Genomic DNA, 144,179 nt, shown 5'->3' on the forward strand with positions numbered 1-144,179 from the left:
GCAGGTCATCTGCATACAGCAGGAATTTCACCTGAGCGTCGTGGAGGGTGAGTCCTGGTGCTGAGGAGGATTCCAGGGCGGTAGCCAGCTCGTTGATGTAGATGTTGAAGAGCGTTGGACTTAGGCTGCAGCCTTGTCTGACTCCGCGGATCTGCTGGAAATAAGCCGTTCTTTTGCCGCTCACACTCACGCTGCAGCGGTTCTCGGTGTAGGAGCTTTTGATGACATCGTAGGTCTTTCCTCCTATTCCACTCTCCAGCAGTTTCAGGAATAAGCCCGGGTGCCACACTGAATCAAAGGCCTTTTTAAAGTCCACAAAGCAGGCGTATATCTTCCCATTCTGTCCTTATATATCCGGGGGGCACAGTGTATATGTCCTTATATATCCGGGGGGCACAGTGTATATGTCCTTATATATCCAGGGGAGCAAAGTGTATATGTCCTTATATATCCAGGGGAGCAAAGTGTATATGTCCTTATATATCCAGGGGAGCAAAGTGTATATGTCCTTATATATCCAGGGGAGCAAAGTGTATATGTCCTTATATATCCGGGGGAGCAAAGTGTATATGTCCTTATATATCCAGGGGAGCAAAGTGTATATGTCCTTATATATCCAGGGGAGCAAAGTGTATATGTCCTTATATATCCAGGGGAGCAAAGTGTATATGTCCTTATATATCCAGGGGAGCAAAGTGTATATGTCCTTATATATCCGGGGGCACAGTGTATATGTTCTTATATATCCGGGGGCACAGTGTATATGTCCTTATATATCCGGGGGCACAGTGTATATGTCCTTATATATCCGGGGGCACAGTGTATATGTCCTTATATATCCGGGGCACAGTGTATATGTCCTTATATATCCGGGGGCACAGTGTATATGTCCTTATATATCCGGGGCACAGTGTATATGTCCTTATATATCCGGGGGCACAGTGTATATGTCCTTATATATCCAGGGGAGCAAAGTGTATATGTCCTTATATATCCAGGGGAGCAAAGTGTATATGTCCTTATATATCCAGGGGAGCAAAGTGTATATGTCCTTATATATCCGGGGGCACAGTGTATATGTCCTTATATATCCGGGGGGGCACAGTGTATATGTCCTTATATATCCGGGGAGGGCACAGTCTGTGTTTGCTACTTTATAGGGGTGTCACTAAGCTAAAAAGGTTGTGAACTACTTTAGTAAATGCTCCTTTTTACCTGTAGGGTACATGGTGAATTATATCATTTCCATGGATCAGTGAAGCCCCCAAGAATCTTGTGAAGATTTTCAGCTTGATAAGGATCCAAGTTGGGCGACCCCCCCAGTCCCAGCAGTAGTAGCCTATGTCTTTGCCCCTGTAACCGCCATGTTCTGTGTCGGTTGGTTTGGTCCATGTACATGAGGCTGGGGAGACACAGTCCTTATGTAAATGAAGCCCAAATAACAAGGTCAATTATCCCCCCTCCCTGGGGTTATCTTTTACCCCTGTATACCAGACTCCTCTACAATTGTGACTTTTATCAATAAAATAACATTGTCTCTGAAGTGTGTGGACTCTCCTGTCTCCCCCTCATTATAAAGTCATTACCATCACTGGAGACTGGTGCCAGTGTTATATCAGGGGCACAACCTGAGCTCCGCAGGGGTCACTGTCCTCAGCAAATTCCCTTATCACCTGTAACCTGACTGTCTGATGTCTCCTACAATAGCCTTGAATTGTTGCCTTTTTTGCCATTTTAGGGCCTTACAACTTTCTAATCTCTTTTTATTCCATTCTTTTTTGGGGGGAGGTGAATTGACCAAAACAAGATAATTTGGCATTTACCGTGCGGGATAAATATTATAATTTATTAGTTTAGATGGTAACGCACTGGATGATACTAAATATGTTATTCTCTTACATTTTATTTATGTTTTGGGAACAGGGGGTGAGATTAAATATATATATATATTCTACTATATAATTGTCTAAGGGTCACTTCCGTCTGTCTGTCCTTCTGTCACGGTTATTCATTCGCTGATTGGTCTCGCCAGCTGCCTGTCATGGCTGCCGCGACCAATCAGCGACGGGCACAGTCCGGAAGAAAATGGCCGCTCCATACTCCCCGCAGTCAGTGCCTGTCGCCCGCATACTCCCCTCCGGTCACCGCTACCACAGGGTTAATGCCGGCGGTAACTGACCGCGTTATGCCGCGGGTAACGCATTCCGTTACCGCCGCTATTAACCCTGTATGTCCCCAACTTTTTACTATCGACGCTGCCTATGCGGCATCAATAGTAAAAAATGTAATGTTAAAAATAATAAAAAAAATATATGCTATACTCACCCCATCTTCCGTTGCAGGTTCCGGTGGCAGAAGGACCTGCCATGACGTCACGGTCATGTGACCGCTACGTCATCACAGGCCCTGCGCTAATACCAACCCTGGGACCGGAACCTGCCGTGGACTACAAGGGCTCCCTCGGAAAGGTGAGTATATGTTTATTTTTTATTTTTTCACCTGTGACAAACCTGGCGGGGCAATATACTACGTAACTGGGCAATATACTACGTAACTGGGCAATATACAACGTGGCTGGGCAATATACTACGTGGACATGCATATTCTAGAATACCCGATGTATTAGAATTGGGCCACCATCTAAAATATATATATATATATATATATATATATATATATATATATATATATATATATATATATACACAGTACAGACCAAAAGTTTGGACACACCTTCTCATTTAAAAAATTTTCTGTATTTTCATGACTATATGACTATGAAAATTGTACATTCACACTGAAGGCATCAAAACTATGAATTAACACATGTGGCATTGTATACTTAACAAAAAAGTGTGAAACAACTGAAATTATGTCTTATATTCTAGGTTCTTCAAAGTAGCCACCTTTTGCTTTGATGACTGCTTTGCACACTCTTGGCATTCTCTTGATGAGCTTCAAGAGGTAGTCACTGGGAATGGTTTTCACTTCACAGGTGGGCCCTGTCAGGTTTAATAAGTGGGATTTCTTGCCTTATAAATGGGGTTGGGACCATCAGTTGTGTTGAGCAGAAGTCTGGTGGAAGAAAGTCCAGAACTTTGTTTCGTCGCTGGATCTCCCGCTGACATCGCTGAATCGGCGTGTGTGACACCGATTCAGCAATGTCTTCGCTGGTAACCAGTGTAAACATCGGGTTACTAAGCGCAGGGCCGCGCTTAGTAACCCGATGTTTACCCTGGTTACCATCGTTAAAGTAAAAAAAACAACCACTACATACTTACCTACCGCTGTCTGTCCCCGGCGCTGTGCTTCTCTGCTCTGGCTGCGCCGGGCAGCCGGAAAGCAGAGCGGTGACGTCACCGCTCTGCTTTCCGGCTGCCCGGCGCTCACAGCCAGACCAGAGAAGCAGAGCGCCGGGGACAGACAGCGGTAGGTAAGTATGTAGTGGTTGTTTTTTTTACTTTAACGATGGTAACCAGGGTAAACATCGGGTTACTAAGCGCGGCCCTGCGCTTAGTAACCCGATGTTTACCCTGGTTACCGGGGACCTCGGGATCGTTGGTCGCTGGAGAGCTGTCTGTGTGACAGCTCTCCAGCGACCAAACAGCGACGCTGCAGCGATCCGGATCGTTGTCGGTATCGCTGCAGCGTCGCTTAGTGTGACGGTACCTAAAGAGGAGACTTTGTGCAGCAGGCCTTCATGGTAAAATAGCTGCTAGGAAACCACTGCTAAGGGCAGGCAACAAGCGGAAGAGACTTGTTTGGGCTAAAGAACACAAGGAATGGACATTAGACCAGTGGAAATCTGTGCTTTGGTCTGATGAGTCCAAATTTGCGATCTTTGGTTCCAACCACCGTGTCTTTGTGCGACGCAGAAAAGGTGAACGGATGGACTCTACATGCCTGGTTCCCACCGTGAAGCATGGAGGAGGAGGTGTGATGGTGTGGGGGTGCTTTGCTGGTGACAATGTTGGGGATTTATTCAAAATTGAAGGCATACTGAACCAGCATGGCTACCACAGCATCTTGCAGCGGCATGCTATTCCATCCGGTTTGCATTTAGCTGGACCATCATTTATTTTTCAACAGGACAATTACCCCAAACACCTCCAGGCTGTGTAAGGGCTATTTCACCAAGAAGGAGAGTGATGGGGGGCTACGCCAGATGACCTGGCCTCCACAGTCACCAGACCTGAACCCAATCGAGATGGTTTGGGGTGAGCTGGACCGCAGAGTGAAGGCAAAAGGGCCAACAAGTGCTAAGCATCTCTGGGAACTCCTTCAAGATTGTTGGAAGACCATTCCCGGTGACTACCTCTTGGAGCTCATCAAGAGAATGCCAAGAGTGTGCAAAGCAGTCATCAAAGCAAAAGGTGGCTACTTTGATGAAACTAGAATATAAGACATAACAAAAAAGTGTGAAACAACTGAAATTAAGTATATAATTCCACATGTGTTAATTCATAGTTTTGAAGCCTTCAGTGTGAATGTACAATTTTCATAGTCATGAAAATAAAGAAAAATCTTTAAATTAGAAGGTGTGCCCAAACTTTTGGTCTGTACTGTAAACGACTATCACATAGCACCAGCTCTAATCATGATCCCACACGCAGTTTAAATAAAAAAAAGTTTAATCGACTAAAGTCGGCGAGGACAGATTAATGCTTGATGACGGAACATCCGGTCGCTCCCATCTTATACTTCATGTAATGCAATCATATGCTCCAAGAATCAGTGGCCCTTTTTTATGGAGGACACCCGACTGATGAGCTGTACTTTTCTGCCAGCCTTTGACTAAATAGCCCAATTTATTATTACTATTTTCACCTGTTTTTTTTTTGTTTTTTTGCACCTTCTTTTAGTTTGCGACATTTTAAATGCATTCTCCGGTTTTATTGTTTGTTTTTTTTGTGTGTGTGTGCCACTGTGGATTGGCATTGGTGTGGAATTTCAATTTTTTTTTTCGGCTGATGTATCAATTGTGGCTTTTTAAAATTGGCAACATTTTGGGGAAAATGTATTATGTCCCCACTCCCCTGAGCAATTTTTTTTATTATTATGTAGTCCTGAAATGTTTGTACAAGTTTTGCATAATTTTAGCAGAACATGAGACTTTTTGAGCTAAAGTGGCAAAATTACTTAAAATACGGTACATTAATAAAGACCATTTAAAGTGTACCATTTTGAAGAATTTGGTGCAAAAAAAATGTAGATGAAAACCACAAGTCAAAAAAATGATGTAGGATTAAAGAAAATAAAAATGCTTGCGTCAGGTACAAAGTTTCTGGATTTTATGGAATTTCTCCTTTGTAGGATACTGTATGTAATTGCCACTCTGCTTTCCTTGAAACCGAAATACCTAAAAAATGTCACATGGATACCGCAACAGAGAGGGAAAAGAAAATTGCTGCGTCTGGTTTCACAAACTCCTGCACTGATTAGAACTGCTTCTCCATCTTAATAAACAGCGCATTGTTTTTCCTGTTGGCAGTGCAAGGGTTAATCGGTTCAGTCGCTCTCCTGGAGCTCTCCAACCTAGAGTGTCTCTGCTGTTTAGTGTTGGCCGCTCCCCTCTGCTATATATGTTCGCCACTTGAACATGGGAATTACCAGTGACAGTTTTTACAGCCTGGTTAGGAGTTGGAGTTGAGGTTCATGTTTGGAGAGTTGTTCAGGAGATTATTGCGTGAAGTTTGTTTGTGTGTTCATCCTGATCCTCTCCTATTTAGTTTCACCTTCCTATACTGTGTTCCACTCTGTTGTTTGGCGAGTGTATTTTGCATGATAGTAGTTTTCATTTATCCCTGTCCATCTTCCCTTGTTTGTCTGGTTAGGGTTATCCTATACACTTTGGTCTCACACTTCCCTGGGTGGGAGAGGGAACAGATAAGGGTTAATATAGGAGCATAGGGAGACACGTGACCCCAGCGTTTTCACCTTCAGGAGTAATCCAGGAGACAGGGATAGACTAGGGCCACCCTAGTTCGATGGATTGAGTAGGCGCCCTTAGTCCCTAGTCAGTCACTATGTGACAACATAATTGGAGAATATACTACTCATGGACTAATTGGGGAGGTTTCTATGTTAGGAAACGTGCAATATACGCCTCGTTTGTGATCGATTATTACGCCGGTTATGAATACGCTCCATTATTCTTACTTTATCATATTTCTTGTACCAGGAAATCTGCTACAAAGTGATAAGGCGGGTTGTATATTAACAAGATGCCACTTCCGTGTATGCCAACGGCCACGGTGCAGACGATGTGGCTTTCTACACAGGTTCAGTCATTTTATGAGGCCAGAATAGAGGACCCCAAGTATTGTCAGATACACTCTGGCAGATCTTCACCAAAGTGTCACTGCACCCTTTAATATCACAGCACACCCTAAAATAAATGCACCCGGGAATAAATGAGAGCTGTAATTTATTAACCCCCCCTCCCCCCCAGGCTCTCCTAAATGCCTGTGATTGGGATTTGAGGGGCTGAAAAGAAAGTAATTCTGCTCATGAAGAAATAGATTTTAGGAAATTGTTATTTAAGCACTTTTATATTGGGACATTTGGTTGCTCTTTTACAATCCATCATTTGTAGAATATGATAAGCAGCTAAATCCCTGTGACCCATCTGCTCTATGATGAACGAGGGCTGAGGCTCTCACCCTAATTAAAATAACAGACTGACTGACGTCAGCAGGTGGCCGGGAAGTTCATAGTAATTTCTTAAAAACTGTCCGATTACCAACATTATCCAGATTATCCACCACTCTATAGACATTAAAGAGGCAAAAAATGCAAAACTGACCCTCCCCCACCATCTTATACACAGGACGTGCTACAAGCCTATACGGGCCCTTAGGTGAACGAGTCCCACTGGACCCCTCCTCACTTTAAATCGTGTGCCCAAAAACTGCACATAGCAGCTCCATCTGCCTCTCTCACAGCAGGAAATCCCAGAACGTTCTCAAGCAGCTGCTTGTAATCGCTCCATCATCTTTCCATGTTCACCTTGCATCCAACATGTCCGTCCCCTCTAATAAGTTTGCAATTTTTCATTTATTGACTATAGGACTGACTTTTCTCCATTAGTCCCATAGACAATCAGTTGAGTCGTACATGTGCACAACCACCTCTCCAGATGGGGGAGTCAGGACCTTGGTTTTTGTGAACAGTTGGACCCCGAATGTTCCAGTGGATAGGTGATCAATTGGGATTCTGGGAATACACTTTTAATATGTGTTATTACAGCCTCCGTATCCCATATTACCACACTGCTCACATTATCCTGCTGTACCACCATGTATGCCAGGTACATAGAAAGAAGGAAGGGCACAACGACCGTAGCAACAAAATACCCCAGTATAAAAGCACATGCGGTATCGCTGCGTTTGTAGCAGTTTTCTCTCATCTAAAACTCCACATAAACTCGTATAAAACACCCAAACTACAGACCTCGCGCCTGTTATAAAAGCTACAGTACGTAATTAACTGCATCAATGTGGCCACGATACCAGCAGCAGGAAGATGTAACCCTGTAAAAAGGGTCAGTATAAAGCTTCCCTCTACAGTCGTAAATTAAAGGAGTTGTCCCGGATTAGAAAAGCATAGTGACTTTTTATTTCTTCCATAAAACGCACCATCCCTCGTCACAGGTTGTGTGTGTAGTACCAGACACAACCTTTAAACACAACTTGCAATGTTTATAGAAGAAAGCAACTGTGTTTTTCTAATCCTGGACATCCCCTTTAAATTTTAAAATTCTGACTGGCTGCAACCACCAGTAGGGGGAGTGTGATATAAACACATATGCAGTAGGGTCCCCCCTAGTGGTGGAGGCCAGCAGACATACTCAGGAATTGCCTGACAATATACTGTATAGAAGAGCATTCACCGTATTATATTTCAGCCTGATACAATCACGGGTGAAGAGTCAATTGGTTTGTTAGAATATTTCTGATGAAAGTGGTTCCATACGATGAGCTTATAGACTACAGAGGATGAAACTGTAAGTCTCTAATAAGCGAATAATATGAGAGAGGAAGCTTTAAATGCCCACTTGTAGGTAGAGCCTGTGAGTCACTCTGGCCCCACCCACTCAGACAGCCTGTGAGCCCTGTGTCCCCTACTCATTCATAGAGAAAGCCTGAGTCCTGCTTCTGTTGCACACACACAGAAAACGAGCCTGTGAGTCCTGCTCCCCCTACTCATCCATAGAGAGAGCCTGTGAGTCCTGCTCCCCCTACTCATCCATAAAGAGAGCCTGTGAGTCCTGCTCCCCCTACTCATCCATAGAGAGAGCCTGTGAGTCCTGCTCCCCCTACTCATCCATAAAGAGAGCCTGTGAGTCCTGCTCCCCCTACTCGTCCATAGAGAGAGCCTGTGAGTCCTGCTTCTCCTGCTTGCTCAGATAAAGAGCGTGTGAGTCCTGCTCCCCCTACTCATCCATAGAGAGAGCCGGAGAGTCCTGCTCACCCTACTCATCCATAGAGAGAGCCTGTGAGTCCTGCTCCCCCTACTCGTCCATAGAGAGAGCCTGTGAGTCCTGCTCCCCCTACTCATCCATAGAGAGAGCCTGTGAGTCCTGCTTCTCCTGCCCGCTCAGATAAAGAGCGTGTGAGTCCTGCTCCCCCTACTCATCCATAGAGAGAGCCTGAGAGTCCTGCTCCCCCTACTCATCCATAGAGAGAGCCTGTGAGTCCTGCTCCCCCTACTCATCCATAGAGAGAGCCTGTGAGTCCTGCTCCCCCTACTCATCCATAAAGAGAGCCTGTGAGTCCGCTCCCCCTACTCATCCATAGAGAGAGCCTGTGAGTCCTGCTTCTCCTGCCCGCTCAGATAAAGAGCGTGTGAGTCCTGTCCCTCTCGCACACTCATAGAGACAGCCTGTGAGTCCTACTTTCTCAGCCTTTCATCATGTAATCCAACATCTGCGAAAAACGACAAATCCGATAATCCAGCGCTTGTTTATGGCACAAAACTGCAATATCCAGAAGGAAATAGAAAATAACAATTATGGAACAATTTGAGTGCCAATATTACGTACTAAGTGTCATTTCTGTAAATTTTGTGCCTTTCAGAGTTTTGAAAATCAATCAATAATTAGAATGTTTGATAATCCAGCACTTTCTAGAACACATTGAACCTTGGAATTATTAGAAACTTTACAACCTAACTCAATGAGCAGATTCAATGATGCACCCAATAATCAGGATAATGGGGTGAGGGCTGTCAGCTGTAGCTTTGCTGGTTATGATCCAATTTCCCCTCCCCCATGATATAATATGAATTAATCCGCGCTATCTACAGTTGCTGTCGGGATACTGATAACGGGGGTTGAATTGAGACGCACGCAGATAGCAGAGGATTTCCGGTCTTGCTCCTCATTGGATTCATTTTCGGAGTCAGTAATTTCCTGAAGCTCAGTTGCCGAATGACGATGACTTTGGCCGATTTCTCCATTTAACTCTGCAGTCCCATTACCTTCCATCTTGCTTTCTTCTGTAGTGCCCTCGGAGGATCTTACACGTCCCAAATATGTTCCTCCAGGATTTATTTCATCAGAAGAAGATCCAGGTTTCCCATTTCTATCCTCTAATATCACAGACTTTGTGAAGAACATCATCCCGGACGTTGGCATCACCTCGTCCTTCACCATGTCAGGAGATTCATTACCACCAAACGTTTTCTTCTGTAGAGGTTCTGCTGGGATCTCAGGGGGTGATAATGGTTTGGAGATGGAGACATAGCTCCAGTTGTGTATTTCCCTTACACTGCTGGGTTTCGAGATCTGAGAACTGAAGGTTCTCGTGCTGCTCGGACAAAACAGCCTTGATTCATGCTGGGACCTTGCATGGAGAGATGGACCACAGTCCACTACTGTCATAGGGTTCATCCCATTTATGACTGGTCCGACACCAAGCTCCTCATCCTGCTTCTCAATAGTAGGAGATATGTGTATTGATTTTTGGTCTTGCGCACGGTTCTTCCTAGTTTCAGGACTGTTTACTTGTTTCTGCTTGGTGACGTTTCCGTCTTTGGCCATCTTCACCCTTTTCTGTGTTCCGTCTGCTGATAAGTAATAGAGGATGACCTTGGTGTTATCAGATGATGAGGCTTTATTGAGGTTACTCTTCTTCAGCATGGCGCCCTGTAATCCAAGTTGCCGGTTTCTTAGGAGGGGGCTGGCTCCAGCAGGAGAGAAGGTTTTGGATCTTAGAATCAGGTTCCTCCGGAAATCAGACAAGTTGTTAATGTGATTGTTGTAAATGATCGGGTGGGTTTCACTGACAATCTACAAAGGAAAATACTAATTATAACATTATTCTTTTTGTTAATTGAGATTTGCATTTGTATCTGTCAGACCTCCAATCTGTGGGCAGCATAGGAAAGGGCGAGATGCCGAGATATGGAATGTACACGTTTCTGTGCTTTTTCTATGGCGAGGGAAGCAGGACTCACAGGCTTATCTATGAGGAGGTGGGGGAAATGAGACTCACAGGCTTTATGAGTGATATGAGTGGGTGGGGTGAAACAGGACTCACAGGCTTTATCTATGAGGAGGCAGAGGAAGTGAGACTCACAGGCTTTATGAGTGATATGAGTGGGTGGGGTGAAACAGGACTCACAGGCTTATCTATGAGGAGGCGGGGGAAGTGAAACTCACAGGCTTTATGAGTGATATGAGTGGGCGGGGTGAAACGGGACTCACATGCTTTCTATATAAGGGGTATGTGAATAGGACTCAAGCTTTCTCTACTCAGGACTCATGCTTTTTTATGAGTGAGTGGAGGAAGAGGGCCTCTCATGCTTTCTTTATAAGTGGGCAGGGGAAGCAGGACTCACAGGCTTTCTTTATAAGTGGGCAGAGGAAGCAGGACTCACAGGCTTTCTTTATAATTGGGCAGGGGAAGCAGGACTCACAGGCTTTCTTTATAAGTGGGCACGGGAAGCAGGACTCGCAGGCTTTCTTTATAAGTGGGCAGGAGAAGTAGGACTCACAGGCTTTCTTTATAAGTGGGCACGGGAAGCAGGACTCGCAGGCTTTCTTTATAAGTGGGCAGGAGAAGTAGGACACAGTCTTTCTTTATAAGTGGGCAGGAGAAGTAGGACTCACAGGCTTTCTTTATAAGTGGGCAGGGGAAGCAGGACTCACAGTCTTTCTTTATAAGTGGGCAGGAAAAGTAGGACTCACAGGCTTTCTTTATAAGTGGGCACGGGAAGCAGGACTCGCAGGCTTTCTTTATAAGTGGGCAGGAGAAGTAGGACACAGTCTTTCTTTATAAGTGGGCAGGAGAAGTAAGACTCACAGGCTTTCTTTATAAGTGGGCAGGGGAAGCAGGACTCACAGTCTTTCTTTATAAGTGGGCAGGAAAAGTAGGACTCACAGGCTTTCTTTATAAGTGGGCAGGGGAAGCAGGACTCACAGGCTTTCTTTATAAGTGGGCAGGGGAAGCAGGACTCACAGGATTTCTCTGGCAGCATTTGCACAGATTTTACATACTGAAACAAGTCATAAAATGTTCAATGCCGAGCTCAGCATCTCCATCTAGCTCTATCCTCTGCTGCCCTCACACAGGAGACCCAACATTTACACGTATCTCTGGACTCTCCACACTGTCAGGGAATGTTGAGAGTAGTAGTTGTGGAGATCTCCAGGCTGCATGTTCGTGCTTAGGATATGCCATCCATTGAAGTATTGGTGAGAGATAATGACATGGTGTTGGGGTTCTTTCATATATCATTTATTGTTGTCACGTTCGTGGGTCCGAACTTTCCCAACCCCCACAAACGGGACGTATGCACCGATGAGGCCATATACTATAATGGTGCCAGCAGTGCGAACATGCTCTTTTCTGTGCATCATTTTCGGGGGTATGCGCCTCCTGGTGGGGGGGACACCCGGACATTGAGTATAGGCCTCCAGTAGGCGTACACACTCGAAAATCTTGCATGGAAGAGCGCACGTTCACTCTGCCGGCACCATTATAGTCTATGGCCCAGTCAGGTGCATATGCCCGAATCCCGATTTGAAAGGGGGTTCAGGCATAAACCCTGAGGGAGCCAACAAATGGGCGCCAGAAAGCAATGTGAAAGCACCCCGAGTGTCCACCTGCAGTAGGCGTGCACGCCCAAAAATGAAGCACATCAGAGTGCATGTTCACTCTGCCAGCACCATTATAGTCTATGACCCAATCGGCGCATATATCTGAATACCGTTTTTTTTTTTGGGGGGGGGGGACATAAGCTCTGATGGGACCAACGAGCGGGTGCCAGAGCGCAGTGTGGGAGCAGATTACCTGCACGCGTGCACTAATTGTCTTCTGTCTCACAGATAGAATTTTATTGTCAGGATTCTCCATTTCATCCTCCATGCACAGGGAGATGGCGGCTGCTTTCTGGGCATTTAAACTGTTAATGGGAAAAAAAATAAATAAATAAAGTGACGCTCAGCAGGGTCCTACTCTGGGCAAGCTAAGATGTAGGAATTGGTGTAGACTTAAAGGGATTGTCCAGGAGTAGATAAACGCGCCAGCTGTTTCTGCGGGTAATTTATGGTTTTCCATCTCAGTTCCATGGAAGTGAACGGTGCAGAGCCGCAATACCTAACAACCTGTAGATATGGGTGGTGCTGTTTTTCAAAGAAGACAGCCATAATATCTAAGCCTGGACAACCCCTTTAAGGATTTTTTTTCTGAGTTCATGATCAGATAAAACTTAATTAATCATAGTATAAGGAATTTTTAAGCAACTCTCTATACTTTACCATTTTCAAGATCTCTGGTTATTTTCAGTGAATCGAAACTTTATTTTTTAAATGCAGAGTCTCAGTCTCTGACATTGTTTAGCCCTGACACACTGTAACGAGCACTGCAGCTGTTTTAAATGGACATGATCAGGACAGTTTATCAGCCTTTGAAGCTAAGCAAGAATTTTCCCATCCATTGAAAGCAATCAGAGATCTTAAAACTGGCAAGGAATTAAAATATGAAACATATTAGATAAAAAAAATATTCTTGATCATATGTATTAAATCTGAGAATGATCACCTGCTGAGAATCTTTGCGAATGATCAAATTTTGATTAGAAATTGTAAGTTTTCGTAATAAAAGTGATTTTTCCAAAGTGAATGAAGGACGTCATATGGAAATATGCGATATTTATACCATAAGAAATTCTGAATAACTGAAACTTGTTACTTTCTGTACAGCAGCCTGCCCCCTTCTGGCGGCTCCAGGAATGTATTATTCTATAACACAGGTGCCATTCTTCATCTACTTCACCTGGAGGGAGGACAATGGTCGGTGACGTCTTGTGCTCTGCTGCTTCTAGCTGACTCTGATGTCTTTTCCGGTCTGAAATCATCCGCACATACAGGCAAGTCTGATTGTTCTATTGTAGTGCAAAAAATTGAAGAGTCTGAGATGCAAGATATGAAGCATTGATTGATTTATCCCGTTTGTGTGTAGTATAAAAGTGTGCAGTGTCAGATCAATGTTGGTGACGTTCCATGGAAAGTGCATGGGATTTACTTTCCCATATTTCGGAAAGAGTAAGAAAAGCTCAATTGTTCTGTTTTTAGATTGCACAATAAAGGCTACTTTCACACTAGCGTTGTGTGACGTACGTCGCAATGCGTTGTTTTTTGGGAAAAACCGCATCCTGCAAAGTTGCCCGCAGGATGCGTTTTTTTCTCCATAGACTTGCATTAGCGACGCATTGCCACACGTCGTATCCATCGTGCGACGGATGCGTCGTGTTTTGGCGGACCGTCGGCACAAAAAAACGTTACATGTAACTTTTTTTGTGCGTCGCGTCCGCCATTTTCAACCGTGCATGCGCAGCCGGAACTCCGCCCCCTCCTCCCCGGACATTACAATGGGGCAGCGGATGCTTTTGAAAAACTGCATCCGCTGCCCCCGTTGTTCATTAATTTCACAACTTGCGTCGGTACGTCGGCCCGACGCATAGCGACGGGCCCGTACCGACGCAAGTGTGAAAGTAGCCAAATAATAGCACCCTAGGGTTCATTCAGACGTCGGTGCAGAGCAGACTGAGATCGGACCACAAAGCATGAACTGACCATGGGTCACATAATAGTGCTATACAGTGCACATACAGTATATTACCATCATCCAGTGCCCATAATACCAGTGCTATACTGTGAACATATAATACCATCATCCAGTGCTCATAATAACAGTGCTTTACAGGGAACATATAATACCATCATCTAGTGCCCATAATACCAGTGCTTTACAGGGAACATATAATACCATCATCTAGTGCCCATAATACCAGTGCTATACTGTGAACATATAATACCATCATCCAGTGCCCATAATACCAGTGCTATACTGTGAATACATAACATCCAGTCCTATACAGTGACATTATAATAGCATCATCCAGTGCCCATAATACCAGTGCTATACAGGGAACATATAATACCATCATCCAGTGCTCATAATAACAGTGCTTTACAGTGCGTACGTAACATCCAGTGCTATCCAGTGACATTATAATAGCATCATCCAGTGCCCATAATACCAGTGCTATACTGTGAACATATAATACCATCATCCAGTGCCCATAATAATAGTGCTATACTGTGAACATATAATACCATCATCCAGTGCTTTACAGTGAATACGTAACATCCAGTGCTATACAGTGACATTATAATAGCATCATCCAGTGCCCATAATAATAGTGCTATGCAGTAGCATTAATCTTTACTAGCATGCATTTCTGTAGCGCCTGCAGATACTGTAGTCCTGCTGACATTTTCACCAACCTGTTGCGTTGGATTCTTGCACTACGTCCCTAGGTGATGCCACTAATGACGCTCCCCCCAGACTGGACAGCACCGGACCGGTGTGCACCATACGGCACAGAGTATCCAGGTCCAGGAGAGATTCCACCTGAAGGGAAAACAAAAAAGATCAAAAGGCAAAAACAAAAGAAACCCAGTGATTAGGAATCCATCAGCCTTCACCATGTGCTGATTATCCCTGAAGAACGCGGCTCGGGGCAGCACCTCACTTCTCCAGCATCTCCTCCGGGTTGCAGAGATGCATCTCGGCTTTGGACTCTTCTTCAGTTCCCTCCCTGTAATTGGGGCATCCATTACTATTATCACATAGAATGATCGACATACCCAACGCTTCCATATCTCCACACTAACAATCAGAACAGCCAGATACAATGTCCCTATACAGAGAGAACTATAGAACGGGCCAAGGGTTATCATCCTCCCTGATTTACCTGAATACAAAGTATCTCGGGCGCCGCTTATCTGACGCCAAACTTTAGGGTTGGAGAGGTGAAACGCAGCCTCAGGTGCAGGTATATCCCCCCACTTAATCTAATGCGGACCACTGACATTACATTGTCTGCATCCTGAGTTATTGGCCAGTGGTATATCTGCCAGAACTAGACCTCGCCGCTGCTATGAGACCCTTAAAGGGGTTGTCCGGTCCAAATCGATAAGCACCTGCAGTCACTCTGTGTGCCTTAAGACTTCTGAATCCCCCCAGCACATGCACTGTGGGGTTCCCTAGTTTATGACCCAGGACCAGAGGGTATTTATGAGTTATACATGCTCCCGGCCAGTGGGCGCAGCCTCACTTCCATACACTTACATGGAGCAAGGCCACAACCCGGGAGTATGTATAACGCATACATACTCGCCGGTCAGAAACTGGCGAATCCCCACAGTGCGTGTGCTGGGGGGATTCATAAGTCAGCAGGCTCACAGAGTGACTGCAGACTTATCGATTTGGACAGGGCAACCCCTTTAAGTGAATGGAGGACTGTATATAAATTGCCATCACTGCTTCTTTCTATATGACCCAGTGCCAGATACTTGATACATTTTTACCATATAAATGTAACAATGTTATTAAACCCTAATATAAATACATAAACATACAGTCAGGCACAATGCAAATGATAACCAACACACTTTCTGCTCTCCCCACAAGAGGGCGATCATTATCTCTCTATTAGCTCTCTATAGAGTGCCCCCTTGTGGTTGAAACAGACAAGGCAAGATAATGATGCCGCCAGTCGTGGCCAAAGCTTTTGAGACAGACACAAATTTTGCTGATTCAGCTTTTAGAATGGCAATTTGCATTAACTCCTGATTGTTATGACAAGTGATTCGATAAATTGCGGTCATTCCATGTCAAGAAAATAAGTTTAAAAAAAAAAACAATATAAAAACATTTCCACTGAATTTCAGCTCTGCCCAAAAATGACCTACTTAAATAATTCCAGTGATTTTCTCATTTGTTCAGGAGAAAGTATTGATGAGGACAAGGCAGCTGATCTCACTCATGATGCTTGAATTATATGAGCAGACTGAAACGTGCAGCCATCATTAGTTTGCATCTGAAGGGCTTTACAGGCAAGGACATTGCTGCCTTGTAAGATTGCCCCTAACTCATCCATTTATCGGATCATCAAGACCTTCAAAGACAGTGGGCCTCCAGGGCCAAGTCCAGTGATTGCCAAAACAGTCTCCTACATTCAGTTACTGTCTGTGATCAACCCCAGCGCAGAGCTTGCTCAGGAATGGCAGAGGGCAGGCGTCACTTCATCTGCACACACAGTGAAGGAAAGGCTTTTGTACGTTGGCCTTTTGTCAATGAAACCAGCAAATAAGCAGGAGATTTGCATAAAAAGAAGCTATGACTACTATAGAGATATATTACAGAAGTCAGCAAACAATCATCTATATTATAGCTCTGTCTATACATGTATGTTAATTGAAATATGGAGGCATTACTACTTCAATGGGCTGCCCCTCTCTGCAACATTTGTACTTTACCCGGGAGAAAGAGGATAGCTTGAGGGTTCATGTTGTCGGGACTATCAGTAATTAGTTATCATATACTCGGGTGTATAGAAAGCAAAACATAACTGTAAATATATATATTTTTGTCAGTGATAATCTACAAATTGCAGAATTAAGAACGGACCTTGGCTATGGTAATCAGGGAAGCGAGCAGGTGCAGTGAAGGGTCGGAGATATACTGCCTTTCCAAAATCATTGTCAATTGGATATCTGGGGGGGGAGAAAAACATGAATTAGCACTTTAGGTTTAGCTCTGAGAGAATGTTCTGAACCATTGAGGAGTCATTAAAATAAATTTATATACATGGGGTAGAGCACACGTAAAGTTAAATGCTTAGTTTATTTCAGTATGCAACTGCCACTAGGGGGAGCTCCATACACACGCATGTATGTATGAGCAGTGTATGCAGTCAGCTCCCCCTAGTGGAAACTGCAGACAGATGAACTTTTTTTAGTAGTGTCCTGGATTTTGTAAAAATAGCCCAATAGCAACACATTTGATAAAAAACTCGGCTTTTAAACCAGTTTCCACCATTGGTATCACTGTACTCGGCGGGTTTGTGCCATGCGCACTATCATCACTGCTATGGGCTGTGACTGGCGGTGTTGGTCATGTTCACGTCCGGACAAAAGTGGAAGCATTGAGCCCGGCGAGAGGCTGAGGGTTGCAGGGAAGGATCACTCAGGATGTCCTCGCTTTCTCCTTGATACATTTGTATTATTAAAATGAATTAAACTCTGAATGAAACGCATAATAAAGTCCAGGGCTGATGTATAAGCCTCACGTTCAGGTATTGGCTGATGTCCCACCTGGAAGCTCTCGGTGTTGGGGGCTTCTCTCTGTTAGTTTTCTCATCAGGCTTCTGATCAGTCTTTGGCTCAAAATCTAGCGGGATTCTTAAAGGTGGGATTCTCTGCAGATAGCCCAGGCTGCATTTCTAGAAGAAAACACGTGATATATGATTTACAACCACTTAAGTGACAATAAAATAAAGGAATTGCTTTATAGCAGTGATGCTCAACCTGTGGGTCCAAGGTGTTGCAAAACTCTCATGCTAGGCATGCTGGGAACTGTAGTTTTACAATAGCTGGAGAGTCACAGATTAGACCGTGTCCACTGAATCAGGCCCCGGAGAAGCAGATTCCAAGGTCCACAATGTGGGATTCTGCTGGTATTGATGGGTGCTGCATTAAATGCTACGAGGTAGGTGTTGCCGCATCTTCGTATGGGGCTTTATTCACATATTGAGTTTTATATTCTGATTTATTTGGCTGTATTTTTGCCAGATTGCATCAAGAAACTGTACATAACTGGAACATGTGACTATACCCTGTCTGTAGGACATTAGATTGCCGGTAATCCCTCTATTTTCTACTCTCGGTTGCTCTCTATATTTGCAGCATGCGCCGCCCTCCTGTTCATGGTATTTATTGCATAATCTAGTATTACAGCATCATAAAACCAAGTTCACAAATCACTCAGAATATCTGCGAATGTGACTTGTGGTTAACAGCTCTGCACACAGAAACGGGGTCACCGCTGGATTTCTGCAAATCTGTGTCCTACATTGTTCTTTCGACTCTTGCAGAAAAAGAAATGGGCTGAGAGAGCTACAAGGGTTAAACTTACCGTAATGGGGGCCTAACTAATATAGGCCCCTGATCCAGTAGTGTAGCTACCGGGGGGGCAGAGGGTGCTGGTCCCCCGGCCCAGTGCTCTGAGGGCGCCCACCCGGAGCTACGCTACTGTAAGGGTACCGTCACACAGTGCAATTTTGATCGCTACGACGGCACGATTCGTGACGTTCGAGCGATATAGTTACGATATCGCAGTGTCTGACACGCTCCTGCGATCAGGGACCCCGCTGAGAATCGTACGTCGTAGCAGATCGTTTGAAACTTTCTTTCGTCGTCTAGTGTCCCGCTGTGGCGGCATGATTGCATGGTGTAACATATATCGTATACGATGTGCGCATAGTAACCAACGGCTTCTACATCGCACATACGTCATGAAATTATCGCTCCAGCGTCGTAGATTGCAAAGTGTGACAGCAGTCTACGACGCTGGAGCGATATTGTTACGACGCTGGAGCGTCACGGATCGTACCGTCGTAGCGATGAAAATTGCACTGTGTGACGGTACCCTAACTGTATCGGCGTGCGCAGCGCTTCTGCGGCAGAGCAGGGAGAATCGATCTCCCTGTTCTGCCGCTACGAGGCTCCTGAGCAGGCGGGAGCCTGGAGCCAGCAGTGGGCCCCCCGCCGTCATCGGAAGATCAGCTGTACCGGTATTTAGCCAATACAGCTGATCGCATTGATGGGAGAAGGAGCGCTGCGCTGCCCTTCTTCTCCCATTATCCCCCTGTCAGTGTCAGCGTCTGACGTCGCCGACACTGACAGCGGGCGCGATGACGTCACTGCCCGACGCCCGCTGTCAGGAGATCAGTGGGAGCCGCGCAGAAGCCAGGAAGAAGACAGGAGAGTATTTATTTATTTTGAAAGGGTGCTGCTGCCTTATTACAGGGTCTGACTATAGGGGTGCTGCCTTATTACAGGGTATGACTTTAGGGGTGCTGCCTTATTACAGGGTCTGACTATGGGGGTGCTCCTTATTACAGGGTCTGACTATGGGGGTGCTGCCTTATTACAGGGTCTGGCTCTGGGGGTGCTGCCTTATTAAAGGGTCTGACTCTGGGGGCTGCCTTATTAAAGGGTCTGACTCTGGGGGCTGCCTTATTACAGGGTCTGCCTATAGGGGTGCTGCCTTATTACAGGGTCTGACTATGGGGGTGCTGCCTTATTACAGGGTATGACTATAGGGGTGCTGCCTTATTACAGGGTCTGACTATGGGGGTGCTGCCTTATTACAGGGTCTGACTATGGGGGTGCTGCCTTATTACAGGGTCTGGCTCTGGGGGTGCTGCCTTATTAAAGGGTCTGACTCTGGGGGCTGCCTTATTAAAGGGTCTGACTCTGGGGGCTGCCTTATTACAGGGTCTGCCTATAGGGGTGCTGCCTTATTACAGGGTCTGACTATGGGGGTGCTGCCTTATTACAGGGGCTGCCTATGGGGGCTGCCTTTTTACAGGGTCTGACTATGGGGGTGCTGCCTTATTACAGGGTCTGACTCTGGGGGCTGCCTTATTACAGGGTCTGACTCTGGGGGCTGCCTTATTAAAGGGTCTGACTCTGGGGGCTGCCTTATTACAGGGTCTGACTATGGGGGCTGCCTTATTACAGGGTCTGACTATGGGGGCTGCCTTATTACAGGGTCTGACTATGGGGGGGACTGCCTTATTACAGGGTCTGACTATGGGGGTATTGCATTATTACAGGGTCTGCCTATGGGGGTACTGCCTTATTACAGGGTCTGACTATGGGGGTGTTGCTTTATTACAGGGTCTGCCTATATGGGGGGGCTGCCATATGCTATAGAGTCTGCCTATGGGGAGTGCATTATACTATATTGTGGACTCTTTGGTGCATTATGCTACTGTATATGAAGGCTATCTAGGGGGCCATCATACAGTATGGAAATTACAGAGAGGGGGTCATTATACATTGTTGGAGGCATCAAACAGTTTGGGGGCTACTAAGGAGTCAGTATACTGTGTGGGTGCATTATACTGTGTATATTGGAGCTGTACAGGGGGGAGACTCAGGACTTTACATTTAATAAAGTGGACACTTATTGTTATAGGGGAACTCAGGTTACTGTGACTGTCCTAGGGGCACAGAGGGCATTATTACTTTCTAGGGTCAAAATATGGGCACTGTTTTCTAGGGCACTTGCACCCGGCAATACTATATTGTAGAGAGTTGCTTTAGAATTTAGAGGGCACAGAGAACCACACAGCAGGGGCAGTAATAGGAACACATACGGCAGCAGCGGCTCAGTATTGTGGTATCAGGGGCAGTAATAAGGACACATACCCCAATACTGAGCCGCTGCTGGCGTATATGTCCTTATTACTGCCCCTGATACCACAATACTGAGCCGCTGCTGGCGTATCAGGGGCAGTAATAGGGACACATACGGCAGCAGCGGCTCAGTATTGGGGTATCAGGTGCAGTAAGAGGGACACATATGGCAGCAGCGGCTCAGTATTGGGGTATCAGATGCAGTAATAGGGACACATACGGCAGCAGCGGCTCAGTATTGGGGTATCAGATGCAGTAATAGGGACACATATGGCAGCAACGGCTCAGTATTGGGGTATCAGATGCAGTAATAGGGACACATACGGCAGCAGCGGCTCAGTATTGGGGTATCAGGTGCAGAAATAGGGACACATACAGCAGCAGTGGCTCAGTATTGGGGTATCAGGTGCAGTAATAGGGACACATACGGCAGCAGCGGCTCAGTATTGGGGTATCAGGGGCAGTAATAGGGACACATATGGCAGCAGTGGCTCAGTATTGGGGTATCAGGGGCAGTAATAGGGACACATACGGCAGCAGCGGCTCAGTATTGGGGTATCAGGTGCAGTAATAGGGACACATACGGCAGCAGCGGCTCAGTATTGGGGTATCAGGGGCAGTAATAGGGACACATACGGCAGCAGCGTCTCAGTATTGGGGTATATCAGGTGCAGTAATAGGGACACATACGGCAGCAGCGGCTCAGTATTGGGGTATCAGGTGCAGTAATAGGGACACATACGGCAGCAGCGGCTCAGTATTGGGGTATCAGGTGCAGAAATAGGGACACATACGGCAGCAGCTGCTCAGTATTGGGGTATCAGGTGCAGTAATAGGGACACATATGGCAGCAGCGGCTCAGTATTGGGGTATCAGGTGCAGTAATAGGGACACATACGGCAGCAGCGGCTCAGTATTGGGGTATCAGGTGCAGAAATAGGGAGACATACGGCAGCAGCGGCTCAGTATTGGGGTATCAGGTGCAGTAATAGGGACACATACGGCAGCAGTGGCTCAGTATTGGGGTATCAGGTGCAGAAATAGGGACACATATGGCAGCAGTGGCTCAGTATTGGGGTATCAGGTGCAGTAATAGGGACCCATACGGCAGCAGCGGCTCAGTATTGGGGTATATCAGGTGCAGTAATAGGGACACATATGGCAGCAGCGGCTCAGTATTGGGGTATCAGCAGGATGAGGAGTTTGTGCAGGTTGGGAATAGATGGTGATGGGGCTGGAATATGAGAAGTGAAATGTGTCTTTGTTGTTTTCTCTGCAGGTGAGTCCTGGCTGGAAGATGTTGTCATGTTGGTCTGGGCCAGATGGAAAAGACGGGAAAAATGAACGATTCCATCAGAAAGGACGTCAGCGGTAAGACATTATCTGTAACTGTGCAGTGATCTGTTATATGTTCTGTAGGGCTGGTATCTACCACTGACCATATAGCGGTAATATCCATGTTGGTCGTTATATAGAGATTATCTTCAGTAACAGCGCAGTCATCTGCTGAGGTTCTCCTCCAGTATTAGGGCGCGTCACCCAGTTGTAATCAAGGTTACCTGGTTAGGGGCCACTCAGAAGTTTCGCCCCCCCCTGAACCAAAACCCTAGCTACGCCTCTGCCCTGATCATAATGAACTTGGTTGGGCAAAAAGTCGTCAGATGTTCTGGATTATTGAGAAAGTTTTAGGGTATGGCACACGTAGAATGGACCTCTGCTGATTTTTCTGCAGCTTGATTTTATAAATCCACAGGGCAAAAACACTGTGTTTTTCCTGTGGATTTATAGCGGATTTACCACGGTTTTTGTGCGGATTCCACTGCGGTTTTACACCTGCAGTTTTCTCTTATGGAGCAGGTGTAAAACTGCTGCGGATTCCGCACAAAGAATTGACATGCTGCGGAATGTAAACGGCTGCGTTTCCGCAAGTTTTTTTCCGCAGCATGGGCACAGCGTTTCCGGTTTCCCATAGGTTTAAATTGTACTTCAAACTCATGGGAAACTGCTGCGGACCTGCAGCAAAATCCGCATCGTGTGCACATAGCCTTATACATTTAATTCACAAGGGTTGAAGCCTTGAAGATCACTCAACAGTCTGAGGAGTCGCACGTTTTTTAGGCTTCTGGTCTCTCCAGATCCCAGATTATCCTGTGCCAGACTGAAACTTTCCAGACTATTGGAGGCAGGATAAAATGAGAGTTCTAAGGCCACAGTTAGTGTTTGTAGGACAAAACCAGGAGAAGAACAATCAGAGGAAAAGTCACCACTTCTGTATTTATCACCCACTCCTGGTTTTGACTTACAAATACTGATGTAAAATACTGACCAAATACTGATAGTGTGAACGTGGCCTACCAAAGACATTACTACTAGGGTTATTGTGGTGGGGCGGACCCTTCACAGAAACCCCTTTATAGCAGCAGGCGGCCGCCAGGTAATTGTACATTGCTCCCCATCTCTGTCATTGCCGACGACTCACCTTTGCGCGTTTGTCCAGAATCTCTTGTGAATATTTCTCCAGCGCATCAAGTCCGAGCAGAATCCTCTGAGCCATTTTTCCGTTAAATTAAACTGAAAGTGAGATAAAAACATCTAAAACAGATTTGACTATATAAATGATACAAACATCAATGCAAAATCTAATTATAACAGGAAGTGCTCCACATGCGGTGGCATCCGTCCAGGCCAGCGACGTCGCCTTGGGCCACTACACGGGTCACACGGTCAAAAATCGCTCCGTGCAGCTGCTTCTTTGCAGAAATATGCAGGTGAATGGGGTCAAATTGCGCCCCCCTGGGGGACAGAGACAAGCCACGAAACTTTATAATATTTTTAATTGGCTGCATTTTTGTTCCTCGCCCCTTTCAGTCGGGCTATCACCATATTCACCGACCTTTTGCTGCCCTGTAGCAGCCACATAGTGCGATCTACCGTATGTTGCAGCCAAATTCGCCGTCCAGCTCAAGGCTACAATTTAATGAAGAAATGTCAACCTCCTGTCTTCCATGGAGTCCTAATCTAAAAGCTGGAAGTTTCCAGCAAAGCAGCGTGACGAGTCCCTACAGCCTCCATATTGGTTGTCAGGTAGAACTGCCGAATAATAGACCTTTATACGATGTAACCAGCGGCTCCAGGAATCGGGGACATTTTCCAGCTTTATCCTATCGGAGATCTGATCCCTGAAATGATTACATGAAAGCGGCGTAACGGTGACGGACAATCCAGCAAGTGGCCCCACGATGAAGGATCGCTCCGGGGTCAGTAGGGAATATTGTGCAGGTTACGCCTCGGTCATTACCATAAATGCAGCTACTGCAAGCTGCGGCTCTCCAATTGTTGCAAAGTACAAATCCCAGCATGCCCTGGCAGTTTCACTGCAGTCGGAAAGCTAAAGGCTGCATGTTATTGTATGAAGGCATTTGAAGAACCTTTGCACACATTATACCATGAGTCATGTCATCATTACCCCGTGTGTCTGGATCCCTGTGTCTGGCATTCATGCCCAGTGCGGCCCTTGTTTCCAGCTCTTGTGCTTTGCAACAAAGTATCAGCAGATCTGTGCGTCCTTCTGGTTCCTATGGACACGACACGCACTTCACCTTCCGTCCATTAGAGGGACCTCTATATGAATAGAGTTGAGCACTGCAGATTATTATTATTATTATCATTTATTTATATAGCACCATTGATTCCATGCTGCTGTACATGATTATCTCCATTTATAGCCTGGTGTCTGGTGAACTACAAATACCAGAATGCCTCGTCAAAAGCCAGCATGGTGTGCTGGGCAGAATTATCAATACTTCATATGATCAGTATTCAAGACCTGATCAATAACACAATTATGCCAGTTTTCCAGTGTGCAGTAGCCATGACTGAGCTTTCCTGGAACTAGACCCTCTGCTTTGGAGCTCTGCAGTTTTCATTAATATTTTGATTTTTTTTTTTCTAAAGATTCTTAAATTTAATGAGGATGTGTCATCGGGTCTAAAGTGTTCAGTTTTTTGCTCCTTTTATTCCTGCTGTCCCCCCTGAGTATTCTTTTTCTTTATTTAAATTTGAGTGTAGACGTACAGGACTTTTTATTTAGTGCTGATTTTTATGGCCTGGGGTGTGGCTCATGGGATTCTCCGGGGGCGTGTCTGTAGTCTTTCTGCGTAATTACCATTTTAGCCACACCCACTTGGCCAAACCATAAAAATTAGAACCAAATGAAAACGCTCAGATGTCTGGATCCATATGGCGGATTTTAAGAAAGAAAAAAATGGAATATTCGGGAGTAGGGTGAATAAAATAAGAGCAAAAACTGGACACTTTTGACCTGATGGATGGTTCTTTTCAAAGGGCTATTCCCATCTGAACATGTGATCAGTCACTTATCCACAAGACGTACATGCCTTCACTAATAGGGGCCCACTTATCAGTTTACCCTACAAATCTGCTAAGAAATGTCAACTTACTCAAAAACGTTGCAAATCTTATTGTTTTTATGTCGGTTCCTCCAACTTAGAAAAGTATGGCCGAGCACGACCACATAAACTAATCATAACGTACTAAAAAAGTGAAAAATGGGTGTAAATTACAACAGAAATATTCTCCAGTCAAAAATTAAAGTGCATTTCTTACTTTGGTCTGAAGATGCGTCAAATTCATAAGGAGACGGACACCTTCTTGGGAATTTAAGGCATTTTACTCCAGTGCACCTTCATCAAGATTGGAGTTTAACACTAGTCTTAATAAACTGGCCCCATAGTCTGTGCGTCTGCTGGAGATGGCCATACGCTGAGCTCAGACATCGCTGGCGGTCACACCATAGAGCATTGGGGCGGATGTCCCACCCAACGGAGCATGGCAGAATCCTTTTCTTCAGAGCGGTGAGACTTCCAGATTAGAGTAACCCTTTAGTAGATTAACATGTGCCATTGAATTATAAAGGGGTTAATCATTGCATATGGGGAGAATTATTGGCAACTTGAAAAACACAGATTTAATTTTGACGTTTGAACACTCAATTAGCATCTAAATGTACAATATAATCGTTTTAAAGGGAACCTGTCACCCCCAAAATCGAAGGTGAGCTAAGCCCACCAGCATGAGGGGCTTATCTACAGCATTCTGTAATGCTGTAGATAAGCCCCCGATGTATCCTGAAAGATGAGAAAGAGAGGTTAGGTTATACTCACCGAGGGGCGGTGCGGTCCGGTCCAATGGGCGTCGTGGTCCGGGGCCTCCCATCTTCTTACGACGACGACGTCCTCTTCTTGTCTTCACGCTGCGGCTCCTGCGCAGGCGTACTTTATCTTTCCTGTTGAGGGCAGAGCAAAGTACTGCAGTGCGCAGGCTCCGGGAAAGGTCAGAGAGGCCCAGCGCCTGCGCACTGCAGTACTTTGCTCTGTCCTCAACAGGAAAGATAAAGTACGCCTGCGCCGAAGCTGCAGCGTGAATACAAGAAGAGGACGTGTGTTGTAAATTCCGCTCTTGGGCTCCCTCCGGTGGTTGTAAGTAGCATTTTTGAGAGTTCTGCTCTTTGGCTCCCTCTTGTGGTTTTGAGTGGTATGGCTGCTTCTTGGATTTAGCTTCAGCACCTGTTTTCACTGATCGTCTTTCTGGCTCGGCTATATTAGTCTGGCCTTATCCCTTATTCAATGCCAGTTGTCAATTGTTCCTGCCTGGAGTCATTGCTCTTTGGACTTTCCTGACACTCTGACCAGTTCATCAAAGCTAAGTCCTTGCTTGTCCTTTTGCGGTTCTCTTGTTATGGACTTGTTGTTCAGCACTTTCTTTGTTTTTGCTCTTTTGTCCAGCTTATCAGTATGGATCTTTTCAGTTAAGCTAGAAGCTCTGGGCAGCAGAGTTTGCCCTCCACACCTTTAGTCAGGTGTGGAGATTTTTGCATTTCTCTGCGGTGGACTTTTTCTAGTTTTTATTACTGACCGCACAGCGTTCTGTCCTGTACTATTTTCTAGCTAGCTAGAAGTGGCCTCCTGTGCTAAATCTTCTTTCATTCTACGTATGTCATTTCCTTCTCCTCTCACAGTCATTATTTGTGGGGGCTAATCTATCCTTTGGGGATTTTCTCTGAGGCAAGATAGTTTTCCTGCTTCTATCTTTAGGGGTAGTTAGCTCTTAGGCTGTGACGAGATGCCTAGGCAGATTTAGGAGCATTCCACAGCTACTTCTAGTGTTGTGTTGAGCTTAGGGACTGCGGTCAGTATAGTTGCCACCTGCTCAGAGCTAGACGCATGTCGCTCCTTAATCACCAGATCATAACAGACGTGATTCTATGAAGATGGGAGGCCCCGGACCGGACCGCAACACCCATCGGATCGGACCGCCCACCCAGGTGAGTATAATATAACCTGTTTTCTCATCTTTCAGGATACATCGGGGGCTTATCTACAGCATTACAGAATACATTACAGAATGCTGTAGATAAGCCCCTGATGCCGGTGGGCTTAGCTCATCTTCGATTTTGGGGGTGACAGGTTCCTTTAAGGTCTCTTTGTTTTATGCCAACAGAAGAAATGGTCTTGAGAAAAAATATTTTTGCTCAATTTGTATTATTTATCACAGAGGCTATTCTGATTTAGTTCTGCAGCTTTTCCCTCTCTCCAGCTCATCCTCCTCTCCAGATATTTATCCTTTCCAGCTCATCCTCTTCTCCAGCTCATCCTCTTCTCCAGCTCATCCTCTTCTCCAGCTCATCCTCCTCTCCAGCTCATCCTTCTCTCCAGCTCATCCTTCTCTCCAGCTCATCCTTCTCTCCAGCTCATCCTTCTCTCCAGCTTTCACTTCTCCAATTCATCCTTCTGTGCAGCTATTCCCTCTCTCCAGATCCTTTCTCTTCAGATCTTCCTCCTGCCCAACTCTTTCTCCTTTCCAGCTCATCCTTCTCTCCAGCTCTTCCTCCCCTCCAGCTCTTCCTCCTCTCCAGATCTTCCTCCTCTCCAGCTCTTTCTCCTCTCCAGCTCTTCCTCCTCTCCAGCTCTTCCTCCTCTCCAGCTCTTCCTTCTCTCCAGCTCTTCCTTCTCTCCAGCTCATTCTTCTCTCCAGCTCATCCTTCTCTCCAGCTCTTCCTCCTCTCCAGCTCTTCATCCTCTCTAGCTCTTTCAGCTCTTGATCCTTTCCACTTCATCCTTCTCTCCTGCTCTTTCTCCTCCAGCTCTTACTCTTCTCATCTCCAGCTTATCCTTCTCTCCAGCTTATCCTTCTCTCCAGCTTATCCTTCTCTCCAGCTTATCCTTCTCTCCAGCTCATCCTTCTCTCCAGCTCTTTCACTTCTCCAATTCATCCTTCTGTGCAGCTATTCCCTCTCTCCAGATCCTTTCTCTTCAGATCTTCCTCCTGCCCAACTCTTTCTCCTTTCCAGCTCATCCTTCTCTCCAGCTTATCCTTCTCTCCAGCTCTTCCTCCTCTCCAGCTCTTCCTCCTCTCCAGCTCTTCCTCCTCTCCAGCTCTTCCTCCTCTCCAGCTCTTCCTCCTCTCCAGCTCATCCTTCTCTCCAGCTCATCCTTCTCTCCAGCTTTCACTTCTCCAATTCATCCTTCTGTGCAGCTATTCCCTCTCTCCAGATCCTTTCTCTTCAGATCTTCCTCCTGCCCAACTCTTTCTCCTTTCCAGCTCATCCTTCTCTCCAGCTCTTCCTCCCCTCCAGCTCTTCCTCCTCTCCAGATCTTCCTCCTCTCCAGCTCTTCCTCCTCTCCAGCTCTTCCTCCTCTCCAGCTCTTCCTCCTCTCCAGCTCTTCCTTCTCTCCAGCTCATCCTTCTCTCCAGCTCATCCTTCTCTCCAGCTCTTCCTCCTCTCCAGCTCTTCCTCCTCTCTAGCTCTTCCAGCTCTTGATCCTTTCCACTTCATCCTTCTCTCCTGCTCTTTCTCCTCCAGCTCTTACTCTTCTCATCTCCAGCTCTTCCTTCTCTCCAGCTCATCCTTCTCTCCAGCTTATCCTTCTCTCCAGCTTATCCTTCTCTCCAGCTCATCCTTCTCTCCAGCTCTTTCACTTCTCCAATTCATCCTTCTGTGCAGCTATTCCCTCTCTCCAGATCCTTTCTCCTCAGATCTTCCTCCTGCCCAACTCTTTCTCCTTTCCAGCTCATCCTTCTCTCCAGCTTATCCTTCTCTCCAGCTCTTCCTCCTCTCCAGCTCTTCCTCCTCTCCAGCTCTTCCTCCTCTCCAGCTCATCCTTCTCTCCAGCTCATCCTTCTCTCCAGCTTTCACTTCTCCAATTCATCCTTCTGTGCAGCTATTCCCTCTCTCCAGATCCTTTCTCCTCAGATCTTCCTCCTGCCCAACTCTTTCTCCTTTCCAGCTCATCCTTCTCTCCAGCTCTTCCTCCCCTCCAGCTCTTCCTCCTCTCCAGCTCTTCCTCCTCTCCAGCTCTTCCTCCTCTCTAACTCTTTCACCTCTTGCTCCTTTCCACTTTATCCTGCTCTTCCTCTTCTCTCCAGCTCTTCCTCCTCTCCAGCTCTTCCTCCTCTCTCCAGCTCTTCTTCTTCTCTGCAGCTCTTCCTCTTCTCTCCAGCTCTTCCTCTTCTCTCCAGCTCTTTCTCCTCGCCATCTTTTCCTTGCCTCCATATGGCCCTGTGTTCCTTCACACTTGTGTGGTTTTTATCTAGTTTAGTATTTCACACTTGATACATTGAATCTTTCTGATAGAAGTGTCTGGTGTCAGAATCTTTACTTACAAGAAGCAGTTGAGCAATGAGTGTGTATGTGCACAGCACCAGAAGAGGGTTCAGTTCCCTTCCAGGACAGGGGACATAAGGTCAGGTAGTGTTATCTGGGGCACATCTGTACATTTTGAGTAATTAGGTTACCGCTGCATTTGCATCTATGTCCTAGATTCTTGATATAAGGTTAGTAGGCGGCTGACAGAGATGAGCAGATAAAGGGGCTTTGAAGACAGAGCTGGCACTTCTCCACTACATCTCACAGGATAAGGTAGGTCTGATGGATTCTGCTGCAGTTTAGGTTTTACATATGTTTGACACTGTATATAAAAGAGGAATACAATGCATAGACAGTATGAGAGAAGTCTCTGAACTTTGAGATGTCTAAAGACTCCTCAGAAACTTATAAGTCTGCGACCTCCTCTCCAAACTAAGATGCTGAAGCCCCCTTCTTCTAACCTCTATCTGGGAGTCCAGTTAACAGGCGACCTATTGAGATCAATGACTCTAATGACAAAATGAAGGGGCGCAGACGCATTCAGTCCGCAGAGGCTCGGATCATGATCCCAAACTCATCAGATGAATAATGTGGACAAGGTGTAAAATTCCCAATCCTGAAAAAAAAGGATGTCAAGGTGCAACTTCTACTTCTGCGCCCTTCCTACTTGTGGGATTATATGACTTAAGGTTTTTCACATTGATTTTCTCAAATTTTATTAAATTCTTTATCATATATAATGTATATGCCAAGCCTGGGGTGATTATTTTTGTGATCTTTCCACTTACAGAAAAACTGCTGCTCTTTTCTAAAACGGTTTAAAAATACAAAAATGTGCTGCAAAAATTACCAAAAAAAAGCAACTCCAAAAAGACATGTCATAGAGATATACACAAGCAGTTTTGAAAGCAAAGCCTAAAGTCAATCCTAAAATCAATTGTCCGTAAATTCAGCATTCTATGAAAACCCCTCTAATTTGTCTTGGCATCCTTTCTCAGGACTAGGATATATATATATTTTTTTCAAAGCCACAGCCCTATATATATAATAAGGAACCTCCATTGGAGCTTTCTTGAATTAAAAAATTGTGTGATCTGGTACTTCGCTAAGACGGCATCCCCAAAAGAGAAGACATTGAGCAACTCCTGGAACTGCCGGGCAAGCATCTGTCTATGTAGCCTCTCAGTGTAGCCATATTAGATCTCATACTTTGCACTGATGAGGGGCAATATTCTGAAACACTATGTCTGCTAATTGAGATTCTGATTTGGGTAAAGGGTCGATATTGACTTGTAGAATTGCTACTTCCAATAGGTGGCGCTAGAGTTCAACTCCTCTTGCACTCTGAAAAGTCACTTTAGAGTCTGAGCTTATATCTTGTGTAACAAGGATTGCAATATAATAGAATGGAAGATACAGAAGAGCATGAGCGTTTTATGGAATGACGTTCTAGCATTTGTCCTGATGAGCAATCTTTTTTAAATGCAATCGATGCACTTCCAGCCTGATTTACTTATGGCTTCTACATGCGATTTCTCATGAGTGGTACATCAGAACGGCACATCGGGTCTCTAAAGAAAAAGTATACATTTTGTCGTTATCATTTAGAAAACATTGGAGAAATAAACCAAGAAAACAGTTGCAATAGTTTACACCCCCTGTAAATGACATGAAACCTTGTTCCAGCCATGGTTTTTGTAGAAATTGTTGCTATATTGTGAAACATAAACATTTGATTTTACTGCAGGCTTTTTCCTGCTTTTTTTTTTTTTGGAAGGCTCCGCACTGTAGCCTTTTCGCCCAATAGATGGAAGTGCGATGTTTCAGGTTTATAATTTTTCATGGATATGACAAAATAAAAAAAATTTAAAAATCCAAACACGGCCTGTGGCTGAGAGTGCTCCTGGTTTGGAATAAGGTTTGATTGGCCATCACTAGTGAGAAACAGTCTTCATGGCCAGGTAAACTCATTATATGGCCACATTCACACTAGCAGTATTTGTATTTTACATCAGTATTTATAAGCCAAAATCAGGAGATGAACAATTAGAGGAAAAGAATATAGAAACCCGTCACCAGTTCTGCATTTATCACCTACTCCTGGTTTTGGCTACAAATACTGATGTAAAATACTGACCAAATACTGATAATAGTGTGACTATAGCCTTACGGAAATATTATCGGTATGGCAGGTCCCAAGCTGACACAAAGGATCGCCAGATAATCTCAGAATTGCTGATGGACCCACCATTGGCCGGTACACTTGGTTGATGGGGGCAAGTGGGTCTTGGCTCATGGAGTTTGGAGTTGCAATTGGTCAGGCTGCCTTCTCATTGTCTGTTCATATCTGGAATTTGCAAAGAAAATGTGTATTAGCGTCCCGTAGCCTGCTGAGCATTGGACTTGCCCCCAGAACGGGATGCTGCCTGGGGCGTCACTACAGTAGGTGCAGGGGTTGCCATCACACCTGGACCCTGAAGCCTAGGGGGGGCTCAAAAAGTCCCTTAGACCTGTATAAAAAGGATCAATACTATTAAAGACTTGCAATATCCATTGGAGATTTTGAATTAGGGCCCATGAGCTTGAAGCTACGCTCCTGGACTCTGCATCACCTTCATGCATAGAGCTGAAGTGCACATGCTTAATCTCTACTCCATCATTGTCTATGGGACTGGTTGAGTGCTTTCTCCAGCAGTCCCATAGACAGTGAATGGAGCAGAGATTGAGCATGTGCACCTATGCTTCATTCAAGAGGGGACTGCAGGGTCCAATTTTTTGGGATCCCTAGGGGTCAAATGGGATAGAGGATAACTTATTATTTAGGGAATATCCATTAAATTATAGAGGAAGGGGACATATAATGTGTAAACGTTTTGGTTTAGACATCACAGGAATAGTAGGGTTTCCTGTTTATAGGGATCTTATTTGTCAAAGGCACCAAAAACTTCCCATTCTTAATTCAGGGGGGATTCAGAGCTTTGCTGGGAGGGTCTAGCAGCCATCTGGGGTCAATGTGTCCTGCTACGTCTCCCTGACGGGTCGGTGCTAATATTAGCAAGAAAGTAGCAGGAAAGTCTGCGAACAGTTTGTGACGGATGGTAGATAAGATAGGGCAAAAAGCATAATTGTCAAAAAGCCCAGAGAACAATGTGGTAAGTAGCAACAGACACTACGGAGGTGGAAATATTTGCCCCTAGCCCTGAAGCCTCTGTAGTTACTGGAGGTAGATCTGGAGGGGTCTACACACATCTATTGTAATCTCAAGAACAGGGGTGGATGTAACAATATAAGACAAGTATTGAAAAGATAATGGTCAGATTTCCTCTTTCATGAAAAGTTTCAATGAGTAATACAATAATGCAACAACGTAACATTTTACACTGTTACTTTTTCATCATCAGGATTCTTAGAATCATCTTATCTGTTCATCATAAACCTTCTGTGCTTTTTTTTATCAAGCCTACAATCTCCTACTGAAATACCGTAGATCGCACAGGAAATGGAAATGTACAAGGGTATAAATGCGGGTTCATATTGCTGTTGGATCCATCATTCTGTGCTGATTTTTTTCTGAATATATTTATAGTGAGCTGTGCTCAGGGTTCCTTTATTTGATAATAAAATTCTCATTATCTGCAGTCACCACCAGGGGGAGCTTACTGCATGCTATAACATTGAGTGTAATGTGTATAGAGTAAATAGAGTAAATGCAGAGCAAATATTATGTCAGATCTCTGCATTATCCTGCGTTTTAGCTTGTATTACAGTACAGACCTGTATTACCAATTGTGCACATTTCAGAAATTTCTCAGTATTGCTAGCTGGCGCCATGTCTGCAAAGGCTGCACTGTTGTTGCTACAGCAGGTGTTGTATAGTTACCTGGAGGAGGTGAAACTTTGAACTTTGATTATTGCAGCTCATTTGTTAATAATGTGTTTGTTGACTGTTTTGAATGACAACCAGCAGAATAGTGATTGCAGCTCTGTAGAATAAGATGTAACAAAGGATAAGTACAAGATAAGTAATGTAATATACACAGCAAGTCCTCCAACATAACAGTGCGGCTCCGGAGTATAATATTTCCTGTATTAGGCCAGGGTCACACTTACGAGTGCAATGTGAGTAACTGGCGCAAGTCTCTAGCATCAATAACCGATACATACATTACATTACTGATCCTGAGTTACATCCTGTATTATACCCCAGAGCTGCACTCACTATTCTGCTGGTGCAGTCACTGTGTACATACATTACATTACTGATCCTGAGTTACATCCTGTATTATACCCCAGAGCTGCACTCACTATTCTGCTGGTGCAGTCACTGTGTACATACATTACATTACTGATCCTGAGTTACATCCTGTATTATATCCCAGAGCTGCACTCACTATTCTGCTGGTGCAGTCACTGTGTACATACATTACATTACTGATCCTGAGTTACATCCTGTATTATACTCCAGAGCTGCACTCACTATTCTGCTGGTGCAGTCACTGTGTACATATATTACATTACTGATCCTAAGTTACATCCTGTATTATACTCCAGAGCTGCACTCACTATTCTGCTGGTGCAGTCACTGTGTACATACATTACATTACTGATCCTGAGTTACATCCTGTATTATACCCCAGAGCTGCACTCACTATTCTGCTGGTGCAGTCACTGTGTACATACATTACATTACTGATCCTGAGTTACATCCTGTATTATACCCCAGAGCTGCACTCACTATTCTGCTGGTGCAGTCACTGTGTACATACATTACATTACTGATCCTGTGTTACATCCTGTATTATACTCCAGAGCTGCACTCACTATTCTGCTGGTGCAGTCACTGTGTACATACATTACATTACTGACCCTGAGTTACATCCTGTATTATACTCCAGAGCTGCACTCACTATTCTGCTGGTGCAGTCACTGTGTACATACATTACATTACTGATCCTGAGTTACATCCTGTATTATACTCCAGAGCTGCACTCACTATTCTGCTGGTGCAGTCACTGTGTACACACATTACATTACTGACCCTGAGTTACATCCTGTATTATACTCCAGAGCAGCACTCACTATTCTGCTGGTGCAGTCACTGTGTACATACATTACATTACTGACCCTGAGTTACATCCTGTATTATACTCCAGAGCAGCACTCACTATTCTGCTGGTGCAGTCACTGTGTACATACATTACATTACTGACCCTGAGTTACATCCTGTATTATACTCCAGAGCAGCACTCACTATTCTGCTGGTGCAGTCACTGTGTACATACATTACATTACTGACCCTGAGTTACATCCTGTATTATACTCCAGAGCTGCACTCACTATTCTGCTGTTGAAGTCACTGTGTGCATTCATTACATTACAAAAATATTGGTGACTGCAGCAGTAGAATGGGGAGTGCAGCTCTGGAGAACAATGCAGGATGTTACTCTAGATCAGCACAAGATTAAAAAAAAGGATTTATTTGTAAAGTCACAGAATTTATGTTTATTTTATCTACTGTATACAGGTGAACTTGTTTTGTATCAGAAGATTTAGTGTGAGGTTCTGTGCTGCAGTTGATGATACGTTTATAATACAATTAATCATTTCCTTGATAATATTGTTATGAAGAGATACACAAGGAAGGTAACAACCGGTGTTGGATTATTGTTACATCGCTCTTTTTGTTGTTGCAGATGTTTTCGCTGCTTTTCATCATGTGATATGTGACATCCAGATATGGAAATCAAGTTTACTAAATGGAATGTAATTTGGATTTTCCATGTATTCACCATAAAATTGTCAGAAGGTGATTATTCACTTATTGTGTGGAATCGTTCCAGGTTTATATCTTGCATTTACATTCAGGCAAACTGCATCTTTTTAAACAGCCGTAGGTCCTTTTATTCCAACTTTCTGTGTTGATTCAATTCTTAGAAGGTTGTTCACGACGCAGACAATCCCATAGGGATATCCCGCAAGTTTCATTAGACGCTTCCTATCAATTCCACAGCTTCTAGTGGAGCCGCGCAGCGCAGTCTCTGTTATCTGTCAGCAGAGCTCTGCTGTGACGTCTGCGCGGACATAGTGCGAATTGTCCATTTAGAATACACTATTCTCCTGTGCAAAGTATGGACCTAGATATAACACATCCTCTATATACTGCACCACACGGGACACATCCTCTATATACTGCACCACACGGGACACATCCTCTATATACTACACCACACGGGACACATCCTCTATATACTGCACCACACGGGACACATCCTCTATATACTGCACCACACAGGACACATCCTCTATATACTACACCACACGGGGCACATCCTCTATATACTACACCACACGGGACACATCCTCTATATACTACACCACACGGGACACATCCTCTATATACTACACCACACGGGACACATCCTCTATATACTACACCACACGGGACACATCCTCTATATACTGCACCACACGGGACACATCCTCTATATACTGCACCACACGGGACACATCCTCTATATACTACACCATACGGGACACATCCTCTATATACTACACCACACGGGACACATCCTCTATATACTACACCATACGGGACACATCCTCTATATACTACACCACACGGGACACATCCTCTATATACTACACCACACGGGGCACATCCTCTATATACCACACCACACGGGACACATCCTCTATATACTACACCACACGGGACACATCCTCTATATACTACACCACACGGGACACATCCTCTATATACTACACCACACGGGACACATCCTCTATATACTGCACCACACGGGACACATCCTCTATATACTGCACCACACGGGACACATCCTCTATATACTACACCACACGGGACACATCCTCTATATACTACACCACACGGGACACATCCTCTATATACTACACCACACGGGGCACATCCTCTATATACCACACCACACGGGACACATCCTCTATATACTACACCACACGGGACACATCCTCTATATACTACACCACACGGGACACATCCTCTATATACTGCACCACACGGGACACATCCTCTATATACTGCACCACACGGGACACATCCTCTATATACTACACCACACGGGACACATCCTCTATATACTACACCACACCGGACACATCCTCTATATACTACACCACACGGGACACATCCTCTATATACTACACCACACGGGACACATCCTCTATATACTACACCACACGGGGCACATCCTCTATATACCACACCACACGGGACACATCCTCTATATACTACACCACACGGGACACATCCTCTATATACTACACCACACGGGACACATCCTCTATATACTACACCACACGGGGCACATCCTCTATATACCACACCACACGGGACACATCCTCTATATACTGCACCACACGGGACACATCCTCTATATACTACACCACACAGAAGAGCTAACCGATCCTTTTCATTGATGGCGCATTGTGTAACATTTATAGTTTTCTCTTGATGTCACTTCTTTTTGCAGGTTTGGCATCAATTAAGGGAGACCTGATATTTAGACCGGCCTCATTAGTGTCAGTAGGAACTAACGTTACAATAATCTGCACCAATAAGCTGGTAACCTGCACTGGCTTTAGTACATTTAAATTTGAAGTAAATGAAGTTGTGAGGAGTCCAGATTGGCAGAACCACACGACGTCCATGATTCAGCTCACTCACATCAGAGAAGATCACCGTGTGATTTGTTACATTGAATGTCAGGGATATCGGCATGTCATCAATATGAAGGAGCTACAGGTGGGACGTAAGTGTTCTGTCTAATACTTGTCGTTATGAGGTCACACACTGTATGTTCTGTGCAGGACAATATCTTTTGCAGCATTTTCTGTGTCATAATGTGTAAACTTGCACCTGCTTTCTGTCTGTTTTCTGTACTGTTGATAAATGTTACTTTATGTCTTATTGTATCATCTTTTCCTTCTTGTAGCAAATAATCAGAACCATACAATTTACATTTTTTTTTAAATAAAGTTTATAAAAACCGTGAATTATACTGATCTTGTTATTCAGCCATTGCACTTTGACCTACAGTCTCTATATATAATATGATGCCCCACAGTCCCCACACACAATATGATGTCCCTACAGTCCCCCCACACAATATGTCCCTACAGTCCCCCCACACATGATGCTTCCACAGTCCCCACACACAATATGATGCCCCCACAGTCCCCACACATAGCATGATGCCCTCCCTCACAGTATGAGACCCCACACACAGTATGATGTCGCACTTTTTCCTGGTCTGTTAAAGAACAATGAGGGATGATCCTGCTGCAGCCACTTGTTTTACAGCCAGGTCTATGGGACAGAGGAAACAAATGGCTGATTACATGCGACACACTGAACAAAAGACAGGATAGAATCATAAGGAGGGAAAAAGAAAAATTACTTGGATTTTATGTTCACATATTTTTTACTTTTTCATTATTAATAGGATTCATATTTGTAACTGCTTTTACCATTCCTATAAACTGTGCACACATGTTTCTTTAATGTTTATTTTTTCTCTATTTTTTTTATTTTACATCCTCTAGTTTTATTTTATATCATATTAAAAGTACATAAAATGTACAGCAAAAAAAACAACAACAAAAATGCAAAAAGAGCATTGTTTTAACTGCCCAAGTGTCCCAACTGGGAACCTTTATGGGGGATAGAACTTTGCGTATGTGCGAAATCATTCCTTATACAGGTTCCTGAGTGGGTCATGGAAATTGTTGCCTAAAATCTGAGTTTTGTATATAGGGAAACTACAGAAATGACAAGGCAGAAGTGAGGACCTACAGCGTAGTGGACCCTCCTTTTGTCTGCATTATTCTTTAACCCCTTAAGCCCCGAGGGTGGTTTGCACGTTAATGACCGGGCCAATTTTTACAATTCTGACCACTGTCCCTTTATGAGGTTATAACTCTGGAACGCTTCAACGGATCTTGGCGATTCTGACATTGTTTTCTCGTGACATATTGTACTTCATTTTAGTAGTAACATTTATTCGATATAACTTGCGTTTATTTGTGAAAAAAACGGAAATTTGGCGAAAATTTAGAAAGTTTCGCAATTTTCCAACTTTAAATTTTTATGCCCTTAAATCACAGAGATATCTCACGCAAAATACTTAATAAGTAACATTTCCCACATGTCTACTTTACATCAGCACAATTTTGGAACCAAAATTTTTTTTTGTTAGGGAGTTATAAGGGTTAAAAGTTGACCAGCAATTTCTCATTTTTACAACACCATTTTTTTTTAGGGACCACATCTCATTTGATGTCATTTTGAGGGGTCTATATGATAGAAAATACCCAAGTGTGAGACCATTCTAAAAACTGCACCCCTCAAGGTGCTCAAAACCACATTCAAGAAGTTTATTAACCCTTCAGGGGTTTCACAGGAATTTTTGGAATGTTTAAATAAGAATGAATATTTAACTTTTTTTCACACAAAATTTATTTCAGCTCCAATTTGTTTTATTTTACCAAGGGTAACAGGATAAAATGGATGCCAAACATTGTTGTACAATCTGTACTGAGTACGCTGATAGCCCATATGTGGGAGTAAACCACTGTTTGGGCGCATGGCAGAGCTCGGAAGGGAAGGAGCGCCATTTGACTTTTAAATGCAAAATTGACAGGAATTGAGATGGGACACCATGTTGCGTTTGGAGAGCCACTGATGTGCCTAAACATTGAAACCCCCCCACAAGTGACACCATTTTGGAAAGTAGACACCCTAAGGAACTTATCTAGATGTGTGGTGACCACTTTGACCCACCAATTGCTTCACAGAAGTTTATAATGCAGAGCCGTAAAAATAAAAAATCATATTTTTTCACAAAAATGATCTTTTCGCCCCCAATTTTTTATTTTCCCAAGAGTAAGAGAAGAAATTGGACCTCAAAAATTGTTGGCCAATTTGTCCTGAGTACGCTGATACCCCATATATGGGTGTAAACCATTGTTTGGGCGTATGGCAGAGCTCGGAAGGGAAGGAGCGCCATTTGACTTTTCAATGCAAAATTGACTGGAATTGAGATGGGACGCCATGTTGCGTTTGGAGAGCCCCTGATGTGCCTAAACATTGGAACCCCTCACAAGTGACACCATTTTGGAAAGTAGACCCCTTAAGGAACTTATCTAGATGTGTGGTGAGCACTTTGACCCAACAAGTGCTTCACAGAAGTTTATAATGCAGAGCCGTAAAAATAAAAAATCTTATTTTTTCACAAAAATGATCTTTTCGCCCCCAATTTTTTATTTTCCCAAGGGTAAGAGAAGAAATTAGACCACAAAAGTTGTTGTGCAATTTGTCCTGAGTGCGACGATACCCCATATGTGGGGGTAAACCACTTTTTGGGTGCATAGCAGAGCTCGGAAGGGAAGGAGCGCCATTTGACTTTTCAATGCAAAATTGACTGGAATTAAGTTGGGACGCCATGTTGGTTTGGAGAGCCCCTGATGTGCCTAAACATTAAAACCCCCCACAAGTGACACCATTTTGGAAACTAGACCCCATAAGGAACTTATCTAGATGTGTTTTGAGAGCTTTGAACCCCCAAATGTTTCACTACAGTTTATAACGCAGAGCCGTTAAAATAATTTTTTTTTTTTTTCGCAAAAATTATTTTTTAGCCCCCAGTTTTGTATTTTCACAAGGGTAACATAATAAATTGGACCCCAAAAGTTGTTGTCCAATTTGTCCTGAGTACGCTGATACCCCATATGTGGGGGGGAACCACTGTTTGGGCGCATGGCAGAGCTCGGAAGGGAAGGAGCGCCATTTGGAATGCAGACTTAGATGGATTGGTCTGCAGGAGTCACGTTGCATTTGCAGAGCCCCTGATGTACCCAAACAGTACAAACCCCCCACAAGTGACCCCATATTAGAAACTAGACCTCCCAAGGAACTTATCTAGATGTGTTGTGAGAACTTTGAACCCCTAAGTGTTTCACTACAGTTTATAACGCAGAGCCGTGAAAATAAAAATTCTTTTTTTTTTTCACAAAAATGATTTTTTAGCCCCCAGCTTTGTATTTTTTCAAGGGTAACAGAATAAATTGGACCCCAAAAGTTGTTGTTCAATTTGTCCTGAGTACGCTGATACCCCGTATGTGGGGGGGAACCACTGTTTGGGCGCATGGCAGAGCTCGGAAGGGAAGGAGCGCCATTTGGAATGCAGACTTAGATGGATTGGTCTGCAGGCGTCACGTTGCATTTGCAGAGCCCCTGATGTACCCAAACAGTAGAAACCACCCACAAGTGACCCCATATTGAAACTAGACCTCCCATGGAACTTATCTAGATGTGTTGTGAAAACTTTGAACCCCCAAGTGTTTCACTACAGTTTACAACGCAGAGCCGTGAAAATAAAAAATCCTTTTTTTTCCCACAAAAATGATTTTTAGCCCCCCAAATTTTTATTTTCCCAAGGATAACAAGAGAACTTGGACCCAAAAAGTTGTTGTCCAATTTGTCTCGAGTACGATGATACCCCATATGTTGGGGTAAACCCCTGTTTGGGCGCACGGGAGAGCTCGGAAGTGAAGGAGCACTGTTTTACTTTTTCAATGCAGAATTGGCTGGAATTGAGATCGGACGCCATGTCGCGTTTGGAGAGCCCCTGATGTGTCTAAACAGTGGAAACCCCCAATTATAACTGAAACCCTAATCCAAACGCACCCCTAACCCTAATCCCAACTGTAACCCTAACCACACACCTAACCCTGACACACCCCTAATTCTAATCCCAACCCTAATCCCAACCGTAAATGTAATACAAACCCTAACCCTAACCCTAGCCCTAACCCTAGCCCTAACCCTAACCCTAATGGGAAAATGGAAATAAATACATTTTTTTTAATTTTATTATTTTTCCCTAAGGCTAGGTTCACATTGCATTAGGGAAATCCGTTTAGCACTAGCGGATTGCGCTAACGCAATGTCTTTTTAGGTGTCGTGTTTAGTGGTCGCGTTAACGTCCCCGCTCTGGAAGATCGGGGAGCGGACCTCGGGCGCGCCGCGGACGCTGCAAGCAGCGTCTGAGGCGCGCCACAAAAGAACGGCACCTTGCTAGCGCGAGCCGAAAATGGCACGCTCTAGCGATGCGCTACACCCGAAAATCACATTGCTGTCAATGGTTGTGCTAACGGACCCGTTGCACGGCGTTAATTGTGACATTTTCGCCGTGCAACGCTGTCCGTTAGCGTTAACCCATTAACGCAATGTGAACCTAGCCTAACTAAGGGGGTGATGAAGGGGGGTTTGATTTACTTTTATAGCGAGTTTTTTATATCGGATTTTTATGATTGGCAGCCGTCACACACTAAAAGACGCTTTTTATAGCAAAAAAGTTTTTGCGTCTCCACATTTTGAGACCTATAATTTTTCCATATTTTGGTCCACAGAGTCATGTGAGGTCTTGTTTTTTGCGGGACGAGTTGACGTTTTTATCGGTTACATTTTCGGACATGTGACAGTTTTTGATCGCTTTTTATTCCGATTTTTTGTGAGGCAGAATGACCAAAAACCAGCTATTCATGAATTTCTTTTGGGGGAGGCGTTTATACCGTTCCGCGTTTGGTAAAATTGATGAAGCAGTTTTATTCTTCGGGTCAGTACGATTACAGCGATACCTCATTTATATCATTTTTTTTATGTTTTGGCGCTTTTATACGATAAAAGCTATTTTATAGAAAAAATAATTATTTTGGCATCGCTTTATTCTCAGGACTATAACTTTTTTATTTTTTTGGTTATGATGCTATATGGCGGCTCGTTTTTTGCGGGACAAGATGACGTTTTCAGAGGTACCATGGTTATTTATATCCGTCTTTTTGATCGCGTGTTATTCCACTTTTTGTTCAGCGTTATGATAATAAAGCGTTGTTTTTTGGCTCGTTTTTTTTTTTTTTTTCTTACGGTGTTCACTGAAGGGGTTAACTAGTGGGCCAGTTTTATAGGTCGGGTCGTTACGGACGCGGCGATACTAAATATGTGTACTTTTATTGTTTTTTTTGTTTTTTTTTTATGTAAAGAAATGTATTTATGGGAATAATATTTTTTTTTTTCTGCTTTATTTAGGAATTTTTTTTTTATTTTTTTTTACAAGTGTGGAAATTTTTTTTTTTACTTTTTCACTTTGTCCCAGGGGGGGACATCACAGATCACCGATCTGACAGTGTGCACAGCACTCTGTTAGATCGGTGATCTGACATACAGCCGGGCAGGATTAGAGCTGCAGCTGCAGCCTGATCCTGACCCGGAAGTGCTCCCTGCAGGACCCGGATGCAGCCCGGCGGCCATTTTGGATCCGGGGACTGCAGGGAGAAGACGCTCGGTACACGGTGAGCACATCACCGTGTACCGATCGTCTCAGGGAAGCCCGCAGGGAGCCCTCTCCCTGCGCGATGCTTCCCTGCACCGCCGGCACACCGCGATCATCTTTGATCGCGGTGTGCCGGGGGTTAATGTGCCGGGAGCGGTCCGTGACCGCTCCTGGCACATAGTGCCGGATGTCAGCTGCGATAGGCAGCTGACACCCGGCCGCGATCGGCCGCGCTCCCCCCGTGAGCGCGGCCGATCGCATATGACGTACTATCCCGTCCATGGGAATTAAGTCCCAGGTCACCTGGACGGGATAGTACGTCATATGGGATTAAGGGGTTAAAGGGACTCTGTCACCTGAATTTGGAGGGAACAATCTTCAGCCATGGAGGCGGAGTTTTCGGGCGTTTGATTCACCCTTTCCTTACCCGCTGGCTGCATGCTGGCTGCAATATTGGATTGAAGTTCATTCTCTGTCCTCCGTAGTACACGCCTGCGCAAGGCAAGATTGCAGCCTGCGGGTAAGGAAAGGGTGAATCAAACACCCGAAAACCCCACCCCTATGGCTGAAAATTGTTCCCTCCAAATTCAGGTGACAGTCTCTTTAATACATAGTAACATACGGTACTTAGCAAGGCGGAAAAGCCATTTGTCCATCCAGTTCAGCCTATATTCCGTCAGAATAAATCCCCAGATCTACGTCCTTCTAAAGAACCTAATATAACCGTAAGATACAATATTGTTACGCTCCAGTAATATAGATATAATACATATATATTTGATTCAATTTTCTTTCACCAACACAGATCCCCCCGACCGACCTATAAATGTTCAATGTCGAGTGGAAGAGTTTTCTACAGAGATGAAATGTGAATGGGACAAAGGACGGATTACAGGATTACCCACTCGCTATGAAGTGCATTTAAAGAAGTAAGGTTTTTTTTTCAAATGGACTTTTGATAATGTCTCTTGTTGGATTTTCATGTAGGGGAGGTACAACCTCTGCATAACATGTGGTGGGTGTTTGGTGCCATTTTTCAGGTTTCCCACTTTTTAATAACTTTGTTTTTTTTTTTTGCTTTTTTGTTAATAAAATTTTGTACGTTTTATAATTATTGGTTCTTGTGCACACTTTTTTCTTTCTGATTTTATTTTGCAAACTGCCCCAGGTCTCTCACATTTGAAGGCGTCTTCTCCCAACAGCAATGTTAAGATCTCTCCACAGGTGATCAATGGGCTTTAGATCCGGACTCATTGCAGTCACTTCAGAACTCTCCAGCGCTTTGTTTCAATCCATTTCTGTGAGCTTCCTGAAGTATGTTTGGGGTTATTGTCCTGCTTGAAGACCCATGCCCTAGGACACAAACCCAGCTTTCAGACTCCGGGCACTACATTGTGACCCAAAATCCTTTGGTAATCTTCAGATTTCATGATGTCTTGCACACAGTCAAGGCACCAGTGCCAGAGGCAGGAAAACAACCCCAAAACATCTGTGACCCTCCACCATGTTTGACTGTAGGTACTGTGTCCTTTTCTTTGTAGACCTCATTTCATTTTCGGTAAACGGTAAAATGATGTGCTTTACCAAAAAGCTCTATCTTGGTCTCATCTGTTCACAAGACAGATTCTCAGAAGGATTTTGGCTTACTCACGTACATTTTGTCAAAACTGCAATCTAGATTTTTTTAGGTCTCTGTGTCAGCAGATCGGTTCTCCTGCCATAGCATTTCTTTCACATGTGGACGGATATTTTGCGCTGACACTGATGCACCCTGAGCCTGCAGGACAGCTTGAATTTCTTTGGACCTTGATTGGAGCTGCTTATCCACCATCCGGACAATCCTGTGTTGCAACCTTTCATCAATTTCTCTCCGCCGTCCACTTCTAGGGAGATTAGCTACAGTACCATGGGTTGCAAATTTCTTGATTATGTTGTGCACCGTGGACAAAGGAGCATCAAACTCTCTGCAGATGGACTTGTAACCTTGAAATTGTTGATATAGTTCAACAATTTTGGTTCTCAAGTCCTCAGACCGTTCTCTTCTCTTCTTTCTGTTCTTCACGCTTAGTGTGGCACACAGACACACAATGCAAAGATTGAGTCAACTTCTCTCTTTTTATCTGGTTTCAGGTGTGATTTTCATATTACCCACACCTGTTGCTTGCTACAGGTGAGTTAGAACGAGCATCACATGCTTGAAACAAATTTCTTTACCCAGAATTTGGAAAGGTGGCAACAATTTTGTGCAGACCATTTTTAAAGTTTTGTGTGAAATTATGTGCAATTTGCCTTTTTCTCATGTTTTGTTGTTGTTCCAATCAGGTACGGACTGGGGCTGAAATTCAGCCCTGGCATTTGAAATCACACAGGCCCATCCCCAAAACACCAGATGGGATATATTACTAAGATTATCCAGCGTGGAAGAAAGCAAGATTTACTACAAGACCAATATTTCTAATGATACCTCTGTTACAACTCTTAACAGTATGGGTGTCTTGAGAACACGGATTCTGTTAATAACGTAGCAGGCAAGGAGGCCCACAACCAGACAGTCATTTGCCAGAATTGCCAGATGGCCAGTCCAGCCCTGGTTCCAATACACATAAAGGAAATAAACTTGTGTAATTGCAATAATTTTCTGTTGAAATATTTCATATTCTGGAACAATTTCAAGGGTGCCAATGACTATATATTGAGACAAGGAAGAAGTACTATCACTGTCATTTCCATTTACAAGGAAAGATTGAGAGGCAATATTATGTGTGTCTATATCATTTACATGGGGAGGCAGTACTGTCTATGTCTGTATAGTTTACGTGTAAAATCAAGGAGGCAGTACTGTCTGTGTCTATATAATTTATATAGAGAGACAAGGAAGCGGTAGTATCTGTGCCTATCTTCTTTACGTGCACAGACTGGATTGTACTACTATATTCACCTGTATCATTCATATTGAAGTACAGGACAGCAGTGATGTGTCTGTGTCATAAACCTGTAGAGACCGGGAGGTAGTACTATCTGTTCCTATGTCATTTACATAGACAAAGAGGGAGGCAGCACTATCTATGCCAATATTATTTACATGGAGGAACAGGACAGTTGTACTATCTGTACCTGTAAAATAAATAGATATAGATAGATATATATATATATATATATATATATATATACACACTTTTTCAATATTCAATCATTAATACTTATTTTAATAATACTTGATATCCCCTTTAACTTTCTGCCAGATCCCTCAACAGATTGCAGCTGATCACAGAGGGTCCAAGTTGCAGGGGACATGGCCATCAGGGTGAAAGGAAGTCTCCAAAAAAACCAGAACGTGTATGTGAAACAGTTTAGTAGATCGTTCTGTTCTTCATTTGCCGCCGTCACCTCGTTTGCAGACAGGCAACAAAGCAGCAAATTCCCGAACATGTTACCTTCTGGTTTACGCTTTGGTCCGGTGCACAATGTGATCCGGCTCAGCGTGTGTTACATTTACCGCCATGTCGTACATTATTACATTAGCTGATGCATTGATCTCCGTCCTCTGAGTTTTATTTTTCATCTTCATAAAAGTGATTAAATCTCTATAGAACTTAAAAGGAAACATTCAGCAATTAGAGCGAAAAGTTATCGTCTTCCATCAGAACAAAGAACGACATTTACTGAAAATCAAGTCATATATTTTTAGACCACGATAATAAGTTAATAAGGAATCCAGGCAAGCATAGAATGTTCTAGAAATAAACTTACAAGTAAAGATCGCACTTTCATTATTAGCCGCCTGTTATGGCCTCATGCACACGGCAGAGCCACGAGCCCGGATGTCCCACGCCGTGCAGAACCTTATGACTTCTAGGTCACCCATGTGCTACATACACATACGTGAGAGCTTGTGACACTTCTCCTCCATTGGCTGAACTGAGATCAGGTCATTCTGGCAAATCAGAAGATAGATCTTAGAACAATATCAGGTAGACGATTGGCTGACTTTAGATTGATCACTACTACAAAGATATGTAATAGGTATTAAATACATACATAGTTGTCAGATGCAGCGATGTCCAGATGTTATGAGACTGACATAAATTTGGATTATCACAAAGGCTACGCTCACATTTGCGGTGCGTCGGGCGCAACCGCAGCGACGCATGCGTCATGCGCCCTATATTTAACATGGGGGCGCATGGACATGCGTTGTCTTGCGCTTTGTGACGCATGCGTCTTTTTTGGCGGAAGCGTCAGGGCGCAGAGGATGCAGCAAGTTGCATTTTTTTTTGCGTCCAAAGTCGGCCAAAAATGGACACATGCGTCACAAAACAATGCGTTTTTGCATGCGTTTTGCATGCGTTGTGTCACCGACGCAACACACAACAACGCAAATGTGAACGTAGCCAAAGTTCGCTGCTCCAAAGTTGGATTAGATGAATTGCAAAAAATAGCAAAGTCATTCCTTGCCATGAAAATGTATTTAATCACAATAACCCAATTAAAAGACAGTGATTCAATTGCCGTGAAGAGGATACTGCGCGCCCAAGAAAGTCCAGCAAGTGCCGGCACCATCTTGTAAAGAGGATTCACCTACGGGGTTGGTTCAGCACCAGCGCAGAGCTTGCTCAGGAATGGCAGCAGGCAGGCGTCAGCACATATGCACGCACCGTGGAGCCGAGGAGTTGGAGGCTGCCAGGAGTCAAGATGGGCAGCAAGGAAGCCACTTCTGTCCAAGAATAAAACCTCAAGGACAGCCTGACATTCTGCAGGACGTACAGGGATTGCACTGCAGAGGACTGGAGTAGAGTCAGACATCATGAAGAATGATCGTCCGCAGAAGATAAAACGTACACTGCCATGAGTCCTGTGACTGCTGACATTAAAGCATCCTGAAACCACTCGTGTGTGGGGGCTTCTCACTTATGGAGGGGGCTTTTCAGAAATTTGCCTCAGAACACAGCCATGAATAAAGAATGGAAACTAAACCTCCTCTAAACAGCCCAGGAGCAATGTGATGGTGCCAATGTATGACGGAGACCACGTCACAAGGCAAAAATGAAAACTAAGTGGCTCTGGGAACAAAACTTTGAAAGTTTGGGTTTATGGCCAAGAGACTCAGCAGATCTCAACCAATCTGGATCTGGATCCAGTTAGCAAATAACCGATCTGTTACAAATGAAAGAAAAATGGATGACTGATTAACGGATCCGTTTTCCATAGACTTCAATGTTAAAAAAACAATATTTAAAAATAAACTAAAAAGTTGTGGATGCGTAACTTTTTCGTCAATGGATTGCTGCTGGATCCCTTGTAACTGATGATTACTGGACATGTGAACACAGCCTTAGACTGACCTCCAATAGTATACTACGAAAAACTAACAGAATAAAGCAAGTGTGAATATGCGCAAACTGCCATGACTGCATTACCTACCAACAAAAGAATACAGGAAGTGCCAAGATGTCAGCAAACATCAGATTCCCAGATCTCCATGTTATAGGTGTATTCTATATAGCAGTAATGCAGTCCAAACGTTATATATTCAATGGTCACCTGCTTTGGAGGTGGTAGTGGCCCCCTTACCTCTTGGGCCCCTGTGCGGTTGCACCAATGCTATGTCCGCCCCTGGGTGAATGTGTCTCCTGTCTGTGCCTATGTCTGAATGCGGCTGGAGCTTCAGGATGGATTGAACCAATCATAGTGACTATTGTACAGAAGTGAATGGAAGGTCCTGGAGGTCCTAGGAGAAGAAGCTGCTATATTATGTAAAAGGACAAATTGATTAAATATTCCTTTTTCAGACACAATAAATTCACAAGAGAAACTTGACCTTCTCATAGTGCAATACAAATATTAATGATATCTTTCTTGTATATTCATCCTTTAGTCTGCAGACAGGAGAAGACGTCGCTGCCAGCACGAATGAGTCCGTTGTGACTTTCCCTATGAATTTGACTCAGAATGAGACGCATCAGATTCAGATTTTTGCTGTGAATCAACTGAATCAAAGCGAATCAGAGACTGAAAAATTCCATCTGGCAGAAATAGGTAACAGCGATTCTCCATCCCCAGCAGTTATCGGATCTGTCACCTACACGATGAAAGCAGAAACAATGTCATCTCTGAAGTTACTGACGTCTGCAGGAAGCAATAGTCCCCTGGTGTGTATGGGCGCAAAGGGGAAACCTCAGACTCATGTAGCATGGGGAGCCATGGGGGGAGGCGGCACACATCAGGGGGGCTGCATCACCAATTTAGGAAATTGGGAAGTTTTGTGATTTTGTTTTTCAGATTTGGGAGAGAACATTTGTGGTAGTCAGCCGGGCACCAATAATCAGCCCAAACCCTCCTAGAGAAGACAAAAGTTGATAATTATTAATAATAAGTTACATGTACCTGAAATAATATAATTACACCTCCCCCCCGAGCCCTCGTACAGCTGCAGCAATGGAGGGGCCGAGTGTCTGCAGCCCCTATAAATCAGAGGCACAAAAGGAAATAAACATCTCAACAGTGGGAAGAACATGCAAAAATAATGGCCTCCCAAATACATGCTCACATTCACTCCAAAAACATCGGCAACGCCTTCCCATGCCCATATTATTGGTGTGAAACATCTACATGAGCCAAGTACTGAAGGAGTTAAAGGAACACTGCACTTACAAACTGATACATTGTATCCTGGAGGGGCGGAGCCTCACACAATTATTGCTTCTGTCATGTTTTTTTTTTATTCTGATCTATTAATGTTCCTTTCTACCGTAGTGGTTCCCCCGACCCCGGTGATCAGGAAGATTAAAATCTCCAACACAAGCCTCGTAATTTACATAAAATGGAGAAACCAAACGTCAGAAAACCAACGGTATTGTGAGGTGGAATATAAGACCCCGAAACAGCCGCACTGGGCGCCGGTAGGTGGGTCTCTATTATCAATTGTGCACCTGACCATATGGATATGTGAGTGTATATATATATATATATATATACTGTACATACACACACATACAAATACATACGTACATACGTGTGTGTGTGTGTGTATATATATATATATATATATATATATATATATATACACACAAACATATTCATATACACACACATATACATACACATACACACATTGTGCATTTAAAGGAGAAGTTTCATATCAAATTGAAACTCTATTGGTCTTTTAGAAAAATTAACCCCTTAAACAATCTACTTTGGTTGTTATGACACTGGAATGTTCTTCTAGCTTTTTCATCCTGCCTTCTGAGAGCTATAATTTTTTGATTTGCTGTTTGGGGGCTTCTTTTATTTCAGGACAAGTTGTATTTTTTAAAGGCACAATATTATGCATTGAAAATTTTAGTTTTATTTTTATTTCTTGGTTGTTTTTTTTTTACATTTATGGCACTTAGTATGCGGTTTATATGACACGTTAACACTAATGAATACAAGGCAGAATTTTTCTATTTTTTGTGTTTTACGACTTTTACACAATAAAAAGAGCTAAAACAAATTCACTGTGACTTTGGATTCACTGCGACTTTTTCTTATTCCATTGTTGTCAGAGATGCACATGGCCTTTATTTATAATGAATACAAACTTTAGAAGAGACCCCCTAAGAATTGCACGCACTCACACAAGACCACATAAAAAAGTGCAGACCCCAAACCACATCCCCTGACAAGCACAGTCTGCCGACCAGTCCCTGCTCGCCTCCCGATCCGGGGGCTTTGGGGGGCCGCATTGTCAGCGCAGGCGTCAGTCACAATCTGTTCACTTCAAAGAATCTGGATGTGGTTTGTGAATTCCCACTTACGGTTGAGGTTCCCAGAAAACCCCCAGAAGGCCACAAACCGCCCCCCGTAACCGTTTTTTCACTTCACCTGTTATAAGCTGATGTTTTCCTACAGAAAATCCTCCTCAGCTGTAATAACAGGAAATGTCTCCATTATATAATGTAAGCCATGTTCACACCGTGCAGCTTGTTCAGCTAAATCTAGAATTAAATAAAAAAAAAAATGGAAATGTATAAATGGAAATGTATAATAGAAAAAGTTCTACCCGTTATAATTGTCTATGTACTTCTGCACTGCCTTATATTACACCGCTGACCTATTAAGGATCTTGCAAGCAACAGTTTCTGGGAGCAACTTCAATCTTTGCACCTCTAAAGCAACACAGTTGGTCAAATGACAAAACACCATGTGTTCTTAAAGGGAGTGTGTCGTCAGAAAACGACCTATTGTTTAAATCAGGCTTTTGGGTTAATTATATATATTTTTTTATATTTGACATTTTTTTATAATATCCCAATCTTTAGTTGAAATCAAACTTTTTTTGCAAAAACATGGACTTCTATCAATCATACTATGTAGATGGCGCTTTGGCACTAACCATGTGCTCTAAGTTCTCACCACAAGAGGGCAGAGTTGTGTAATCTCCCGTTTACATCGATGAGAGCCATAGACATACAGTATGTCGCCACCTAGTGGTAAAATATGTAATTTGTCTTTTTTACATTCATTCATCAAAAATATTAAGAAAAGTGCTGCTGAACATGAATCATAATAATAATCTTTATTTATATAGCGCCAACATATTCCGCAGCGCTTTACAGTTTAACAGTTTCAAACACAAAAGTCATAAGTAACAACGTTAACAATACAATAATTAAAGCAAAATAAGACGACCCTGCTCGTGAGAGCTTACAATCTACAATGAGGTGGGGGAGATACAAAGTACAGGTGTGTATTTACAATGATGTATTTACAATCATGGTCCAGCCATCTTCAGGGGTTGGGGAATAGATGGGGATAGTGAATGGGCTACACACAAACATAACATAACTTTGATTAGTGAACGTGATAGGCCGCTCTGAACAAATGTGTTTTGAGCGAGCGCCTAAAACTATGCAAATTATGGATGGTCCTAATATCTTGGGGTAGAGCATTCCAGAGGATTGGCGCAGCACGGGAGAAGTCTTGGAGTCGGGAGTGGGAGGTACGGATTAGTGCAGAGGTTAGCCGAAAGTCATTTGCAGAGCGCAGTGGTCTGTTAGGCTGATAGACAGAAATGAGGGAGGAGATGTAAGGGGGTGCCGCACTGTGGAGAGCTTTGTGGGTGAGAACAAGTACTTTGAATTGTATCCTGTAATGAATGGGCAGCCAGTGTAACGACTGGCGAAGAGCGGACGCGTCCGAGTAACGATTAGCCAGATGGACGACCCTGGCTGCTGCATTAAGGATGGACTGGAGAGGGGAAAGTCGAGTGAGGGGGAGGCCAATTAATAGAGCGTTACAGTAGTCCAGGCGGGAGTGGATCAGGGCGACCGTGAGGGTTTTAGCTGTCTCCATGGTGAGAAAAGGGCGGATTCTAGAGATGTTCTTTAGGTGTAAGCGGCACGAGCGGGCAAGAGATTGTATATGGGAGGTGAAGGAGAGATCGGAGTCAAACATAACACCCAGACAGCGCGCCTGCTGCCGGGGTGTTATTATGGTGCCACCCACGGAGAGGGAAATGTCAGATTTAGGGAGGTTAGTAAATGGTGGGAGCAGAAGAAGTTCAGTTTTGGAGAGGTTGAGTTTCAGATAGAGAGCGGACATGATGTTGGAGACTGCGGACAGACAGTCAGTGGCATTCTGTAGTACAGCGGGGGTAAGGTCAGGGGATGACGTATATAGTTGTGTGTCGTCGGCATAAAGATGGTACTGAAAGCCAAATCTGCTGATGGTCTGTCCAATTGGGGCCGTGTAGAGAGAGAACAGAAGGGGGCCAAGGACTGAGCCCTGAGGTACCCCAACAGTGAGAGGAAGAGGAGATGAAGTGGAGCCAGAGAACAGAACACTGAAGGAGCGGTCGGAAAGATAGGAGGAGAACCAGGAGAGAGCAGTGTCCTTAATGCCTAGTGACTGGAGCCTAGAGAGCAGGAGAGGGTGGTCAACAGTGTCAAAAGCTGCAGAAAGGTCGAGAAGAATGAGCAGAGAGTGGTCACCATTACGTTTTGCTGTCAGAAGGTCATTGGTCACTTTGATGAGTGCAGTTTCTGTCGAATGTAGGGGGCGGAAACCGGACTGTGAAGGGTCTAGGAGGGAGTGAGTGGAGAGGTAACGGGTAAGGCGGGAGTATATCAGGCGCTCCAAGAGTTTAGAGATGAAGGGGAGATTGGAGACCGGTCTGTAGTTGTTTGTGCAGGATGGGTCGAGGGTGGGTTTCTTTAGTAATGGAGTAATGATAGAGTGTTTGAAGGAGGAGGGGAAAATGCCAGAGGAGAGGGAGAGATTAAAGATTGTAGTTAGGTGACTTGTGACAACTGGAGAGAGAGACTGGAGGAGATGTGAGGGAATGGGGTCGGTAGTGCATGTAGTCGGACGAGAAGAGGAGAGGAGCTTGGAGACTTCTTCTTCTGTGATGGGATCGAATGTGGAGAGTGAGCCAGGGGCAATGAGGGGAGGGATGGGAGTCACTGAACTTAGTTGTTGGGAGCGGATTTCCTGACGGATATTGTCTATTTTCTCTATAAAGTGGGAGGCCAGGTCACCAGCACAAATATCTGTGATAGGGGCTTGTGCTTTTGGCCTGAGGAGGGAGTGAAAGGTGTCAAAAAGTTTCTTGGGGTTGTTGGATAGTGAGGAGATCAGACTGGTAAAGTAGGTCTGTTTAGCGAAGTGAAGGGCAAAGTTATAGGTCCTTAACATAAATTTGAAGTGTATGAAGTCTTCTGGTGTGCGTGTTTTCCTCCATAAGCGTTCAGCACACCTAGAGGATCGCTGGAGAAATCGGGTTTGCGATGTGAGCCAGGGCTGTTTTATTCTGTGTTTGGAGGTCCTGAGGGTGAGGGGAGCTATTTGGTCAAGGGTGCTTCTAAGAGTGTCATTGAAGTGATGTACCGCCAGATCAGGACAGGAAAAGGAAGAGATTGGGGACAATGATAAGCGTAGGGAGTCTGAAAGTGTAAGAGGGTTAATGGCTTGTAGATTTCTGACTGAATGGTGTGTAGGAGGGTGCTGGGGTGAGCGAGGATATGTGAGTGTGAAGGAGAGAATGTTGTGGTCAGAGAGGGGAAGCGGTGAGTTATCTATGTAGGAGATTGAGCAGAGCCGGGCAAAAACCAGGTCCAGGGTGTTACCGTCCTTGTGTGTCTCAGAGGTTGAGAGCTGTGAGAGGCCGAGAGAAGTGGTTAGTGACAGAAGCTGGGATGCAGATGTGGAAGTGGGGCTGTTAATGGGGATGTTGAAGTCTCCCAGGATAAGGGTTGGTAGTTCTGAGGACATGAAGTGCGGCAGCCAGGCAGAGAAATGGTCCAGGAAGCGGGTGGGTGAGCCTGGGGGCCGGTATATGACCGCTACTCTGAGGGAGAGGGGGCGAAAGAGCCTGATGGTGTGGACCTCAAAAGAAGGGAATGAGAGTGATGGAACTGAGGGGATGACCTGGAAAGTGCATTGTGGGGACAGGAGTATGCCAACTCCACCACCAGGTCTGTTTGTTGGTCTCGGGGAATGGGAGAATTGTAAGCCACCATGGGTAATGGCAGCAGGAGAGACAGTGTCAGAATCCTGAATCCAGGTTTCCGTGAGGGCCAGCAGATTCAGAGAGTTTTTCAGAAAGTAATTGTGTAGGAAAGGAAGCTTGTTACATACAGACCGTGGATTCCAAAGGGCACAATTAAAAGAAGGAGGGGATGAAGGAGTGCAATTAATATTAGTAAGATTAGTAAGGTTTCGATGTGAGGTAGGGTAGGGGTTGAGGTTGGTGGATGGTGGACCGGGGTTTGGGGAGATGTCTCCTGATATCAGCAGGAGTAGGAAGATAAAAAGCAAGTAGCTTTTGGGATTGTATGAAGTTTTTTTATGCAGTCTGTTTGGGTAAGATGGACTGAGGTTTTTCAGGAAGGTGAGAAGTGCATGGGAGCTGTACATGGGAGAGGGAAGGAGAGAGGAGCTGATGTATATGAGTCGTGATTGAGGGGGGATTGGGCGGTGAATGTGGATTGCAAGGGAGCATAGGATGATAGGAATAATGCACATGGATAGAAGGGAGAGCAGAGTGTGGGTTACCTGACTCCTGCCCTGACTACCTGCCATGGAATAACTGCGGTGTCACGACGCTTATCTTCTGTGACGCTTTGCTTATGGGACGCTAGCGTGCACCCCCACTTGCGTGCACCCCTAAGGAAGGTTCTAAATTTATAGCCCAGAAGAGATGGATTGTGGGAACTGGTTGAGGATAATTTGGCAGCTGGCTAGCACACCAGGGGTTTTTTTTTTTTTTCTTTGAAAAGATGATCAAAGACACTCAGCCTGGTAAAATCTACTTTCACACCTTCCACCAGATAAGATCTACACTGATCCCAGTCATGGATAGTAAGTGGACAGTAAGTTTTAAGTGCAATGCAACAGATAAATTATACCAATGAATTAGCATACACATTAAATTATGTTTCTAGATGGTAAAGCAGCAGATGACAGACAGCAAGCAGAGGAGGGAGTTAATACCATTAGAGTCTATTGCAGCAGATGGGACAGCTATCAGAGGTAGGAAGTTGCACCATTTGATTGCAAAACAGGAGACAGCAAGCAGAGGGAGTTAATACCATTAGAGTCTATTGCAGCAGATGGGACAGCTATCAGAGGTAGGAAGTTGCACCATTTGATTGCAAAACAGGAGACAGCAAGCAGAGGGAGTTAATACCATTAGAGTCTATTGCAGCAGATGGGACAGCTATCAGAGGTAGGAAGTTGCACCATTTGATTGCAAAACAGGAGACAGCAAGCAGAGGGAGTTAATACCTGTGTGAAGAGAGAAGATGGATGTTAGTTCTGTGCCATCATCATGATCATCATCCATGACCATCATCATGCATCATGATCATGAATCATGATGCAGGTACAGTGTGCGGTGAGGGTATTTTAATCTAGAATGGAATCTGTTTTGGTTGATAATTATCAGCTTGCAATTATTATGATCTATGATACTAACTTTTGATTAACTGAGCAAGACAACTCAGACTCACATAGGGCATCTTTACTCAGGACTTTCTTCTCTGAAAACTTTACTTAAATGGGTGCCATGTAATACTAATATAATCTGTAGAATATTAGGCTTTAATGTAAATTCTTGCATCCATTTCACAGGCCGGGGAAGAAATTAATATAAATAATGTTATTTTATTAAAGAAGATCCGTAATGCAGATTCTTTACGTCTTCGATGCAGAGAGAAGTTTGGAAAGAGTTACTGGAGTAAATGGAGCGGCCCCCATATGATACCACCTTCAGGTATGTACTGCACTGCCACTAGTGGGCTCCCTAAATTGGTTTATCGCAGCCACCACTAGGGGGAGCAGCGGATTGTATGGAGCAGTAAGCTCCCTCTAGTGGTGGTTTCAGTGAGATGCAATTTCGATAAGAATTTGGAGTTCTACAAAGGAAAAACTACTTATACAATAAATAAAATAATGAAAAAAATAAACAAAGAGTTATAGACCTTAATATGAGATTTGATCAAATCACCGTCCTAGTTATGACACAAATCTAGACTGAGCAGGTGGTGAGCGGCCGCTGCACAGCTCTCCAGCTGCTTATGTGTGAAAGAAGCAGAAGGAATGAGCAGGAGAATATATACTTGTTTATAATGCACGAGCATTACACATTTTATATAATCAGACAAATATTTTCCTGCTTTCCCATTTTCTGACTTTCCACCAGAAGGGTATATTCAGATGCCATGACTATAGGAGAATTGTGGAGGAAAGCTGCAGGTTTATCATACTTTTTTTTTTTTTAAAGTGTCATGTTGCTGTAGTCGCTCCAAAAATAAATGTGTTGTAAGTGTTACATCTGAACTTATATTTTTAGCATTTATCACACAGCTGTGAACACTGCTGCCATCTGCTGTTCACATTTGAATATTGCAAGAGAGCTATAAAGCAAGATCTACAGGAGACCCAATTTCAAAATATCAGAACAAATTCTTTCACAGGGACAACTTTAGGTGCTCTGTGAGGACTGCAATAAATTTGATGAGAGCTATTTTTTTGCAAATTATGAAGTTCTAGTTAAAAATGGTCTGCAGTCTCCACTAGAGAAAGCTCCCTGAATACAGAGACACATGATAAGATCCTGTCTGCAGCCACCACTAGAGGGAGCTCCCTGTATACAGAGACACATAAGATCCTGTCTGCAGTCACCACTAGAGGGAGCTCCCTGTATACAGAGACACATAAGATCCTGTCTGCAGTCACCACTAGAGGGAGCTCCCTGTATACAGAGATACATGATAAGATTCTGTCTGCAGCCACCACTAGGGGGAGCTCCCTGTATACGGAGATACATGATAAGATCCTGTCTGCAGCCACCACTGGGGGGAGCTCCCTGTATACAGAGACACATAAGATCCTGTCTGCAGCCACCACTAGGGGGAGCTCCCTGTATACAGAGATGCATGATAAGATTCTGTCTGCAGTCACCACTAGGGGGAGCTCCCTGTATACAGAGATACATGATAAGATTCTGTCTGCAGCCACCACTAGGGGGAGCTCCCTGTATACAGAGATACATGATAAGATCCTGTCTGCAGCCACCACTAGGAGAAGCTCCCTGTATACAGAGATACATGATAAGATTCTGTCTGCAGCCACCACTAGGAGGAGCTCCCTGTATACAGATATACATAAGATCCTGTCTGCAGCCACCACTAGGGGGAGCTCCCTGTATACAGAGATACATGATAAGATTCTGTCTGCAGCCACCACTAGGGGGAGCTCCCTGTATACAGAGATACATGATAAGATCCTGTCTGCAGCCACCACTAGGGGGAGCTCCCTGTATACAGAGACACATGATAAGATCCTGTCTGCAGTCACCACTAGGGGGAGCTCCCTGTATACAGAGATACATGATGGGATTCTGTACATTTTTAAAATGTTTTGAAGATTTTACGTTTTCCTATAGCTCCTGAGGAAATTCCTAATGTGTGGAGGCTTCTTGGTCAGCAGCACCCTGATGGAACCCAGGAAGTCATCATCCTTATTGCGGTATTATATAAAGTTATGACTCCCAGGGGTGGCTTGGATATGACTAAATGTTCATAGATTCCTCTTATTGAAGTGAATGTGATCTGAGATGTAGTACACATGAATGGCCACTACACGGTGTATGGAGCAGTGCTGTTCTGGCTCTGTACACTGTGTACTTCCGCCGGCTGCAGGAGCTGCTGTCAGCTGATCGGTTTACTGAAGGCCTATTTTATGGATAGGTCCTCGATATGTAAGTCCTGTAAAACCCCTTTAAAAAAAAAAACTAACTGATTGACATCACACACCAATTATTAATGTGATGCCTTGTATCTCAGGCAGATCCCGATGATCCACCACGGACAAATGTCTCCAGTTATGAAGTATATTATTATAATGGAGCACGGACGACAAGCCTGAAGCGATGCTCCTCATTCATGGTTCAGTGTGACGCTCTGATACCAAAAGGAGTTCAGATGGTGTTTACTGCGGAGCATAATCCATATGGGGTTTCTCCAGCAGCTGATCTGCCGCTGCAAGAAGAAGACAGAAATGGTGAGAATCTCATGGTCAGAAAAAGCTACACAGTTATCATAAAAAAAACGTTCAGTAATCCTAGGAAGTTCACTACTGAGTGCAGCACCGTGAGCCCAGAATATAATGCAGTTTTGTCTTTTTATCTTAGTGGGTCCAAAATCCTGCAATAATTGATATTTTTATATTTATTTATTGGGGGTGCTTTTGAGCCAATAGGGGGAGCTCCCTGTATACAGAGATACATGATAAGATCCTGTCTGCAGCCACCACTAGAGGGAGCTCCATGTATACAGAGATACATGATAAGATCCTGTCTGCAGTCACCACTAGGGGGAGCTCCCTGTATACAGAGATACATGATAAGATCCTGTCTGCAGCCACCACTAGGGGGAGCTCCCTGTATACAGAGATACATGATAAGATTCTGTCTGCAGCCACCACTAGGGGGAGCTCCCTGTATACAGAGATACATGATAAGATTCTGTCTGCAGCCACCACTAGGGGGAGCTCCCTATATACAGAGATACATGATAAGATCCTGTCTGCAGACACCACTAGGGGGAGCTCCCTGTATACGGAGATACATGATAAGATCCTGTCTGCAGCCACCACTAGGGGGAGCTCCCTGTATACAGAGATACATGATAAGATCCTGGCTGCAGTCACCACTAGGGGGAGCTCCATGTATACAGAGATATATGATAATATTCTGTCTGCAGCCACCACTAGGGGGAGCTCCCTGTATACAGAGATACATGATAACATACTGTCTGCAGTCACCACTAGGGGGAGCTCCATGTATACAGATACATGATAAGATCCTGTCTGCAGCCACCACTAGGGGGAGCTCCCTGTATACAGAGATACATGATAATATTCTGTCTGCAGCCACCACTAGGGGGAGCTCCCTGTATACAGAGATACATAAGATCCTGTCTGCAGCCACCACTAGGGGGAGCTCCATGTATACAGAGATACATGATAAGATCCTGTCTGCAGCCACCACTAGGGGGAGCTCCCTGTATACAGAGATACATGATAAGATCCTGGCTGCAGTCACCTCTAGGGGGAGCTCCATGTACACAGAGATATATGATAATATTCTGTCTGCAGCCACCACTAGGGGGAGCTCCCTGTATACAGAGATACATAAGATTCTGTCTGCAGCCACCACTAGGGGGAGCTCCCTGTATACAGAGATACATGATAAGATCCTGTCTGCAGTCACCACTAGGGGGAGCTCCCTGTATACAGAGATACATGATAAGATTCTGTCTGCAGCCACCACTAGGGGGAGCTCCCTGTATACAGAGATACATGATAAGCTCCTGTCTGCAGACACCACTAGGGGGAGCTCCCTGTATACAGAGATACATGATAAGATCCTGTCTGCAGACACCACTAGGGGGAGCTCCCTGTATACAGAGATACATGATAAGCTCCTGTCTGCAGACACCACTAGGGGGAGCTCCCTGTATACAGAGATACATGATAGGATTCTGCCTCCAGTATTTCTCAGCCTGTGCTCATGTTTTCTAGGACCACAAAATGTCACAGTGGGATCTTTAAATTCATCTTCTGTGTTGGTACAATGGCAGCCCCCCGCCAGCTCCGCTGAGCCAATTAGATGGTACGTTCTTCAGTGGATGTCTGATTCTTGTGACGGAGAACACAGAAATGTATCATGGAAGAAAATTGAAAAGGAACAAAGAAACTTTACAATACAAGGTAAACTCTAGCGAACAACACAGGAGATTACTGCAGCGTCCTCAGGTGTCTACAGGGCCAGAATATAATATGGACTGAAGGAGCAAATGCCGGCAGATCTTCTCAGACCTGTCCCATTATGGTGAGTCGCCCGCCAGGGCCGTAGGGTACCCGGTACTGGGTCTGGGGTTCACAGGGGGATGTCACGGTGGCGACCCGGTCCGTGGCCCTGGGCGCCCATGTAAAAGGGGAAAGTCTTTAAAGGGATTTAGTGAATAGAGTTTATGTTCGTGACGCCAACGGTGGTATTCGGTCAGTGGGGACCGACGCTGCTGTAAGGGGTCCTCTGGGTTGATGTTATGGCCGCCTGATGGTATACCTTCCCACAGGAGAAGAGTATTCCCAAGGCTCCCGGTGTGTAGCTGGAACATGGTGAATGGTGCAGTGAAGAACGAGGACTCAGGGTTGCAGTCTCTTTACCTGGTTTACTGTAGACTTCAGGCAGCCACAGTCCAGGGCACCAGATCACCGGTACAGGCAGGGTCCGGCCGGCTTGGAAGCGAATCCAGAGTCCCCTTTACCAGGTGGAGTTAGAAGCCTTCCTCTAGCGCGGTGGTGCTGTAGTACCTTACTGCCTATGGTTTCAGATAAGATTCTCACAGTTCTTCTCTCTGTCCCCCATATAGGATAGGACAATACCTGTATGACGGGTAACTCGAGCCTTTTTACAGGGACTCTAGCACACCCCGGGCTCTATGTGTTACTGTGTCTCAGGTGTGTGTGGCGGACAGGTAACTTGCAGTTCAGCTGTCATGCCTGTCTCTGATGTAAGTCGTAGAGTCCCTTACAACCTCAGTGGTCCGGCTACCGGTTATCTGCGCCTCAGAAGGAGGCAGCCTGCTCGTAGCTGGTCTCCCCTGGTGTCACTCTCCTGTGCTTCGCTCTCCTGCACACTCACTGAACAATGTTCGGCTTTCTGTATGTCTCTTTCCAGGAGCTGTAGTACTTTAGACTACACGGCCCCTTCAGACATTCTGACCCTCAAGGTCGGCCTGCTCTCTCCTCTGCCTCTCACAGAATCTAATCCCTCTTTCCCTCCAAACCACAATATATATATATATATATATATATATATATATATATATATATATATATATATATATATATATATATATATATATTAGGAGTCACCTAGTCAATAGCATCAAAAGCTCCCCCTTGTGGCCTGGAGTGTGAACATGTTGTGTGTATGGTGGTTACCTGATAAAAGTTATCCTTCATCGCTTCCAAATGAAACATCACTCTCCCCATGAGAAAAGCAATGCTACTGTGATGACCAGGACCCTGGGGCGCCACAATGGTCTATACAATTTGTCAGCATTATAGGGCGGTATTATGTGGGAGCTCTTATGTGCTCTGGTCTCAGGGTGGAACGGTTATAGGATGTTTCGCCCACGCACATGATGACGGACATCATGAACCACAGGGGTACAAACATCCGGGGGCGAACTGCTGGGGGCAAAACATCCAAATCATGGGCGGAACAATCCCATAAATTGAGGTAACATGGTCAGGAGGACATTTTGCTCGTTGCCACATTGTATCTACAATATAAGAAGTCGCCCCGATCACGGCTCATTATACAGTCACAGATTTGTGGGGTTTTTCTTCCCGCTGATTCGTTCTTCATCCGCACATCGTCCGCTCATTGATTGACGTTCGCCTTGTATTGTAGAGAACGTCGCCCCAGGACAGCGTGTCGGAGTGTCCCTATCCGCAGTATACAGCACTACAGTCCGCAGAGCCACGACCGTCTACGGGTACAGTCAGGAGTTAGGTGGGTCCAGTATAATGTGATGGATGTGATCTTTCCTCACTATGGTGCTTTGTAGCCTCTGCTTCTCCAAATACGGTATATGGCGGTTTTATGTGGGAATAACATGGCAGCATTATTTAGATTCTAAAGGATTATTTTTGGATGCTGCACATTAGTAGAACACTATGGATCCGATTCATCATTTGCATTTTTTTAAGTCCCTTTTCTATTTTCGTCTTTTTCTTTTTAATTTAAGTTTTTCTGCTAAATTTTTCAAAATTGTCTTTAACCTTTTTTGCAACTTTTTTCAGAGTTTCAGCAGCATAGAGGAGGGACACTGAGGCGTTGTCTGAGTGGGTGGGCAGAGATTGCGTTTAAACCTTCAAAAAGCATTATACAGTACATCTATTCTAATATAGAATTTTCTATGCAAGTATACCAGCCTCATCAGGTTTAAGAGACCTTATTTAATGAGGTTTGCAGAATTTTCTACGCAAGTATACCAGCTTCATCAGGTTTAAGAGACCTATGTAATGAGGTTTGCAGAATTTTCTTAGTAAGTATACCAGCCTCATCAGGTTTAAGAGACCTATGTAATGAGGTTTTCAGAATTTTCTAAGGAAGTATATAAACCTTTTCAGGTTTAAAAGGCCTAGGTAATGAAGTTTGCAGAATTTTCTCTGCAAGTATACCAGCCTCATCAGGTTTAAGACACCTATGTAGTGAAATTTGCAGTTTGGATTGTGAAATCTGATGATAGATCGGCTTTATGGTTTTTCAAATGATATATTCAAGCAAATATTCCTATCTCACCAGAAATATTCTAATTCCAGCAGACACAGTATAAGGTCCCACGGCTGCAGCTATTGGAGCGACTTATAGAGGAATGACGCGTAATTAGACAGGAGCGCAATAACCAACCATCGCCACAGTTACTTTTTTTTCTTTGCAGCACAAATCTTCCATAATAAATCCTGCTATATATTCATTGCAATTACGTTTCCGTGATAGTATCACCTTCATTCGTAATAAAACTAACATAAATTTACCATAATCTCCTACAGAACCCAAGACGGGTCCCAGTTCTGTAAAAATAATCAACCCCTCGTTAAAAGCAAGAATTATTGAATGGTCTGAGATTGCACAGTGCGACAGACGAGGATTCATCACCGGGTACACGCTGCAGATAAGGCAGTTCACAAGTGAAACAAATGTAATTTATGGTAAGTAAATCATTTGATAGATTCATACAATTGTAGGTGCATTCTGCAACTTTGGCACTAGATGGCAGTGTCTGCAGTCTCAGAAATCTGCACTGTGCTGCTTAAAGGGAACCTGTCACCCCGTTTTTTGAGATTGAGATATAAATACTGTTAAATAGGGCCTGTGCTGTGCGTTACTATGGTGTATGTAGTGTACCCTGATTCCCCATGTATGCCGAGAAATACATTACCAAAGTCGGCGTTTTCGCCTGTCAATCAGGCTGGTCTGGTCAGGTGGGCGTGTTCACAGCGTTCTTTTCTTCCCCAGGTTTCCGTTGGTGGCGTAGTGGTGTGCGCATGTCCAAGGTCCGGATTCCCTGTGCCCACGTGAAGACACAGCGCGCGATCTGCGCTGTCATTCCTTTCATCGGTGCGGGCGGCCATCTTCCTGGGGCCGCGCGTGCGCAGATGTAGTGCTCTGCTGCACGGGGCTTCAGGAAAATGGCCGCGGGCAGCCGCGCGTGCGCATTAGAGATCGCGGCGGCCATTTTCCCAAAGCCGAGTTTGCATCTCGGCTTTGGGAAAATGGCCGCCGCGATCTCTTCTGCGCACGCGCGGCATCCCGCGGCCATTTTCCTGAAGCCCCGTGCAGCAGAGCACTCCATCTGCGCACGCGCGGCCCCAGGAAGATGGCCGCCCGCACCGATGAAAGGAATGACAGCGCAGATCGCGCGCTGTGTCTTCACGTGGGCACAGGGAATCCGGACCTTGGACATGCGCACACCACTACGCCACCAACGGAAACCTGGGGAAGAAAAGAACGCTGTGAACACTCCCACCTGACCAGACCAGCCTGATTGACAGGCGAAAACGCCGACTTTGGTAATGTATTTCTCGGCATACATGGGGAATCAGGGTACACTACATACACTATAGTAACGCACAGCGCAGGCCCTATTTAACAGTATTTATATCTCAATCTCAAAAAACGGGGTGACAGGTTCCCTTTAAGGCTATGTGCACACGTTGCAGATTTGACTGTGGAATTTTAGAGATGAGCGGATCAGGTCAAACTCGAATCCGTCTGTTCGAGCAATTTTTTATTTTCTCTGGAAATTCGATTTGCAGAGAAGTTATGGGTTGTCTCCGGTTCCATCCAGACCATAATAAACACAATATGTAAAAAATAAAAAAAAATCCTTATATTCACCGATCCCCTCTCCAGATATCACAATGGTTTTTCCATGTTTATTTCTCTTTATAGAAGTCCCGGAATCGACAAGACATTTACTGTTCGATAAATTTAACCCAGAGGACCAATATTCTGTGTGTATTTCTGCGTCCACGAGGGCTGGGAAAGGGCCCGAGCAGTGCACTAACTTTCATCAAGGTAGGAACATTTGGGCAATACCGACATGTCGCTGACCGGGTGCTTATAAAAATATATGGAAAATCTTAAGATTTTAAAGGGGTTGTCCATTTTCATAAAAGTGTTTCTCACCATCCCCAGGTCCAAAACTAGGTCTCTGCTGCTGCCCTAGCCTGGGCTGTTTGTCTGCAGCGCAGCAACCAATGCGTGAGCTCAGCAGCCTGTGCCATCTACATGGGGGGGAGAGCTGCTGAGCTCAGTGATTGGCTGCAGCGCTGTTAACATGCAGGCAATTGGCCGTTTTAACCCCGTTACGGCATCCGCCATAAAGGCACAGTAGATGTGCACACTAACTGCAGAGCCTAGCACACTCCATGCTTGCGCTGTATAGCAAGCACGTGAGGCTAAGTGCAAGCTCTGATCGTAGCATTTTAACCCCTTAGATCCAGCTGTCAATCGAGACCGCAGCATTTAAGCAGTTTTTGAGGTCAGGGGAATAAAAAAAAATAAAAAAAAATTGATTTAATGCTACTGATACCAATTAAAAGTACAGGTTGGACCAAAAAAAAGAGCCTTCATACAGTTTCATTGATTGAAAAAATAAAAAAAAATATTTAAAAAAATTGAAATATTTTAAAAAAATTCAAGGATAAAAACTAAAAGATAGCTATGTCTCAAACGGTTAAGCAGATACAAAAGGTTGTAGTGATTATTTTTCTAAATACATCTTTGTAGGGTTCAGAGTTCACTACAAACCCCCCATTTGATAACGTTGTCGTTGCTCGCAGACACCACTAGAGGGAGCCCTCATAGATTTCTCCCATTTGCGCTGTAAAACACCATTAATTCTTAGCTCCCCCTAGTGGTGACTGACAGCCGAAAAAAATTGTAAAAGCTGAGAACTGTAAAGGGAACATTTAAGGCCTCGCACACCTTGTAGGCGTTCCTTCAGTCATTATTGGTACAGGTGGAGCCAATATACTTTAGCAGTTTTGTTTATCTGAGTTAGTTAACCCCTTCTTTGAACTGTTGCATGACCATGATGTACCTGTACCTTAGATTATGGCATTAGTAACTTAATACCAATTCTGTGTTTTTAGACAACGATTTTACCAGCTATGTGGGCCTCCTGGTGGGAATGGCTTGTGGAGTGATGGTTTTGGCTACGATCATTTTGACGCTATCTGGAATGCAGGAAAGGTATATAACCTGTGCGCTCCACACTCACATCGCAGAACATTGAGTATTGCACTGTATATACATTCAGCAACGCTATTGATCTGCTTTGGGTGACTATATGGGGGTTGCTCAACTCTCGGAAAATTTTGGAAAGCCCTGCGAGTCGCCGAATCTTAGCGGTGTGTAATGTATATAACATTAGGTTCCAGCAATCGTCACGGGACCACAAATATGCAAAATCTATGCACCAGCGATCCAAGAATGGGGCAATGGGAGTGTTACAGACAGGACGCAGAAACTTTTGCAACTGAATATTTTCTGACTGCCATATAAACCGAGGAGGAAAGCATGCATGCATTACCAGCTTTCAGCCAGCAGAGGGAGCCAGTGTATCTGGTCCCTGACTACATGCACTATTGAATTCCTAGAATAAGCGGTATAGCAGGGTGACGCCATGGAGGTTTCACACTTACGTCAGTAAAAAGTACAGCATGTGGGAGAAGGGTTAACACAGCAAAATTGACCAGCCGTCAGCAAAAAGAAAAACAAATGTCAAGATACAGGCTGCTGGAAATAAGATCTGTAGTCTAAAGCTTTATTTGTATTGGTGTTTTGCCCATTACTTTTTCTTTTTAACTGAACCCAGCATGTACAAAAAAAAAAAATACTCACTGATTGACTGCAGCGGTCATGTACCACATCCACAGGATAAGGAAGCAAGGAGACCTCCAGGGGCCCTAAGGATATATAAAGCGGATATGAATCAGTGGGTGACTTTTTTCTTTCTTTTGTTTTAGATTATTTTGGGCCATGTATTTTTTTTAAATAGTAATCACGACCTTTTGTATAAAACATTTTGCACTTTAAGTAACATATTCCAGTTGAACGTTTTTTTTTTGTATAATGATAATGTCTGCAATTTTCCAATATACTCTTCTGTATCAATTCCTTATGGTTTTCAAGACCTGTGCTTGCTGTCATCGACCGGAAACTTTACCAATGTTTAATTCACTTGTACTTGTTAAAGATCAGATGCTTCTAAATTTGATTTTATTTATTTTTTTTTGCATTTTGCTTTGTTTGAATTCAGCAGAAAAGTAAGCCAGATGACCTCCATTTTACTGAGTTGTAGAGGGCCAAAAACATTAAATAACCATATTCCCCTCTGCAGGCCCAAGCTCAATTTTCAGTTGTTTCTGAGCTAGTGGCTGGACACTAACGCACACACACAGATATCAGAGATTCCTGCTCTCCTGTCTCTATGTAGCACATGAAATCAGAAGCAGCAACAGCAGCATGGAGGACATTACACAGCAGTACTGAGCAGTGTAGCTGTGATTCTAGTACTGGGATGAGATGATACACTTACTAGAAACCAGAAGCAAGGAGGACGTTATACATCAGTACTGACTCTGAGCAGTGTAGTGGTGAATCCAACATTTTGCTGAAGTAATATACTTGCTAAAAAGTAATAGCAAGGAAGATATTATACAGTGGTACTGAGTAGCGTAGCTGTGAATCCAGTTCTGGAGTGAAATAAAAACTCACTATAAAGTTGCAGCACCGGTGTGTTTCTCTCTCTACCGGTCTTTCTGCTCTATCCTCTTCCTTCCCATAGACGTGAATGAATAATCAGTAATCTGATCCCTCATGGATCTTGCAATCCATCTTGTCTTGAGCAGGACACACTTTAGCAGTTTTTTAGAGCATATTTCTCTGATAAGAAATATAATTTTTTTTTACTGCAGTTTAGGGTGGTTTCACACTTGCGTTTTTGTCTGCAGCGGTTTTTTTTTTTTTTTCAAAAAAACGCATGCGTTTTTTTCCCTATATTTAACATTGAAAACGCATGCGTTTTTGTGTGTACGCGTTTGGTCGCGATTTGAAACGCATGCGTTTTTTTACTGCATGCGTTCATTTTCAGAAATGCAACTTGTAGTATTTTTGAGAGGCGTTTTTTGGACCAAAAAAAACGCATGCGTTTTCATGCGTTTTTTTTGGGTCAAAAAATACATTGGAGTCAATGGGGACGCATGCGTTTTTTTGTGCATGCGGTTTTTTGCGTTAAAAACGCATGCGTTTTTCTGTTAAAAACCCAGAAAACACACTGATATGCCACCCCCCAACATAAAGGTGATAAAGGGATCCTAACCCTACCCCTAACCCTACCCCTACCCCTAACCCTACCCCTACCCCTAACCCTAACCTTACCCCTAACCCTAAACCCTAAGGGATCCTAACCCTACCCCTAACCCTACCCCTAACCCTAAGGGATCCTAACCATAACCCTACCCCTAACCCTAACCCTAAGGGATCCTAACCATAACCCTAACCCTAACCCTACCCCTAACCCTACCCCTAACCCTACCCCTAACCCTAACCCTAAGGGATCCTAACCATAACTCTACCCCTAACCCTACCCCTAACCCTAACCCTAAGGGATCCTAACCCTAACCCTACCCCTAACCCTAATCCCTTTAGGGTTAGGGGTAGGGTTAGGGGTAGGATCCCTTAGGGTTAGAGGTAGGGTTAGGGGTAGGGTTAGGATCCCTTAGGGTTAGGGTTAGCGGTAGGGTTAGGGTTAGGATGCCTTTAGGGTTAGGGGTAGGGTTAGGGGTAGGGTTAGGGGTAGGGTTAGGATCCCTTCGGGTTAGAGGTAGGGTTAGGGTTAGGGTTAGGATCCCTTAGGGTTAGCGGTAGGGTTAGGGTTAGGATCCCTTTAGGGTTAGGGTTATGATCCCTACCCCTAACCCTACCCCTAACCCTAACCCTAACCCTAACTATTTCTGTTTATAGTGGGTTTTTTACTTTATTTTGATGATTGGCAGCTGTCACACATTTCTCAGCATGCGTTTAAAAAACGCAAACGCATGAAAAACGCATGTAAACGCGTCAAAACGCCGCGTTTTTTTCACCACATGCAAAAACGCATGCGTCAAAGAAACGCAGCGTTTGCACGCGTTTACATGCGTTTTTTCGCGTTTTTTTACCGCAAAAACGCACCCAAAAAAACGCAAATGTGAAACCAGCCTAATTGAAACTACAGTGACCATTTATTACGGGAAGTATATTGGAAAATGTTATGCCTTGTCTTTATACACAAAAAAAGGCAAAGAAAACGTGATACTCGTTCTATTGAACGCAGCGCTGTATGCAAAGATGTGATTCTGATTATACGAAGCAGCCAAGATGAACAAGCAGAGCTGCAGTGTAAAGCATGGAAGGCAGAGAAAAGGAGCAGCTCGATCTGATGAAATTCATTGGTGCCAGTGAGTTGTATTGAAGGTGTAATTCCATCACTAGAACTCCAGACATTTTATTTTTTTAAACAATGATAATATTGTCTTACTTAACTTAATCAGATGCTATTTGACATAACGAGTCATTTTTCTTTATTTTAGGGTAAAAAAAGTCTTGGTCCTATTGTTACCTGAATGCCTACATAAGGAATACCCCGATGTGAGGAAGAGCTCAGCTGTGAAGTCTCTGCAGGTGAATGCTCTGTGTATAAGACCCCCATGTCCTGTAGAGCCCACCTTTCAGCCTTTGTGCCAACTGCAGCCAGCCCCATTCACCTGCAGCAGTTCCATGTCCTGCGGGGGAGGGGTGGGGCACTACTGTACAGGTAACATGTGAGGGGTACACAGGGCTAACTAGTTCTTAGGAGCAATATGGGTCCTAAAGGTCGAACCCCCACCGATCATAAAGTAAAGGCATATACTACCAATATGCTATGTCCTTTACCAGATGGTAATAACCCTTCAAAGGCGGTGGGCCACTCTGATGTTAAAAAAAAACGAAAAAAAAAACAACTTTTTGCATATGTTAGTGGTTACCTTTAGTTAATAAAATTGCATTTTGTTTCAGACTGCAATCTTCATTTCATTCAACCATTTTCAGGCCCCTGATGTGAAGTTTGCAACCTGATCCAAGTTTCAGTTTTATCCTAGTAACTCTAGTTTCACATTTGCGTCTATGTCCGCAGTGTATCATCCACAACCGCAAAACGCATGCAAAAACGCATGCAAACGTAGCGTTTTTTTATGCGCATCAGCTTACGCATGATGGCAAAAAAAAACACAGCGTTTGTAGGCGTTTTTTGCCTGCGTTTATGCGCATGCGTTCGATATTTCCAGGAGGGCGTGTCTCAAAACCATTCCTGGACATGCGCAGTCTGAAGTATACAAGCGCATCGACAGTAATGTGTTTTTTAACACTCATCCACATGCGCATGCCTGCTCATGTTTGACTGATTTTTGACGCTTCCAAAAATTCAACATGTTGCAATCGCATTGCCAGCCGCACACTGTGGAAAAACGCATGCGTACGCAAAAGCATGCAAACACATACAAACGCATGTACATGTGTACACCATGTTAAAGATAGGTACGCATGACGCATGCGGATCTATGCAGATCGTACACTGCGCACAGAGACGCAAATGTGAAAGCAGCCTAACATAGTCTGGATGTGCGATTTGTGTGCGTCTCAGAAACATAGGCTGGATGTGAGGTCTGTCTGTCTCTCCTAGTAATATAGGCTGGATGTGAGGTCTGTGTGTCTCTCCCTGTAATATAGGCTGGATGTGAGGTCTGTGTGTCTCTCCCAGTAATATAGGCTGGATGTGAGGTCTGTATGTCTCTCCCAGTAATATAGGCTGGATGTGAGGTCTGTGTCTCTCCCAGTAATACAGGCTGGATGTGAGCTTTGTGTGTCTCTCCCAGTAATATAGGCTGGATGTGAGGTCTGCGTGTCTCTCCCAGTAATGCAGGCTGGATGTGAGCTTTGTGTGTCTCTCCCTGTAATATAGGCTGGATGTGAGGTCTGTGTGTCTCCCCCAGTAATACAGGCTGGATGTGAGGTCTGTGTGTCTGTCCCAGTAATACAGGCTAAATGTGAGCTCTGTGTGTGTGTCCCAGTAATATAGGCTGGATGTGAGGTCTGTGTGTATCTCCCAGTAATATAGGCTGGATGTGAGGTCGGTGTGTCTCTCCCAGTAATATAGGCTGGATGTGAGGTCGGTGTGTCTCTCCCAGTAATATAGGCTGGATGTGAGGTCTGTGTGTCTCCCCCAGTAATACAGGCTGGATGTGAGTTCTGTGTGTCTGTCCCAGTAATATAGGCTAAATGTGAGCTCACATCCAGTGAGGTCTGTGTGTATCTCCCAGTAATATAGGCTGGACGTGAGATGTGTGTCTCTCCCAGTAATATAGGCTGGATGTGAGGTCTGTGTCTATCCTAGTAATATAATCTGGATATAAGCTCTGTGTATCTAGAATGTTGCCGTCTTTACTAGCTTTTATATCAGCATAGCTTCTACCCTGCACTTATTTCTTCTACATGAGCTTTCTTTCTTTTCTGCACTCTGTTTTATTTGCCCTCCCAGAGACTGTAGATACTTTCTCCCCCTCCCTGCTATCTCTTTCACTGAGAGAAGGGAGAGAGGAGCTAGTGGAGCCATCAGAACTGACCAGGAGCTGTGATGAATCTGTTCCATTTTTGTAGAACGCACAGATAGATAAAGGCGTTATAGATATTCTGCAGTAGAACAATTTTAATGGAGACTAGAAAGTTAGAAAGTCTCTTAAGTTTGCATTTTGGGCAGAAAAAAAAATCTGTACAATGGTGTAAATATCCTTTCTTTCCAGGTGTCACTTTGGTTGTATACCGTGTATTCACCTTTTGCATAGCGTATTGCATTTTACCTACTAAATCGCTGATCTTATCGCTTAGCAGGAAAGCAAAGAGAGTTTGATCCCTCTGCATAGTCTGCTGAACTTGGACCCGGATATTGTGGAGATAGAAGAGATGCCGATTGTACTGACAAGTCGCCCGATCCCGTCAGCGAATCCTTCCCAAGAAGCCGACATTGTCAATGACGTGGAGGAGGCGCCTCTTATCCCAACCGCTGACTTTGAGGTTCCTGAGCACACGTTGGGGTACAGACCACAGATTACGAACGTCACTTCCCCACGGCGAGGATCCTACTGCAGTCCCACTTACATGTTGGAACGACAGCGCCGTGCCCTGGAATCGGGAAGCCCGGGGCTCCCAACCAATGTGACGCCCCTACTGAACATGGCAGATGAGATTTTCAAGGGGCTGAATCTGACGATCACAATGGATAATAATCTGTACGATGAAGCTCTGCAGACAATGTCCAATCCTACACTGCAAAGCCTATGGGAGAACCAGACGTTCATAGAGAAATTATTAATGTCAGATGTTCCCGGTGATCAGGAGATCTGCTCTCCAAATCTCCCTGAGGAACTCGATGATACAAAGTTCTATTTTCCTCAGATTTTTACCGGTGGATTATAACCGTGTGATAGTAAAGGTCGAACCTCGCCTCGGACTGGATCACTTGCTTTGGTCTCGGACTCGAGATCCTAAAAGGATTTTTAACTATGGCTGCTGAATGTGATGGAAGTTGGGACTGAAGGACTCTGGAGGGCGCTAGAACTTTGGCCATAAGGGTCACATTTGCATAATAAAAGTTTCTTCAGAGTTGAAAATTGGATAAATAAATTAAAGAAAACACAGAAAACATTAGTGATCTGCGGTTCCAAATGTTTACTTCTCTCAGATCGGCTTCCTTTAGGGAAAATTAATTCAACATGATCATCGATGAGGGGGTCTGCAGAATTCATAACTCCCCCCAAAGGCCCATATACATCGCCAGGTAACATTCCAAGATACGTAGTGACATTGCCCCTAATGTTACTTTGTTACCAGGTCGATTTCCCTTTTAGAACCGAATAAAGATGAATAATTGCAGGAAATGTCACAACACATTCTCCAAAAATTAATTTTGAGGATAAAATCAAATAAGGTTAAAAAATGAGTTTTTCAAGCAGAGCGAAAATGATCCTCCAGACCCTCAGGGTGACGGGACGGGACCTCCGAGGTGTCACTGAGCATCCGACCATTGTGCAGGAAGGCAGGCGACAGCAATTGTAAATATGCAAGTGAAAACGAATGTGTTGTGGTCGCCGCGCTCCGGAATGGGAACAGAATGCTGCATGGGTTTTATAGAAATGTCTTAATTTAGTGACTTCTTTTGGGCAGCGCAGGAAGGAAGCGGTTTACCGTACGATGAGATGCAAATGCTGAAAGCATCCAGCGCGGGCCGTGCTGCAGTCGTGTCATTCAGTGAGTGCAGTCACTGCAGCGCCGGATCCGTGCACAGCAAAACCGTCAGACCAAACCGCCAGCAATTAGAAGAACTGTGAGGCTAATTAGTAGAACTGTCCTCAGTGTCCCGGAGAGCGACCCCGCCTGGAAGTCCCAGATAATCCTTGCAGGCCATGTTAGGGCTCATTTCCACTTGAGAAAAAAAAAAACGGTCCGATTTACGGACCGAAAAAACGGAGGTAAATCATGCGAGTGTCATGTGACTGTCATGCGAGTATCATGCGATTTTTTTATTTTTTTATTTTTTATTTTTTTTATCACAACATCCGTATAACATCCGTATGCAATCCATGTGCAATGCGATTTTAACATGAGCTTTTACATACAGCAGTTCTCTGACATTTACACATTGTTTTGCAACGAAATATTCTTCAAAACACACAAATATATATATATATATATATATATACATACATACACATATGTCTGTGAGACACATACTGTATATATATATATATATATATACATATATTTATATTTAATACAGAGATAGATAGCAGAAAAGCCGGTAAAACAATTGCCGGCTTTTGCTTTCTCCTCCCCAAACCCAACAGGATATGAGACATGGTTACATACAGTAAACCATCTCATATCCCTTCTTTTTTTTTACATATTCCTCACTACTAATGTAAGAAGTGTCTGTGTGTAAAATTTGTGGACTCTAGCTGTTAAAATAAAGGGTTAAATTGCGGAAAAAAACTGGCGTGGGCTCCCGCGCAATTTTCTCCACCAGAGTAGTAAAGCCAGTGACTGAGGGCAGATATTAATAGCCTGGAGTGGGTCCATGGTTATTGGCCCCCCTGGCTAAAAACATCTGCCCCCAGCCACCCCAGAAAAGGCACATCTGGAAGATGGTGAGTCTCGTCCGAGAATCGCAGTAATACGCAGCCCGATTTCAGCTGAGAAAAAAATTGCAAATGAAATGTCACGTATTGAGTTACATTGGTCCGAGTGCAATCCGATTTTTTTATCGTCCGTTTTTCTCGCAAGTGGAAATGAGCCCTTAGTCCTGGTGTCTTATTGTCATCCTCAGTCATTCATTTGCATTTCACCTAAAGCAGTTGAAAGAAGTTACAAAAGACGGAACCTCGGCCCATGCGTCCTGACATTTCTGTATTTCCTGTGCACACATCCTAAAGGTTTTCTGTAGAGGGAAATGATTTTCAATTTTAATTACACATTGCTTGTTCTACTTCGTTACTTTTTCTAGATAGTAGAAAATCTGTCAGGTATCTTAACCCCTTCATGGCTGGAGGTGTTTTCGTTTTTGCATTTTTGTTTTTCGCTCCCCTTCTTCCAAGAGCCATAACTTTTTTTATTTTTCCGTCAATATGGCCATGTGAGGGCTTGTTTTTTTGCGGGAGGAGTTGTACTTTTGAACGACACCATTGGTTTTACCATGTCGAGTACTGGAAAACAAGAAAAAAATTCCAAGTGTGGTGAAATTGCAAAAAAAAGTGGAATGCTGCAATTGTTTTTTGCTTTGCTTTTTTACTATGTACACTAAATGCTAACACTGACCTGCCATTATGATTCTCCAGGTCATTACGAGTTCATAGACACCAAGCATGTCTAGGTTCTCTCTTATCTAAGTGGTGAAAATAAATTCCAAACTTTGTTAAAAAAAAAAATTGCGCCATTTTCCGATACCTGTAGCGTCTCCATTTTTTGTGATCTCGGGTCGCGTGAGGGCTTATTTTTTGCGTGCAGAGATGATGTTTTTAATGATACCATTTTGGTGCAGATATGATCTTTTGATTGCCCGTTATTGTATTTTAATTCAATGTCGTAGTGACCAAAAAGCGTAATTCTGGCGTTTTGACTTTTTTCTCGCTACGCCATTTAGCGATCAGGTTAATGCTTTTCTTTTTATTTATAGATTTATAGATTTATTGTTTTACTTTGAATGGGACTTTTGCCATGCTTCAATAGTCTCTATGGAAGACTAGAAGCTGCCATAACCCGATCGGCTCAGCTGCATACAGACGATGATCAGATTGCCTGTACCCGATCGGCTCAGCTACATACAGGCGATGAACATATCACCTGTACCCGATCGGCTCAGCTACATACAGACGATGATCAGATCGCCTGTACCCGATCGGCTCAGCTACATACAGGCGATGATCAGATCGCCTGTACCCGATCGGCTCAGCTACATACAGGCGATGATCAGATCGCCTGTACCCGATCGGCTCAGCTACATACAGGCGATGATCAGATCGCCTGTACCCGATCGGCTCAGCTACATACAGGCGATGATCAGATCGCCTGTACCCGATCGGCTCAGCTACATACAGACGATGATCAGATCGCCTGTACCCGATCGGCTCAGCTACATACAGGCGATGATCAGATCGCCTGTACCCGATCGGCTCAGCTACATACAGGCGATGATCAGATCGCCTGTACCCGATCGGCTCAGCTACTTACAGACGATGATCAGATCGCCTGTACCCGATCGGCTCAGCTACATACAGACGATGATCAGATCGCCTGTACCCGATCGGCTCAGCTACATACAGACGATGATCAGATCGCCTGTACCCGATCGGCTCAGCTACATACAGGCGATGATCAGATCGCCTGTACCCGATCGGCTCAGCTACATACAGGCGATGATCAGATCGCCTGTACCCGATCGGCTCAGCTACATACAGACGATGATCAGATCGCCTGTACCCGATCGGCTCAGCTACATACAGGCGATGATCAGATCGCCTGTACCCGATCGGCTCAGCTACATACAGGCGATGATCAGATCGCCTGTACCCGATCGGCTCAGCTACATACAGACGATGATCAGATCGCCTGTACCCGATCGGCTCAGCTACATACAGGCGATGATCAGATCGCCTGTACCCGATCGGCTCAGCTACATACAGGCGATGATCAGATCGCCTGTACCCGATCGGCTCAGCTACATACAGGCGATGATCAGATCGCCTGTACCCGATCGGCTCAGCTACATACAGGCGATGATCAGATCGCCTGTACCCGATCGGCTCAGCTACATACAGACGATGATCAGATCGCCTGTACCCGATCGGCTCAGCTACATACAGGCGATGATCAGATCGCCTGTACCCGATCGGCTCAGCTACATACAGGCGATGATCAGATCGCCTGTACCCGATCGGCTCAGCTACTTACAGACGATGATCAGATCGCCTGTACCCGATCGGCTCAGCTACATACAGACGATGATCAGATCGCCTGTACCCGATCGGCTCAGCTACATACAGACGATGATCAGATCGCCTGTACCCGATCGGCTCAGCTACATACAGGCGATGATCAGATCGCCTGTACCCGATCGGCTCAGCTACATACAGGCGATGATCAGATCGCCTGTACCCGATCGGCTCAGCTACATACAGACGATGATCAGATCGCCTGTACCCGATCGGCTCAGCTACATACAGACGATGATCAGATCGCCTGTACCCGATCGGCTCAGCTACATACAGACGATGATCAGATCGCCTGTACCCGATCGGCTCAGCTACATACAGACGATGATCAGATTGCCTGTATGTAGCAGAATTACTCACTTTCTATGAGCACCGACCACCGGGCTAAGTTAAAACAAACTGCACCAGGATGTGAAATGCTGCTAAAAGCAGAAGTTTTATTTTGCGTTTTCATATTTTATGATGAATGTTGTTTTCCGGGGCGTCACTTACACCTTCTTTCTTTGTTTTTGTCACTTCTTCCCATCCCCCTTGTTTCACTACCTTTTTATATGTCTTAAGAACGTCCTTCTTGTTCTTCTTCACCTTGAAGCATTTCCTCTTTTGCCCATGGAGTAGAGCAGAAAGGTGAAGAAGTGACACCACGACATGAGCTCTGCCGGCCTAGCGCTCCACACAGTCCGCACAGGATCGAGCTCGTCTTCACTACAGAAATGACCACTTATAGGGGTTGTTCTCTATCAGAAAATATCTGTCCCCAACTGCAGTGAAGAGAAACCAGCCGAGCCTTACTCACCGTCCCCAGGTCCAGCACAGAGTCGCTGCCACAGTGGGCGCATAGTGGACATAGGGTGTCTTGAAATCCCTTCCACTATGCTGTAACATCTGGACGCTGCGGGTTGGACGCTGCACAAGTACACAACGTCCAACCCGCAGCATTTACTGATCGTATGCACCTACCCTTAAACCACTTCACAAAACAGAACATCCCTCCAAAAACTCTCCAAAGAAGGGGGTTTCACTAGAAAATCAATTTTTGGATGGTAACCAACCAGGACCAGACATGTAACCCAGAGACAGCAGCTGGTACCTGTTCACATTGGCTGCACTCTGTTAGGATTTGTGGGTCTGAATTTTCTTCTTTGCAGCTCACATTTACTGGTGGTGGTTGTCTCCTTATTTCTCTGATCTCCTCCCATCAGTTTAAGGCTGTGGATAATCAGTGCTGGATCCTACCTGCTCTTAATATTTGCAGCTTTTAATCCGGGAAAGACATATGTGATAAATATTAGGGTCCAATAACTGAAAGATACGCCTTGTTGTGACTGGTGGGCCCACATTAATTGGCCGATTTGTGCACTAAGAACTTTCATGTTATAAGCAGAGGCATATCTAGGTGGGGGCAGCTGGACATGTGCCCAGGGTTCAGCCAGCAGGGTGTGCGCAGTCGGGCCTCCTAATGCAGCGGTCCGAAGAGTCTACAGTTCTCTGAGGCGGGTGTCAAGCTGAGAGCTGGCAGACAGAAACTGCAGCGAGGTCTCCCAGCGATCAATTGTACTTGTGTCTAACAGGCTAGAGTACAATTAAAGCTCTGCCCACCAGGTCAGAGCGACGCCAGCAGTGTGATCGTGTCATGTGATCACGCTGCTGACGTCACTCACCGGCGCTGCAGAGGCGCACACTGGTGGTAAGTGCTCCACACTGGAGCTGAAGACACTGAAGATATGGGGCTGTTTATTTACTGCTTGGAGGGGTATTTACTGTGTGTGGGGGGATTATTACTGTGTGTGTGGGGATATTTACTGTGTATATATGTGTGGGGGTATTTACTGTGTGTGTGTGTGGGGGGGGGTTATTTACTGTGATGGGGGTATTTAGTGTAACGGGGCTGGGTGAGATTTTGTGTAACGGGATGATTTGAAGACAAGTTTGAAGAGCGTGGAAGGGACAGGTGCAGACACAATATGGGGAGCGGGAGAAATTTGAAGACCCCAATATGAGAAGGAAGGTATGAGATGGTGCCATGTATGGGGGATGGGTGCAGACACAGTATGAGGAGTGAGGAGAAAATGTATAAGGACACAGTATGGGGAGTCAGAGTGATGGGTGCGGGCACAGTATGGGGAGTCGGAGGGATGTGTGAGGAGTCAGTATGTAAAGTAAGAGGGTAAATGTATGAGGAGGGAGGGGAAAACGTGAGGGGACTTTTGAGGGGAATAGTGTGAGGAGAGGGTATGGGGGGAAAAAGTGCAAGTGGGCATAGAATAGAGACTGAATAGTGTGGGGGGTGTCGCATGGGGGAACAGTGTAAGAGCACAGCCAGGAGGCGATAGTATACCAAGGCGGAAAAGTCTGATGAGGGGGCACAGTTTAGAGATTGGGCCCTATAGGGAATATTTAGTGTGAGAGAACAGTGTGGAGAGGTGGGGCAGTGTGAATGACATGTACCATTAGAGGGACAGTGTGGGGGTAATATTTTGTGCAGGGAATATAGTGATGGGCAATTATTTATCCAGGGGCTTAGCACAGTGTAAACATTTTTATTCTTGATCATTATGATGACACTGCTAGAGTACAGACCAAAAGTTTGGACACACCTTCTCATTTAAAGATTTTTCTATATTTTCATGACTATGAAAATTGAAAATTTACACTGAAGGCATCAAAACTATGAATTATCACATGTGGAATTATATACTTAACAAAAAAGTGTGAAACAACTGAAAATATGTCTTATATTCTAGGTTCTTCAAAGTAGCCACCTTTTGCTTTGATGACTGCTTTGCACACTTGGCATTCTCTTGATGAGCTCCAAGAGGTAGTCTCCGGGAATGGTCTTCCAACAATCTTGAAGGAGTTCCCAGAGATGCTTAGCACTTGTTGGCCCTTTTGCCTTCACTCTGCGGTCCCGCTCACCCCAAACCATCTGGATTGGGTTCAGGTCTGGTGACTGTGGAGGCCAGGTCATCTGGCGTAGCACCCCATCACTCTCCTTCTTGGTCAAATAGCCCTAACACAAAATGGAGGTGTGTTTGTGGTCATTGTCCTGTTGAAAAATAAATGATGGTCCAACTAAACGCAAACCGGATGGAATAGCATGCCGCTGCAAGATGCTGTGGTAGCCATGCTGGTTCAGTATGCCTTCAATTTAGAATAAATCCCCAACAGTGTCACCAGCAAAGCCCCCCCACACCATCACACCTCCTCCTCCATGCTTCACGGTGGGAACCAGGCATGTAGAGTCCATTCGTTCACCTTTTCTGCGTCGCACAAAGACTAGAACTCTGTGTGGCGTTGACCTGGACTCTAATCTGAGCTGCTGTTAACCTGCGATTTCTGAGGCTGGTGACTCGGATAAACCTATCCTCAGAAGCAGAGGTGACTCTTGGTCTTCCTTTCCTGGGGCGGTCCTCATGTGAGCCAGTTTCTTTGTAGCGCTTGATGGTTTTTGCAACTGCACTTTGGGACACTTTCAAAGTTTTCCTAATTTTTCAGACTGACTGATCTTCATTTCTTAAAGTAATGATGGCCACTCGTTTTTCTTTACTTAGCTGCTTTTTCTTGCCATAATACAAATTCTAACAGTCTATTCCGTAGGACTATCAGCTGTGTATCCACAAGACTTCTGCACAACACAACTGATGGTCCCAACCCCATATATAAGGCAAGAAATCCCACTTATTAAACCTGACAGGGCACACCTGTGAAGTGAAAACCATTCCCGGTGACTACCTCTTGAAGCTCATCAAGAGAATGCCAAGAGTGTGCAAAGCAGTCATCAAAGCAAAAGGTGGCTATTTTGAAGAACCTAGAATATAAGACATAATTTCAGTTGTTTCACACTTTTTTGTTAAGTATATTATTCCACATGTGTTAATTCATAGTTTTGATGCCTTCAGTGTGAATGTACAATTTTCATAGTCATGAAAATACAGAAAAATCTTTAAATGAGAAGGTGTACCCAAACTTTTGGTCTGTACTGTATCTTTAAGGGCATGGTGTGGGGATGTGCTGCAGAAGACCGGAGAAGATGGAAGTCTGCAGAGACGGCTGTGGATGAGAAAACTCATGGAGTCTGGACAAGATGAAGAAGAAAAGGAGAATGTCTCCAGTGACGACGTCTTCTATCAGGTACCTGGATATAAATGTTTTTTGTGATACTGACCAATTCTCATATTTTTATTTGTTAGGAATATTAAAGGGGATGTCCAAGTTTGTGATGAGTCTGCAGTCATTCTAGTGCACACTGCACGCTGTCAGGATTCTCTCGTGCTGGCGATTTACATACATGTGGTCACGTGCCGACTAGACATGTGTGACCTCACTCAATGAAAATAAACTGAGCGAGGCCGGGCACGTCTAGTCGGAATGTGGCCAGAACTACACAAATCACATACTTGTGCAATGGAGAATCCTGAAAATGTGCAGTGCATGCACTGTGAGAATTCCGAAGCTGCAGTCGTCTATTCAATGTTTGCAGACATCTTAGCACTTACAGAGGCCGCTGGAATCTTCAGTTTTATTGCTTTGGACGGGAGCTGCAACTAAATAGTTAAAATCAATCAGTAGCATCTCTTTAAAATATGTATTTTCGCCTGTGTCCAGACTTTAGGGACCCCCGGAGCGTCTGCTCTGCTGATGGGTGAGGTGGAGACTTGTGGTTCTTGTGGTTTGTAGGCTGAGTCTGACGGATCCTCCGCGCTGCTCGCTCCCCAGACGGTTCTGCAGCCTCTGAGCGTCAGTTATGTCTCCGGTGTGGATGAGAACGTACGAGGAATATCGCCAGACACGGGGGGTCCCGTATGATTAGGACATTGCATCTGGACAGTGCGGAGACCACAGGCAGGTAAGGCGAGGGGATCCTGCCCGTCACATATACACAGCACACACAGGGGGGCGCTACAGGAATGTCTGCTGCTAAACCAGATCTCTTGGATCACACAGATCACAAAACAACTGGTTATAAGGGAACTTACATATTAAATATGTTCCATCGTTTACACGCAGGTGATAGATCATCAATATAGATCGATGGCAGGACAGTGTTCACATTGGATGTACATTACATGTGGGATTATCCAATACAGAAATATAGATAGAAGAAGATAGATAATAGTTAGATAATAGATATGGGATAGATAGATAGATAGATAGATAGATAGATAGATAGATAGATAGATAATAGACAGATGATAGATAATAGATAGATAATAGACAGATGATAGATAATAGATAGATAATAGATAATAGATAGATAAATAATAGATGATAAATAGATAATAGACAGATAATAGATAATAGATATAGGATAGATAGATAGATAATAGACAGATGATAGATAATGGATAGATGATAGATAGATAATAGACAGATGATAGATAGATAATAGATAGATAAATAATAGATGATAAATAGATAATAGATAGATAATAGATAACAGATAATAGACAGATGATAGATAGATAGATATTAGATAATAGATAGATAGATAATAGATGATAAATAGATATAGATGCAGAGATAGAAATGATTTCATATCTATCTATCTATCTATCTATCTATCTATCTATCTATCTATCTATCTATCTATCTATCTATCTCAATGTACAGTTCATATACATAGATTTTGTATCTTTCCACCCATGATAAATAGAATATCAGATAGATCAGGGGTGTACAGACTATTGATCCAACCGATGCAGCCTCACAGGGGCCATTATCGCCTCCTCCAAAGCAGCAAACAACTTCTGACAGACAAAAAAAAAGGCATGTTTTATCATGAGCTATTGGTCTGCAGAGAGCCCATATACTGTGCACTGGGGCCTTTCATGGCTTTGCCCGAGATCTATAGCTGATCTAAGATTTGGATAGAGTATATTGTATTTATTTATCGGTTACATTGTACACAGTTTGATACATTTGAGTTGCATTTTTGTTATGATTTGGTTATTGCGTTGCAGCATAACTTATAGATTGTGTTGTGTGTAGAAGGGAAATGATCTCTACAGTGAATATGAACAGAAAAGTTTTTTTGAAAAGTGAACAAATGCCATAGATAAGATTAGGATGTAATCCCAGAACATATAGTGCTGGAGGGTGTCCGGTCTGTAGCACCGAATAACTGTTCACAACATTCACAATTCTATTCTATGAGTTGGTGAAGAGGTAAAACAAGGGAGAATCTCATGGGTGCCAATGACTTTGACATTGATATGCACGATATCAATGGTAACTGACCACAAACTCCGCGCCAGTTTCTTACATTGTGATGGCCGCCGCCTCGTTATTAAAGCCTTCTGCCCTAATGTTGGGCGCTGCTGTCCAGAACATGTTCACGGACGGTGGGGGAACTAGACCAAACTCCTCCATTATCCACTGAGCACAGGGAACCATCAAAGGTGCAATGTTCTTAGGATTAGCAAATCGTGAATGGTGTCCTTAATGGGGAGAGAGGAGTCAAAAATCTCCAGTACCTCCCAGATACGACCAAATTCGTGAACCTGTCTTCAATTTAGTTTTTTTTGTTTCTGTAGAACTTTATTCTATCAAATCACATGACTAACAAGAAGCCTAATGGCATCCATAGCGCGCGAGCTTCACCTGACTCTGTGACTAACGCGTTTTGTGTGTAAACCACATAGACACAAATGGGGAATTTTACAGCAAGTGTCTGTTATGTGCGGAGCCTCAAAGGAACATAAGATGGGACATAATAGATAAAACACATTGAAGCAACATTCCTGTCAATCTCCAAAATCTATGTCTAATCTCATAATCAACAACAAAATCCAATTATTTATTATTTATTTATTATTGTATTAATATATTAATTAGATATTTGTATGTATATTAATATTAATGTAATTATATTAGTATATATTATTAATTAATATTATTATTATTATTATTCTTTTATTGCTATTTTATTTATTATTATTATTATTATTATTATTATTGCAATGGGAGAACAAACTGATCCTGAAAACACAGAAAACTACTCTATGACCACAGCTCTTTGTAAAAATGGTGATTTCAGGGCATGCGGAGACCCCCAACCATCAGCTGTAGTCTGAACTGTCATAGCCCAGCAGCGCCTCTCCAGGAGACATGTCGCATTACACTATGATCATAGATCTATCAAGTCCTGCAGGTTGGACATGAGAATTTTGAGACCCTACAAATTAATTTACAACTCCTTGGTGAGTTTCTTTATAGATGTATATTGTCAGATGTGGAGAATACAAGTATTTTTTGCAATTTGCTGCTTATTAAAATTTGCAGCCTGTCCCGAGATGCTATCCTTTTTCTAATGTTTATAACTCATTGACTAGAAAACGACCACCGCCGATGTCTGGCTTGAAAGTTCTTAATTAGGAAGCAACAGTGTTTCTGGTCAACTTTAAAACAGCGCTTACAAGCTCAATAGAAAAGAGCTTGTAAGCACCGCACAAGTTTTTTTTTTTTGTTTAGCAGCGGTGGTTGGTCTCCTAGGCAACGAACTGTTAATATCTCAAGAAAGGAGGAAAAGCTAACTAAGCAGGGAATTGCAAAATTGCTTTTATGTACAATAAACTAGTAAATTTATGAAGGAAACAACCCTTTAATAAGTGTCCTAAACTAGACAATCCCTTTAACTGTGGAAGGTTGTTCGAAGAGTTATTATTTTGTAACAAGGACACAATTACATATTTGTTTTCAGCTTATGGAGAAACTTTGGTTCCCGTGGATGACACTCACTATCACTATCATGTGGAGTCCAAAGGTATCACGTGCAGGTCGGTAAATCAATGAAAGATTCAACTTTTTATTTTTTTTCTTCTGTATATTGCATTAAACTTGTTGAATATTCAGGATTTGTCACGATTTAGGCACAGGTTCCTCCATGGTTTTAGGATGTAATAATCGGTGTTATTCCACGTGCGGAAATAACGGCGCGTCTGCAGAAATAATCGCATTCATGGGTAATGGGGAAATCCCACTCGCATGTAGTGCGGAGAACAACTTTAGTAAAAGTAGAAATGAAACAGAAATTTGTTTTTTTCAGGAAATGACTTGTGTAACTCTTGTTTCATGAATTAGATGTCACTGTGAAGAAGAAAAAAAAACGGAGAACATTTATCATCACATAAATACGCAAATTGTCTCTACAGAGAGGAAGAGGACTAGAACTGTAGCGCCACCTAGTGGAAGTAGCAATCCTACAAGCCAATGCTGACCTTTTAACGAGCCTTGCAATATGCCAAATCAGAATCTCCGTTTGCAGACAAGGTGTTTTGGGCTGTTGCCGCTCTTAAGTGCAAATTATGAGATCTGATTTGGGTAGGTGAGAGGCTAAGACTGGGATCTAAGGAATAAGTTTCTCCTTAAGGACAGTGACATACCAGTATGAGGAGACTTAACTACCTTGCATGATCCTTTGGAATGCCAGAGCTGGCATGTCACTCTCCTTAAAGAGAAAACTTACCCCTTCATCATATAAAACGTCATGTATACAGGAAAGGTCAGAATGGCCTGAAAAAAAAAAAAAACATAGAACAAATACATTTATGTTGCAATCATTTTTATATGATCGAAAGTTGAGCAAAATTCTACTTTCATGTGCGATATTTGACACTTTTCTAAGTGTATCAATTAATATGCAGGAAAAAAGGTCACAAAAAGCTTTGCATTGACTTGTGACAATTGACTCAGGCTCTTATCTGACATTGGGAAGTGTATTTGTGCTCGTTTCGTTTGCAGAATTAGATAACTAGTGGCGGAGTAGTGATCACACTGAAGATTTGGTGCAAATTTTTCAAGTTTTGATAAATGTCGGTCAATGTATTTTTCTTTTCCTTTTTTTTTTTCCTAATTGTAAATATTATTTTTGAACGCTTCCCCTGTTGTGGCCATATTAGAGACATATGCTTCCGGTATTGTGTGTATAGTGAGTGCAGCAGTTGTGGCGCTTTATGGCATTTGCAACAAATGGGAGCCAATTCAGAGCGAAATGTCAAAGTGTCCTGTCCCAGAGAGGAGCTGTATACAGAGTCCTACCTGTGGGTAGAGCGTATCTTGCCTCATCTAGGCCTCTCTCACTACATCAGAGCTACCATTAAATTGCTAACCCTCTAATGACAATGACATAACTCTGCTAATCCAGACCCAGTCTATACAGCAAAGCTGAGAATTAATCTGCAAAACCAGCCTGAGCCTACAGTCAAGCGCGACTTTTCTCTTTATCTCTGCCAGTCACTAGGAAGAGAATAAAGCATGACTGCAGGATCAGTCTGTAGCTACGGAGACATATAAGTCTGCAGAGGTGCTGTATACACAAAACATTAAGATGATATTAAAGGAAGTTCACCACTGTGTCCTTTATCCACAGAATCCTGCCCAGCTGCTGTAATGAAGGCCAGCCCGAGCGCGGTGATAGCCCACGGTCATCCTATTAACCTCACGTGCACTCTGACGGGTAACGGCAGACCCTGCAACCTGGGATCTAAGGGGGAAATGAAAATTGAAAGACAGAAAACAATAATGCCAGGGAGAGTAAAGGAGAATTCTGTCATTGCACAAGACCTCCGACCTCCTCCTGGTGCCACGGTTTACGAGTGCTGGAAATGTAAAATGCTCTGTGTGATAACCGTATTTGCTGGATGTAAGTATCAGAAAGTGTACCATGGGCACTATAATGACCTGGATTTTCCTGACAGTCTATAGACAATTGGTTTTCTAAACTAGACAACCCCTTTAATAATGTATAATATCACAGTGCATCTATAAGGACTCCATGGAGCCACATACAGTCTGTATACCGCCATATGGCGCTCTCTGCGGCATCCGATGGAGCAAAACCATGAGCCCCCCCTCCCCCAAGGAATCCAATTAATACCAAGGAAACTATCTGGGTTTTATGTTTTCTGCCCTCATTTCATACTGCCTTGAACATGAGTTATTTTGTCTTTCAAGATCCCCCAGATAAACCGAGTTCTGTGGCTTGTGAACAGGATGGAGAATTAGGAAACCTTTCCTGTTCCTGGGAATCTGGACGAAAAACACTCATTGGAACAACCTGGATTTTGCAGTTGAGTATTTGTCAGATCGCCAATATTCTGCACTGATTATTTTTAGACTGAAGCAGAGCTCCAACCCCCTGCTGTGCCATAAAATGGAACATATCATTGTTTGCAGCCACCACCAGAGGGAGCTTATGAGTGAGAAAGCTTTGTGTATACAGCCAGCTCCTTAGCTCCCTCTAGTGGTGACTGGGGGAAATCAACATTTTATGCCTTAAAGAAATTGTCCAGTTATTATTATTATTATATAATGAAGATGAGTGACTAAACTATTACAGTTGTATCTTCCAGGCTATTGAAGAAAACAGATATTGTGATGGTTTCCAGCTTTTACAGCTCACAAACAAATCAGTCTGCGGTGCTGCCGGTCTCCATCTCTGTCGGTGATGAATTCACAGCTCTGGTGCGAGCATCAAACGACTTGGGAGAAAACGTCTCGATGCCTCACACATTCTCTTACATTGATGCAGGTGAGTGGCTGAACAACAGCGAGTACAGGGCAGAGCCATGGGGGTGTCCAGAGGCAGCAATCGCCCCAGGAGCCCGGTGCCTTACGGGGCCAAATTGTCCATATATCCTCGCCCTCCGCACCAGCATTGGTCACGTGATGTTGGCGCTGTGTCTGACGGCGCTCGCGTGTCATTATGTCATCTGAGCGCTGCAGCCAATCAGACGTTGGAATGACGCCAGTCCAGCAGCTGAGTACAGGGAGCTTTTTTCACATGGCGCTCTGATACATTAACAAAAGGGTTGTCCAAGAAGTGTACAACTCCTATGTTGGGGTTTTTGGTTTGGAAATTGCTTTTTTTCTTAAAATTCCCCGAGTTTTAGTTGCTGCAAAGATCCTCCTCGATCAGGGCTACTCTGCAGCAAACACGTCCAGGAAGTGTTACATTTCCCTCCAGCGCCACCACTGGCAAAAATAAGTATTACATGATGCACAATGACATCAGTGGCCTCCGTGTGTCTCATGTACAGACGCGTTGGATCCTCCGGCCCCCCTTTATAGCTTTTGTCTGCTGACACATCATATGATTATAGGGCAAACATCTTCTACAATGCCGCAGCCTCTGCACCTATGAAAGCGGACGCTGTGCACATTCTGTAATAATAGGAGATCTCTCTACATCTGGAGGGTTTGTGGTCGGGGACAGGAAAAGTGAAGGTAATTGTGAGTAGCGGAGTATGGCTTCCTGCGTTCTCACTGACTGTCACCAGTTACTTTAATGAATAAGTAAATGTTTAACCCTTTATCGGAGGGGGTCCGGGTCCTGAGATCTCCACCGATCGCTCAGAAGATCGCAAGAAGTGCTGAGCACTTCTCTGAGATCTTTAGGCTGGACATAGTGCATTACATGGGGTCTCCAGTGTCCCAGGCTTTTTAAGGCAATACTTGTAATACCAGTGTCCATTTTTTGCTCTTTTTTGATTCCCACTGCTCCAGGAATACTCACGTGTTGGGTCTGATCGCTGCCCCTCTTATAACGCCGCTGCTTTATTATACACATGTAGCTTCAGGGTCACAATACAAAATCTGCAGCGGACCCCGACAATCTGTGCCTCTGTGACTGACGGTCTGCGGAGCATCGTCAGGCACCAGGAGGTCCATCTGGTGCCTCTGCGCCCCCTTTAGTTTTGCATCCCTTTAACTACGAGTCAGTAAACTGTAACACATGTTCCTTCCATGTCGCAGTGAGGCCGTGTCCGCCGAGTGGGGTGACGGTGACCTGTGACACGTCCCATAGCTGTACGGTGACCGTACACACCCAGCAGGAGGTCCGACACTTCTGGCTACGGTATCGCATCACCAACGAGAGAGCTTGGAAGCAGGTAATGCTCAGTGTTTGCTCCCCCAGGCATATGGTATATGGACATATAGTGCATACATTGCCGCACGGTGTCTTATTGTAAGAGACAAATAATATAGTGCCATATACAGTAACACTCCTATGAAGTTGCATCAATGTCGATGCTCTGCGGTGCCGCCATCCAGTGCAGAACCATTATACGGCACAGCGCCACCAGACAGTGTGAAAATACTACTGACATACAGTGGTCAACCATAGCAATCAGTGCCATGCCCTGTCTGTATAATGCTGCTAAACGGGCGCAGGCTTGTGGCACCAGGCGATCTATAGGGGTCACATGTTGGTTAGTGGTGTCCTATGGGCCTTCCCTGCTGATCGCAGAGGGGTCTGAACGCTGAGACCGTTACCGATCGCTTTATTCGCTTTATTTATTTACGTGCTTTATTCATTGTCTATGGGACTTCTAGAGATCGCCGAGCTCCGCACCCTGCTCTACTAGTGCAATTCTGAACCCTGTTCCTGTGATCAGTGGGGTCCCAAAAGTCAAACCCCAATCAATCCTGACCCACCACACTGAGATCACAACCCTATAGGAACTGATAGCTGACCAGTGTGCTCTTCCCCATAAAGATGGCAAATGATTGCCCCTTATAAGAGCAAAAACGAATTGCCTCAATAAACAGAGGCGCCCCTGATGTTTGTGCAGCACCCTGTCCCCAATAAACAGTAGTGCTCACAGTAATACAATTCAGTTATAGAAATCCACCACTAGAGGGAGCGCTGGAGTCAGTGGGAGCAATGTAGAGATGCAGCAGATGCCCTCCAGTGGCAGGGGAGCAATGTGGAGATGCAGCAGATGCCCTCTAGTGGCAGGGGAGCAATGTAGAGATGCAGCAGATGCCCTCCAGTGGCGGGGGAGCAATGTGGAGATGCAGCAGACGCCCTCTAGTGGCAGGGGAGCAATGTAGAGATGCAGCAGATGCCCTCCAGTGGCGGGGGAGCAATGTGGAGATGCAGCAGACGCCCTCTAGTGGCGGGGGAGCAATGTAGAGATGCAGCAGATGCCCTCCAGTGGCGGGGGAGCAATGTGGAGATGCAGCAGATGCCCTCCAGTGGCGGGGGAGCAATGTAGAGATGCAGCAGATGCCCTCCAGTGGCGGGGGAGCAATGTGGAGATGCAGCAGATGCCCTCTAGTGGCGGGGGAGCAATGTAGAGATGCAGCAGATGCCCTCCAGTGGCGGGGGAGCAATGTGGAGATGCAGCAGATGCCCTCCAGTGGCAGGGGAGCAATGTGGAGATGCAGCAGATGCCCTCCAGTGGCGGGGGAGCAATGTGGAGATGCAGCAGACGCCCTCTAGTGGCGGGGGAGCAATGTAGAGATGCAGCAGATGCCCTCCAGTGGCGGGGGAGCAATGTGGAGATGCAGCAGATGCCCTCTAGTGGCGGGGGAGCAATGTAGAGATGCAGCAGATGCCCTCCAGTGGCGGGGGAGCAATGTGGAGATGCAGCAGATGCCCTCCAGTGGCAGGGGAGCAATGTGGAGATGCAGCAGATGCCCTCTAGTGGCAGGGAGCAATGTGGAGATGCAGCAGACGCCCTCTAGTGGCGGGGGAGCAATGTAGAGATGCAGCAGATGCCCTCCAGTGGCGGGGGAGCAATGTGGAGATGCAGCAATGTGGAGATGCAGCAGATGCCCTCTAGTGGCTGGGGAGCAATGTGGAGATGCAGCAGATGCCCTCTAGTGGCAGGGGAGCAATGTGGAGATGCAGCAGATGCCCTCTAGTGGCGGGGGAGCAATGTGGAGATACAGCAGACGCCCTCTAGTGGCGGGGAGCAATGTGGAGATGCAGCAGACGCCCTCTAGTGGCGGGGGAGCAATGTGGAGATGCAGCAGACGCCTTCTAGTGGCGGGGAGCAATGTGGAGATGCAGCAGACGCCCTCTAGTGGCGGGGAGCAATGTGGAGATGCAGCAGACGCCCTCTAGTGGCGGGGGAGCAATGTGGAGATGCAGCAGACGCCCTCTAGTGGCAGGGGAGCAATGTGGAGATGCAGCAGACGCCCTCTAGTGGCAGGGGAGCAATGTGGAGATGCAGCAGACGCCCTCTAGTGGCGGGGGAGCAATGTGGAGATGCAGCAGACGCCCTCTAGTGGCGGGGGAGCAATGTGGAGATGCAGCAGATGCCCTCTAGTGGCGGGGGAGCAATGTAGAGATGCAGCAGATGCCCTCCAGTGGCGGGGGAGCAATGTGGAGATGCAGCAGATGCCCTCCAGTGGCAGGGGAGCAATGTGGAGATGCAGCAGATGCCCTCTAGTGGCAGGGGAGCAATGTGGAGATGCAGCAGACGCCCTCTAGTGGCGGGGGAGCAATGTAGAGATGCAGCAGATGCCCTCCAGTGGCGGGGGAGCAATGTGGAGATGCAGCAATGTGGAGATGCAGCAGATGCCCTCTAGTGGCGGGGAGCAATGTGGAGATGCAGCAGACGCCCTCTAGTGGCGGGGGAGCAATGTGGAGATGCAGCAGACGCCCTCTAGTGGCGGGGGAGCAATGTGGAGATGCAGCAGACGCCCTCTAGTGGCAGGGGAGCAATGTGGAGATGCAGCAGACGCCCTCTAGTGGCAGGGGAGCAATGTGGAGATGCAGCAGACTCCCTCTAGTGGCAGGGGAGCAATGTGGAGATGCAGCAGACGCCCTCTAGTGGCAGGGGAGCAATGTGGAGATGCAGCAGACGCCCTCTAGTGGCAGGGGAGCAATGTGGAGATGCAGCAGACGCCCTCTAGTGGCAGGGGAGCAATGTGGAGATGCAGCAGACGCCCTCTAGTGGCAGGGGAGCAATGTGGAGATGCAGCAGACGCCCTCTAGTGGCAGGGGAGCAATGTGGAGATGCAGCAGACGCCCTCTAGTGGCGGGGGAGCAATGTGGAGATGCAGCAGGCGCCCTCTAGTGGCGGGGGAGCAATGTGGAGATGCAGCAGACGCCCTCTAGTGGCGGGGGAGCAATGTGGAGATGCAGCAGGCGCCCTCTAGTGGCGGGGAAGCAATGTGGAGATGCAGCAGGCGCCCTCTAATGGCAGTGGAGCAATATGGAGATGCAGCAGACGCCCTCTAGTGGCAGGGGAGCAATGTGGAGATGCAGCAGACGCCCTCTAGTGGCAGGGGAGCAATGTGGAGATGCAGCAGACGCCCTCTAGTGGCGGGGGAGCAATGTGACTGCAGCAGGCGCCCTCTAGTGGCGGGGGAGCAATGTGACTGCAGCAGACGCCCTCTAGTAGCAGGGGAGCAATGTGGAGATGCAGCAGACGCCCTCTAGTAGCAGGGGAGCAATGTGGAGATGCAGCAGGCGCCCTCTAGTGGCGGGGGAGCAATGTGGAGATGCAGCAGACGCCCTCTAGTGGCGGCTGCTTCCAACCTTGTGCAGGAAAGAAACTCCAATAATGTCCTCATTTCAGATGACTATAGAGTGTGAGTCCACAGCTGGAATTGTGACCGATGTTCTTCTCGGCTGCAGGTGGAAATCCTGAACAACAGATCCCGGACTCTGCACGATTTACGTCCTCTGTCACAATATGAGTTCCAGGCAGCTTGTAAATATGTGATCAACAGAGGAAAGTGGAGCAAGTGGAGCGGCGCGATCACCCACCAGACCCCAGAGGACGGTAAAAATGGAGGCCAAACTGTATCAAAACTGGGTAGAGACTACAGCAGGGCTAAGATATGAGGTGGGAATGTGTCATCAGAAAAATGGCCAATAATTGAAATTGTTTTTGTTAAAGATAATTTTTTATGTTAACTATCTAGTAAAGAGAGGAGGAGGTGAGCTGTGACATCACCTATTGTGAATGGTGGATCCTGTGTTATCTACTGTATATAGAGGTGTTATCAGTCATTGTACAGGGGGAGGAGGTGAGCTGTGACATCACCTATTGTGAATGGTGGATCCTGTGTTATCTACTGTATATAGAGGTGTTATCAGTCATTGTACAGGGGGAGGAGGAGGTGAGCTGTGACATCACCTATTGTGAATGGTGGATCCTGTATTATCAGCTGTATACAGAGGTGTTAACAGTCATTGTACAGGAGGAGGAGGTGACCTGTGATATCACCTATTGTGAATGGTGTATCCTGTTATCTACTGTATATAGAGGTGTTATCAGTCATTGTACAGGGGGAGGAGGAGGTGAGCTGTGACATCACCTATTGTGAATGGTGGATCCTGTATTATCAGCTGTATACAGAGGTGTTATCAGTCATTGTACAGGAGGAGGAGGTGACCTGTGATATCACCTATTGTGAATGGTGTATCCTGTTATCTACTGTATACAGAGGTGTTATCAGTCATTGTACAGCAGGAGGAGCTGCTGTGACCTCCCTTCACCCACAAAAATTGGAGAGGAGCTGTGCACTTGTGTTCCTTCTTGCCCCTACTTAAGTGCCAGCTTTAATATGGAAGCTTGGCCTTCCGTTGCAGCGATTTTATCACTGGGTCTGTGTAACATTGTTGTGTCATGTGAGCACTGCAGCCAATCTGTAGCCACTGACTGGTTGCAGCCTGTATTATGTTTTCAGCGTTACACTAGCCTATGGTATCCGCTGTGTGAGCCGAGTGTCAGTGCTCTGATCCTTTCACATTAGAGAATCGGAGCAGAGGTGCAGAGGAGACAAGAAATTAATTTCTCCGTCTCCTTCATTCCCAGTGTCCAAGGGAATCGCACTGCACTTTGGTGACATCCGAGTGCAGTGCGATGTTTCACACGAACACATGAATTTATATGGGTGGGTGCGATCAAAATTTTGCATGCAATCGTAGCGGTGTGCAGCAATTTTTTTTCCTGTCTTATCGTGAGCCGATCAGAGAAGGAAAAAAAATGCAATTGAGAACAGACGTGTAGGATTACATTGGTACGAATGCATTCCGATTTCTAATCAGATTGTATTTTCCTGATTTAATTGCAAGTGTGAACGAGCCCTAAGTGTTCACACTGACGACTGATGAGCTGCAGACGATCAGTGACTGCAGGAGGTCAGTATACATGGGTTTTATGTTCTATGGGGCACTGAATGGGTTAAACAGGAGTCGTCACTTGTACAAGTATTACAAATAATGTTTGGTAGGGGAGTGAAACAAATTGCATTAGGGAGCAGGAGCTTCATTGACAGGTCTGCTGGGACTTGTAGTGTGACCGGAAATGGATAGCTGTCGGCCGGAGACTGCTGCAATCTCTGTATATCTATTGTCTGATTTGTTTCCTTCTTTTTTTTTAGCTCCACATGGAAAACTTACAGCGTGGTACAAATTAGAGAGGCGCAACAAAGTCACCATTTTCTGGAAGGTAAAGCTGCCCAACGTGGGACCCCGCGCCCGACCCCGGATATTGCAGCCTATCCGCTATAGGAAAGGAACAACTGATACTTTGTTATTTCCGGGGGCTTCCCTTCTTTACTGTTCTTTGGGTTAGTGTCGCCTCTCGTCCTCGCAGACCCTGCACCGGGCAGAAGCCGTTTTCCCCGCGATGCTCCTTTAATAACAGTGTTCCAAAGACAATTTGCAGGTTGTCACATCCATTAACGTAATGATGCCTTTTAAAACGAGTAACAGGTTCCCTTTAAGCGATAAAGCCTACAAATGGCGGAATGTATGAGGACCCTCATCGTTCTCTTTGTAATTACTCAGGGGGTCCAGTATCAGGAGTAATAATTACACTGTATCACCAATAACAATAAAGGGTTATTCCCAGAGTAGTGAGTTCTCCCCTATTTATGGGATAGGTGATAATTTACTGGTGACCGGTGGTCTGACTGCTGGGACCCCCAATGATCCTAATAACGGGGATCTGCAGAGTGCAGACTGGAGCGGAGTTGCGTATGCTCGACTTTGTGGGACTGTTGGAAACAACCAATGAATGCAGCCGAGCCCGAGCATGCTCACTGCTGCTCCATGACGACCGGCCTCCGCGGAGCCCAGTTCTCGGCCTCCCAGTGATCAGTCATGGCCTCTTCTGTGGGTGCGAATAACGTCCTCGAAGCCATCTGCTTATTACTGTGCGGGTCTGCTTTCCCCTCTGGATGTGTCCATACCCCAGACGTTAGTAGCAGATCATTTACAGGAGATCCTGGGATCTGACAGTCTCTGCTGGACCAGAAGTGATGACATCACAACCACCGGTGATCTGCCTGCTGAGGCCACTGATTGGCTGCTGGGCCAGATCAGGATGTAATCGCTCCCGATCCGTGGAGACTGTCGGAGCGTCAGCGATGGGGTGAGAAGCGGATTCCAGGGGTGGATAGGAGGTTTTACTCTCTTTATCTTTCTCCATGCCGGCGTCCACCTTTAAAACTTGCCGGAGAACCCCTTTAAGTCCTGCATGTTGTTCGGTACGGCCTCAATGGATCAGACTTGATCGAGATCTGGGAATCTGTAGACGCGTCATTGATCTGTTGAGAGTGACCCGGCCCAGAAATAGGGAATAAATGAGATTGTTCTTCTGCTTCCTGTGATTGGGAGAATAGAAACGTTTCAGACGTGGGATATGGACGGGCGTCAGATTTGGGCGCAGATGTCGGATTCAGCCGGTGTGAACAAGGCTTATTCGATTTCAGCCCCTCGGTGAATATGGGATTTACTAGATCCTATAAAAAAGTGTTTGTTTTGCCAATCTCCCCTTTTCTTTCTTTCTTCTTGCAGTACATGAATTTATCGGAGTTCAGGGGTCAGATACGATTTTACCAAGTGACCGTTCAGGACAACGAGCGTCCTGGGGTTTATGTGCAGAACTGCACAGACACTCGGCTAAGCAGGAACATTGACACGGACGGCTGCGTGATTACGGTGTCCGCTCACAACTCCATGGGCAGCTCCTCTCCTGCGTACATCAGGGTCTCCACTCGCAGCCTCGGGGGTAAGTCTGATATAGGAAAGTACCTGCCGATCCTTCTGGGGAGCGAGCTGGGTAGGTACATTGCTCCCATTGACTTCAACGAGGGCTGCATATACAGTGTATGCTGTGAGCGCCCCCTAGTGGTGGCTGCAGGAAGGTAACATTTCATAAGTAACAATCTTTGGATTTGCACTGCTTGTCCTGGTCATAAGGGGGCGCTGTTAACGTGTATGCGTTAATTGGCATAATGCCTTTAAGGGGTTGTCCAGGGATAGGAAAAACATGTCTGCTTTCATCCAAAAACAGCATCGCACCCATCTGTAGATTGTGTGTAGTATTACAGCTCATTTAATTAATGGAGTTGGGCTGCAATACCAAACACAACCTCTAGACAGGTGTGGCGCTATTTTATTTAATTTTTTCTTAAGAAAGCAGCTGTGTCTTTCTAACCCTGTAAGATTTAAGGAGATTTTCCAGGATTAAAAGAAAGTGTGTATTTTTTCATTTTCACAGAACAGCGCCAATTTTATCCCCAGGTTGCGTCTGGTATTGCAGTTCATCCCCAGGCACTTATAGAGTTTGCTTTTTGCAATGCAATGATTGCTGTTTTTTAAAAACAATTTAATGTGACCCTGAAAACACCCTTTAAAAAAACATTAAGACACCGGTTATATAAGAGCAGACCTGTATGTAGACGAAGTTAAAAGGAGTTGTCGGCTTTTCATCCATATTTGTCACAAGTGCACCTTTAAATTAAGCAAATGTAAAAACATATATTTTCCCGCTCTCATTGATCAGTTGTAATTTGTAGGTGAACTTGGCAGTAAGTGTTTAATGTTTATGCAGCGCCCCCACAGGTGGAATGGGGCATTACACTGTCCATTCACATCACTGTATGGTCTGTGTAATGCAGGAGAAGCAACCTGTCTATTATCCTGAAAAGATCGGGATCCCTCGACACTTAAAAAAAATTGTTTTTCTAAAGTAGACACAAACGAAACACTTTTTGGTGATTTTTCAATTATTTCTTATTTAATTTCTAAGGGTTCCCAGCCCCCACCAATGTCATCTCCATAACCAGCAGCCCAGAAAACATCACCCTCCGCTGGGAGCTGCCATATAAAACCGAATCGGCTGACGATCAAGTAGTAACATGGAAAGATCCTACAGAAATGGATCAAAGCCGTACAAACTGGATCATGGTCCCCAAACAGAACAGATCGGTAACCATATCAGGTAACCACTAGGAGGCGCCACTGATCTGACAGTATTTGTTTTTTTGCAAATTTGTCTTCCATGAATGTAATTTTCAAAAATCTGAAACACTAAAATTTCAGCATTTTATAATATTCTAGGTTTTATGCATTGGTCGATATTGTGCTGTTTTTGCACAGATCTTTTTATCTCCGGTATTTTACATTATATGGCCTTAATGTTCGGCGTCTTACTCCTGTCCTGCTCTTTTCTGTGCAGGTCACCTCAGGCCCCATATCTGTTATCAGTTCTCCGTCTACCTGCTGCGGGGAGGAAGAGCCGGACCCCCTGGCATCACGGGGGGGTCTACTCAGCAGACTGGTATGAATAGGTCTGGATGGCCGCTGTGTCGCCATCATACCTAAGCTCCCTTCCTTCTATACATCATTCTGGTGTCTCCACAGCGCCCCTGAGTGGTCCGGACTTTAAATATAAAATGCACAAGAACAATTCTGTCCTGGTGACGTGGCAGGAGACCCCCGCTGAGGAGCAGATGGGGTGCATCACCCACTACAGCATCTACCTTAGGGCTGCGACACAGGGGACTCGCATCATTAACAGTGAGTGACCTAGAAAACGGCATTGTAGAGGCTGGGAATAATGTGTAAATGTACGTATGTTTGTGTGTGTATGTATAATATGTGTGTATATATATATATATATATATATAATGTTGAAGGGTCGGGGTCGCACCTGCACGTCTCCTCTGCAACGGGATTGCCGTTTTATGGCCAGACTGAATGACTGACTGTGAATATGGCAGAACAGTGGGGGGAGGCTCCTGCTGCAGCCTGGTACCTACAGTAATTAGACAGTATCAGTTTCCATAATTTTTTGCATTTTCTTAATTAAGGCAAAATCAAGAGACGATATTGAGGAGGGATCACTATAGAGTTCTTTACTCCATATTTTAAGCAGAGATACAGAGTATCGGGACTCTGCAGCCGGGTCATTGACTGCCTATAACGCATTGATCAAGATTCTTCGCATGGACCTTATTTTTTTTTTTTATTATTATTATGTCAGTACCTTCCCACCAGTCCAGCCTTTACCAGTACAAGATTGAGAACCTGGAGAATAATGTCCACTACTCTTTGGAGATGACGAGCTCGAATGGTGCTGGAGAGAGTCCTCCGAGTCCACTGATATCGGCCTACGTCCAGCCCGATGAGAAGAACACGGATACAGGTTTCCACTTACATCAAGTGTTGCATTTCTACACCCTAATAATGGTGACATTCTGTGAGGGTCACTCACTTTAGAGAAGCTGCAAGGCAGAGGATAGACACTAGTCATCTGTTATCCTAATAGCTCAATAAGCTGAGAGTTTGTGTATGGGGGAGAGGGGAATGACAGCCATCACCGATGTATGGGGGGAGCCGGGAGTGGGGAATGTGGGGTATCACCGATGTATGGGGGGCCGGGAGAGAGGAATGTTGGCTCATCGATGTATGGGGGGCCGGGAGAGGGGAATGGCGGCTATCACCGATGTATGGGGGGCCGGGAGAGGGGAATGGTGGCTATCACCGATGTATGGGGGAGCCGGGAGAGGGGAATGGTGGCTATCACCGATGTATGGGGGAGCCGGGAGAGGAGAATGGCAGCTATCACCGATGTATGGGGGAGCCGGGAGTGGGGAATGTGGGGTATCACCGATGTATGGGGGGAGCCGGGAGAGGGGAATGGCGGCTATCACCGATGTATGGGGGAGCCGGGAGAGGGGAATGTTGGCTCACAGATGTATGGGGGAGCCGGGAGTGGGGAATGTGGGGTATCACCGATGTATGGGGGGGAGCCGGGAGAGGGGAATGGCAGCTATCACCGATGTATGGGGGGCCGGGAGAGAGGAATGTTGGCTCATCGATGTATGGGGGGCCGGGAGAGGGGAATGGTGGCTATCACCGATGTATGGGGGCAGTCGGGAGAGGGGAATGGTGGCTATCACCGATGTATGGGGGCAGTCGGGAGAGGGGAATGGCGGCTATCACCGATGTATGGGGGAGCCGGGAGAGGGGAATGGTGGCTATCACCGATGTATGGGGGAGCCGGGAGAGGAGAATGTGGGGTATCACCGATGTATGGGGGAGCCGGGAGTGGGGAATGTGGGGTATCACCGATGTATGGGGGAGCCGGGAGTGGGGAATGTGGGGTATCACCGATGTATGGGGGGAGCCGGGAGAGGGGAATGGTGGCTATCACCGATGTATGGGGGAGCCGGGAGAGGGGAATGTGGGGTATCACCGATGTATGGGGGGGAGCCGGGAGAGGGGAATGGCAGCTATCACCGATGTATGGGGGAGCCGGGAGAGGGGAATGGCGGCTATTACCGATGTATGGGGGAGCTGGGAGAGGGGAATGGTGGCTATCACCGATGTATGGGGGAGCCGGGAGTGGGGAATGTGGGGTATCACCGATGTATGGGGGGAGCCGGGAGAGGGGAATGGCAGCTATCACCGATGTATGGGGGAGCCGGGAGAGGGGAATGGCAGCTATCACCGATGTATGGGGGGCCGGGAGTGGGGAATGTGGGGTATCACCGATGTATGGGGGAGCCGGGAGAGGGGAATGGCGGCTATCACCGATGTATGGGGGAGCCGGGAGAGGGGAATGGCGGCTATTACCGATGTATGGGGGAGCCGGGAGAGGGGAATGGCAGCCATCACCGATGTATGGGGGAGCCGGGAGAGGGGAATGGCGGCTATTACCGATGTATGGGGGAGCTGGGAGAGGGGAATGGTGGCTATCACCGATGTATGGGGGCAGCCGGGAGAGGAGAATGGCGGCTATCACCGATGTATGGGGGAGCCGGGAGAGGGGAATGGTGGCTATCACCGATGTATGGGGGCAGCCGGGAGAGGAGAATGGCGGCTATCACCGATGTATGGGGGAGCCGGGAGAGGGGAATGGTGGCTATCACCGATGTATGGGGGCAGCCGGGAGAGGGGAATGGCAGCTATCACCGATGTATGGGGGCAGCCGGGAGAGGAGAATGGCGGCTATCACCGATGTATGGGGGCAGCCGGGAGAGGGGAATGGCGGCTATCACCGATGTATGGGGGAGCCGGGAGAGGGGAATGGCAGCTATCACCAATGTATGGGGGCAGCCGGGAGAGGAGAATGTGGGGTATCACCGATGTATGGGGGAGCCGGGAGAGGAGAATGTGGGGTATCACCGATGTATGGGGGAGCCGGGAGAGGGGAATGGCAGCTATCACCAATGTATGGGGGTAGCCGGGAGAGGGGAATGGCAGCTATCACCGATGTGTGGGGGCTGCTGGGAGAGGAGAATGTGGGGTATCACCTATGTATGGGGGGCAGCTGGGAGAGGGCACAGTCGCCGCTATGACCTATGTGTGGGGTTATACTGGAGAATGGGCCGTCCGCTATCATCTATGTATGGAGGGAGCAGGGACCATCCACTATCTCGTATGTATGGGAACCCTTATATCACATGACGATGGCCATCTGCATTCACAAAATTAGGAGTGTTAGGAGGGCGGATAGGCTCTATATAGAATGTACCTGTAATCTCCAGTGCATCCATGGAATAAGACTATTTCTGGACAATATATGACTTCTAGCCTGCCGTTTTCCCCTCTGTATACCCTACTCACTACTTCTGCAGTTTACTTCCGCTCTCCATAAACTTCTATAGACAGCAGGTATAATTTGGTTCCTTCACTGAAGAGAAAATTGAGAGTAAAACTGATCAGTTCAGAGTGAAAAATGGCTGATAAGACTGAAAAGATCCATTTTTTTTTCTAATAAGATACACGAGATTAAAAATGTGGCGTCATCCAATAATCTCACATTTTCGTTTCAGAGGACACAATGGTGGTCGTGTTTGTGGTCGTCCTCCTCGTCATCGGTTTCCTGATTAGCATTTTAATTGAAAAACAGAGGTAATATGAATTCCGTTACTCTCCTTTGTTTTATAGGGGACTTATCCCATGACTGCCATTTTTTTATGACCGGTCACTGGTGTACTATAGACTAGCGTCAGATGTTGCTAATTTGCAGCAGATTAAGCACTTAGTTTTTTAATTAAAAAAAAAAAACAACAGATTTTCCTGCTTTATATTTATAGACAAATTAATTGTTTAAGGGTCAGAAAATTGTTCATTTTTTGCAATTTTTTTTTTCTCTCCTTCGTCCAATAACCGTAACTTTTTACATTTCTGCCTTATGAGGACGTGTTTTTTGCAGGACAAGGTGTAGTTTTTAATGCCAACATTCATTTTCCATGTAATGTGTTGATAAACAGGAGAGAAAAAAAAAATTCCAAGCGGGATGAAATGGTTAAAAATAAACGGGATTATCCCGGTCAATGCTTTTACGGAGATACGAAGACTTGCAAATATTTATTATACTGTATATAAGGTCAGAGCTGAAGGCGTTGGCACCTCTGACACTGTTCGAGAAAATGAAGTATTCCTCCCAGAGAAATATTGTAAATCACATGTGCTTTGTTCTACGCATGTGTAACAAAACGTGTAAGTGCAATAATCTTGTGGCTGAAAGACTTCATTTTCTGGAACAACGGTAACACAAAGCAAAAATAATTTGTACAAAATTAAACTTTAAATAATAATAAAAAAAAAATCTGCAACATTTATATATTTCTGTTGCTGGAGCCATGAGGGCTTCTTTTTTTTCCCCATGATGAGCTGACATTTTTATTGATACCAATTTGAGGTACATATGACATCACTTTTTTTTTTTTTTTTTTTTTTTAAGGAGCCTGCAAAGCTACAGTTCGTTAGATCGGACTTTTACTTATATAGCGACAAGTTATTTTTTCCCGCTATTTAATGGGGAGAAAATTTGCCCCTTTTTTTTTTTATAGATTTTTACACTATTTTCACATGATTTTTAGTACCCTTAAGGATCTAGAACCTGCAGTTATTTTTTATTTATTATACTTTATGGAGCAATACTTCTTGCAGCCTGTGGTTGAGCTTCATGAGATTATTAAAGGGAACCTGTCACCCCCCCAGCCGTTAGTATCTAAAAGAGCCATCTTGTACAGCACTAATGCTGCATTCTGACAAGGTGACTCTTTTAGTTCTTGTTCGTTGCACTGCAGAAATAATCGCTTTTTAAATTTGTCCCTCATACCTTCAAATCGACCAGGGCCAGGTCTTTCCCCCCTAATCCAGACGCACCACAGCTGTCACTCTGCGAGCCTGGCGCCGCCTCCTCGGCATTATTCAATTCTCCAGGTGCCTGCGCGGTCATATTCTGCCTTGTGCATGCGCAGTTGGCACTGTCCAACCACTGACATCACTTGATGTCTTGCTTACTGCGCCTGCGCGGCCCAAGAATCCCAGCCCCGTAATGTGAATAAACCATAAGAGACTGCGGGGCAGGATCTCGGGCCGTGCGTCCACGCAGGTGCAGTAAGCTAGACATCAAGTGAGGTCAGTGGTCGGGCAGCGCGAATTGCGCATGCCCAAGGCAGAATATGATCGCGCAGGCGCCTGGAGAATTGAATAACGCCGAGGAGGCGGCGCCAGGCTCACAGAGTGACGGCTGTGTTGCGTCTGGATTAGGGGGGAAAGACCTGCCCCCTGGACGATTTGAAGGTATGAGGGACAAATTTAAAAAGCGATTACTTCTGCAGTGCAACGAACAAGAACTAAAAGAGTCACCTTGTCAGAATGCAGCATTAGTGCTGCACAAGATGGCTCTTTTAGATATTAACGCCGGGGGGGGGGGGGTGGCAGCGAACGGACCTTCAGCCATGACCCATCCCTGGGGTCTGATGTGTGTTAGCATCAGCGTGCTTTTCATGTCAATGCAGCGGTGTCACTTCCATTAATATATTGATTTATAAATTTTCATCCCAGGCTGCAATTCTTCTTATCAAGACTCATCCCTCACTGGTGCAGGAAGCCGATCCCTGACCCAGCCAACTGCGAGTGGGCCAAGGAGTACATCTTCAACCAGGTAAAGTGAAACAGCCAGAAGATGACTTCTATGGAATAGTGCTGTGGGCAGAGGAGCAGAGCTTGTCCATCACCTAATGCTAATGGTGCCTCTACTTCTGTCTGTAAGATAGAGGATTCCCTTTCATTGTATAACTTCAGAGCTGCATTCATAGTTCTGCTGGCTGTTATATATACAGCTGGACTTTCAGCCTGTCCTAGCATAAGCATGTAGAAAAGCCGCGGAGACACCATCATGTATTTCTCAACGCAAGCAATAAATAGCCAGGTCTTTCACCAGGAAGGAACAACCACGGGAAGGGCAGCATCCAAAAATGAAAACCACCTATGCCAAAACATGGTATCCATCCACAGATGGATACCTTGTTTTGGCATAGGTGGTTTTCCTTTTTCCCATAAGGGATGGGGGCAGGGTTCTGGATCACTGCGTTGAGAAACCGTGATGGTGTCTCCGTGGTGTTGGATGTTTTGATCTCCCCGAGGTCATTCATCCTTATGTTTATTGTCCTAGCATAAGAGCTGTACCCAAGTTAATATGCTGAATTTATTAACAGGAGAAAAGTGGGATTCTTCCGAACGCTGCATCAAGTATCTCAGATAATGAAATAGAGACATTAGAAATCGAAGAGATTGACAGTGAAGACGAGGCCTCGCCGGCTGTATTCAGTTATAAAATAGACCTTATAATCAACAGGGTCGCTCAAGAGGAGAGCAAAGTACCTTCTCTTTGCTCCTGCAGTGATGTGTTAGCAGATCAGAACATGAAACCTGCACAAGGTTGTTTCTACAAATCATTAAACCCTGCACATCCGCTATCAGATTACCTGGTCCATCAAGATCTAAAATCATTGAACTACCTGGGGCACTATGAGATGAGAACCTCAGATTACCTTGAGCACTATGAGATGAGAACCTCAGACTGCCTGGGGCACCACGAGATGAGAACCTCAGACTGCCTTGTGCACCACGAGATGAGAACCTCAGAGTACCTGGGGCACCACGAGATGAGAACCTCAGAGTACCTGGGGCACCACGAGATGAGAACCTCAGACTGCCTGGGGCACCACGAGATGAGAACCTCAGACTGCCTGGTGCACCACGAGATGAGAACCTCAGAGTACCTGGGGCACCACGAGATGAGAACCTCAGAGTACCTGGGGCACCACGAGATGAGAACCTCAGACTGCCTGGTGCACCACGAGATGAGAACCTCAGACTGCCTGGTGCACCACGAGATGAGAACCTCAGACTGCCTGGTGCACCACGAGATGAGAACCTCTGACTACCTGGTGCACCACGAGATGAGAACCTCAGAGTACCTGGGGCACCACGAGATGAGAACCTCAGAGTACCTGGGGCACCACGAGATGAGAACCTCAGACTGCCTGGGGCACCACGAGATGAGAACCTCAGACTGCCTGGTGCACCACGAGATGAGAACCTCAGAGTACCTGGGGCACCACGAGATGAGAACCTCAGAGTACCTGGGGCACCACGAGATGAGAACCTCAGAGTACCTGGGGCACCACGAGATGAGAACCTCAGACTGCCTGGTGCACCACGAGATGAGAACCTCAGACTGCCTGGTGCACCACGAGATGAGAACCTCTGACTACCTGGGGCACCACGAAACGAGAACCTCAGACTACCTGGTGCACCACAAGATGAGAACCTCAGACTACCCGGGGCACAGTGATATTGAAACATCCAGCTACTTGGATCAGAATATTCGGGCATCAGAAATGTTGCCGCATCATGAAGTGAAGCAATCTCCCTACCTGTTGCACAGCAAGGTGGACTATCTGCCACCTAATCAGATCATCAACATGGAGGATCCCAGCAAAGATCCTAAAGATCAGTTCCATCACCAACTTCTGCTGCCGGCTGAAGAAAAGACCAACAACACTATTAGTCTGGACAGTGTACTTATCAACTGCCTCTAGGGGGAATTGTGGAAAAATTGGATTTTGAAGACCAACGATATCATCACTTTATTAAGGTCGTCTTGTATTGAGACTTCAAGAGCGCTTCCAATACCTAAATGCTTCACAAATCAAACAAACCTTGCAAAGTCAGAGGCATCCATAGGTCAGCGCCCGCATCATAGACGATTGGTCTGAGATACAGAAAACACTATTAACAATGATATGCCACCGCCGCCATCTACTGAAAAATACATGGCATTACACCCAAGTTTCTATGTAAAGGGCATAAGGTGGCAGATTTCTTTATGCAAAGTACCACATTTTCAAGGGAAAAGAACAGTCACTTCCAGAGCATAAAACTTTTTTTTTTTTTTTTTTGTTATCTCATACAACTCACATTTGTTTGAGATGTCCAGGACTGAAAAAAAACGTTCCATGTGGGTTGTTTCTGCAACGGATGCATTCACCCAAATGGAGCGTGCCGTAATCAGATGCATAATCTTTACACTGGTTGGGGAGGAAGAGTTAACCAAATAAAATGAACCATAAGTCTGGTTTAATGAGCATAGACGTGTGAGAGGGTTTGGTGTTTTTTTTACTACTCACTAGACACTAGCTAAAATGCAAGAAAATGAAACGTGGCTAAACGGAGTTGCAAAATGCACCTGATTGTTTGCAGAACTAAATGTTTTAATCTTGCACATTATCTGTCATGAACCAGCCAGGCAGAGTGTAACACATCTAACAAATTAGGCCACATTGATAATAGAGCGCACTTCTTCCTGTATTACAGGCTTAAAGGCAACGGCCAGTTTTGAGATTTAGTTAAAAACTGCAAAAAAAAAAAAAAAAGGCCTAATGCAACCAGTACATTTTCATCAGCTTTCTTCATTTTCAGACCACAGCACGCAGTTTGGACAAAGAGATAGAATATTAAAAATAAAATCCAGAAAATCACATTGTATAAATTTAGTTGCATTTTGCAGTGAGATAAGTATTTGATCCCCTACCAACCATTAAGGCTATGTGCACACGATGCGGATTTTGCTGCAGGTCCGCAACAGTGGGAAACCGAAAATGCTGTGCACGTGCTGCGGAATAAAACACGCGGAAACGCAGCGGTTTACATTCCGCAGTATGTCAATTCTTTGTGCGGAATCCACAGCGGTTTTACACCTGCTCCATAATAGAAAACCGTAGGTGTAAAACCGCAGTGGAATCCGCACAAACACCGAGGTAAATCTGCAGGAAAAACGCGGTGTTCTTGCCGTGCGGATTTATCAAATCTGCTGCGGAAAAATCTACGTGTGCACATAGCCTAAGAGTTCTGGCTCCTACAGAACAGTTAGGGTATGTTTCCACATGCAGTAAACGCTGCGTGTTTGACGCTGCATAGAGACCCAGCGTCAAACACGCAGCGTCCAGATGTTACAGCCTAGTGGCGGGGATTTAATGAAATCCCATCTCCACTATGCGTGGTAACACGCACGCGGCGGCCCTGCGACTCCGGACATGCGGCGAGTCTTAAGATCGCGGCATGTCCGTATACCTTGCGGCGACGCTGCGTCGCCGCAAGGTATAACACAGGGCCCTATGTGTGGGGTGCGATGATCCCGGATGTTTGCAATGAACACATCCGGCATCATCGTGTCCCAGAAGGGGGCGGAGCTTAGCGCAGAGTGTGTTTGCCGCTCCGACTAAACCGCCGGCCATCCTGAAGGTGAACACATACCCTAAGAAACTTCTAATCAACTCATTACCTGCATTAAAGACAGCCGTCTTAGGCCGTTTTCACACTTGCATTTGGATGGTCTGCGCACTCTCTCCCTTCAGCTCCGCCTACTTCCGCATGCATCCTGCTTCGTCCTGAGTACCTATCTTTAACCCCTTTACCCCCAAGGGTGGTTTGCACGTTAATGACCGAGCTAATTTTTACAATTCTGACCACTGTCCCTTTATGAGGTTATAACTCTGGAACGCTTCAACGGATCCTGGTGATTCTGAGACTGTTTTCTCGAGACATATTGTACTTCATGATAGTGGTAAAAGTTTCTTTGATAGTACCTGCGTTTATTTGTGAAAAAAATGGAAATTTGGCAAAAATTTTGAAAATTTTGCAATTTTCCAACTTTGAATTTTTATGCAATTATATCACAGAGATATGTCACACAAAATACTTAATAAGTTACATTTCCCACATGTCTACTTTACATCAGCACAGTTTTGGAACCAAAATTTTTTTTTTGTTAAGGGTTAAAAGTTGACCAGCAATATCTCATTTTTACAGGGACATCACATTTGAAGTCAATTTGAGGGGTCTACAGTATATGCAGCACGGTGGCGCAGGGGTTAGCACAGCAGCCTTGCAGCGCTGGAGTCCTGGGTTCAAGCCCCACTAAGGACAACATCTGCAAAGAGTCCGTGTTTGCGTGGGTTTCCTCCGGGCACTCCGGTTTCCTCCCACATTCCAAAGACATACTGATAGGGAATTTAGATTGTGAGCCCCAATGGGGACAGCAATGATAATGTGTGTAAAGCGCTGCGGAATATGTTAGCGCTATATAAAAATAAAGATTATTAAAATAAAGATTATTATTATATGATAGAAAATACCCAAGTGTGACACCATTCTAAAAACTGCACCCCTCCAGGTCCTCAGCACCACATTAAAGAAGTTTGTTAACCCTTCAGGTGTTTCACAGAAATTTTTAGAATATTTAAAAAAAAATGAACTTTTTTTTCACAACAAATTTACTTCAGCTCCAATTTGTTTTATTTTACCAAGGGTAACAGGAGAAATTGGACCACAAAAGTTGTTGTACAATTTGTCCCGAGTACGCTGATACCCCATATGTGGGGGTAAACCACTGTTTGGGCGCATGACAGAGCTCGGAAGCGAAGGAGCGCCATTTGACTTTTCAATGCAAAATTGACTGGAATTGAGATCGGACGCCATGTTGCGTTTGGAGAGCCACTAATGTGCCTAAACATTGAAACCCCCCACAAGTGACACCATTTTGGAAAGTAGACCCCCTAAGGAACTTATCTAGATGTGTTGTGAGAACTTTGAACCTCCAAGTGTTTCACAGAATTTTATAACGCAGCCGTGAAAAGAAAAAAAAAAATTTTTTCCCACAAAAATTATATTTTAGCCCCCAGTTTTGTATTTTCCCATGGGTAACAGGAGAAATTGGACCCCAAAAGTTGTTGTCCAATTTGTCCCGAGTACGCTGATATGTGGGGAGAACCACCGTTTGAGCGCATGGGAGGGCTCGCAAGGGAAGGAGCGCCGTTTGGAATGCAGACTTAGATGGAAAGGTCTGCAGGCAGTGGCGTAGGAAGGTGGTGGTGGGGGGGGCCGCCCCGGGCAGCACAATGCAGGGGGTGGGTCACCGGGCCGCGGCCAGCTGAAGAAAAAGAGCGCGATCTGCGCTATACAACGGATTATCGCTGGCGGCGGCCATCTTCCGGAGGCCGCGCGTGCGCAGATGGTAGTGCTTGGCTTCCCAGGGCTTCAGGAAAATGGCCGCCGCGATCTCCATCTGCGCATGCACGGCATCCCGCGGCCATTTCCTGAAGCCTCGGGAAGCCCAACACTACCATCTGCGCACGCGCGGCCTCCGGAAGATGGCCGCCGCCAGCGATAATCCGTTGTATAACGCAGATCGTGCTTTTTCTTCAGCTGCGCAGTGGATTCGGCTGTTGGGCATGCGCAAACCACTACGCCACCAACGGAAAGATGAGCAAGATCTGGGGGAGAAACAGCGATGTCAGCACGCCCATATGACCAGACCAGCGTGAGTGACAGCCCAAAACGGCGACTTTACAAAGGTATTTCGGCAGCATAGGTGAAGAATAAAGGCACAAAAAAAATACACTAATGTAAAGCCCAGCTCTGCCCCTATTTAACGCTATTTTTATCTCATCTTGAAAAAAAATGGGGTGACAGGTTTCCTTTAACGCTATTGACGTACGGGGCGCCAAACTCGGGAACAGCCCCGAGCGGCAAAAGCTATAGCTACGCCTCTGTCTGCAGGTGTCACCACATTGTGCTTGCAGAGCCCCTAATGTACCTAAACAGTAGAAACCCCCCACAAGTGACCCCATATTGGAAAATAGACCCCCCCCCCCCCCCCCAGGAACTTTGTGTTGTGAGAACTTTGAACCCCCAAGTGTTTCACTAGTTTATAAATTTTTATTTTCCCAGGGGTAACAAGAAATTGGACCTCAAAAGCTATTGTCCAACTTGTCCTGAGTACGCTGATACCCCATATGTTGGGGTAAACCCCTGTTTGGGCACACGGGAGAGCTCGGAAGGGAAGGAGCCCTGTTTTACTTTTTCAACGCAGAATTGGCTGGAATGGAGATCGGACGCCATGTTGCGTTTGGAGAGCCCCTGATGTGCCTAAACAGTGGAAACCCCCCAATTCTAACAAACCCTAACCCCAACCACACCCCTAACATGTCCCTAACCCCAACCACACCCCTAAGCCCAACCATAACCCTAACCCCAACCATAACGCTAACCACACCCCTAACCATGACACATCCCTAATCCCAACCGTAAATGTAATCCAAACCCTAACTGTAGCCCCAACCCTAATGGAAAAATGGAAATAATTTTTTTTTATTTTATTATTTTTCCCTAACTAAGGGGGTGATGAAGGGGGGTTTGATTTACTATTTATAGCAGGGTTTTTAGTGGATTTTTAGGATTGGCAGCTGTCACACAAAGACGCAAAAAATAGTTTTTGTGTCTCCATATTTTGATAGCTATAATTTTTCCATATTTGAGTCCAGAGTCATGTGAGGTCTTGTTTTTTTGCGGGACGAGTTGACGTTTTGATTGGTAACATTTTTGGGCACGTGACATTTTTTGATCGCTTTTTATTCCGATTTTTGTGAGGCAGAATGACCAAAAACCAGCTATTCATGAATTTCTTTTGGGGGAGGCGTTTATACCGTTCCGCATTTGGTAAAATTGATAAAGCAGTTTTATTCTTCGGGTCAGTACGATTACAGCGACACCTCATTTATATTTTTTTCTGTTTTGGCGCTTTTATACGATAAAACTATTTTATAGAAAAAAATTATTTTTGCATCACTTTATTCTGAGGACTATTACTATTTTTGTTTCGCTGATGTTGTATGGCAGCTTTTTTTGCGGGACAAGATGACGTTTTCAGCTGTACCATAGTTATTTATATCCATCTTTTTGATCGGCGGTATGTTAAAGCGTTTTTTGCCTCTTTTACGGTGTTCGCTGAAGGGGTTAACTAGTGGGACAGTTTTATAGGTCGGGTCATTACGGACGCGGCGATACTAAATGTTTTTTATTTAGATAAATCACGATGTACAATAACAAATTGTATTGTGGTACCGTGTTAGCCAGAAAAATCGATGTGAATACTTTTCTGCCCAATGAAGACAGAAGTATTCTAGGGGTGATACCTTTATTGGCTAAACAGAAAATAATGTTTGCAAGCTTTCAGAGCGCAGGGGCTCCTTCTTCAGGCAAGATTACAAATAAATTAATACGAAAAAAGCAGCGCCCTAACTTAAGGAATCTCCTTGTCAGAAGTGTCCTCTCATCACCATCAGGGACTGGCACATTCCCCTGCAACAATAAAAAATGCAAAACTTGTACCCACATATTACCGATAAATATACCGTATTTTTCGGACTATAAGACGAACCGGACCATAAGACGCACCCCAAATTTGGGGTGAAAATTGCAGAAAAAAAGATTTTTTTATAAGATGGGGGTCAGTCTTATTGTCCGAATTTACAGTATCTTACCTGAGGGCTGGCTGTGGCAGAGCAGGGTCACAGGAGGCAAGGTGTCAGCAGAGGTGGGGTGATGCTGGGATGAGGAGGTGCTGGGATGAGAAGGTGCTGGGATCAGGAGGTGCAGCGAGAGGTATGGCGTGAGAAGGGTCCCAGGCTTACCGTGCAGGCAATGCAGGCTTACCGTGGCGGCAGAGGTGCGGTGGCAGAGGAGGCGCAGTAAACGGGGTCCCTTTCCCCGATATGGTGATGCAGCAGCCCGGTAAGCAGCAGAGCCGGGTGAATCCTGTTGTTATCGGTGGGCGCGGCCATCTTCCTGAGGCCGCGCGTGTGCAGATGAAGCGCTCTGCTTCCCGGGGCTTCAGGAAAATGGCCGCGGGAGGCCGCGCGTGCGCAGATGGAGATCGCGGCGGCCATTTTCCTGAAGCCCCGGGAAGCAGAGCGCTCCATCTGCGCACACGCGGCCTCAGGAAAATGGCCGCCACCACCGATAACAACAGGATTCACCCTGCTCTGCAGCATACCGGGCTGCTGCATCACCTAACCGGAGAAAGGGACCCCGCTTACTGCGCCTCCTCTGCCGCCACGGTAAGCCTGCATTGCGACTATTAGACGCACCCCCCATTTTCCCTTTTTTGGGGGGGAAAAGTGCGTCTTGTAGTCCGAAAAATACGGTAGTCCGTGTACCAAACACAAATCAGGACTATAAGGTCATGGGTTCCTTTTCTTGTACATCCTCCAACGTGGTGTACATGATACAATGTACGAGGTGCCCTGGAAGCATTTATATTGGGGAAACCATGCAAAGATTACAAACTAGGATGAATCTACACAGACACACAATCAGGAATGAAATGGACACATCGGTGGGAAAACATTTCTCTTAATACTGAAAGGTAACTTTATGGACCACAGGGAAAGAAAAATTTGGGAATACAAACTAATGAATATGTTTAACTCGTTGACACTGGGACTCAATATAAGGGTACCGTCACACTATACGATTTACCTACGATCACGACCAGCGATACGACCTGGCCGTGATCGTAGGTAAATCGTAGTGTGGTCGCTGGGGAGCTGTCACACAGACAGCTCTCCAGCGACCAACGATGCCGAGGTCCCTGGGTAACCAGGGTAAACATCGGGTAACTAAGCGCAGGACCGCGCTTAGTTACCCGATGTTTACCCTGGTTACAAGCGTTAAACTAAAAAAAAACAAACAGCACATACTTACATTCTGGTGTCCGTCAGGTCCCTTGCAGTCTGCTTCCCGCACTCAGTGACTGCCGGCCGTAAAGTGAAAGTGAAAGCACAGCCGCTGTGCTCTGCTTTCACTTTACGGCCGGCAGTCACAGTGCGGGAAGCAGACGGCAAGGGACCCGACGGACACCAGAATGTAAGTATGTGCTGTTTGTTTTTTTTTAGTTTAACGCTTGTAACCAGGGTAAACATCGGGTAACTAAGCGCGGTCCTGCGCTTAGTTACCCGATGTTTACCCTGGTTACAAGCGAACGCATCGCTGGATCGCATCGCTAGATTGCTAGATCGGTGTCACACACACCGATCTAGCGATGACAGCGGGAGATCCAGCGATGAAAGAAAGTTCCATACGATCTGCTACGACGTACGATTCTCAGCAGGATCCCTGATCGCTGCTGCGTGTCAGACACAGCGATATCGTAACGATATCGCTGGAACGTCACGAATCGTACCGTCGTAGCGATCGAAATGTTATAGTGTGACGGTACCCTAACACCTAGATTTAATGAGTCACTACATGGATACAATTCACACCTCCACCTGATGTACTCCAGATAACTAAGAACATTGTTCCCACTGCCTCTCCAAGAAAAGGCCTAATTTGATTACCTTGGCTTATCTATGGACTCATCACACGTCGTCCCACCCACTAACAAATGTCCTGCTGTACTTTTCTTTAAATATTGTGCTTGTTTCTTATTAATCTATTTGTAATCCTGCCTGAAGAAGGAGCCACTGTGCTCTGAACGTTTGCAAACATTATTTTCTGGTTAGCCAATAAAGGTATCACTCCTAGAATACTTCTGTCATCATTGGGCAGAAAAGTATTCACATACATTTATTTAGATAAAGAAATGTATTTATTGGAATTTTTTTTTCTTTCTTTAGGATTTTTTTTTTTTACATATATATTTTTTTTTGGGGGGGCCATCATGTTATACAGGCGGTGCTGCAGGCTTGCAAGCGCCTTCTCTGAGCAGGCGCTTGCAAGCCAACCTCCCTGCAGGACTCAGAAGGAACCTCGCGGCCATTTTGGATCCGGAGCCTGCAAGGAGGAGACCCTCAAAGCAACGCGATCACATTGCGTTGCTGTGAGGGTCTCAGTGAAGCACACAAGAAGCCCCCTCCCTGCGCGATGCTTCCCTATGCCGCCGGAAAGCTGCAATCATGTTTGATCGCAGTGTTTCGGGGGTTAATGTGCCGGGAGCGGTCCGTGACCGTTCCTGGCACATAGTGCCAGATGTCAGCTGTAATAATCAGCTGTCACCCGGTGGCGATCGGCTGCGCTCCCCCGTGAGCGCAGCTGATCGCCCATGTACTATCCCGTCACTGGGAATTAAGTGACAGGTCACCTCGATAGGATAGTACGTCAAATGGGATTAAGGGTTAACATTGGGTACGCAGGGACATGCACTGTATGCAGATGCGTCTGCATGCGTCGTTTTGACGTGCCCACCGACCACACCGGAATGCAAAATTTTCATCCCACTTGGAGCTTTGTTTTACAGTAACTGACAAGCGGCGCACATCTCTAGATAAATTACATCAATAGAATGTATTGGATGCAGTAAAACATCGTCATCATCAGTGAACACATGCGGATTCACCTGCGTTAAATAGAAGGCAGCACTTTGGACGCAGGAAACATGGGCTACGTCCAAAGCGCTTCTAGATCCAGATCGTGGGCATCCAGCCTAAATCATGTTAAATTGTATTAAAAGCTAATAATAATGTTTAACTCTATAGGGCCAACATATTCCGCAGCACTTTACACTACATTCGCTGAAAAAAAAAAAAAAAAGTAAAAGTGTAAGAGTTTGGGTCCTTCTAGGTTTAAAGACGCTATTAAAAACTGTACATTTTTCTCTTTAAGAGTTTATAGGAAGCCCCACAAAAACACGTTTAAAAAAATAAATAAATAAAAAGCAATAAATCAGAGCAATTCTCCCCCCCCCCCCCCCCAAAAAAAAAAGTCTTCGTTACTTACCAGTAACAGGATTTTTCGGGAAGACATGACTGCACCAAGAGAGGGGATCCACCCAACAAGGACAGGAAACCTACAAGCATGAAAGGCCTGCAGCTCCCTCACATCAGTTGGATTACAGAACACAAGAGGACCGCCAACGGTTACTACAATAAAAAAATTTAAATTATAAATGCGGAGAACACAAGAGCAAATAGGTATATTAAAAAGTAGAAAATTTATTAACACATTATGAATATAATAGTACACAAAAAAACAACACATGCTATATGCAGGAACAACACATGGAAGTGCCAAGGACTCCACACTGAGTGCCAGGCTGGGTAGCTGTCGTATAGAAAGTAACAAATACACCTGCTACAAGCAAGTCCCATAATGGCAGCTTACCCGCACCCATATGCCTCACAGTAACCCATGATATCACACCTTAATGATCCCGAGGTTATAAGGGTGCTCACCTATAGGCACACGATGGGGAGTCCAGAACCGGGCGTGAGTGGAAGGAGAGGACCAGACTGCTGCCTTACAAATCCCTTCTATCCAGACGTCTGATCTCTCCGCCTAGGTGGATGCCATGGCACTGAGGGAATGAGCCTTTAACCCTCCTGGGATCGCCTTGCCACTTGAGTTGTGGGTTTTGATGTTTTAAAACCTTTTCTAGAACCCTGAAAGGACACAGATCTATCCCTTCTCCAGCTTTCTGTAGCAGGCAGGTATCTGATTACGCATCTACCAACATCAAAAATATTCGATTTTTCCTCCTTCTTGTTCCTTAGATTAGAACAAAAGGAGGGAAGGACGACTTACTGTAGTCATTGGGTCGAAAAGCACTTTGGGATGGTAGGCTGGATCTGGCTTATAGACTTCCCTGTCATCAGAATTTGGGTAAATAGTGGTGAATATCACTCTTCTGGCAGATTTTAACGCTATTAACAGGGTTGTTTTGAGTAAAAGAATTTTAAGGCTATGTGCACACGTTCAGGAATTCATGCAGAAAATTCCTGTGGAAATCCGGACATTTCTGCCAGATTTCCGCATGAAATCTGCATGCTTTTTTTGCGCGTTTTTGCGCAATTTTTCCCAGACATTTCCCAATGCATTAGACAGTGGGAAATCCACAAGAAAAACCACAAAATTAATGAACAGGTTCATTATTTTTCCGCAATGCGTTTTTTATGCGGAAAAACGCACATGTGCACAGAAATTGCGGATTCCATTATAAATGATGGGATGCTTAATGTATGCAGATTATTTGCAGTTTCATAGCGTTTTTATAGCGCAAAAACGCTAAAAAACCTGCAAATATTCTGCAACGTGTGCACATAGCCTAAGGGTTGCAGATTCTAGGGGCTCAAATAGTACGTCCGTTAAGGCTAGCAAGACCAAATTTAAATCCCATGGTAGTAAATTTACTTTATAAATGGCCCTAGATCTGAACGATGCGTTTATATATCGTGATACCGAATAATTACCCACCAAATCACAGCTGTACAGAGCCACAACCTGGTGGACAAGCCCAACTCAAGACCCTTCTGCAAAAATTCCAAAATCTTCCCCACAGATGCCCCTTCCTCGACCCTGAAGAGGACAAAAACCTATCTCCAAGTTCTAGCATAAATCCTGGTCACGACTACCTTCCTACTCTGAAGCAGGGTGGAGATGACATTAGGGGAAAAACCATCTCTCCCTTTATAGCGACCTTTCAGATTCCACACTTAAGTGAAGGCTGGCTGCTAGTGGATGGTACACCGGCCCTTGAGAAAGGATATTCCGAACCTCCAGAAGAACACATGAATCGGACACCAACATTATCCTTAGCCATGAGAACCATGGTCTTTTGGACCAGAAAGGGATAATCCGCACAATCCTTGCCCTGTCCTCCCTGACTTTTCTTATGACTAGCGGGATCAGGGCTACTGGAAGACATATGCCAGGCTAAAATCCCACGGGGCCAGGAAAGCATCTGCCACTAGGGGATCCTCCCTGGGGTCCAGAGAACAAAATGCCTTCACTTTTCCACAAAATGAATTAACTAGCGGTAGAGCAAGCTGTATTTGATGAAAGTGTTCTTTAACTCCTAGTCCAGACTCCCCCTGGACCAAATCGCTCCCTACATGAGCGCCTCACCCGTCGGGGCGTGCATCAGCAGTGACAACCCGTGTGCTCCTTCCAACTCAGTGAACCCCCCCTGGACAGGTTTGGTTCATTTAACCACCACCAGAGGGATTGCAGTGTCTGAAAGGACAAGTGTCATCCTGCCTTCCATGGGCACCGTAACGGAGAACTCGTTACGTAAAACGTGCCATTGCAGAGCCCTGGAATGCAACTGGGCCCACAAAACTGCCGGAAAGCACAAGGTTAAAGTATCCAGGAGGGACACTGCACTCCTAAGGAACATGGAGGAGACTTCTACAGCTCTTTACTTGGCACTGGATCTATTCTAATCACTGGGAGGTGACATTCCTGCTCTTCCACGTTCAATAGGAGTCCCAGAAACTCTTAGAATCTTTTGGGGTTCGAATTCGGACTTAAGATTCAGTAGCCACTGAGTCGCAGTTGTCCCTCCTCAGCTGAGATAATGGGATGATTCTGTCCTGTATTCCCATCCTAAGTAGTAAGGAAGGAAAAGGGATGTAGCTTCAAGAAGGAGCAAACGCCAATCACATGGTGTACGAATGCTAGCGGCAGCCATGTCCAAAGTTCCTGTCCAAGGGATGCCCCAACCGCTTTTCATAGACTTGCATGAGACAGTCTGATACCTAAAACACACACTATTTTTTCTTGTTGCAGGCACTGCAAATATTTCCATAAAAACAAAGTTAAAATCTGCTCTTTACCTTTACAATTTCTAATATAAAAACTTCTGCGTGCCCCATTCATCTAAAGAAAAAAAAAAAAAGCAGCATGTGAATTTAGCCCAGTTACTTGCACTTATTGCATATTTAGCCCAATTCGTTTTATATGGTTTGGAGAAAAAAAAAATGTTCAAATTAGAAATGTTCATTTCTTTCCAAACTGACCTGTGGCGTGGACTTTAAAACGCAATTTTTTTTTTTTAACAGGTTTTATCCTTTGCAATAGAACAGGGAGTCATCCACAAGATGAGCAACAATTAACGTCTGGATCGTTACTATGCATCCACGCAAGTTTCTTATCGGACGCATAGTAAACCATTCTCTGTCCAGGTGCGGACCGACACCGGCCGATATTTCATGTGTTGGTCAGACGAATAATTATTTCACACAAATTCAGTCACCGCTACTTTAGGTTTCATCTTTAGGCTTCAGAGCAGCATTTATTAAGTTCCGTTTCCAGGGAATTCCCATCTCAGCGATAATCAGCTCAACACGGAGTATGGGTATAAATACACAGCAATTTTATTTTAGCATTGACAGATATACAAAATAATGTTGCCCGTTCCTTTAAAAAAAAAAAAAAAAAAAAACTCCTTACCTGGACTAGTTTATTCTTTTCCATTTTTGCAAATTCTGCCTTATTACAAAAAAAATAAAAAAAGGTTGAAATCAAACTTTCATGCTTGTGTAACAAGTCCTGGACAAGCTACAGAAGTGTAGTCATAGGGATTAAAGCAAGAGGTGGGCGAGCGGCGTGCACAAGGCCTAGGAATAATCACGCTGGCACAGCACGTCCCCTCTGACTGGCAAGAGCATGAAAATTAACCTTTAATTCAATAAGCATCCATCAAAAGACAGGTTGGTTCACAGTTTCAGTTCACACAAAATGGACTTGAGGCAAATTTACAACTATGAAACATCATCAACTAAGTCAGATGGACTTTAATCAGCTGTAGGATTTTATTTTTCTTGCAGAACAAGGGCTCATTTTTAAGCACCGAGGATTATCGGTGACTACCTGTTTATGTGCATTTAAAGCTTAAGAACTTATAAAAAAAAATTAAAACAAAAAAAAAAGTAAAATAAAAAAAGTGAATTTTCTGCAGCCACAGAAACCACAATCGAGTAAAATCAGTGCTTCCACAGGGTACAAGGTTCGGCAGACTTGATTCACGTTAGAAAGCGCTGCACACCCGCAAACTTCACAATAAGCCACTTATTTGCTGCCGCGAGGCTCCTGCCGACCATTGGCGCTTTTTAAGAAACATAAGCAGAATTTCAAGAGATGTAAACTCTGAACAGTTCATTCCATTTGCTTTCGTAGGGCACGTGGAGATTAACTCAGGAGGGGTTTAGGGAGACCCCTGATAAGTTATGTGCATTAGATCAATTATCAAATGGTTTTAGCAAGGATAGGCTAGGGGACTCACAGTGCGAGCCCTGTATATACCACGTGCCATGACTGCTAAATATTATTCCACACGTCATTCCTGTGATATCAAGTGCTGATAACTGCTTTTGCAATAATACATCAAAATGGAAACCACACAATAATGGTTTACATTTTACTTTTGTTTTTTTAAATGCAGCTAGACCGTGCAAGTTGTCAAATTTGTGCACATTTTCCTATGCCTATAACTGACCTATTTATTCTAATATCTATTGATCTGCAGATGACGGATGCCTGGGTATGTTATTCAGTACTGCATATTCAGGCTTCACGGTTCTTAAGTAAGCAATCAAGGCTCGCCTGAAGTGCCACTTTATTAGCACGTACACCAGGAAGCCCCAATTCACTTACTGTCAGATAAGCGGCCAAAAGAACCCCAAGAAAAACACGTCTCATAGGGCTTGCAACAATCCCCCCACACCCCGAGGGAAGCACAGACTAAGAACAGAGTATAACATCTCACTCCACAAAAGGCCAAGAGGAGAGTCCCCTCACTTCTAGGTTGTCATTTATAATACCTCTGATTTGTAGCCTCATAGTAAATTATATCTCCTAGAAAAAAATCTCAGCTAAGCCAGTTGAATAAAAATACCACTGACCCCGCCAGCGCTGGAAACGACCGGGTACATCCAGCAAAGTACAAAACCGCAAGGGGCACAGGAACATTTACGATCGCGCTTATCGTGGTGCACGACGGTTCTGGATACTTCGTCAACTGTACAGCTTTTATAAAAATAGGGCAATATTATCTGATTTTTTTTTTTTAATTAAACTATGCAGATAACCTACAAATTTTATAGCCTGCTAAAAAGTGTAGAAAGAATATTAAATAATAGGAGTATCTTACCCTAACAAACACTGTAGACAGCTTTTTTATTCTTTTATTTTTTGTGTATTTTTTTGTGTTTTTCTTTCATTTTCTTTTTTTTGCTTTATTTTTGAAGTGGTCTTTTTTTAATTATTTTATTCCCCCACATCTAGATATTAGCAATTTAAATAAAAAAAAAAAAACCTTAATAACAAGGGAGTGGAATTCATATAACATCCCCTGAAGAGAGAAACATTCATTTGTCAACCAGTGGAACCGAGAAGCTAGAAATAATAAGACAATGTGGGGTAAAAATTAAAATGAGGGGGTTATTTTGCATCACCCCTTTTAATATAATACAGGCTTGGGAGGACAATAAGTCACCTAAAAGTCTCTTCAGTGCCATTTATAAAATGCTTCCTCCTAATACAAGGGTTACGGCAAAATAGCAAATTACCGAATTGGGTTTTAGACTTGGAAAATGGAAATTGTTCTCTTCATGGTTTACTTAAAATTATATACACTCATCCACCCCCGGGGAATTCAGCCGCACATTTCACATTAAAAATGTAAAGCTATTGTGCGCTTGGTCAAAAAAGAAACAAAAAAATTATCTATGTGGGGCTGCCAAAAATAGACTAAGATTCCAGTAGACTGCTTGTAAACATACACTGGCAAATTGGGTGTTCTCTACTCGTGTACCCTAATTTTCTTTTCAAGTCTTTAAAAAAAAAAAAAAAAAATGTAATCACTACCACCACTGCATACCTTTCCAAAATGGAAGGTCATAAAAAAAAAAAGAAGCAAGGAACGTGGCTTATACGCCAAGACTAAGTTGAAAGAAAAATAAAAAAATCTAGTGTTAGCATAAAACTAAAGTTTAAAAAAAGTTAAAGAAAAAAAAACCCAAAACATTGGAAGAGAATAAAAACACAGATGAAGTAAAAGCTTTAACTGGTACACACTTTTCACACCTATATTTTCAAGTTTGGAAACGCATATTTTCAAGCAGCCATACAAAAAAGTATCCATGAAGAAAGCATAATCTCTGGAAAAATTATGAAAACGTCCCTGCTACCAGTACGTATCTAAATACAAAACTGAACTACCGTATGGTTGCTTCTGTGTAGCGAGAGAAGTCCTTTTTTTTTTTTTTTTCTTTTAAAACAGATAAAATTCAGTCCATAGGTGTGAATGGTATGATCGACAGTCTTTAATTTTGTAGTTGTTTAGGATCCTTAAGCATGCAAGCCTCGTAGAAGGGAGGGGCCACAGGGGCACCAGGATGGGACTTTAGTCATCCAGTTTACGACAAAGCTGGGAAAGCCTCAGGGTCATCTACATCAGGGGCTGAGACACTTGACTGAAAGAAAGAGGAAAATGTTACGTTACATGCGACAGGGCATAAGCACACATTAAAGCAAGACACTGCAACCGTAAATTAAAGGGAAAACCATGGCGCCTCACCAAGATGACCTCCATCCAAATATTTATCAGACAAAAAGGGTATCAGAGGGACCCTGAATGCCAATCAATTAGAAAAGAGGCTTTCAATCTGAGCAGCTCTTGTTTTTGGTGACTTGCCAGTCCCGGTATTTGATTAGCCATGGCTAGCGAGGTCCATGGCAGCTAGGCTGGAATCCTACGATCCGGTTACCCTCTACCAGTCCCGTTATTTTATTAGCCATGGTTAGCGAGGTCCATGGCAGCTAGGCTGGAATCCTACGATCCGGTTACCCTCTACCAGTCCCATTATTTTATTAGCCATGGCTAGCGAGGTCCATGGCAGCTAGGCTGGAATCCTAAGATCCGGTTACCCTCTACCAGTCCCGGTATTTGATCAGCCATGGCTAGCGAGGTCCATGGCAGCTAAGCTGTAATCCTACGATCCGGTTACCCTCTACCAGTCCCGGTATTTGATCAGCCATGGCTAGCGTAACGCCATCTGAACGTTATGTCGCACAGCCCTGAAATATCAAATGCCACCCAAGGGATGCAGCAAGGCAATAGATTTGTGGGACTCCCGTCTGGCCTGAGTACCACTGAACTTGAATGGAGTCCTGCAAATCAATCTAATCATCTCTAGTGACCAGGTAATCAGACAATTCCTACAGGCCCTGGGAAGTGAACAAAGCCATCAGATATGGCTGGCCTCACATTTCCTCCACTGCAGTATTACATGGAGTTTCTAGAGAAGCCATGTAATACACTATATGCATATACAGCGGGGACAGCCCATTTACAGTGTTCCATCACTTTTTCAAAACATCTAAACAAAGTCAAAATACCAAAATGTTTATACTACACAACAAAAGAGCAATTTACCTTGTCAGTTCTACCCCCACGACTGGGCCTTCCACCGCGTCCACGTCCTCCTCTTCCACCGCCGCGTCCACGTCCAGGGCGTCCAAGGTCTCCAAAGTTGATCTCAAGTTGGGAAGTTATGTCGTTTGCAGGCTTGCGGAAATGATGATCCAAACCTTCAGATTCTGCATGAACCTGCAAAAATGGAAAAATAAGTGAGGTTTAACTCCTCTAACCTCATAGAATACAAAAGGTGAAATGTGTCCCAAAAAGGAAACCTTAAAGCAACAATTAGTGTGGGGTGGGGGAAGGTTTTGGGGCTGCAGTTCTTGCATTAGCAAGACAGATTACATAGCAATGACCTAGGTCATACAAACAAGAAAATGCCAGCCAGTGCCAACAGAGAATGCTGCTCTATTAGTTCTCTATTCCAAAGCTTGTGGTTATCTCTGCTCTTTCCTGGAACATTCCCTTAAAAAAAAAAAATGCCATAGTGAAAATGTGTGACCATTTTCACTCTAGCTTAACAAAGCCGAAGGCTTAGAATATTCTTTGCAGCCCGGTGTATTTGTACAACGATCGCTCGTGCTATACAGAATATATTACAGAAAGGTCTATCAAAAAATGTCTAAAAAGATAAATCTCAATATCATTCCTGACCATGCGTGAAAACAACGGGATACTTCATTTGTTTGTTTGTGTTTCAACCCGGATGTGCCAAAGCAGTTTGTCGCTCGTACAGAGTGGAGTCAGTCGCATCGGTGCACAGATTTAAGCCATTACGCCACTTAACGCAAAGCTCCACCTAAGTCGACAAAGCCTTCAAACCCATCCAAAAATTACTCATGTGGTGTGTTATTAAAATAATTACCCAGACGCAGCACAGACTGATCATTCCTACAGGTCCAGAAATACAAAAATAGGACAAGTGGCTGAAAGGTAAAATTAAAAGCCACTGTCATTTGCACATTATCCAGGAAAGGCAGAGAAAGAAAACCCTTTATTCAGCACACTGGAATATAACTGACAAATCCACAACCGTATAAAAAAAAAAAAAACAGGAACTGGATGAGCCTGTGTAACTGCAAGACGATAGCATTCCCAGCCAACGAGTGAGGCCTATGAGATCCACCACCACCCCTTCCACCTCCATATAGCTGCATGTAAACCTTAAAAGGGGTTTTAGGGATTGAAAAGGGTCTGCACCGGAAACATCTAACAGATACATTATGCAAGTCTCGAGCAAAATCAAAAATTAAGTCCACATGTTCACTAGCCATGATAAAAAGAAAAAAACAAAACAAACAAAAAAAAAAAAAAACACTGCTGAATTAATCACCTGATTCCAGACGATCTCTTGGTGAACATGCACCTGCGGGGACATCAGAAGATATTCTGGGCTTCATGTTAAAAGGTCATCATCATAATGAAGCTAGTATTACATGTCGCAACCCTTTAAAGTTACGCCCACCCCCCCTGCTTGTAACAATCTGATGTGTAATACATCTATCGGTTGGGAAGGGGGCTGTGAACAAGTGCCTGAGCCGAGGGGCTCCCTCTAGGTCTCTTGTAAGCGCCAGTCCCGTCACCTTATAGTTAATGGTATTCTATCAGTAATAACAATGGAGCCACAGAAGCCTCCTAAATCAGATTTTTCTTTTAACAATATTGCGGATCCATGCTCTCCCTTTTTTAAGTAACATGCAAGTAACTACATGTAGTGCATGAAAAATCTGCCTTTTTGTTTTATATAGTACAATAGGCCCCTCCCGCACCTTATGGAACAACTGGCATAACCCAATGTACTTTCAAGCCATAAGATGCAATAATCGAAAACCCATATAACGGGGGTGGGGGATAAACGACCATATTACCTCTTCACTCTTGGACTTGTGGAGCACGAATCCTTTCTTCCATTGGCCGTCAGCACCTTCGTTTGGTTTCCGGATGTTGAACTCTACTTTTGAGCGCTCTTTGTCTTGCATGGCCTTCCATTCGTCCAGGGTCATTTCCTTGGGGCCTTCTTCCTTCACCTCTTCAGCCTCATTCTCCCTAAAAATACAGATCTTAGAATCACCATCATGCAGAAACTGTACCAAACACTGGATCTCATCTGAACACATACACAAATGTGAGCAGCAAGGTAAGCATTACAACTTCATACAAAACTAAATCCACACCATGTCATCTACACATCAGAGTTTGATCTGCAGGTTAATAGTATTCTGAAGACGTGTGGCCCGGCTGCCAGGATGAAATTATCTTTATTCCTTCTGGCAGCCTTGGGCTTTAAGTCCTAGGGTTGCAGCTAGCCTCGCTTCCATCACTGCTCGGGTCATAATGACTGGCGACTGTAACCGCGCCCCAGGGCACAGACTGACAGCCAGCTCACCATTAGAGCCGGGGTGCGGTTACAGCTGCCAATCACTATATACTGAGGAGTGACTGAAGCCGCGCTGGCTGCACCCGAGAGCCCAAAGCTGCCAGAAGGAATAAAGTGCTTTTCCTCCCAGCAGCCAGGCTTTCAGAACACTATTAATCTACAGTTTAACTGCATTTTTTACAAGACAGGTTTCATTGAACTACTGAAGCATTTTAAGTTTTTCCATGCTTTTGTTTTGGCGCAGCCTGGCTATACAGGGAACACAAAGATGGGAGTGCAAGACTAACACTGGGCTAAAGCGGTTTTATTTGCAGAATCGGTGAGAACTTCAGATTGGATCCCCATAAAATCAAAAGGTATGATTTCTAAGCTAGCGGGGGTTCAAATGGAGACAACCAGATTAAATGGGGTAGGAAATACTTTTAACAAGAGCTTACAAATATTAGGCCCCTATTGAGCATTAAAAAAAAAAAAAACTGCCTCAAAGCTGGGATGCAATTTTTTTTCCCCAAGGACCTTGCCAAAAGCCAAGGTATATATTGCATGTGAAAGAAAGGTGATTTAGACATTATAAAAGGACTGTCAGCACAGGATGACTAAGTGCCACCGCTCGGCGCTTCATGGCAGAGCCAATAATTTAAATTCACCTTTCCACTTGCTTGTTTTCTCTTTATCTCCACCACCCCCGTCATTGATTGACAGCTTGAAAACAAGTAGGTGGAAAGGTGTATAAAAATGATTGGTCGCCATGAAGCACCGGGCGCCTATACTTTGTTTGAACAGTCATTCTATGCTGACAGACAACTGTAAAAAACTTTCATATTTAACCCCTCTGTGACCTTAGACGTACTATCCCGTCGAGGTGCCCTGGGCTTATCTGACCCTGGACGGGATAGTACGTCATAGCGATCGGCAGCGCTCACGGGGGGAGCGCCGCCGATCGCGGCCGGGTGTCAGCTGCTTATCGCAGCTGACATCCGGCACTATGTGCCAGGAGCGGTCACGGACCGCCCCCGGCACATTAACCCCTGGCACACCGCGATCAAACATGATGATGCAGGGAAGCATCGCGCAGGGAGGGGGGCTCCCGACGGGCTTCCCTGAGCCCCCCGCAGCAACGCGATGTGATCGCGTTGCTGCGGGGGTCTTACCTCCCTGCCTGCTCGAGCCCCGGATCCAAGATGGCCGCGGATCCGGGTCCTGCAGGGAGGGAGGTGGCTTCACAGAGCCTGCTCAGAGCAGGCACTGTGAAGCAGGCTGCACTGCTCTCAGATCGGTGATCTGACAGAGTGCTGTGCAAACTGTCAGATCACCGATCTGTGATGTCCCCCCCTGGGACAAAGTAAAAAAAGTTAAAAAAAAATTTTCTAAATGTAAAAAAATATAAAAAAAAAAATATTCCAAAATAATGAAAAAAAAAAAATATTATTCCCATAAATACATTTCTTCATCTAAATAAAAAAAAAAACCAATAAAAGTGCACATATTTAGTATCGCCGCGTCCGTAACGACCCGACCTATAAAACTGTCCCACTAGTTAACCCCTACAGTAAACACCGTAAGAAAAAAAAAAAAAAACGAGGCAAAAAACAACGCTTTATTATCATACCGCCGAACAAAAAGTGGAATAGCACGCGATCAAAAAGGTGGATATAAATAACCATGGTACCGCTGAAAACGTCATCTTGTCCCACAAAAAACGAGCCGCCATACAGCATCATCAGCAAAAAAATAAAAAAGTTATAGTCCTGAGAATAAAGCGATGCAAAAATAATTATTTTTTCTGTAAAATAGTTATCGTATAAAAGCGCCAAAACATAAAAAAATGATATAAATGAGGTATCGCTGTAATCGTACTGACCCGAAGAATAAAACTGATTTATCAATTTTACCAAACGCGGAACGGTATAAACGCCTCCCCCAATAGAAATTCATGAATAGCTGGTTTTTGGTCATTCTTCCTCACAAAAATCGGAATAAAAAGCGATCAAAAAATGTCACGTGCCCGAAAATGTTTTCAATAAAAATGTCAACTCGTTCCGCAAAAAACAAGACCTCACATGACTCTGTGGACCAAAATATGGAAAAATTATAGCTCTCAAAATGTGGTATTGCAAAAAATATTTTTTGCAATAAAAAGCGTCTTTCAGTGTGTGACGGCTGCCAATCATAAAAATCCGCTAAAAAACTCGCTATAAAAGTAAATCAAACCCCCCTTCATCACCCCCTTCGTTAGGGAAAAAAAAAAAAATGTATTTATTTCCATTTTCCCATTAGGGCTAGGGTTAGGGTTGGGGCTACAGTTAGGGTTGGGGCTAAAGTTAGGGTTAAGATTACATTTACAGTTGGGAATATTTATGGCTCTGCATTATAAACTTCTGTGAAGCCCTTGGTGGGTCAAAGTGCTCACCACACATCCAGATAAGTTCCTTAGGGGGTCTACTTTCCAAAATGGTGTCACTTGTGGGGGGTTTCAATGTTTAGGCACATCAGTGGCTCTCCAAACGCAACATGGCGTCCCATCTCAATTCCTGTCAATTTTGCATTGAAAAGTCAAACGGCGCTCCTTCCCTTCCGAGCTCTCCCATGCGCCCAAACAGTGGTTTACTGCCACATATGGGGTATCAGCGTACTCAGGACAAATTGGACAACAACTTTTGGGGTCCATTTTCTCCTGTTACCCTTGGTAAAATAAAACAAATTGGAGCTGAAGTAAATTTTTTGTGTAAAAAAGTTAAATGTTCATTTTTATTTAAACATTCCAAAAATTCCTATTAAACACCTGAAGGGTTAATAAACTTCTTGAATGTGGTTTTGAGCACCTTGAGGCGTGCAGTTTATAGAATGGTGTCACACTTGGGTATTTTCTATCATATAGACCCCTCAAAATGACTTCAAATGAGATGTGGTCCCTAAAAAAAAAATGGTGTTGTAAAAATGAGAAATTGCTGGTCAACTTTTAACCCTTATAACTCCCTAACAAAAAAAAAAATTTGGTTCCAAAATTATGCTGATGTAAAGGAGACATGTGGGAAATATTACTTAAGTATTTTGTGTGACATATCTCTGTGATTTAAGTGCATAAAGATTCAAAGTTTGAAAATTGCGAAATTTTCAAAATTTTCGCCAAATTTCCATTTTTTTTCACAAATAAACGCAGGTACTATCAAAGAAATTTTACCACTATCATGAAGTACAATATGTCACGAGAAAACAATGTCAGAATCATCAGGATCCGTTGAAGCGTTCCAGAGTTATAACCTCATAAAGGGACAGTGGTCAGAATTGTAAAAATTGGCCTGGTCATTGACCATTGACGTGCAAACCACCCTTGGGGGTAAAGGGGTTAAAGGGAGAGTAGTCGGGTTGTGGCACGCCTTACAAGATCTAGGAAAGGACCTCTGCAACTAGGAAAATCAACCCTTGAATCATGTATAGTGCAAGATGTTTGTGCTGCAGCGACCTAGCAATTCTATATTACCACTCACTTGTTCTCAGAGTCGGCAGTGGGTTGATCTTCGGTTTCGGGCGTCTCCTCGGTTACGGTTGACTGGTCCAGTTCGCTGAAAAATTACATACAATGAGGAAAACCATGCATTTTTGGATCTTTGGCTTAGTCATTAAATAAACCTAATAATTGATTATCACGTCAATCCTCCTGAGTGCTCCAAAAAACGCAGAAGACTTTAAAACCTGTGGTTTTTTTTCTATGAAAGGACACAAGTTACTAAGAATTCAAGTTATAGGGAATCCCAAACGGAAGAAAATCAGTCAAACAGACGACTTCTCCAAATTGGACGATAAGATTACCTTATTGCACCAGGGAAGAAGCAACTTTGATCAGTCCTAATAGGCTGTGCTGAATGGCCCCATGACCCCGGTCCATGGCTACTGCAAAAAGCAAGAGCTTCCTGCCACTCATTTACTGAGTACAACACTGAAGACTATTCTAGTTTTTAGCAAACAAAACACATGGCTAAAAACAAACATAACTTGGTGATCAAGTGGGTCCAGAAAAGTACAAACAGAGGTGCTAAGGACTCAAGCAATTTTTCTGTAAAGCGACATTACCACCCAGGCACTGGTCGCATGCAGAGACCCCTAATTGCAAGGGGTACAAGTCTCAATTCCCCCCAACATGGGCCTAGTTTGTAAAGTATGCCAAATTTATATATAAAATTAGTCCTTAAATATCAGACACAGGAGAGAAATAATGCAAACTACTGCAGTCTTGTCTAAAGCCAGCAAAGTGCAGGCTTCAATGGGCTGAAGATATGGGAAAAGTTTATCAAACAGGCATCCTGCCCAACCACCCCTTATCAATGTGACACTGTACTGAGCTCACAATTACATGTTACGTAGAGCAACAAAGACTCCTCAGAGGATTCATGTGAATATTACATTTCTGCAGCACGATCTATTGTAAGATGCTTAAACGCAGAGCAATGTCGGCCAAAGAAGCCAATTTCAGCAATCCAGTCGACTATTGGTGATCTCCTGACCCTCACAATTCTAAATATTTTTCTACCCCAACATATCACTCTCACCCACCGTGGAAACCTTCAAAAGGAACATGAAAACCTACCTCTTCCGACAAGCCTACAACATGCAGTAAGCCTCATTCCACAATACCACTAAACGACCAGCTCTCCCCTCACCCCTCCCTTGTAGACACAGCCGTCGCTGGCAGGGTCCTCTCTCTATCCTTTATCAGTCGTGACTTGTATTTCAGATTATTGTACTTTTTATTATGTATACTTTTTCACATGTACAGCGCCATAGAATAAATGGAGCAATAAATAATAATGCTGTTTGATAACCCCACCCTGCTACCTCTACAATTTTATCGAACAGGTTGCCATGAATGAACCCAACCAACCTCAGTTCATCCTTTACAGTTCCCCAGTTGTGGGATCCGCTGCCGCCCCTCTTGTCCTCATGTTTCGGGCCACTGAAATGTGAAGAACTAACCAAAATGAGTTATATGGTCAGTGGGGACGAAAGTTCATTGGGAAACACATTAATCATCAAAAGGCAAAGCTGAAATGAGAAGCAGAAGATACTTACGCTCGGTCACTGCCACTGTGTCTGTCAAATTCACGTTTCCCACGAGAGTCAAAGCCATCGCCTCTGCCAATACCACGTCCACGGCCACGTCCCCCTCTACTGCCAGGGCCGCCGCGACCACGAAGTGGCCTGTCACCAATGGGCCTACAGTAGGAATAATGGAGGACAAAGAATAAAAACTTCATACAGACTACCTAAGCTCTTACAGGCTCCAACTTACACCAAGTCATTAAAATTAAACTGACTAGGTGGATGTGATGCAAAGTAGATCTGGTATCCAGAGACTGAATTAGTGTAAAATTACAAATATAAATGGATGCACAATAAAAAGCTGAGGAAAAGTGACAACTAAGTGTAAAGTTTTTGTAATGGTAAAAAGTTGTCAATCTTCTAAATAAATGCACTTTACCTACAGAGACCCTCATGAAGCTGCAGCTTTACCTGTCAATGGAGAATTCCCCTGCTTCAACCTTTTCTTCTGCTGGCTTTTCAAAGCGGCGTTCACGAGGTGGCCTCCTCTCAACAGGTCTTCTGTCAGTAGGCTTCCCTTCGCCCTGTGGGGCCTGTGAAGACTGCTGCTGCGGCGGCAGTGACTGCTGCTGCTGTGGTGCTTGCTGCTGCTGTTGCTGGTCGGGCCTTCTGCCAACTCTTCTGATCCCTGTTGCATACACAGAAACCACATGTCAACAAGTCGTCACTGGCACAGGAGGCCAACGCCAGTGTGAACAGAAAGGGGTGTTAAAACTAGGCATGTGACAAAGTGATAAACATTGTTCACTCTATAAAAAGATAAAATCACAAACAATTCCTAAAGAAAAGTTGAGAGTAAACTAGACAAGCAACGAACCCTGCAAGTCTGCTAAAAAGAATCAAAAACGTTCTTCCTTGTCTTATTTACTGAGCCACTTCTGCTCCTAAAGGGACCTTTACGGGAATATCGAAGGGTAATTGGACGACAACCACTGCAATAGAGCCATGTTCCTGAACTGCTATGGTTATACGGAGTCTCCCCCCTCCTGACCTCACGGCGTGTGCACATGTTTAGGTGTAAGATTACGAGCTGCTTTCAGCTAAACACAACCTTACTACAGTTACAGAGGTATCTGGACAGAATAAGGTCACCGGCCCTGCTGCAAGGTCTTCTGGATAAGCAGCCAAGCCGTGATTGACAGCGCTTTCTGGGCTCCGACAAGGGCCTGAGAATAGCCGCCCTCCCGATGCCGCTACTGCTGAACTGGCTCTGACAACAGCTGCTGAAGCCTATAAAGTGCTGCAAATGCAGGCGAGCCGTGCCAAGCCAATTATAACTTGGGAACAAGTCCCACACGTAGCGAGACTCCCATGGTTAATAAGCCAATGGGTGTAATGCAGGCAGCTCAATTATTACTTTAAAAGAAAAAAAACATATATATACACATATATATACTTGGGTGCGGTCACAAACGTCGGCCTGTACACTAGACGCGCTACGAGATGAACAATGACTTCCACGCCCAGCAAACACTGACGGGGCCTGCTAACATAGTGCAGACGCTGAGAAAACCCGAGGTGATTACATGTGAAGGGCTGAATGCTACATACAATACAAGATCTGGGCCTCGTGGAGATGCCCCTCCAGCGGGTACAACTGCGGCCAATCGCAATATGATGGCACCAATGAATCTTCCTCGCAGCAAGTTCTGCACCTTGTGCAACCCTACGTGGCCACGTATTGCTCATACTGAGGGTCTATTCACACAAGACATAGCGCAGCCAGTGACTTCTGTGGTTTTTGGGCTACATATTTATATCAAGACAGAATGAGCTCTATACACCAACAGTCAGGGATGTATACGGACCAAACGCCATCTTGACGTGATGGAAGGCCGATGCAGAAAGCCTCATCCAGCCTACCATCTGTAAACCCAACAAAACAACATAAATGTCCAACCCATTTAGGGAGGTCTAGTACTAGGTTGGGTTCACATCAGCATTTGAAGTTTTGGCTTTACCTTTTATATCCGAGAGAGAACTCGGATTTATCGCGTTTTCTGCTGCGGATTTACATCTGCACTTTTCTATTAGAGCCGATGTAAAAACGCTGCGCATTCCGCACAAAGAATTGACATGCTGCAGAAAATAAAACGCTGCGTTTCCGCGCGTTTTTTTCCGCAGCATGGGCACAGCGTTTTTGGTTTCCCCTAGGTTTACATTGTACTGTAAACTCATGGGAAACTGCTGTGGATCCGCAGCAAAATCTGCATCGTGTGCACATAGCCTAAGGCTTCATTCAGACGCATTTCCCCTACATGATAAAATAGGTTTGTGTTCTGTGGGGCCGTTCACGTGTCCACTATTGGAGGATCAAACTTGCTCATTCAAATTAAAAAAAATTAGTTGATATGCGACTGGTGACTTTTTTTTTTTTTTACATTTGAGGGGGGGGAACACAACTGACTGATCCAGTGCACTCACTTAAAGTGGTCCGGAGAATCGGAAAACCCCTTTAACATAGATATTACAAGGAGAAGGCACCAGTAACAGGAAGTTTGCAGATGACCCAAAAAGTCTGTGCCCCTCTTAACTTCTCCCCCGGATTCTGCCCCCTATAGAGAGGGACCCCCGGATTCTGCCCCCGCCACCCATAGAGAGGGACCCAAGGATTCTGCCCCCACCGCCTATAGAGAGGGACCCCCGGACTCTGCCCCCGCCGCCTATAGAGAGGGACCCCCGGACTCTGCCCCCGCCCCCTATAGAGAGGGACCCCCGGACTCTGCCCCCGCCCCCTATAGAGAGGGACCCCCGGACTCTGCCCCCGCCCCCTATAGAGAGGGACCCCCGGACTCTGCCCCCGCCCCCTATAGAGAGGGACCCCCGGACTCTGCCCCCGCCCCCTATAGAGAGGGACCCCCGGACTCTGCCCCCGCCCCCTATAGAGAGGGACCCCCGGACTCTGCCCCCGCCCCCTATAGAGAGGGACCCCCGGACTCTGCCCCCGCCCCCTGTAGAGAGGGACCCCCGGACTCTGCCCCCTATAGAGAGGGACCCCCGGATTCTGCCCCCGCCACCTATAGAGAGGGACCCCCGGATTCTGCCCCTGCCACCTATAGAGAGGGACCCCCGGACTCTGCCCCCGCCCCCTATAGAGAGGGACCCCCGGACTCTGCCCCCGCCCCCTATAGAGAGGGACCCCCGGACTCTGCCCCCGCCCCCTATAGAGAGGGACCCCCGGATTCTGCCCCCGCCAGCCATAGAGAGGGACCCCAGGATTCTGCCCCCGCCGCCTATAGAGAGGGACCCCCGGACTCTGCCCCCGCCCCCTGTAGAGAGGGACCCCCGGACTCTGCCCCCTATAGAGAGGGACCCCCGGATTCTGCCCCCGCCACCTATAGAGAGGGACCCCCGGATTCTGCCCCTGCCACCTATAGAGAGGGACCCCCGGACTCTGCCCCTGCCACCTGTAGAGAGGGACCCCCGGACTCTGCCCCCGCCCCCTATAGAGAGGGACCCCCGGACTCTGCCCCCGCCCCCTATAGAGAGGGACCCCCGGACTCTGCCCCCGCCCCCTATAGAGAGGGACCCCCGGACTCTGCCCCTGCCACCTATAGAGAGGGACCCCCGGACTCTGCCCCCGCCCCCTATAGAGAGGGACCCCCGGACTCTGCCCCCGCCCCCTGTAGAGAGGGACCCCCGGATTCTGCCCCCGCCACCTATAGAGAGGGACCCCCGGATTCTGCCCCCGCCCCCTATAGAGAGGGACCCCCGGATTCTGCCCGGCCACGTGCTGCCCTCATGTTGTGTCACAGCAGAGCCACCACCTCCATCATCCTCCTCCTGTGTAACCACGTGGTGAGCGGCCATCTCCCGCCATCCGCCCTCCTCCAGATCAGGGCGATAGTAGCACGTGCCGGGCACAGCTGAGGGTCACCGTCAACCCCCTGCTCCTCTCCCCCAGCAATGACGCCCGGAAGCGGGTCACTGCCCCGGTGTGGGGTCACCCGGCCGGCAGCGCTGCATATAAGGGCAGTGAAGCCCCCGCTATCTCCTGCGCCCCCTGATGTGTAGAGCTCGGGGCCGGGGACGCCCCGGTGGGTGCAGGCTGAGGCCTAGTGCCGGGGGCGCCCCCTGCAGGCCGAGGCCTAGTCCCGCCGCCCGCCTCACCTTCCTTCTTCAGCGCCACCGGAGCCGGCGGCGCCTCCTCCTTCTTCTCGGGCAGAGGGTTCCTGCGGTCCTTCTGAGACTCCTTCTTGGGCTGCTTGGCGGCCTGAGCCGCGGTCTTGCCTGCGCCCTGGGCCGGGGCCCCCGTCGTCTCCTTCTTCTTGTTCTCCGCCGCCTTCAGCACCTCGAAGGGATCGGACTCATCGTCGAATAACTGGTCGAAACGGTTAGTGACGACGCAGCCGAAGCCTTCCTGCAAATGCCCGGGCATGATGGCCCCTAGAGAGGTGGATGTCCTCCGATGCTACGAGGCCTGGAGCGCGGAGCTCGCTTGCTAGTTAAGCCAAAAGATGGCTGGGAAAGAGGCTGTCTTCTCTTCCGGCGCGGTAGACATCCGGGACTTCAGCGCTTGGGGAGACATGGGAGTTGTAGTCGTGCGCGCTCCTCCCTCCGATTCCTACACGCAGCTGTGAAGACTACAAGTCCCGACGTGCAGCGCGCCAGCGCATTGTCCGGGCCCGCACTCCCGGGTGTTTGCGTTTTCTTCTGACAGAAAACAGATACTACAGTAGTGACAGTGGCGTCATGTGTGCGATAGTGAAGCGACAGAGCCGCCCCCGACATAAATCACCTCAGGTGACAGGTGGAAGGTATCCCCTCACCGAGGGCAAGGCCAAATACAGTTGTCAACAACACGGCCCCTCCATCCAGTACTCCGGCCGCACATTTACCTCAGAAATCCCCAAATATGGCCAAATTGATCAATAAACTGCGGCAATAAAGTGATATCAGATTAGAGGCCATGCTCCAAAATTTACACACTTGTATACATGCTGACAGACATATACATACATCCGACTTACACGCCTGCGCGCGGGGCCCCCTGCGCGAGCTTACACGCCTGCGCGCGGGGCCCCCTGCGCGAGCTTACACGCCTGGGCGCGGGGCCCCCTGCGCGAGCTTACACGCCTGGGCGCGGGGCCCCCTGCGCGAGCTTACACGCCTGCGCGCGGGGCCCCCTGCACGAATGTATACACCTGTGTGCGTGCCCCTATGCGAACGTATACACCTGTGCGCGTGCCCCCTGCACGAACGTATACACCTGTGCGCGTGCCCCCTGCCCGAGCTTACACACCTGCCCGTGGGCCCCCTGCCCGAGCTTACACACCTGCGCGAGGGCCCCCTGCACGAACGTATACACCTGCCCGTGGGCCCCCTGCACGAATGTATACAACTGTGCGCGTGCCCCCTGCACGAACGTATACACCTGTGCGCGTGCCCCTGCGCGAGCATGTATACGCTTGTCAGTGTGTGACACTGTATATATACAACCATGTGCGACTGTGTACGTACACAAATTTGGGGTGGGCAAAACTAAAAACAACCCTCCCAATTCTGCAACTTCGGCAGTGCCATTTTGCAGGGTGTTATACAAAATTAAATGACAAAAGTTTATTTTATTTCAAGGGTCGTGCGATTAAGAGGATACCAAATTTATTAGTTATTTTTGTTTACGTTACACTACTTTTGCACAATTAAAAAAATAAAAATGAAAAGCAAAAATGTTCGTGTCACTCCCTCTCCCGTCTCCAGCACTGACCGAGGGCTTGAAGTTATTTGCCCAATAAGTTAAAGGGTTTTATTGCCATTACTTTTGGTACAGAGACATTTTGAATGCTCACTACCCCCCACCCTTATTTTTTGGGGAGGCAGAATCAAAAAGTAAATCGTTGTTATCTTTAGTGTACATTAGAGTCCTATTTTGGGTTGTTCTGGAGGAGGAGATCCCAATTAGGCCGCTTTCACATCTATGATTATGGACCGCGATGCCGGACGCAGACCTTATATCCTTTCTTCAAACACCTAAGAAACCTTTTGATGCAACAGGGAAAAAATGCTCACGTGTTTGTTATTTAAAAAAATATTTTTTTATTTTTTTTATTTTATTTTTTTAAAGATTAAATGCTTCTTTAAAGACCTTTTTTGGTCTGATTTCTGATTTATTTTGGCTGATTAACTATGGTTCAAATTCATCAAAGCGGCACAGACAATTTGATGTACACTGTGAAAATTAAAATATGATTTTTTTGCAGCTTACAGTAAAATATAGAACGATCCTTATAATCAGTTTAAAAATGTCGCATGTCGGTCATCAACAGCACAAACAATTAGATCTTTTACTCCACTAGGAAAATTAAATACAATGGTGTAAATATTTTTGCAACATTTCGAAAAGTTGCAAATCGTGAATTAACTGAAAGCATTTGGATAACAATAACATTGAAGCTCAAAAAAAAAAATAAAAAAACTATCCTGTAGATGGGGCATAGGTATGCGATGACCTAACAACCCTAAAAAAAAAAAACCTGCGCTATCCAGCACTATCCAGAGGGAGGGATGCTGATAATGTTATGACACCACAGACCTCCCGGGACAATTGCACTATCAGCAGAAGGTATCCTGGACATGTCCTGTTCTAATGATTAAGATGATACCTTCTGACCACGTGTGAGTCTCGGCAGGAGTGCGGGGTTGTAATGCCCTCAGTTCTGCTCCTGCAGAGCACCACTGCCCATGATATCTATAAAATACACCATGACCATAATGTGACTGCAACAGGTGAACACAATTGTAGGTAATAAGAACTTTTCTCTGGTTTTGCCTTCTTACATTACCCAGCCATAACTTTCAATTTTTAAGGCTACATAGATCTTACTGCAGGTAGAGCATGCAGGCAACAGTTTAGTCAAATGCTTAAAAAAAAACCTTACAAGACAGGACTGGGGAACTCCATTAGCCTGCAGCTACTACCTATACGCGTCCATCGCATAGCACTCGGACTAGTGTTATTCTATGGGGCGGCTCAGATCTCGATTATTTTCTCATGCAGATTTGACATGAGAGAGCAATCGCAGCATGATGCAATTGGCAGCGAGGCCCAGCTTACACGCACCCAAACAAGTCTAGGGCCGGGACAAAGTATTTTGCTGCCCTAGGCAAATGAAGCCAATGGCACCCACACCCACCCCAAAGCAAAGTAATGACTCAGACTAAGCGAACAGGACCCCTAATGCACATCCATCACCCCCTTTCCCTTCCAATATTTTAGGTAGCAAACTGATGAACACTTCCACTAGACTTGTTACCTTTTCCACAAAAAAAAGTTATCAAATGTAAAAGAAAAGTGTAGTACTTTAGTGCAGTGACTTCACAGGTGATGTGATTTTGAAGTTAGATATAGAATCAAATCATTTTTTTTTTGACCATTTATACAATGCAGGAAAAAAAAAATAGCAATATTCATCCCTGATGTCCAATATTTTAAATGTAGACCTCAAGGATAGTTATAGAAAACGAATAATGCATAACTAATTGGGGCAGTTTGGTTTCAATTAGGTATCCAGTATTTGGAAAACACCATAATGGAAAAAAAAACAAACCCCGATTATAAATAAAGGGACACATCTGATTGTATTTCTCATGTACAGCACCATGGAATCATTGGTGCTATATAAATAAATAATAATATTTGTCACATGACGGACGCAAAGACAGCTTGCACAAAACTGTTGGTTCTGGTGACCTATTCATATAGTGATGGTTGTTCTGGTGCTGTAGTCATGTTCATGTAGTGATGATGATACATTAATCACCAGAACCATCAACAGTATATGAATATGAAGCCAAAGTCATCATCAGTAGATAATTAGAGAGCCAAAGCCATTAATTGTCAATGAATATGGCACCAGAAACATCATCAATGAATAAATACATCACCAGAACCATTATCAGTACAGGAATGTCTCCAGAACCATCATTCGTACATAAATGCATCACTAGATCCACCATCAGTACAGGAATATGTCACCAGAACCACCATTCGCACATGAATGCATCACTAGATCCACCATCAGTACATGAATACATCAACAGACTACATCACTAGAACTTCCATCACTACATGATTAAGTCACCAGAACCACCAAGTACATGAATACATGATCAGAACCACCATAAGTAAATGAATGCATGACCTGAACCAAGAGTGCTTGAATACAAGAACCAAGCTTAGTACAACAATCAATTATAATATCAAAGTCAGCCGCAAACACAATTGTAATGCATGAACCTACAACTACTAGTATGCCCTTAACAATGGTAAGGAGATACTGGGAGTTGTTATTAACAGCCATAATCAGACTACAGACCATACAGGAACCACAATACTGAAGAGAATTAGTCAGCATCACAAAAACATCTACATCCAGGTACCTTACAGATTACATCTAACAGTCGTCTCTTTCCATCTCCATCTTGTCTAGATGCCATGATGACTTTTCACATCCACAGCTGTTCTCTGCAGACCTCCCTCTTCTCCAGTCTTTTGCAGAACATCCCGACACAGTTCACTTAAAAATAAGAGTGATATTAAAATTCCCTCTGCATAAAAACATGTTATAAAATATAATCTATTATCTATCAATATCTATGCGTCTCTCTCTCTTCCATTACACTTTCAGTTCTCGCACCATTCTAACATCTCTCCATATTGTGCCTCCATTTCATATTGTTCCCTCTCCATATCCATTCTGTGAAAAACTCCAAAAAAGGACACCTTCAAGAAAAAACACCAAAAACAGGCAAAGATGCATCTTTGCCTGTTTTTGGTGTTTTTTCTTGAAGGTGTCCTTTTTTGGTGTTTTTCATGTTCGAGTAGGACTGGCAATACATAAGGACCCTTGGCGTGGGTTGCCAGCTTCCATATTATGGCCGTAATATCAACTAATACCTTACATATATTTATATGTTTTTTTTTGCACGTATATTTTTTGCAGGGTGCAGCTGGGCCCGAATTGTTCTGTACACTGTGGCCTCTGTTCACACAGGATGCATTTTAGCACTGGGCAGCCCGCCATATGGCGTCATTAATAGGCTGCAGCCAGACGCTTTGTATTCCTTGTGTGAACACGCCACATACAGAGTATTTTAACTTAGTGCATTGGTGAACCACACGGCCAAACCCTTATTGAAGGCTGGCTGTTTCATTAGGTATCGCACCTGTGCATTTGCTATTTTGTTTGGGTCCACTGCACCCTGCTTGTGCATTTGTATTGATATCCATTCTGTGCCCCTTTTCACGCTATACCTTCTTCAAACTAACCACTCCTCACTGTCCCTCTTCGCTGTATGATGCACTCTATCGTGCAAAAGCATGTCTAATCTGAAATATATGAAATATGAATAGCAAAATGGCTTTTGAACATTTGGAAAATAGCGTCTCTTAAATATTTTCCAAATGTTCAAAAGCCATTTTGCTATTCATATTTCATATATTTCAGATTAGACATGCTTTTGCACGATAGAGTGCAACCTTTTTTGTATATTTATGTATGGAGGTAGCTGCTCCTGGTATGCACCTATTCACACTAGTTTGGATGTGCGAGTCTTTTTTGGTCATTTTTATGGTAGCTGACTGACTAAGCACTCCTCCCATCACCATGTGGTTTTTAATTGCATCTCATCACACTTGGTCCTGGCCAACTCATATGTAGGCTTTGCTGAACAGAGGTGTCCACATTCACCCAGGCATACAGACATTGGCCTTTGGTAAGTGTTCACATTTGGACAGGGGGGTCAGGGACCCATCAGTTTTATGAGACCACCTTGACGATGGTTGATGGGCTCACACTATTTGATTATATCAAATTCTGTGCAAAGCGTCTCAAATATTTTCCAAATGTTCAAAAGCCATTTTGCTATTCATATTTCATATATTTCAGATTAGACATGCTTTTGCACGATAGAGTGCAACCTTTTTTGTATATTTATGTATGGAGGTAGCTGCTCCTGGTATGCACCTATTCACACTAGTTTGGATGTGCGAGTCTTTTGGTCATTTCGCTGTATGATGGTCACCACAGCCTCCCATATGGTATGATATCCACAACCAGCCCCTAATACAGTGTGTGCAGAATTATTAGGCAAGTTGTATTTTAGAGGATTATTTTTATTATTGATCAACAACTATGTTCTCAATCAATCTTAATATTTTTGGAAGTTGGAGTGGTGTTTTTTTATATTTGGCTATCTTAGGAGGATATCTGTTTGTGCAGGTAACTATTACTGTGCAGAATTATTAGGCAACTTAATAAAAACTAAATATATTCCCATCTCACTGGTTTATTTTCACCAGGTAAACCAATATAACTGCACAAAATTTAAAAATAAACATTCCTGACATGCAAAAACAACCCCCCCCCCCCCCAATAAAAATTAGTGACCAATATAGCCACCTCTCTTTATGATGACACTCAACAGCTTTCCAAATTTGTAAATATATGTATAAGGGGTGCACCCCTGTATCTATAGTAAAACAGGGTGCAAAACCTGGTCAGTAAAGTAATGGGAACGAAGCACGAAGAAGGAAAGACTAGACCAAAAAATGGTATGCACACCCGGAAAATACAAAAGTCAAAGAAATACTTTAATCACACCTCAAAAAACAACAAACACAGAATAAAACCAGATATAGGACCAAAGTCCCATCACTTTGTTTCTAACTATTCCATCTGTCAAATTGGATTTTTTGTAATTTATCTGTCAGTTTTTCTGCTGTACTAGATTTATGTACAAGGGACATTATATATTGGCATTAACATAGCCTGGCACATTATTTATATTGTTGGATACTTGTATTATGCTTCGCTAATGTCATACTATGCACAATTTGTATAGGGGTGGGGGACATTGGTCCTATATCTAGGCCTGTTTTAAATGGTTTCATTCTGTGTTTGTTGTTTTTTGAGGTGTGATTAAAGTATTTCTTTGACTTTTGTATTTTCCGGGTGTGCATACCAAGATTGCCTTGCGCAGGCGTGTACTACGGAGGACAGAGAATGAACTTCAATCCAATATTGCAGCCAGCATGCAGCCAGCGGGTAAGGAAAGGGTGAATCAAACACCCGAAAACCCCGCCTCCATGGCTGAAGATTGTTCCCTCCAAATTCAGGTGACAGAGTCCCTTTAAGATATTTCTTGGCCCAGTCTTGACGTTTTATCTTACGTTTCTTGTTCAGAGGTGGTCGTTTTTCAGCCTTCCTTACCTTGGCCATGTCCCCGAGTATCGCACACCTTGTGCTTTTTGTTACTCCAGTAACATTATAGCTCTGAAATATGGCAAAACTGGTGGCAAATGGCATCTTGGCAGCTTCACGCTTGATTTTTCTCAATTCATGGGCAGTTATTTTGCGCCTTTTTTGCCCAACACGCTTCTTGCGACCCTGTTGGCTATTTGCAATGAAACGCTTGATTGTTCGGTGATCACGCTTCAAAAGTTTGGCAATTTCAAGACCACTGCATCCCTCTGCAAGAAATCTCACAATTTTGGACTTTTCAGAGCCCGTCAAATCTCTCTTCTGACCCATTTTGCAAAAGGAAAGGAAGTTGCCTAATAATTAAGCACACCTTATATAGGGTGTTGATGTTATTAGACGACACCCCTCCTCATTACAGAGATGCACATCACCTGATTTACTGAATTGGTACTTGGCTCTCAGCCTGAACAGCTTGGAGTAGGAGAACATGTACAAAAAGTATCATGTGATCAAAATACAACTTGCCTAATAATGCTGCACACAGTGCATATAGTATGGTCACCACCACAGACCTCCATAAATCTGTCCAAAACAGCCCCCATGTATACTATGATAACCCCCACAGCACCCCATACAGTATTATGGCCCAAACACCCAAACAATATATTCACCACAGCCCCCAGTATAATGACCTCCACAGCCCTATATACAGTATGGTCACCACAGCTCCTCGCATACTTTGCTCCCCCCTTCACAGACCCTCAGTTTATTTACCCACTCTGCACAGCCCCTCAGTTCATCTCCCTCATCTGCACAGCCCCTCCCATCATTTTATGCCCCCACAGTAATAGGAGATTTAAAAAAATAAACACATAAATAAAGTACATACTCTCCGAATCTAGTCTAGCGTCCACTGCTGCACAGAGGAGATGGTGGACGCTGGATGGCGCGATGATGTCACTGCACCGAGGTGTCCGACACAGCGCAAGCCGTAAGTGTCCTGCGCCTTGGAGATCCTGGCAGAGAAGGGGAGAGGACAGCTCCTCTGCTCCTGTTTCGGGCGGCGCAACAGCAATTGCATTGGCGTCTGATAGACACAAATGCAGTTGATTGCACGGAGGGAGCGACAGCAAAGGTCCAGGCAAAGAGTCGTGAGTGGTGTCAGTGACTGATAACTGACACTGCTCACCTCCGTGCCTGCTCCCCGGCCGTCAATGTGCTGAATGTCTGCTGACGCAGGAAGATGTTGGGCGACCGCAGACATTCAGCATGATTTACCACAACAGTGAAAGCACAAAGTCTCTTCCCCTAACCACCATGATCAATGCCAATGACGGATGAAGAACAACTAAGCCCAAGTTGGAGTTCTCCGATTCAGGCTGTTGATGCCGACGCGTGACAGTTTCCACAGCTGTTGCGCCATTGTGAACAGCAATTATGTACATACAGGTCATTTGCAAATGAAGGGGTTAATAGCGGTATTTATCAATTTTATGACTTGTGGTATTTTATAGTCTCACCTGGCGAGTTGGATTCTATAAGACAGAGGCCCAGGTGAACAGCACAAACTGGAGATGATGCTGCAAAAAAGACAACCCATGGATCAGGAAGAACCAGGGCAGCAGAATATACAGGACTGCAAATATACTCCCAATTTCGCTGGTTAATGCTGTGTGCACACGTTACTGATAACGCTATAAAACAGAAAAAAAAAAAAAAAAAGCATACAATATGCATCCCATCATTTTGAATGAATTCTGCATGTTTTGTGCACATGATGCGTTTTTTTTCCGTGAAAAAAACGCATCGCGGTAAAAAACACAGCATGTTCATTAAATTTGCATATTTTTTTGCGGATTTCCCACTATAAAATGCATTGGGAAATGCATTTCTGGGAGAAATATTTAATTTTCTTGAACAATTTCAAGGGTGCCAACACTTTCAATCATCAGTGTATACGCAGCAGGAATATGGTTAACAGCACAGACATATGCAGTTACCCTGATTGTAAAAACTACCTAATTATTTGTAAAATTAATCAGCAGAGCTGAAAGAATTCATGGGTCTGAGACAGGAAATTCGAGATAGAGGCCGGAAAGCAGGCAGGAGCTGCTAAGGAGATAATTAGCTAGCTGCCTAGAGTCTTGCGGTAGATGAGGCTAAGCTAGGTGCCATGAGTCCCTGCATACTCCAGCATCACATGGGTGCTTGAGGCTGTCTAGTTTTCAATAGCCCCATTCACTTTGTCATATAATGTGCCGCTACCCTCCCTAAAAGGTAAAAAAAAATAAATATATATATATATATATATATATATATATATATATACACACACACACACACTTTTTTGTTAGGGGAAGTGGTGTTACGTTACTCATTTGCGCTGTAAATGGAGCACCCCCAAGGACAGCAGGGTACTCGGTACCGGGTCCTTCGGTTCTCAAGGGGGACGTCACAGTGGCTAACCCGGTCCGTGGCCCTGGGGACGTCTGTGTTAAAGGGGGATAGGTCTTTAAAGGGATAATGTTCGTGACGCCACCTGTGATATTCGGTCAGGGTGACCGACGCTGCTTAGGGGTCCGCTGGGGTGAGGTTATGGCAGCTAGATGGTATACCTTCCCACAGGTGAAGTATGTCCCCAGGGCTTCCCAGTGTGTGGATGGTAAGAGGCGCAGTGAAGAACGAGGACACAAGGTTGCAGTCTCTTTACCTTTTTACTGAAGGCTTCAGCGTCCACAATCCAGAGCACCAGAGCACAGGGCAGGCAGAGTCCGGCCGGTCTGAAGGCAAAATCCAGAGTCCCCTTATCCAGGTGGAAATCAGTAGCCTTCCTCTAGCTCCTGGATGTTGTAGTACCTCACTGCTGAGCTTCTCATAAGGTCCTCACAACTGTTGTTGGTGTGCTAGATGTTATGTCTTTCTCTCTGTCCCCCAGATTGATAGGAACAACCCGTATGACTGATGGCCTGAGGCTTTTTACAGGGACTCTAGCATGCCCCAGCCCCCATAAGTTGCCACTGTGCCTCCTGGGTGTAGGTCAGGCAGGTAACATGGAATTATCTGTCCTGCTAGTCTCTGAAGTAAAGCGTAGAGATCCTTACTCCCTCGGTATTCTGGCTACCGGATTTCTGCGCCTCAGAAGGAAGCAGCCTGCTCCTGGCTGGTCTCCCTCTGATATTCCTCTCCTGTGCTCTGCTTTCCTGCACACTCTCTGCAATATGTTTGCTTTAGTGTCTTCTTCCAGGAGCTGCAGCACTTCAGGCTCCAGGACTCCGTCCTCCCCCTCTGTCTTTCTGACAGGAACTCAACTCTGAACCCCTTTTCCCTCCAGATCAGGATGTTTTATAGGGGAGTTCACCTTAAACAGGCTTAGAGCTCCCCCTTCTGGCCTGGAGTGTGAACATGTTGCATGCATTATGTTACCTGACAAAGATCTCCTTTATTGCCTTCAGACGCAACACCACTCCCCTGGTGGAAGAATGACATTACTGCAATGGCCAGGACCCTGGGGCGCTGCATGAACAAGACTAGAAAAAAAAATTCTCTAGGTCAGTACGATTCCAGACATCTCTTGATCCATATATTGCAGAATATTAATAACCTCTTTTGAAGCCCTCCGTTAGGACGACTGCTGTGGCAATGGCCCTCATATCTGCATGCACCTCAGAGATGGACAATGGCACTAAAGGGAAGAACCTGTCAGATAATCCATGCTTCCTAAACATCTGGAAGTATGTATGATGGTAGCGTAGCTGCATAATTAATTACAGCCAGTGAGCCAGGTATATTATTCTCCGAAATGTTGCAATGTTTCAAAGAAAATATACTTTGAAGATCTGACCAGGGCGAGATTAGTCCTCTGCCAGTTCACTCCACCGCTGCTGCAGGTGATTGACAGGTCTCTCCCTTCGTTGTACATAAGGAGTAACAGGTCAATCACTTGAACCGAATATGGAAAGAGCTAGCTGGGGGGGCGGGGAGTCCCTCATCTCCATGAATCAATATATCAGTGTGAAATTCCAACAACCCCTCTCTGAAGGTAACAGGATCGGAAGTTTTGGCCTTAAGTTTACCATAGTGGCTTCATTACTACATAGTGGGGGGAGGAACAAATATAGGTGAGGTTTAACGAAGGAAACAAAGGAACGAAACAAAGAGGAAAGGCATCCCCCACCCGTATCTGTGGTCTTCACCCCGGACACTAGGACCTGGTGCAGGTTCACTAGGATGACATGTGCTTGGGGTTAATCTCCAACCAAGGGCAGTGGGGATGGGCCAGTAGAGCTGGTTAAGGACAATCTTTTTACACAGGGCAACAGCCAGAGACATAAAATGCTGAAGTGGCAGTCTCACATGGTTTGGGGACTTGCTTAGGCTACGTTCAGACGAGCGTTGTGCTAGTCTGCGTCGGCGCCACGTCGGGCGACGCAGCGGCGACGCACGCGTCATGCGCCCCTATGTTTAACATGGGGGACGCATGCGTTTTTGCTTGTTGCGTTTTGCGACGCGTGCGTCTTTTTTGCCGCAAGCGTCGGACCAAGAAAACGCAACAAGTTGCATTTTTCTTGCGTCCGATTTTCGGCAAAAAACGACGCACGCGTCGCAAAACGTAGCGTTTTTGCATGCGTTTTGCCGAGTTTTTCGGTGCGTTGCGTCGCCGACGCAGCGGCGCACAACGCTAGTCTGAACGTAGCCTTACTTGCTTTGCACAGGGATTTTCTGGTTTGCGAGTACAGGACCTCAGAGCAGATGCATGAAAAAGATTTACAGACAGCTGATGCAACATCATAACATCATCTGCACTGGGAATATATAATATATATACTGTATATATATCTCTAAAAGAACTCTGGCACACCAGGTTCCAAATAAATGGTGTAGTTTATTATATGCTTCCAAAAGCATGATGATGATACATTTCAAAACATATCCCGCGCACAGTAGCCAAACCGGAAGAATGAGTCAGGTATCTAGTTCAACGTTTCGGCTTTTTATAAGTCTTTATCAAGAAATACCTATATCTACAAAGATCGGAGAGGTCTGTAATTTTTATCGTAGGTACACTTCACCAGCAGCCAACAGCTATGGACTATGAACTATTGTCCATAGTTGTAGGCTGGTGGCCCAAAAGTGGCATGTACAGTAGAGTAGGACCCATCAGAGGGAGGTCACCTTGCCGTGGT

At 45.0% G+C, this 144,179-nt stretch overlaps 4 protein-coding genes across 11 annotated transcripts; 2 read left to right on the forward strand and 2 right to left on the reverse strand.

The window, feature by feature from the left end:
• Nucleotides 1-8,948: 8,948 nt before the first annotated feature.
• C8H1orf141 (chromosome 8 C1orf141 homolog) lies at nt 8,949-24,337 on the reverse strand. Of its 2 annotated transcripts, none has more exons than XM_069738228.1 (9): nt 24,246-24,337; nt 23,259-23,350; nt 17,669-17,796; nt 16,983-17,068; nt 15,038-15,108; nt 14,795-14,921; nt 13,281-13,389; nt 12,297-12,408; nt 8,949-10,291 (listed from the first exon to the last, which is right to left on the reverse strand). In XM_069738228.1, exons 2-9 carry the CDS (start codon nt 23,331-23,333, stop codon nt 9,287-9,289), a joined length of 1,713 nt encoding a protein of 570 aa, XP_069594329.1. In that variant the 5' UTR covers nt 23,334-23,350; nt 24,246-24,337; the 3' UTR covers nt 8,949-9,286. The 2 variants fall into 2 exon arrangements, with proteins under 2 accessions (XP_069594329.1, XP_069594330.1); XM_069738229.1 differs by lacking the exon at nt 24,246-24,337 and adding an exon at nt 23,886-23,982.
• Nucleotides 17,959-72,160, forward strand: IL23R (interleukin 23 receptor). 4 transcript variants are annotated; one of them, XM_069738227.1, is made up of 16 exons: nt 17,959-18,062; nt 35,138-35,250; nt 36,956-37,234; nt 43,620-43,743; nt 48,690-48,850; nt 49,568-49,713; nt 55,925-56,066; nt 57,741-57,823; nt 58,141-58,357; nt 59,879-60,067; nt 61,782-61,883; nt 62,927-63,085; nt 64,329-64,454; nt 65,534-65,633; nt 69,014-69,104; nt 71,349-72,160. In XM_069738227.1, the coding sequence occupies exons 2-16, from the start codon at nt 35,181-35,183 to the stop codon at nt 71,931-71,933; spliced, it is 2,574 nt and encodes an 857-aa protein (XP_069594328.1). In that variant the 5' UTR covers nt 17,959-18,062; nt 35,138-35,180; the 3' UTR covers nt 71,934-72,160. The 4 variants fall into 4 exon arrangements, with proteins under 4 accessions (XP_069594328.1, XP_069594325.1, XP_069594326.1 ...); XM_069738224.1 differs by having other exon boundaries at nt 71,346-72,079; XM_069738225.1 differs by lacking the exon at nt 17,959-18,062 and adding an exon at nt 22,057-22,150 and having other exon boundaries at nt 71,349-72,133.
• Nucleotides 72,161-80,732: 8,572 nt separating this feature from the next.
• IL12RB2 (interleukin 12 receptor subunit beta 2) lies at nt 80,733-104,771 on the forward strand. The gene is made up of 17 exons (XM_069738230.1): nt 80,733-80,846; nt 83,037-83,199; nt 83,700-83,775; nt 85,368-85,640; nt 85,952-86,066; nt 86,350-86,528; nt 87,752-87,888; nt 91,374-91,521; nt 93,128-93,195; nt 94,548-94,761; nt 95,785-95,976; nt 96,214-96,315; nt 96,399-96,554; nt 97,021-97,182; nt 99,818-99,896; nt 101,844-101,943; nt 102,497-104,771. The coding sequence occupies exons 2-17, from the start codon at nt 83,158-83,160 to the stop codon at nt 103,883-103,885; spliced, it is 3,432 nt and encodes a 1,143-aa protein (XP_069594331.1). The 5' UTR covers nt 80,733-80,846; nt 83,037-83,157; the 3' UTR covers nt 103,886-104,771.
• A 13,555-nt stretch (nt 104,772-118,326) lies between these two features.
• SERBP1 (SERPINE1 mRNA binding protein 1) lies at nt 118,327-132,301 on the reverse strand. 4 transcript variants are annotated; one of them, XM_069738231.1, is made up of 9 exons: nt 131,906-132,301; nt 128,207-128,423; nt 127,766-127,909; nt 127,578-127,664; nt 126,187-126,261; nt 122,190-122,367; nt 121,655-121,687; nt 120,337-120,510; nt 118,327-119,374 (listed from the first exon to the last, which is right to left on the reverse strand). In XM_069738231.1, the coding sequence occupies exons 1-9, from the start codon at nt 132,171-132,173 to the stop codon at nt 119,318-119,320; spliced, it is 1,233 nt and encodes a 410-aa protein (XP_069594332.1). In that variant the 5' UTR covers nt 132,174-132,301; the 3' UTR covers nt 118,327-119,317. The 4 variants fall into 4 exon arrangements, with proteins under 4 accessions (XP_069594332.1, XP_069594333.1, XP_069594335.1 ...); XM_069738232.1 differs by having other exon boundaries at nt 127,578-127,649; nt 131,906-132,289; XM_069738234.1 differs by lacking the exon at nt 121,655-121,687 and having other exon boundaries at nt 127,578-127,649.
• Between the last annotated feature and the right edge of the window lie 11,878 nt (nt 132,302-144,179).

This window comes from Ranitomeya imitator, chromosome 8, assembly GCF_032444005.1.
Source record: "Ranitomeya imitator isolate aRanImi1 chromosome 8, aRanImi1.pri, whole genome shotgun sequence".
Classification (NCBI taxonomy): domain Eukaryota; kingdom Metazoa; phylum Chordata; class Amphibia; order Anura; family Dendrobatidae; genus Ranitomeya; species Ranitomeya imitator.

What these genes read in the sequence shown, in the direction of transcription:
- C8H1orf141 (XM_069738228.1), bottom strand. Translation starts at nt 23,333, where the DNA reads ATGGCTCAGAGGATTCTGCTCGGACTTGATGCGCTGGAGAAATATTCA. An exon ending in CCCTGATTACCATAGCCAAG is followed by an intron (nt 15,109 to 16,982) that starts GTCCGTTCTTAA and finishes CCCCAATTACAG; the next exon opens with GGAGGGAACTGAAGAAGAGT. An exon ending in CAATTAGTGCACGCGTGCAG is followed by an intron (nt 10,292 to 12,296) that starts GTAATCTGCTCC and finishes TTTCCTTTGTAG; the next exon opens with ATTGTCAGTGAAACCCACCC.
- IL23R (XM_069738224.1), top strand. Translation starts at nt 35,181, where the DNA reads ATGGAAATCAAGTTTACTAAATGGAATGTAATTTGGATTTTCCATGTA. An exon ending in AACAGCCGCACTGGGCGCCG is followed by an intron (nt 49,714 to 55,924) that starts GTAGGTGGGTCT and finishes TCCATTTCACAG; the next exon opens with GCCGGGGAAGAAATTAATAT. An exon ending in CAGCTGTGAAGTCTCTGCAG is followed by an intron (nt 69,105 to 71,345) that starts GTGAATGCTCTG and finishes CTTATCGCTTAG; the next exon opens with CAGGAAAGCAAAGAGAGTTT.
- IL12RB2 (XM_069738230.1), top strand. Translation starts at nt 83,158, where the DNA reads ATGAGAATTTTGAGACCCTACAAATTAATTTACAACTCCTTG. An exon ending in GATAACCGTATTTGCTGGAT is followed by an intron (nt 85,641 to 85,951) that starts GTAAGTATCAGA and finishes TTGTCTTTCAAG; the next exon opens with ATCCCCCAGATAAACCGAGT. An exon ending in AGGAGTACATCTTCAACCAG is followed by an intron (nt 101,944 to 102,496) that starts GTAAAGTGAAAC and finishes ATTTATTAACAG; the next exon opens with GAGAAAAGTGGGATTCTTCC.
- SERBP1 (XM_069738231.1), bottom strand. Translation starts at nt 132,173, where the DNA reads ATGCCCGGGCATTTGCAGGAAGGCTTCGGCTGCGTCGTCACTAACCGT. An exon ending in CACAGTGGCAGTGACCGAGC is followed by an intron (nt 127,665 to 127,765) that starts GTAAGTATCTTC and finishes CATTTTGGTTAG; the next exon opens with TTCTTCACATTTCAGTGGCC. An exon ending in AAGAGATCGTCTGGAATCAG is followed by an intron (nt 120,511 to 121,654) that starts GTGATTAATTCA and finishes CCATTTTTGCAG; the next exon opens with GTTCATGCAGAATCTGAAGG.